This window comes from Crinia signifera, chromosome 2, assembly GCF_055691185.1.
Source record: "Crinia signifera chromosome 2, ASM5569118v1, whole genome shotgun sequence".
NCBI classification, from domain to species: Eukaryota; Metazoa; Chordata; class Amphibia; order Anura; family Myobatrachidae; genus Crinia; species Crinia signifera.
In genome coordinates, this window is record NC_139218.1 from 22,797,740 (window position 1) to 22,941,918 (window position 144,179).

Below are 144,179 nucleotides of genomic sequence, written 5' to 3' on the forward strand. Positions count from 1 at the left end.
AAAAGTATTAATATATCATATATATTCTTTCATCAGCTAGGTAGTAATTTGTGATACCATCAAAAGTACGCTGTGTACCCCAGGTGCGCCTCGCCCGGCGCGGACTTCTGGCACATTCCTGCCTGCCGGTCCTGGCCTTCTGGGAGGCGGTCTGTTGTGACATAATTATCACTGAACCATCTCTTCCCCCCAAGGACCCCAGATATTGTATGTTTGCTCTTGGCCTCGAGGAGTCCCACTCGCCCCCCATATACAAGTATGTTCTCTGCCTGACTGCCCTGGCGAAGGTCCTGATTGCAAGGAAATGGTTTGATGTCTCACACCCGAGTATATACAGCTGGAGATCCCTTGTTAATGAGGTCACGGACCACAAGAGATTCACCTACAGATCAAGGGGCTCACTATTCCCCTATATAGCTAAGTGGAGTAGATGGACCTCCTCTAGATTTGCCCTGTCTGTTGATCCCCAGCAGAATCTGTCTTCTACGCATTAATACCCACTATAAGCATTCTCATTGCTCACCTATCCTCTCCCCAGCATGGTCTAAACAGAACCACATCTTACTTCACCTACATGTTGGAAATAATAACCTGATAAGTGTGCAGTGCCCCTCTTTACATTGCATTTTATGGTAATTCTATTGCAATTCTTTCTTTTTCTTTTCTAGCTGTCTCTTTCAATTTCTCTTCCTTTGTTACTTGTTCGCTGGGTGGCGGGATAGTACTCTATGTTATGGGTACTGGGTTATGTTCATTGGGAAGAAAATTTAACACGTAACCGATCCATATGCATAAGAGTGGTAGAGATGGACAAGAACAAACTATAACATGGTTACCACTGAAAGGTTTACATTTGTTTATTGTCGACTGATAGATCTTATTGTTCCTTTTTTTTTTTTTTGCCCTGTTTCTTCACACTTGCTCAATACTCTATGTATGTCAAAAGTACAGATGTGCACTTTTCTCATTTCTGTCAATAAAAAATTACTCAATTTAAAAAAAAAAAAAGTACGCTGTGTACTCTGATATACCCACGCACTCCTACGGCATGGGTTATGTTCTCAGGGATCATTTCTTGGATGTTTTTTTTCATATGCATTTGTTTTATTATTTGTATTTGTTTTAATGTATAGAAAATTGTTTTATTAAAATGTATCAATAGAGACCAGAATTTTTGTTACATTATGGTTTAAATAAACTACACACTAAAGCAGGCATGTCCAAACTGCGGCCCTCCAGCTGTTGTGAAACTACACATCCCAGCATGCCTTGCCATAGCGTTAGCATTCCCTAATAGCAAAACTGTAGTTACACAACAGCTGGAGGGCCGCAGTTTGGACATGCCTGCTCTAAAGGATTACGTACAGCTTAATTTAATTTTGTGAGAGCAGGAGATTCTCCTATTGTTTTGTATTTCACTTTTTATAAAAATTTTATAAAACATTTGCATCGATAGATTTATTCATTATCCCAAGCGCAGTGACCAAAACCTTTTTTTTTTGTTGTGTTTTATCTCTCCTACTTTGAGGATTTTTGCCAAATCCTGTTGCTCACTTGCAGCGCGAAGTTTTGTTTATTGAATATTTAATTATAAACTTTATTGACAGTTCTTTGTATTATTATGTTGTTTAATAATTTTACTAAGCGCCAGGAGTGGTAGTGTTTAGGATATTTTACTCTCTGTTACTCTTTACTTAGGATATTTTACTCTCTTTCTCACCAGAATATCTGCTTGGGCTGTTCCTTCAAAAAGGCAAGTGTTGTTAGTTGTACATATGTCAACATTAGTCCTTGCTTCTTAATCCTGTGACAATAATTTTTTACCCTGTGCATTGAATCTATATAATCCACATTCTTCATTGCATTTAGATGTTATTTACAACATTCAAAATTGAGGCAACAGTCCCCCCTACTAATTTTTTTACCATCTATATTATTTTGCTATTTGAACATTACAATTATGAAATTGATTAGTCAGGAGTTCTGCAGCCTATATAAAACTGGACTCTGGCAGTGCCAAAAGAGCCCCATTTCCTGGAAAAAAAACACTGACTTCCTTAGGCGCCATGAAGATCTGAATATAAGCCTCTAGATGCAGAGGACGAGACTCCTGAGTTTGCTGATGTGATTACTGTATTGGACATTTGCTGAAATAATCAATAACCTTAGCTAAGTATATAATAAATTAATATTTTATATTTAAGTTATTTGAAAGTGCTTTCCTGGGAATCCACCTTTCCGGTTCTCCTTGAACTTAACCCACCGGAAACAACCAGTCTAATTGAAGATTCACAAATGGCTCTTACTGCAGATCTTGTCAGGTGATGTAGACAGTTTGAGGTTTGCTAAATATGATCACTGATTTAGATTCATGAACTGGCTGGAGACTCCACTGGTATTTGCAGTGTTGGCTCCTTGAGAACTTTGGTATCCCAATTGCAAAGTTCCATTCGGTAATGAACCGGTACCCGACGTTTATAATTTTTGTGCAAATTGGCCAATAAAACTGCATGCACTCAAATAAAGCTACGGAAATACAAATAAAGAATTTATTTTGTATAATTAACATTCATTATATCCCACATTTCGGAATACCCCACATTAATACTATGTAAACTTATATCCAATACTCAGGATATTTGCAGGTTTATTTAAAGATTTACAAGTTCTTGGTCTAAGGGTTCCCATTTCTACAAACCCTACAACCAGCAAGATAAAAAGACATGTCCCAGTTCTGAGATTACATTCATATTAAAATACATGTAAAGTCACATACACAAAGGAGAAAGAATAAACATAGCTTCACAGTCTGAAATCAGGAATCGGTAATGACATATCTTGGTAAAATAAAAGTGTTCTGTACAGTGACAAAGGGGGCACTAGGCCCATATTCCGTTACACCCTAGTCTGATACATCACCCTATATTTAATATCTCTATCCGCCGCAAAGTCCCAGGGATCAGGATTGAGGCGTACTAAGCAAGCAAGCAAAACGTAATAGAATTTAATCTCAGCTAATGGTCAGTATATGTGCACACGAATCGTTGCGTTTGGAATATCCTTCACTATTTCAATTCAATACTGATCGATAAATATATGTAATCCATGCAGGAGTCCTATTTCTAATTAATATATAAAAATTTTAAATGAACAACATCACGACCTTTGCAAATGTGATATCTGGGGATAACTATTTAATACTGCAAAAGAGCTGTATAGATTCTTTTAAGCATGAAATAATGGTATCCAATGGTAGGTCGACAAAATATGGTCAACATGGTCGACAAAATATGGTCAACATGGTCGACGTTAGCAAAAGGTCGACATGGTTATGGATGATTGGAGTTTTGGAGCATTTTTTTTATTTTTTGGGACTTTTTCATACAAGATCTCCACTTTGCAGCAAGTCTGTGGAATAGATCCTATTCTATAAAAGGCAATCTGCGCCTCGCTTGCTACTGCAGAACCGCAAATAGGATATAGCTGACAGGCCGTGATGGGACTTGTAGTTCTCCAGTTGTTAGGTGCCCAATTTCTGCTAGAACATTATCGATTTTTCTCTGCTACTGTGAAACCGCTGCGACCTGTGCAAAACCGTAGCGTATAAATACATCTATTCCTGCAACGGATTATTACTAGCAGCTAATTACTGTCTCCCCCAATCTCTTCTGTTAATAAATAAATATACATAAATCACTTTCATATATAGGTAAAACAAAATCAGGAATCTCTTTGGGTCCAATCTTGTATTTTTGTTGTGCCCCTTTCCGCCTGCATACCTGGAATGTCTCTTACTGCAATATTTATTTCCTTAGTGCATAGGGGTAGACAGGAGCAGGAGTCTCTTAGGCGCTAAAGAGAACGCGCCTTCTTCGTTCAGCCGGCAACTGCTGTGATTTCCTGCTGCCTGAATTTCCAAGCATCCTGCTAATCTCACCTTATTACAACATATATACAGTGGCCTCCATATACATTATTTGGTTGCTATGGGCTACAGATATATTGCATTACTTGTTTTCAAATGAATGTAATAATCTACTGGGATTTTTAGGATTTTAACAATTAAGCTGATCGTTCCAGAAGACACATTCACTTAAAAATGTATTCTAGTTACATACAGTATTTCCATATATCTAATATGGAAGTGTCAAGATCCTTTGTTGCTTTTGAAGAAGGCCTGCGGTTTATTTGCCTTGATGGTGTTCCGTACTCAGAACGTCATTCTGGGGTTAAATACCCAGGCTCTCCAAGAAGTCACATTCCACGTTCTCTTCAAGCTCCCTCAGAACTCTGGTAGTGTCTTCTACTGGGTATTCCACCGAGATGTCCGCACCGTGAGCGACGCCAGGCCCTCTTCCCTTTGCTTTAAACACAAAGCTGAGAGTCCTGAAAAACGGCATCAGTTGTGTGATCTTGGATATGGAACGGAGATTGAGGAGCGGGAATTCATTCCTCTTCAAACCACTGTCTTCCGTCACAATGTCCTGAAAAGAGAGTCGGTTACAAGTACAGTCCGTGGCACGGGTGCGGTCATACATTCTACTGCAACATGGACTTGCTCAGCATGATGCTATCCGCTTATAAGAAGGTAAATCCACCTCCAGATAACTGGTATATATTTTTTGTCCGCAGCTGCCATCCCTGCCTCTCCTGCTGCAAACAGCATATTGGCTTCTGAACCAGGTCACACCACATATTGGGGCATATACTGCACTTAACGCTAGTTAAATGGGGGATAATGTTTTTTTTTTAATGTATTTCCAGCACACCCGACGTGCGCTAGAAAAAGCGCTCCGATTAACGCTCGGTACGGCTGTACCCTTCAATCCCCCCAGCAATTAGCGCAGCAATGTATTAACAGCCTCCTAGATGTTAAGCTGCCCCGGTCGCTTTGCCATCCCATGGCTAGCGTCGGCCTATTCCCACTGCTGGGACAACGCTAGCCCTGCTGCTGGCTCTGGGCTGCCCATGAGATCTAGCGACAATGTCCTGTGAGCCTGCCGGGCAGGCAGAGACAGCGCGTCAGGCTGAAATGATGCGCGGTCTTTAGGTGGGGACATTGCCAGAGTGGGGAGTATGCACTCTCCCTCTTCGGCAGACAAGATGTCTCGGTAATGAGGCGAAGCAGGAAGTGATAAGCGCCGCTATAATACATCTGCCCCTATGTCCCCACCTGCTAAGTGTCCTTCGCTTCCACATTGGAGAAAGTTCTGGAGTTTGGGGAAGCAGCAGAAGAACCCAGCACGGTCACTAGAAGCCACAAGTGTGCCCATTAGTATATTCTAGTAGATCCCAGCAAGTATCTGCTACCATTAATGTACCAGGTAAGTAGATACTTACCCCAAACCTCAACTTCATGAGCTCCACAATGCGAACGACGTGAGGTTTACATTCTTGGTGATTTTCCACCACTTCTGCCGGGGCAACATAGGATTCGGTGTCCACTTCAGGAACAAATGCCCATCTGTACCTGTAATACAACCAGGACACAGCTTAACCTATATATAATATACAATTAGCTGCACACAGCTTTATAGCAAGATATAAGAGAAGCTCCATGGCTGTCGGACAAGACGGCTGTTGGTGTCACTACAATAGCGGCCTCATCACAATACGAGCATCGGGTACGGGGTGTGATGGGCACCAGAGGCTACAGCAATCTAATATACATACTCACATCTGAAACAGAGGCATCTTGTCTGGGGGGAAGGAAAGTGTTGTGTCCAGGAACTTGCATGCAGATAGATACAGGTCCAGGCAGCTCTGTGAGATGTCAGTATAGACAGGACCATTCCCTTCCGGCACTGCAGCCTTATGCTTGCTTGTTTTGCTGTTCCTGCAATAACAGAGATAATATGAAGTGCGGAACATGGTGATAATATGATGTGCGGAACGTGGTGATAATATGACGTGCGGAGGTCATAGGCTAGATTCCCACCATGGCCCTACTGTGCGGGGCTTGTATATTCCCCCTGTGCTTGCGTGGGTTTCCTCCAGGTACTCCGGTTTCCTCCCACAATAATAAATATACTGGTAGGTTAAATGGTTCCTAACAAAATGAACCCTAGAATGTCTTTGTGTGCCTGTACATGTGGTAGGGAATATAGATTGTAAGCTCCACTGGGGCAGGGACTGTGTTCATATATTCTCTGTAAAGCACTGCGGAATATGTGTGCGCTATATAAATAGGAATATGACATGCGGAACGGAATGTGAATAGAGCTGATAGGACATGCGGAACGGAAATAGAGCTGACAGGACATGCGGAATGTGAATAGAGCTGATAGGACATGGGGAACGTGATTAGAGCTGATAGGACATGGGGAACGTGAATAGAGCTGATAGGACATGGGGAACGTGAATAGAGCTGATAGGACATGCGGAACGTGAATAGAGCTGATAGGACATGGGGAACGTGAATAGAGCCGATAGGACATGGGGAACGTGAATAGAGCTGATAGGACATGGGGAACGTGAATAGAGCCGATAGGACATGGGGAACGTGAATAGAGCTGATAGGACATGGGGAACGTGATTAGAGCTGATAGGACATGCGGAACGTAAATAGAGCTGCATAGGACATGGGGAACGTGAACAGAGCTGACAGGACATGGGGAACGTGAATAGAGCTGACAGGACATGGGGAACGTGAATAGAGCTGATAGGACATGGGGAACGTGATTAGAGCTGATAGGACATGCGGAACGTGAATAGAGCTGATAGGACATGCGGAACGTAAACAGAGCTGATAGGACATGCGGAACGTAAATAGAGAAGATATGACATGCGGAACGTGACTAGAGCTGATAGGACATGCGGAACGTGAATAGAGCTGATAGGACATGCGGAAGTGACTAGAGCTGATAGGACATGCGGAACGTGAATAGAGCTGATAGGACATGCGGAACGTGAATAGAGCTGATAGGACATGCGGAACGTAAACAGAGCTGATAGGACATGCGGAACGTAAATAGAGAAGATATGACATGCGGAACGTGACTAGAGCTGATAGGACATGCGGAACGTGAATAGAGCTGATAGGACATGCGGAAGTGACTAGAGCTGATAGGACATGCGGAACGTGAATAGAGCTGATAGGACATGCGGAACGTGAATAGAGCTGATAGGACATGCGGAACGTAAACAGAGCTGATAGGACATGCGGAACGTAAATAGAGAAGATATGACATGCGGAACGTGACTAGAGCTGATAGGACATGGGGAACGTGACTAGAGCTGATAGGACATGAGGAACGTGAATAGAGCTGCATAGGACATGGGGAACGTGAATAGAGCTGATAGGACATGCGGAACGTGAATAGAGCTGATAGGATATGCGGAACGTGAATAGAGCTGATAGGACATGGGGAACGTGAATAGAGCTGATAGGACATGGGGAACGTGAATAGAGCGGATAGGACATGGGGAACGTGAATAGAGCTGATAGGACATGCGGAACGTGAATAGAGCTGATAGGACATGGGGAACGTGAATAGAGCTGATAGGACATGCGCTTGACAATTTGAAATAGGGACAAAACAATCTGTGGAGTTAGACAGTCAAAATGGTCCTTACAATCAATAGGATATAACATGTGGAATGTGAATAGAGCTGATACGATGGGCAAAATGTGATCAGATGTGTCATAGCACAGGGACAGTATATTTCTCACTCCAGGGGCCACTCCAGAATGCATTTCCCAGCGTCATTTACAAATAGACAGAGCAGATACAGTGTGGAACCCACAGCAGCCACAGATGGTAATTGCCATATGCATCCAACAGAACGGAGTAGTCAGCTCAAATCCCATTCATACAATTACATTAAATCTTACTTTGCTGTTGTCTCCTCTTCCATCAGGTCATCCTGAAGCTGAACAAATGCATGTATCTAGAAAGGAAACAAATGCTTAGGCATTCCATGTTCCAACCCCTGCAGACGTCACGTGATTGGCTGAGAACATCATTACTGGCCACACACGGCAGACAAAGCAGATTATGGTGACATTAAGGGACCGATGGTTGTGCCCATTGCAGTGCCTAGTTTATTTCTATTTGGATTATTTTCCCAAACCCACACACTGCTAGTCTATACTGCACGCCTTCCCGCTACCTCTATCATCCCTCATGCTCTCTGCAGTACCAATGTTTTTTATGAATGGACCTTGACTACATTTAGCATTTAAGGTGATGTTCCTCCTTAATTATGTCATTCATAGCCCATATTATGTTTGAATAACAACTGTTTGAACAGTTTATAGTTTTTGAATGAATATTTAGAAATGGGTGCAACAGAACTGAACATGCTACTTGAAATCAGGTGTTCCCGGTGGCCGACATATGTGGGTTCTCATTCTGAAAGAGAAAAGCCTGACATTATTACTGCAGATGTAAAACCTAGTGTTGCTGATGCAGTTGTGTAGTCGTTTGAAAACATGTGCCTAACCTCTAGGACGGAACCCCCAGATGACAATTGGGAATAATGTAATAGGTTCTGGAACCTACGTCATACAACTGCCAATTTATTTTAAGGGAAAACTAAAGTGCTTTAAATTTAGCAAAAGCATCTCTGACATCACATCGGTATCAACCAATCACAACCTAACTCCCATACCCTAATATGTGTGTTGGATTTGGCCAGGTCTGCAAAGCCCAAAAATAAAACAGACGGCAGGCAAAGAGGTAACAGACACACCTCCCTAGGCCGGTCCGGCATGTACGTTCCCTGTAATAGGTATAACTGAGAGTGAGGACAAGTTTTAGGTCCGTTCTCACCAGCTCTGTCACCATAATTGGCCATAATGAGGTAAGATGCTGTGGCGATATCCGCAGTAACAGGACACGGAAGAACAGGAACATTTGTGAGGCCATGATGGGTGTCTGTCCAACGCGGATGTTCTCCGTCAGGCGCTCTGCATGCAGAACACAACATAATGTTATACAATTACCACGGTTCTCGCATCTCATTACTATGTATCAATCAACTGATGAAAATGTTCGCAGGATTCCTTTGTTCTGGCCGGGTGGTACACATCTGACTTGAGCAAGGTGCACATTTGCGAATGCAAACCCATTTGCAAAACCCGGGAACATTGCAGAGTCTTTGCCATCTGTGCCAATGTAAGTAGGCCACTAATCTGCAACTAAGATGGCCTGGAAGTGGTCAGCGCTGATGTCAGAGGCGCAGGGTTTTTTCTGATACACCCAGAAAACAGCATGCATCCGCCCCCCAAAAGCCAGCTTCCTGTCAGTCAAACTACGGCCACATCGCGTTTATGATCCGTTTGCATTTTCAGTTGCTAATTTCTCTCATGCATGAGTAATGTGAACGATATGCACGCGCAATAGTTCGATAATCGCTCGATTAGCAAAATCTTTAACATTCCAGGCTGAATTAGGCCCATTAAGTGTCCAATATCGCATACGACCGAAGGATTTATTGTATGCGATTTCGGCCCTGTCCTGATGTTTTGTGGACTGCGCATGGTCTATTATGCGCGTATGCAGCTCCCCTCTTTGTGAATGGGAGGGCCGCTGCGACCCAGAACATGGCTGGCCTGAGTCTAGGCTGCGCAGTCAGGGATCGGTCGATCATGTGCGAGCGCTTTGCTATGGTAGCGATGTGCCTGCAAATTTGTGCGCACACATGACGGGATGGGACGCGACAATTGGTTTGGCCTTGCCCTGTACTGGGAGTCCCCTCCCCCTTCTGTAGACTACTGCTGGGGGTTGCAGTTTTAGGATATTTTGCAAACCAGGTCTGAATAACCCTGTGTATGAAAAATTAGATTTAGGAGCTGATTGATTTATTACATTGTCTCTATCCATTTTCTCTCCTAGGTTTAAGGGGCCTACACATTGGGAGATGTTGCTGAGCAATATACATCGTTCGGAATGCTCAGCAAGATCGCTCAGCAAGATCGCTCAGCACACAGCACTGCGCCAGAACTGTGCCAGCGATGTGTGCTGTGCGATCTGTCAAGGCCAGTGTTCTCCAGTGAGAATACTGGCCTGGACATCTGACTAGATTTATCAGGCATGCAAGATTTTAATCGGCAGGCGATAGCGACACGCGCCGACGCACATTGCTATGGCACCTACACATGGAGCGATGTAGGGTCATTTTAGAAGTGATCTAGTGTGATCGCTTAGAAAATGCCCTGAAATTGCCCCTTTCGCACCGAGACTCCCATGCAATAACTTTTTTGGGAAGTTTGAAGGTGCAACTAGAACATGCTGCAACAGTGGAGATGGAGGGGAAAGAAGACGACTTGAAAATCATTTGATACAAAAAATATCAGACTTCTTGGTTTGTCAGAAATGTGGAGGGTGGATCACACTAAGATTTCACTGAAGAATGATTTCCGCCAAGCTTGGGCTAGGATGGCTTGGTCCGCCTTATTGTTGTTAGGCTGGCCGATCGCTTTTCCGTGCCTGCCACCCCAATGCTCCGTGGCCCATCCCTTCGTGGCCATCTGTTTATGCCGTTACCCTCTATGGCCGACCAGCTTACACTGGGTGGGTCAGATCACAGGGGTGGGAAAGTACCTTGTATTAGGGGCAGGTACAAGTGGTACTGGTCCAGTTCTCCGCTGAACACGGCAAAGCCCTGACGTTTCAGCAACATGGCCTTCTGCTCGCTGCTGGGGTACAGCTTCAGGGAGCTGCTCGGCATGTCTGGAAGAAAAATAAGTGAGAGCAGAACTAGGGAGAGAACAGTTTTATGCATTGTGGAGGCACGGAACAAAATGGCGTTTAATACTCCTCGATAATTTTATATTTATATATACATATTTTACTATCCAGGAATGTGGAACTTTGTAAAGAAGTGCAAAATGACAGTGATTAATTACAACATTTCGGGGAGTTGGGGAACTGAAACTTCTTCTTCAGTGTGTGTGCATACTGTATATATACAGACATTGGAGTGGCTGGATAGGAGAGAGATACTGCTGTGAGAGGACAGACGAATTCTCCTCTCTACTCGTCATCCTACTTTTGCCCCATTTCAACATCGTGATTGAATTTTAAAAATTTTTTTAGTCGGTTCAAGAATTAAAGAAGAACCAGTCTTTTTTAAGTTAAAGCTTATTTCTACCGAGTCATTTTTTGTTATACCCCTGATGAAGTCATAATTGATGAAACGCGTTGGGTTATTGGAACGATGGAAAATATGACTACATACGAATAAAATTTTGCTGAAAACGTCTGTTGTTCATTTTAATAAATTGTATGAAATTACAAAAAAGTGTCTATTATACACCTGTCTTTTGGTGGTGGTGGTGACACAAACTAAGGCGCACTCTATATATTCGCTGTATCTGTTGTCCTTCTTCCCCCACTAACAGGGGGGACTTATAGAGGTGCGGCCTACTATCTCAGCGCAGTGAAAGGGTTACCCCCATTTTTTCTATATATATATATATATATATATATATATATACATACATACACAGTGCCGGTGCACCGGAGTGCCCCAGGCAGGGGTAAGGGGGGTGCCCCGCTCAATTGCTCACCGGCTCCCCCGCGGGGTTGCCCCGGCACTCATCTATGTTGCTCCACGTGGAGGGGGGAGGCAGTGCCGTGCGATGAGACGCTGGCCACCGTGACGCTCCCCAAGGGGGGTGGGCTTTCCGTGTGATGCGGCGCCGTTACGCTCCAGGGGTGTGTGGCTTGCCGGGTGATGCGGCGTGGGTCGCTGCAACACTCCCCGGGGGTGGGGGTGATGCAGCAGCCCCGAGTCGCTCTAGGGGGGGGGGGCAGCTCCAAACTGGCCTAGTGGTGGCACCGGCCCTGTATATATATATATATATATATATATATACACAGTATATGTATATATATATATATATATATATATATATAGTAACAGATCAGTATTCAGGAACCTTTCACTTGCTTAGAAGAATAATGTGTTCAGGTAAGACGAGTATGGTGCAGGATGTGTACTGGCTGCCATCTGCCATGTTTGTGGTTAGCTCCATTTCCTCTGGAATTTTTGCAATGGGTACCATGTTATTACACCCAACGTCAGTTCTATATATCTTAAACACAAGGCAGGATGTAATGAGGTGCGCGTCCAGGATGCCGGCTGAACGCGAAGGCTTTTGTAAAGGGGAAATCACATACAAGGCATGGTTTTGCTTTGTAAATGATTGCCCATTTAAAAAACAGAGACGTGCAGTCAGGGTGGCAGTGCCTCCCCTGTCATTAATTATTATTTTTCTTATATAGCGCACACATATTCTGCAGCGCTTTACAGAGTATTGTTGAAAACTCACATCAGTCCCTGCCCCAGTTGAGCTTACAATCTACCTACCACATGTATACACACACTAGTATATTTTTGAATACTAGTACTAGTATATTTTTGAATTGTGGGAGGAAACCGGAGTATCCGGAGGAAACACGCAAGTATGGGGAGAATATACAAACTCCACACAGTTAGTCCACGTGGGGATAGAACCCATGACCTCAGCGCTGTGAGGCAGTAATGCTAACCATTACACCATCCGTACTGCCCCTGATTAAAATAATACAAAGAAGATACTTATGACACATATTCTGTGTCATAAGTATCTTCTTTATATTAAACTAATCATTTTCATTGCTGCATAGAGTTTAAATTAAACTTCTGAGGCACCGAAAGCGGTGCCTCCAGCTGTCCATTACATAAAGCTAGAAGCAGGGGGCGGATACAAGCAGAGGGCTGCAATAGCGCATTAAGAAAACTATTGGAAGAGGCACTTTTACAAGTGCTTCAGTGACACTGACGCATCCTGACCCTCCCCACTAGGGCCTAACCCTAAACCCATGTACAATGCCGTCTAAACCTACCCCCTTTCCCCTCAGCCTGACTCATAACACCCCCCTCCCCCTCCTTAGCCTAACTGGGAAGTGGGTGAGGATGCTGTCATAATGGTACTGGGTGAGGAAGAATAAAGAAAACGAGGGTTTAGCAAGTGGCATCCCATTTGAGGCCTTTCCCCAATTTTCCAGGACCTCTCCCCCATTCCCCTGGCATTGTGCATTTAGTTCTGGATCCGGACTGATGGTGATGGCAGGTCTTCAGAGGTGGGATTTGCCTCACCGCACGTCTCTCCTAAAAAAAACCCTCCAAATACATTGTGCATACCACGCGTCCGCTGGACTTCCGACCCGCTATTTTGAGTTTGCAGGTAACTGCGTTTGACCATGGCTTTGGTGGTTCATTAAAAAAATAGACTGAACCTAAGAACACAGTCTTTACAAATAACATCCCTTATACACTATGTAAGTGGTATCCGGTCTTTATTCTCTGTTATAGAAACTGAGGGATTGCACCACTGCTTCACCCTTTCACTTGGTGTGACTGCAGCACAGCCTAGATCTTGTTAAGTTCCTGATCCAGCTCAGCAAGAGGATGGGGCTCCCGGATCCCATGACCACTTGGACATAGCACTCAGAGGTCCTCATTCAGAGATAGACATATGCATTGTGCCCTACGTAGATTCTCGATTATTAGGTGATACTTTTTGAAAAATCAGGGTTTATCCTGCAATATGTGAACTGTGAGATATAGCAGCAATTATAACCGTAAATTTGAATTGGCTTCACAAACCGAAATTCTAAATAAGGTATAGCTAATTATACCTTCTATGTGCAGTGATCTTGCTGATGTCCTTAGCAGCCCCACAAAACGCACCTCACACCACAGGCACTTAAAGAACACTGGTATAATGGGGTTGCAGGGAGGAGGAGGAGAACAAGGAGGAGGAGCTTAGGTTTAGTGCTACAGTTTAATCTTCAACTGCCAGCTCCTCCAGTCTACCTGCAATCCAAGGGTCCAGTGTTGCCAGGCTTTGATGCAAGCTTTAAACTTTAATTTAAATCCTTCTCATTATTTATGTGAGTGCTTTTAAAGATAGCCAGAAGTATACTTACTCATCAAATCCTTAAACATGGTCTTTTCATGGGTCAAAAGATGATCGATGATGGATTTCCAGCTAAACAGCAAGAACACAAGAATAGAATGTCCATTTTAATTCAAACACATATTTAATGAGGATAGAAGAACAATGTGCTGCATGAAAAGCAACCAGAGTTCAGCGCTCTGTTGTAGTCAGACCAGTTACAGCTCAAATCTGCTGTAGGCCAGAAAGTTGGGAACGCGGCTTTCGGACAACCAGCTTCAACACGTTATAAAACAATGTCGTTTCTACCATGTAGAAGTGAAAATGATAACAGGGTGAATGGTGAACTCAGAACCATGCGGGAAAATGTACTAAACGTTGGTTTATTTAAGCAGCCAATCAAAGGAGGCGGTGACCGGTGGTTCTAAAAAAAAAAGCAATAGGCATTAACGCTAGACAAGCCTGGTTTAGGACTAACTCATATTGCCGCTTTAAAAGGAATGGTCAAAGCCGCCGATGATCAACAGTCCTGCAAACCGCCTGTTACTCATTATACCCCATGGGTGCAAATCTGTTGTCTTCTTACTGAATGCAAGATGTGTCCATCTGGAAAAACCCTGGGTCCATGTACAAGTCCAGAACCTCCTTTTTCCAGGCTCGCTTGGTGTAGGCGTAGCCGCTGAGGCTGCTGAGGACCTGGGCCCCAGCACGGAAGCTGGGGGCATTGTATGCACTGCAAACAGAGAGAGATTATCATAGCAATATCATATCAGTACATGGGAGCAACAACTGATCCAGTATGTCACAAGCCTTGGAGACGCTACCCAAAGCAACCAATCCGCTTCTGTCGTTTATCTAGAACGTATTTTAAACCGTTAGAAGCTGTTTTGGGAACCTTCTATAAAATCTATTAATGATCTGATGAGACCCATAACCAATAAGAAACCTCTAATGACCCTACAGTAGAACAGCACAATAATTTGTCTTTAAAAATCATTTAGAGGTAAATTAATATCAAACTGAGTTGTATTCCATGATTAGGCGGCGCATATTTGTGTCACATGACCCATTTCTAAAACGATCGCCTCACACAGGCAGTTATGTGTAATCCCACCCCTTTTGCCACAGCCCCGCCCATTACTGTTGGTCATAAACTACCAGTGATCTTGCACAGTGCTGTAGGCAGCCATGATTATACACACACAATACTAAAGGTCTGACGCCCCTAGTAACTATAGATCCTGCCTTTGTTACCTGTGGTTTCGCAGATAAGGGAACACGTAGTAGAGGAGGCGAGATATTAGGGGAACCGCTTTCTCCTTCTCATCACTTCGGTAGACCATGTCCAGTAGAGTAGCCAGGACCTTCATGTAAGCAGAGGTGTGGGCCGTTTAAATCAGATCAGTAACAGTGGCGGGAGCCAAACTAAAAGTGCAGCCTATCAGATTACTGTGAGTCATCCGGGCAGGACCGGCATTAGGCACCTTGGGCCTGTGACTAGGGTCTGTCCCTGCAAGCAACACAAATCCATCTCATTTTTTTTAAGGTGCCCACACACGGTGCTATGCTCCCACGTCCATCATATCGCAAGGTACATAAAAGTATGTGCAGCACGTACTTTTTCGATCAGATTGCATCGCTTCTAGCTTATTGCATGCGTTTTGAACTAGATGCAATGCAATTTAGTCCACAACATATGGTGCGCATCGCACCGTGTATGGGCAGCCTTATCAGCATTACAATAGCTCAGCAAGACCAACCCCCAGGAAGGGGAAATAGAATGGATTTATGTTTAACTGAATAGGGATAAATTGTGTATAGAAGTTAAACTATATTTTGCGCTGCAACAAACAGGATGTGATCAACATCACAGCGGTCAGGATACTGGCGTTCAATATACAGTACTGCCGCGAGGTGCACATCTTGAACTCCCCCGGCAGCTCCCCGGGAGTCCTTTTACATGTGATAACTTATTGAATGTAAAAAATGGCACATCAAGCGCCAAGCCGGATGTGAGAACTCCCAGGGAGCTGCCGGGGAGGTTCATGGGAAATCAGTCAGACTTATACGTGCCACAAGTCGGACTAGTGTAGGGGCCTTATGAGAGGGTAAAGGAAACTAGAAAAGGACAAGGAAGTCTTTCCCGGGTTTCAAGATCATGTCCGTCCAGGCAGGGATCATTTTGGAGTTCCGCACCGTTAACACTACTGCGCACTCATGGCCTAATTCCCATATGGAAGTAAAACATTGGGACAGATTTATGAAGCCCTGATAAGTGATAAAGTGGCAAGTGATACTGCAGCAGGCAATCTGCTTCTGTCATTTTTCAAACCCAGCCTGTATCTTGACAGTTAGGAGCTGATTAGCTGCCCACTTTATCATTGCACCAGGTTTAATTCATCTGACCCCCTTTTGTCTGCAACAAACCATGTTGCAATATAAATAATATTTTTCTGTGCGGACGGGATGAAGTGTTGGGGGTCATTAACCACCCACAGGAGCGTGCATGCTCCACCCTCGCCTGGATGCCTACAGATGATGGTGAGGTCATTAGATAAAACATAATGTACACACTGGGTGACATTACGAACAATTTTGCTCTGAAGGACCAATATTACTGATATCGTTCATTTTATCGCCCAGTGTGTACAGGGGCGGGCTGGGCCGGGGGGCAGAGTGCCATATGCCCCCCGGGCCGCTTACCCACCCACTGGCTGCGGGCCGTGCTGCGGCTGGATCAGCTTCTCCAGCCCTCCTGCACTGGCCGCGGCTTACAGAACACGGCCGCGGCTACAGGAAAATGGCCGCCGGCCCCCTGCACTGAGGACATGTTCTCAGTGCAGGAGGCCGGCGGCCATTTTCCTGTAGCCGCGGCCGTGTTCTGGAAGCCGCGGCCAGCGCAGGAGGGCTGGAGAAGCTGATCCAGCCGCAGCACGGCCCGCAGCTAGCGAGTGGGTAAGCGCTCCCCCCCCCCCTCCCTCACCCCAGCATATGTGTTTCTGTCACTGTGGGGGGCATATCTGGCACTGTGTGGGGGCATATCTGGCACTGTGTGGGGGCATATCTGGCACTGTGTGGGGGCATATCTGGCACTGTGTGGGGGCATATCTGGCACTGTGTGGGGGCATATGTGTATCTGGCACTGTGGGGGGCATATCTGGCACTGTGGGGGCATATATGTATTTGGCACTGTGGGGGCATATGTGTATCTGGCACAGTGGGGCATATGTGTATTTGGCACTGTGGGGGCATATGTGTATCTGGCACTGTGGGGGCATATGTGTATTTGGTACTGTGGGGGCATATGTGTATTTGGCACTGTGGGGGCATATGTGTATCTGGCACTGTGGGGCATATGTGTATTTGGCACTGTGGGGGCATATCTGGCACTGTGGGGGCATATGTGTATCTGGCACTGTGGGGGCATATGTGTATCTGGCACTGTGGGGACATATGTGTATCTGGCACTGTGGGGGCATATGTGTCTGGCACTGTGGGGGCATATGTGTATTTGGCACTGTGGGGGCATATGTGTATTTGGCACTGTGGGGGCATATGAGTCTCTGGCACTGTGGGGGCATATGTGTCTCTGGCACTGTGGGGGCATATCTGGCACTGTGGGGGCATATGTGTCTTTGGCACTGTGGGGGAATATGTGTCTCTGGCACTGAGGGGGCATATGTGTCTCTGGCACTGTGGGGGCATATGTGTCTCTGGCACTGTGGGGGCATATGTGTCTTTGGCACTGTGGGGGAATATGTGTCTCTGGCACTGTGGGGGCATATGTGTCTCTGGCACTGTGGGGGCATATGTGTCTCTGGCACTCTGGGGGCATATCTGGCACTGTGGAGGAATATGCGTATTTGGCACTGTGGCAGAATATCTGGCACTGTGGCGGCATTTGTGTCTGGCACTGTGGGGGCATATGTGTATTTGGTACTGTGGCGGAATATCTTGCACTGTGGGGGCATATCTGGCACTGTGGACATCACATTGTGCGGTGTAATGGGCATCATGGTATGGGGCGTAATGGACATTACGGTGTGGGGAGCATTGGGTAATTGCCATCACAGTATGGGGTGTAATGGGCATCAAGGTGTGCAGCATAATGTGTAATTAGCATCACAGTGTGCGGTGTATTGAGTAATTAGCATCGCAGTGTTTGGGCGTAATGTGTAACTGGCATCATGGTGTTCAGCATAATGTGTAATTGGCATTACGGCATGTGGCTTTATGTGTAATGGGTATTACAAGGTTCGCTAAAATGTGCAATCTGCAGGTACACAATACAATCATGGTACAGGCAACGCCCCTTATGATAGGCCACGCCCCTAATTTTTCGGCGCGCCTACGGCGCGCAAAAGCATTCCTTCCGGCGGTGACTTGGCTGATTATGGGCCAGTGCTCTGGACTTGCCCCCTAGGCTAAAAGTTGCCAGCCAGCCCCTGAGTGTGTACGCACCTTAAGAGCACCGATTGGTTGGTTTCTTGTGTGGCAGGACAATTAACCATTAATGTCTAAAGAATGGTGGGAGCACAGACTTCAGAAGTCATTGCTGGAGGAGGCTATAAATAAACATGGGAGATGTAAATGTAATAGGGTGCGAGTTGTCCGGGAGTTGGGATGAGAATGTCCCCATTTTTAAATTACAGAGCAGAGCCAGGTTGGTTTTGCCGCTTTAAAAAAAACAAAAAAAACAGGCATTCAGAAGTTACGCATGTCCGTCAACTTGCACCCAGTTACATTTACACCCATGCAGTGACGTGCGGTGAGGTGAGAGACTGGTGAGGCTCTGTGGCCCCATTTTTGAAATGGGAACGAGTCCCGCCGCCAAAGCCCAATACAGCATCTCCAACGACAGTATCCCCACTACCGCCCCCTAATGCCCAATTGTGAGAGCTTTCATTCTATCCCCTAAGTATGTAAAATACAGTGTATATATTATATAGAAGCAGTGATGAAATGGACTGCTTCTATATATACACTGTATTTTGTATTCAGATGATGTGATAGACCAAAGTAAATGGGCCCCCTAATCTGTGAGAGATGGCTGCATTGAGGATTCAGGAAAATCTTTACAGATACTGCAGCTCCCTCTGGAACCCATTCCCTCTGCCCCAACACACAGCCCCAATAATCATTATATAGTATATGGCTGGACGATCCTAGAAATGAGCTGAGCAGAGGTTGTACAGATAAGGGAAAGGTTAGTGGCTGCCCTTTTCCTGTTTAGGGCACTGGATGCAGGGAGAAATAGGAGACAGACTGTGCTGCTTATCAGTCTGAGGTGGTGATAAGATCCAGGACACTAGGACAGGACAGGACACAAAACGGCACAGACTCGCACACCTGAAAAGCTTTTGCTTGCTGGAGGCTGGCTCATGGATTGAAGGGGGGAAAGCCAGTGAAGGGAGAGAGGATGAGCAGGCAGGGCAGAGTGGATCTTATTGGCTGGGACTTGGAATGCTCTCCTACCTCTGCACAAGTGCTGGTGCTGCTGCTGCTGGCTCACTCGTCTGTCTGACCCGGCCAGCAGGGACTTCACTGTTGTGGGAGGGATTGCTGCAGATTCCTGGACTCCAACTCCAGCGCACAGTGGCAGCAAATGGTTATGGACTGGAGCTGTATTATGGGAGGTGAACTCCTTAACCCGCCCCTGCCCGCAACCATGACAGCGGATATAGGCTGTCAGTGTGTGACAGCCTGATCCGCTGTCCTATCACATCTGTCACAGTGACAGGGGTGTGCCTTGTATATGGACCGAAGGCACGTCCCTGTCACTGATGCAGATGTCTAGGTGCCGCTTCCCCATTGTTTTTCAATGGGCTTTGCAGCCTCTTCTTCTGCCCGTGATTAGCCCCGCCCCCCGCTGCTGATAGTTAGCAATTGTCAGCCGGAGGCACAGCTCCTGCAGCCTCCCAGCCTCACAACAGTGTCCCACCTCATAATTTATATTATAAAAATACAAATAAGATATTTTTTACACTGTATATGTGTTAGAAATATCTTTGTAAATCAATTATGAAAGGTGATGCACTGCCTCCCCTGCCTGCACCCATGCCTGAAATCATAATTCACATTTGTATGTTCTCATGATGATGGGGGTGTGTGTGCGGGGGGGGGGGGGGGGGAAAAGAACAGCACTCACCTCTGCAAGCATTGACAGGGCGTGAACACTGTAGACAGACGGAGCGGAGGCAGACACCATGGACGACTGAGCAGCGACAATGTCCTCTGTAGAATAAAGTGTACGGCTGAACAACATCTCACAACACAGCTGCTATATATTTATTTTATTTATTTACAGTTTCTTATATAGCGCAGCAGATTCCGTTGCGCTTTACTATATATTGTACCTATGTTCCTGATTACTTATGGTCACCTGTCCCACTCCCTCTATTACACTCATTGTATTCTGCACATTTACTTATCTTTTAACTCATTATTATCAAAAATAAAAAAAAAAACAATTATCTTGTGGTTCATACTATGAATAGTAATGTAGGACCAACAGCTTCAACATGGAGTTAATCAGCAGGTGAAGGTGTGGTAAAATGCTAGGTTTTATTATTACCTGGCGTTCTAATTGTTTATTTTGATTTTTGTGTGTGGGTCAAATCGCACAAGACTGCAACATGTACAAATCTAGCAATGAGGTGAGGCCCCGCATTCAGATAATCCTGTTGGATATATTCCAAGAGTGCTACCGAGCCTGAAGCATGGCGAGCGCAGCGAGCCCCGCGAGGGGACGCGGAATACATGTAAAGTAATACACGTCCCCTCTCTGCGCTCGCCACACTATATAAAACAACTCCAAGCCAACGTGGATAGTGGGGGTATGAAAAGGTCGGAGGACGCGTACCACCTCCCCTCGCGGTCTCGCTGCGCTCACCACATTTCTGGTTGGCGTTGATAGTGGGGGTGGCGTGGGGGTGCATTTAACATTGTAAGCACCCATTAGGGTGCTTATACAATTAAAAATCGTATAGGGGGACCATTTAACATTGAAAAAACTCATTAGGATGTTTATACAATTTAAAATCGCATCGCATGCGGGTAAATGGCATACGATGCGATACAATGAATACAATGCCATACGACTGAATATCGTGGGCGCCGTGCTAGGAGACAAGTACCATAATTTGTCTTGGTGTGATGCACCATAAGAGAAGGGTAATTACAATTAAACGTAACTTTAGTATTTTAAAACTGCAAAATATATTAAAACACATATATAAGACAAAGTGAATTTTGTGCATGTTGTAACAGCACGTACGGCGTAACCATGTGTACCATAATATTCCCCTTATATGGTATTAATGTTCAGTGTATTTATTTGATACTGCCTGTATTTTGTGTTCTTATGGCTATGATGGTATGCTGCTTAATTCATAAGGAGAGATTATTTAGGTTCCCCTGCCATAATAACCTTCAATTTATCGCTCCTCAAATAGATCAGTAGAGTTTTCAGACCAGATAGCTTTTATGAAACAAAGTATTTATTTAGCCTAGTTGGTTTATCAGCCGAAGATTACAAGAAAACAGTGCCCCCCGGTGGTTATTATAATCGCATATTATGAGAAAAAGAAAAATAGGGGTTGTGTGGCTGGATGCACACCAATCGTTGAACTAATATTTAACTTTTATTAGTTTTCCCTTTTATTTTTCTTCTGTTTAATGGAACCAAGGGAGAAAAAGTGGTCATAAAGGTGAAATAAGAGGTTAAAATCACATACGAGTACAACATATAACATGAACTTAGTGCTCAGATATGAATAGAAAAGCGTAAATAGTGTTAAAAAGTAGAGCCTGTTTGTAGTCTTAATTTATTTCACATTGTATCAGAGGAGGATCATTGCTGGTATTATTGTTGAGATTTATTACTACATTGCAATTTATTTATCCATCTCCACCTATTTGGCATGCAGCCCAGATTAATCTCCCCGGGGGATGTGTTCTTGTTACAATTGTTTCTCTTCTTGAGTGATAGGAATGAAACAAAATTGTAGCAATATTTATCTGTTCATAATGAATATGTATACACAGACTTTTGTAACCCTATTAGGGTTAATATATGTTGTAGCCTAATTGTGGGCATACAGTATATTACGTTTTTTTTTTTTTAAATCAGCACTGGGTTGATCCCGGCAAGATGTGAGATAATGTTTTTATAGATCTCTTTTTTTGCCCTTTTTATTGGGTTAGTACTGTGGTTCCCAAACTGTGTGCTGAGGCACCCTGGGGTGCCTCAGAGCACTTACAGGCGTGCCCTGGGGTGGTGGTCCAGGACCAATTCATTTTATTTATGGTCAATGTAATAGGGAAAATCAGTGCTTGTGACTTCCAATCATACAATGGCCAGTATTCAATGCTCTTGATTCAACGCTTTTTTCGGTGAACTGGGCTGTTTTTTAGTGAAACAGTGAATTTTTTTCTCCGAAAATGATATTCGCTGTATCCAATGTTCACCAAAAGCGAACAGTGAATGCCGGCCAGTTCTCCGCTGCAATTCGCTGGTGTATTTTAATGGGGTTTTAACTCTAATTCGCCGAGAGTGTATTCAATGCTACTGTAGAATGGAGAATTGCTTTCCACGTGATTTTCACCGAGATTCACCGTTTTGCATTCAACATATTTTTTAGGTGAACTGGAATGTGTTCTTTTAAAATAAAGGTTTTCTTTTTTTTGTGTGTCAAAAAATCAGTTATTTAATTATTTGAAGGGTCTTGCTATTTGTTTTTTAAAACTTTTAGCACATAAATATATTTAAAAAAAATTTTTTTTACACAATGTCAGCGGAGGGGGGGGGGGGGGGGCGTAGACTGCGCTGGGTCCCGCTCATTACATATGCAGAGCAGCGCTCCCTGCACCTCCCTGTCTGCCCTGTCTCCTCGGAGCCGCAGCTTCTGCTGCCTGTCTCCCCACCAGCCCACTTCTCCCCCCTGCTGCTGTGTGCAGCATGTGGCGCAGGCAGGGAGGCTGCCATCTCTCTGCCTTCCTCCCATCTCTATGCGGCATTCACCTGGGGGGGGGGGGGGGGGAAGGGTACAAATTCACCTTCAGGGGCAGCGAGCCCCAGACTAGTTCAATATAGGGGGAGAGGGAGGGCTGGCGGCAGATATGGAGGACGGAGCATCACGGCGAGCGTACGGTGAATCCAAAACAGGATTCACTGCCATGTGCTCGCTGTGCAGTTGAATAACGGTCAATATGTGAACAAATCGAAGTGAATCCTGTCCCCCACAACATAACTGGACCGAAGCATCACATATAAACACAATTCATTTAATATATATTTTTCTCAATAAGAAACTTTTGGCCTAGGGGTGCCACAAAAAAAATTCTGATATTCCAGGTTGCCGTGATTCCCAAACATTTGGGACCCCTGGGTCAGTAAGTTTTATTGGTGCTGGGTTATTAATCTTAGCGGGATGGTATTGATACAATATCAGACAGTACTTGTGTACCTCTTATTTCTTCCCTTATTATAGAGTTAATGTTTATTATACTTTTTTTGTTATCACTTGTGGTATATATAAATAGGTACTATATATATATATATATATATATATATATATATATACATACAATATATCTATATATCTATATCTATATATATCTATATATATATATATATAGATATATATATCTATATATATATATATATATATATATATATATATATATATATATATATATATATATATATAGTAACATAAATAGATTGCACTGCTGTCACCTACTGTATATTGGTGGTATTATTCTGTCTTCATACTGTATATACAGACACAACCTAGTAATTACATAGACTGGTAGCTGTGTCAAGTTTCCAAAAGCAGCGTCTGCCTGGACCGGCAGTAAAGCTGTATTTAGTCTAAGAACACATCGCATTCATATCTACTTACTTACTGTATAACATTTTCTATATTTATGCTGGCATTTAAACAGGCACCTAACTGACCGACACGTGTTTCACCTAACAGGCTTTTTCAAGGCTATAAGGTTATTTTAATTGTCAGGAATCCTGCTAGAACAGTGGTTCTGAAACGCTGTCCCCAGGACCCCAATCAGACAATGTTTCCCAGGTCCCCCAGCAAGAGCACAGGTGTACTCATTATTCGCTGACACATTTTAAAAGATCCACAGGTGGAGCTAATTATTTCACTGGTGAAGGAGAGCAGGAAAACATGCAATGTTTGGGGTCCTGAGACTGTAGCACTAACACAATTCTCTGTCCTCTAGAAGCATAGAAGAGATCTTTCACTCTCTGTGCTGGCTGATGACACCATTGCACACAGTAAAGAGGTTCTGGGATCATCACGCAATACTGTCCTAAGGTGGCGCCGGGTGCCTCTACAACAATGCACCCTAAATTCTTGACATAGGAGCCTCTGGGGCAGTGATGGTGCAGACCTATGGAAGTGCAGGTCCGGCTACACAGCCCTAGTGTCTTTTTTTCCGAAGCACTTGGTTACGGCCTTCGTACTGTAGATCCTATATAATATCCGACTAGTAACACTTTATAGTCTAATTTTACGGAATAATCCGTTGTTTTACCATAAAGTTCTTCATCCGCATCCGTGTCATCCAGGGATACCTGCGGCTGGGCTTTAACCTCCAAATTCCTGCTCAGCCAGCTAGTCTGTTCCAAGGAGGACCCTGCCACATTCCCAACCGCCTCCAGGATCTTCTGGGTCACTTCCTGAAATTATCAGACCCAATATTATTGGTTATTATTGTAGGTCATGATCAATCCTATATCTGAAATTGCTTTAGACTGGCGTCAGTTACAGACAGGAAGACAACACTTATCTACCGCATACAGTAATCTGCAGTTCAGAAGTGCTTGCTATGCAACTGATCAGTGTATGTTGCTTATAGGAAACCTAGCAGATAAAACCATTCCCATTACACATCTTTATTTAACCAATGATATGAATTGTACATGTCCCATATGGAATCTCGTGGGATACTTTGGCGGAAATTTACTAAGATTGGAGTTCTATATCACATGGGATGTTGCTATGGGATGACTACTGTCAGGACACTGGTGCCAGAATCCCGACTATTAGAATTTACCATTTTATATGGGATCAATCTCTTGCAATTAGGGATGGCTATTGACCATTGATGGTTTATGGCCGATGTAGAATACTTTTGCCATCGATATGGGGGTATCAGATGGTTTCCCTCCATCGATGACAAAGCATAACAGAATTTTTGGTTATTTACCCCAAGGGGCCTGGACATGGAGCATAACTCCGGCCACCGAAACCCGTGAAGCCTTGTCCCTAGGTTCTGCTTGGCCCCTGGACCAATCGATTAAAGAAAATGGATGAACAACCATAGTTAAAACCATCGATGGTCATCCGCCCCATAGTATGGGCGATTACACTATCGCCATTGATGGCAATCATCGATTGCCATCCCTAGTTGCAATTAATAGACAGATACATTCTGATAAAAATCAATATTACACCTGTAGGTCCTTTTGGTCTTTCTTGTTCTCTAGGTTCGGAGTCCTGGTGACAAAGTCATTCAGGATGCTGATGAAAAACAAAACTTGTGTAAGTGAAAGGCATACCAATACTTACATCGCTTGCTCTATCATAAAGTCTATATAGGCTACAGCCGGAGAAATGTCTTCTAGACAAAGTGAAACAAATGCTGGAGATCTTCTCCATAGTAGAAGAAATACAAGAAACATTATTACTATCACCTTTAATTATATGTAGCCACAAGTCTCCTGCAGTGCCTTACTGCCAAATATACAGGACTTAGTACACGTGTGATCAAACTGGACAGCACTGAGAAAGTACACTGTACATATGTCCATAATTACAACTTGCAAGTTACAAGACAAAAGAAGAGTCCTACTCGCAAGAGCTTATATTATAGACAGGGACATGGGCAGGAACATAAAGGGAGAGAATAAAGAGATGAATTAAGGACATGTTTGAAGGTAGTAGTCTGGGTGAAAGTTGGACAGAGTATGAGGGCACCTAGGGTTGAGGAGGGACGGCAGTCATTAGCGGAGTGGAGTGGGCAGGGTGAAGGCTGTAATCTGGGTAACAGTGGGACAGAGTGTGTGAGGGCATCTAGAGATGAGGAGGGAGGGCAGTCATTAGCGGAGTGGAGTGGGCACGATGAAGGCTGTAGTCTGGGTAACAGTAGGACAGTGTGTGTGAGGGCATCTAGAGATGAGGAGGTCGGGCAGTCATTAGCGGAGCAGAGTGGGCATAATGAAGGCTGTAGTCTGGGTAACAGTAGGACAGTGTGTGTGAGGACATCTAGAGATGAGGAGGTCAGGCAGTCATTAGCGGAGCGGAGTGGGCATGATGAAGGTTGTAATCTGGGTAACAGTAGGACAGTGTGTGTGAGGACATCTAGAGATGAGAGATGAGGAGGTCGGGCAGTCATTAGCGGAGTGGAGTGGGCAGGGTGAAGGCTGTAGTCTGGGTAACAGTAGGACAGTGTTTGTGAGGACATCTAGAGATGAGGAGGTCGGGCAGTCATTAGCGGACAGAGTGGGCATGATGAAGGCTGTAGTCTAGGTAACAGTAGGACAGTGTGTGTGAGGACATCTAGAGATGAGGAGGTCGGGCAGTCATTAGCGGACAGAGTGGGCATGATGAAGGCTGTAGTCTGGGTAACAGTAGGACAGTGTGTGTGGGGGCATCTAGAGATGAGGAGGTCAGGCAGTCATTAGCGGAGCAGAGTAAGCAGGGTGAAGGCTGTAGTCTGGGTAACAGTAGGACAGTGTGTGTGAGGACATCTAGAGATGAGGAGGTCGGGCAGTCATTAGCGGAGCGGAGTAGGCAGGATGAAGGCTGTACTCTGGACCAGGCTTGCTGGAGGGGCTAAGTGGTGGCCGGGTCCACTGCTCTTCCCTAAAGTATATTTACCTATATCTGAGAGGCAGGTCCCTCCATTATGGCCGGCTCCAGCTTCTCAGTGACATCTTTAAGAAAATGGCGCCGCACATGGAAAGATTCTATGATGGTTCCAGAATCTTTGCTCTCTAGTGCAAGTGCCATCTTCCCAAATATCATTGAGAAGATGGCGCCAGCCGAAGAACGAGGAAGGTTAGATGCAGTGCTCCCTAGCGACTCCCCTACCACCTGGATCTAAATGGTGTCCCCATGTGGAGCGGGCATATCAAGCTCCCTGTTTTGGCCACACTCCCTCCGGCAGTACCTGGGCTTGTGGGCTCGCTGCGCTCGTTGTGGACACCCATAGAGGGAGAAATTGCCTGCTTTGCGGTGGTCAGGATTCCTGCGTCAGTATTTCGACTGCAGGGATTCCGACCGCCGGGATTTTGACTCCATCCGCCTGGGCCCAGTGATGCTCTCTACAGCCATGATCGCATAGAAATAACTGTTATTTGCTACCTATGCATTTACTGTGATGTAACAATGCAGCCCATTGTCCCTTTGGCTCTCATAAATCAGAAGATATTATACACACTCCTCAATTAAAATAACATTTCCATTCTACAGCTTTTAGGATCGTAGCGTGTAAGTCTGAATACAAACTGAGACTGGGAAACACAGAGAATACATTACTGTGTATGATAGGACTAAAGTAATATCAAAATCTGACTAAAACTAACAATTGCAGCTACCTTAACAGCAGGAAATATCCCGGCGGAGCCAGATTCAGCGCAATAGACTCTTTAAGCAGCGTCAGCAGCGACTGGAAGTTTTCCTGCATGTCAGCTGGAGACAGCCTGTAACGGGAATGAATTAGTAATGGGGACAAATAATAACAAATAATGAAAAATGAGAATCAAATAAGGTTTCTGGTTCTTAATCCGTACCCGGCAATAAATACCTCTGATCCATCCAGATCCCCCATCTGACAGTACAAGCATTAGCACCCTCGCAGGCACATTTGGGCCCTGAGATCTGTGCACATCCCTATAAGAACAGCTGCACTTATGCAAAAGTGAACTCACTTCTACATTTACTAATATCTTATGTACAAAGTAGAAGAAACCTGTTCTGGCGGAGCCATTTCAGCATCAGATCTCACTGTACAACTCATATCACCAGGGACACTATCAAGACTGGTATCAAACAAATAGAGGAGAGCGGAGAGTTGCTCTTGTAACGGGTTGAAGGTAAGGAGGTATGGTTTGGAGAGAAGGAGGTACAGGTTGGAGGGAGGAGGGCCAGGATGGGGGGAGGAGGGAAGGAGGTCTTGATTAGAGAGGGTTCTGGATGGGGGTAGGACTGATGGAGGTCCAGAATGGAGGGACGAGATAAGGAGGTCCAGGTTGGCGGGAAGGTGAACCGTGTTGGAGCGAAGGAGGCCTGGGTTGGGGGGAGGAGGGAAGGAGGTCCAGGACAGAGGGAGGGAGGTCCAGGATGGAGGGAGGAGGGAGGTCCAGAATGGAGGGAAGGTGGTCCTGGATGGAGGTAGGAAGGAAGAAGGTCCAGGATGGAGGGAGGAGGAAAGGAGGTCCAGGATGGAGGAAGGAGGTCCAGGATGGAGAAAGGAGGCCAGGGTTGAAGGCAAGGAGGTCCAGGATAGGGGTATGAGAGAAGGAGGTCCAGGATGGAGGGAGGAGGTCAGGGTTGGAGGCAAGGAAGTCCAGGATAGGGGTAGGAGGGAAGGAGGTTCGGGATGGAGGGAGTAGGGAAGGAGCTACAGGATGGAGGGAGAAGGGAAGGAGGACCAGGATGGAGTGAAGGAGGCAGGGGTTGGAGGAAAGGAGGTCCAGGATAGGGGTAAGAGGGAAGGCGGTTTGGGATGGAGGGAGTAGGGTAGGAGGAACAGGATGGAGGGAGTAGGGAAGAAGGTACAGGGTGGAGGGAGGAGGGAAGGAGGTCCATGATGGAATCATGAGGTCTGTGATGGAGGGAGATGGTATTAGGTCTAGGATGAAGAGATGAGGGAAGGGGGTCCGTGATGTGTATCTCTATATGTACCCGTTACATTTGAGTAACATTTTACTATTCCATGTGCTCCTTGGCGACCCCCTCAGTCACCCTGCCTATAATCCTGCCCTGTATGCGGGCATAGCCTTTTGTAGATTCATGGGTAGCCTGCTTTCATCACACACACACATATATATATATATATCTCTGGCTACAAACTCTGCCGTATGATGTGTTCAATACTAGAAATGTGTGACCGACTTTCACAGAAAAACCTCAGTATGCAATGAGAAAGTTCAGTATAATTTTCTGCATAAACAAAGCTACAGTAATCGGACATTAAATACTGTAGGTGGTGAGACACTGCGGTATTACCTTTGTATAAAGGCATAGCTAAACTGCAACATCGGAATGTCCACTAATGAGGATTTCTAGGGAAATAATAAAAAAACAAATGGATTTAGAGCACTAGGGTAAAACCACAATATAAATAAGAAGAGTTAATACTGATGACTCAATACCACGGATACCTCGTCTCCCTTTATCTGCGGCGGCTTCTTAACCACCTCCTTCACCAGCTGCAAAATAGAGTCTGTCTTCAGGGTCTTCAGAGCGCACACAAGGTCAACCAGTGTCATCTGGGATTCGCTGGGCACTGGCACAATCTGCAGGAGGTATCAGGGAAGGAACGAGGTTGGTCTTACAGTCATATCAGGACACAAAACAACCACTGAATCTGTGACCTTAACTATCATTAGGAATCAATCAGCATTCCCTATTCTATCCTTATTTATAGGACCCAACGCACGCTTCCCATACCATCCGCATTTATAGGACCAACGCACGCTTCCTATACTATCCTTATTTATAGGACCCAATGCACGCTTCCCATACTATCCTTATTTATAGGACCAATGCACGCTTCCCATACTATCCTTATTTATAGGACCAATGCACGCTTCTCATACTATCCTTATTTATAGGACCAATGCACGCTTCCCATACTATCCTTATTTATAGGACCAATGCACGCTTCCCATACTATCCTTATTTATAGGACCAATGCACGCTTCTCATACTATCCTTATTTATAGGACCAATGCACGCTTCCCATACTATCTGTATTTATAGGACCCAACGCACGCTTCCCATACTATCCTTATTTATAGGACCAATGCTCGCTTCCCATACTATCTGTATTTATAGGACCCAATGTACGCTTCCCATACTATCCTTATTTATAGGACCAATGCACGCTTCCCATACTATCCTTATTTATAGGACCCAATGCACGCTTCCCATACTATCCTTATTTATAGGACCAATGCACGCTTCCCATACTATCCATATTTATAGGACCAATGCACGCCTCCCATACTATCCTTATTTATAGGACCAATGCACGCTTCCCATACTATCTGTATTTATAGGACCAATGCACGCTTCCCATACTATCCTTATTTATAGGACCAATGCACGCTTCCCATACTATCTGTATTTATAGGACCAATGCACGCTTCCCATACTATCCTTATTTATAGGACCAATGCACGCTTCCCATACTATCCATATTTATAGGACCAATGCACGCTTCCCATACTATCCTTATTTATAGGACCAATGCACGCTTCCCATACTATCCTTATTTATAGGACCAATGCACGCTTCTCATACTATCCTTATTTATAGGACCAATGCACGCTTCCCATACTATCTGTATTTATAGGACCCAACGCACGCTTCCCATACTATCCTTATTTATAGGACCAATGCTCGCTTCCCATACTATCTGTATTTATAGGACCCAATGTACGCTTCCCATACTATCCTTATTTATAGGACCAATGCACGCTTCCCATACTATCCTTATTTATAGGACCCAATGCACGCTTCCCATACTATCCTTATTTATAGGACCAATGCACGCTTCCCATACTATCCATATTTATAGGACCAATGCACGCTTCCCATACTATCCTTATTTATAGGACCAATGCACGCTTCCCATACTATCCATATTTATAGGACCAATGCACGCTTCCCATACTATCCTTATTTATAGGGCCCAATGCTCGCTTCCCATACTATCCTTATATATAGGACCAATGCACGCTTCCCATAGTATCCTTATTTATAGGACCAATGCTCGCTTCCCATACTATCCTTATATATAGGACCAATGCACGCTTCCCATAGTATCCTTATTTATAGGACCAATGCTCGCTTCCCATACTATCCTTATATATAGGACCAATGCACGCTTCCCATAGTATCCTTATTTATAGGACCAATGCACGCTTCTCATACTATCTGTATTTATAGGACCAATGCACGCTTCTCATACTATCCTTATTTATAGGACCAATGCACGCTTCCCATAATATCCTTATTTATAGGACCAATGCACGCTTCCCATACTATCCATATTTATAGGACCAATGCACGCTTCCCATACTATCCTTATTTATAGGACCAATGCACGCTTCTCATACTATCCTTATTTATAGGACCAATGCTCGCTTCCCATAGTATCCTTATTTATAGGACCAATGCTCGCTTCCCATACTATCCTTATATATAGGACCAATGCACGCTTCCCATAGTATCCTTATTTATAGGACCAATGCACGCTTCTCATACTATCTGTATTTATAGGACCAATGCACGCTTCTCATACTATCCTTATTTATAGGACCAATGCACGCTTCCCATAATATCCTTATTTATAGGACCCAATGCACGCTTCCCATACTATCCTTATTTATAGGACCAATGCTCGCTTCCCATACTATCCTTACTTATAGGACCAATGCACGCTTCCCATACTATCCATATTTATAGGACCAATGCACGCTTCCCATACTATCCATATTTATAGGACTCAATGCACGCTTCCCGTACTATCCATATTTATAGGACCAATGCACGCTTCTCATACTATCTGTATTTATAGGACCAATGCTCGCTTCCCATACTATCCTTATTTATAGGACAAATGCACGCTTCCCATACTATCCTTATTTATAGGACCAATGCACGCTTACCATACTATCCTTATTTATAGGACCAATGCACGCTTCCCATACTATCCTTATTTATAGGACCAATGCACGCTTCACATACTATCCTTATATATAGGACCAATGCACGCTTCCCATACTATCCTTATTTATAGGACCAATGCACGCTTCCCGTACTATCCTTATATATAGGACCCAATGCACGCTTCCCATACTATCCTTATTTATAGGACCAATGCACGCTTCCCATACTATCCTTATATATAGGACCAATGCACGCTTCACATACTATCCTTATATATAGGACCAATGCACGCTTCCCATACTATCCTTATTTATAGGACCAATGCACGCTTCCCGTACTATCCTTATATATAGGACCAATGCACGCTTCCCATACTATCCTTATTTATAGGACCAATGCACGCTTCCCATACTATCCTTATTTATAGGACCCAATGCACGCTTCCCATACTATCTGTATTTATAGGACCAATGCACGCTTCCCATACTATCCTTATTTATAGGACCCAATGCACGCTTCCCATACTATCCTTATTTATAGGACCCAATGCACGCTTCCCATACTATCCTTATTTATAGGACCCAATGCACGCTTCCCATACTATCCTTATTTATAGGACACAATGCTCGCTTCCCATACTATCCTTATATATAGGACCAATGCACGCTTCCCATACTATCCTTATATATAGGACCAATGCTCGCTTCCCATACTATCCTTATTTATAGGACCAATGCACGCTTCCCATACTATCTGTATTTATAGGACCAATGCACGCTTCCCATACTATCCTTATTTATAGGACCAATGCACGCTTCCCGTACTATCCATATTTATAGGACCCAATGCACGCTTCCTATACTATCCTTATTTATAGGACCCAATGCACGCTTCCCGTACTATCCTTATTTATAGGACCAATGCACGCTTCCCATACTATCCATATTTATAGGACCAATGCACGCTTCCCATACTATCCTTATTTATAGGACCAATGCACGCTTCCCGTACTATCCATATTTATAGGACCCAATGCACGCTTCCTATACTATCCTTATTTATAGGACCCAATGCACGCTTCCCGTACTATCCTTATTTATAGGACCAATGCACGCTTCCCATACTATCCATATTTATAGGACCAATGCACGCTTCCCATACTATCCTTATTTATAGGACCCAATGCACGCTTCCCATACTATCCTTATTTATAGGACCAATGCACGCTTCCCATACTATCCATATTTATAGGACCCAATGCTCGCTTACCATACTATCCTTATTTATAGGACCCAATGCACGCTTCCCATACTATCCTTATTTATAGGACCCAATGCTCGCTTCCCATACTATCCTTATTTATAGGGCCCAATGCTCGCTTCCCATACTATCCTTATATATAGGACCAATGCACGCTTCCCATAGTATCCTTATTTATAGGACCAATGCTCGCTTCCCATACTATCCTTATATATAGGACCAATGCATGCTTCCCATAGTATCCTTATTTATAGGACCAATGCACGCTTCCCATACTATCCGTATTTATAGGACCCAATGCACGCTTCTCATACTATCTGTATTTATAGGACCAATGCACGCTTCCCATACTATCTGTATTTATAGGACCAATGCACGCTTCCCATACTATCCTTATTTATAGGACCAATGCACGCTTCCCATACTATCTGTATTTATAGGACCCAATGCACGCTTCCCATACTATCCTTATTTATAGGACCAATGCACGCTTCCCATACTATCTGTATTTGTAGGACCCAATGCACGCTTCCCATACTATCCTTATTTATAGGGCCAATGCTCGCTTCCCATACTATCCTTATTTATAGGACCAATGCACGCTTCCCATACTATCATTATTTATAGGACCAATGCACGCTTCCCATACTATCCTTATTTATAGGACCAATGCACGCTTCCTATACTATCCTTATTTATAGGACCAATGCACGCTTCCCATACTATCATTATTTATAGGACCAATGCACGCTTCCCATACTATCCTTATTTATAGGACCAATGCACGCTTCCTATACTATCCTTATTTATAGGACCAATGCACGCTTCCCATACTATCCTTATTTATAGGACCAATGCACGCTTCTCATACTATCCTTATTTATAGGACCAATGCACGCTTCCCATACTATCCGTATTTATAGAACCAATGCACGCTTCCCATACTATCATTATTTATAGGACCAATGCACGCTTCTCATACTATCCTTATTTATAGGACCAATGCACGCTTCCCATACTATCCTTATTTATAGGACCAATGCACGCTTCCTATACTATCCTTATTTATAGGACCAATGCACGCTTCCCATACTATCCTTATTTATAGGACCAATGCACGCTTCCCATACTATCCTTATTTATAGGAACCAATGCACGCTTCCCATACTATCCATATTTATAGGACCAATGCACGCTTCCCATACTATCCTTATTTATAGGACCAATGCACGCTTCCTATACTATCCTTATTTATAGGACCAATGCACGCTTCCTATACTATCCTTATTTATAGGACCAATGCTCGCTTCCCATACTATCCTTATTTATAGGACCAATGCACGCTTCCCATACTATCCTTATTTATAGGACCAATGCACGCTTCCCATACTATCCGTATTTATAGAACCAATGCACGCTTCCCATACTATCATTATTTATAGGACCAATGCTCGCTTCCCATACTATCCTTATTTATAGGACCAATGCTCGCTTCCCATACTATCCTTATTTATAGGACCAATGCACGCTTCCCGTACTATCCTTATTTATAGGACCAATGCACGCTTCCCATACTATCCGTATTTATAGAACCAATGCACGCTTCCCATACTATCATTATTTATAGGACCAATGCTCGCTTCCCATACTATCTGTATTTATAGAACCAATGCACGCTTCCCATACTATCATTATTTATAGGACCAATGCTCGCTTCCCATACTATCATTATTTATAGGACCAATGCTCGCTTCCCATACTATCCTTATTTATAGGACCAATGCTCGCTTCCCATACTATCCTTATTTATAGGACCAATGCACACTTCCCATAATATCCTTATTTATAGGACCAATGCACGCTTCCCGTACTATCCTTATTTATAGGACCAATGCACGCTTCCTATACTATCTGTATTTATAGGACCCAATGCTCGCTTCCCATACTATCCTTATTTATAGGACCAATGCACGCTTCCTATACTATCCTTATTTATAGGACCCAATGCTCGCTTCCCATACTATCCTTATATATAGGACCCAATGCACGCTTCCCATACTATCCTTATTTATAGGACCAATGCACGCTTCCCATACTATCCTTATTTATAGGACCAATGCACGCTTCCCATACTATCCATATTTATAGGACCAATGCACGCTTCCCGTACTATCCATATTTATATGACCCAATGCACGCTTCCCATACTATCCTTATTTATAGGACCAATGCACGCTTCCCATACTATCCTTATATATAGGACCCAATGCACGCTTCCCATACTATCCTTATTTATAGGACCAATGCACGCTTCCCATACTATCCATATTTATAGGACCAATGCACGCTTCCCATACTATCCTTATTTATAGGACCAATGCACGCTTCCCATACTATCCTTATATATAGGACCCAATGCACGCTTCCCATACTATCCTTATTTATAGGACCAATGCACGCTTCCCATACTTTCCTTATTTATAGGACCAACGCACGCTTCCCATACTATCCTTATTTATAGGACCAACGCACGCTTTCCATACTATCCTTATTTATAGGACCAATGCACGCTTCCCATACTCTATCCTTATTTATAGGACCCAATGCACGCTTACCATACTATCCTTATTTATAGGACCCAATGCACGCTTCCCATACTATCCTTATTTATAGGACCCAATGCACGCTTCCCATACTATCCTTATTTATAGGACCCAATGCACGCTTCCCATACTATCCTTATTTATAGGACCCAATGCACGCTTCCCATACTATCCTTATTTATAGGACCAATGCTCGCTTCCCATACTATCCTTATTTATAGGACCAATGCACGCTTCCCATACTATCCTTATTTATAGGACCAATGCACGCTTCCCATACTATCCTTATTTATAGGACCAATGCACGCTTCCCATACTATCCGTATTTATAGAACCAATGCACGCTTCCCATACTATCATTATTTATAGGACCAATGCACGCTTCCCATACTATCCTTATTTATAGGACCAATGCTCGCTTCCCATACTATCCTTATTTATAGGACCAATGCACGCTTCCCATACTATCCTTATTTATAGGACCAATGCACGCTTCCCATACTATCCGTATTTATAGAACCAATGCACGCTTCCCATACTATCATTATTTATAGGACCAATGCTCGCTTCCCATACTATCCTTATTTATAGGACCAATGCTCGCTTCCCATACTATCCTTATTTATAGGACCAATGCACACTTCCCATAATATCCTTATTTATAGGACCAATGCACGCTTCCCATACTATCCGTATTTATAGAACCAATGCACGCTTCCCATACTATCATTATTTATAGGACCAATGCTCGCTTCCCATACTATCCTTATTTATAGGACCAATGCTCGCTTCCCATACTATCCTTATTTATAGGACCAATGCACACTTCCCATAATATCCTTATTTATAGGACCAATGCACGCTTCCCATACTATCTGTATTTATAGGACCAATGCACGCTTCCCATACTATCCTTATTTATAGGACCAATGCACGCTTCCTATACTATCTGTATTTATAGGACCCAATGCTCGCTTCCCATACTATCCTTATTTATAGGACCAATGCACGCTTCCTATACTATCCTTATTTATAGGACCCAATGCTCGCTTCCCATACTATCCTTATATATAGGACCCAATGCACGCTTCCCATACTATCCTTTTTTATAGGACCAATGCACGCTTCCCATACTATCCTTATTTATAGGACCAATGCACGCTTCCCATACTATCCATATTTATAGGACCAATGCACGCTTCCCATACTATCCATATTTATAGGACCAATGCAAGCTTCCCGTACTATCCATATTTATATGACCCAATGCACGCTTCCCATACTATCCTTATTTATAGGACCAATGCACGCTTCCCATACTATCCTTATATATAGGACCCAATGCACGCTTCCCATACTATCCTTATTTATAGGACCAATGCACGCTTCCCATACTATCCTTATTTATAGGACCAACGCACGCTTCCCATACTATCCTTATTTATAGGACCAACGCACGCTTTCCATACTATCCTTATTTATAGGACCAATGCACGCTTACCATAATATCCTTATTTATAGGACCCAATGCACGCTTCCCATACTCTATCCTTATTTATAGGACCAATGCACGCTTACCATACTATCCTTATTTATAGGACCCAATGCACGCTTCCCATACTATCCTTATTTATAGGACCCAATGCACGCTTCCCATACTATCCATATTTATAGGACCCAATGCACGCTTCCCATACTATCCATATTTATAGGACCAATGCACGCTTCCCATACTATCCTTATTTATAGGACCAATGCACGCTTCCCATACTATCTGTATTTATAGGACCAATGCAAGCTTCCCATACTATCCTTATTTATAGGACCAATGCACGCTTCCCATACTATCCATATTTATAGGACCCAATGCACGCTTCCCATACTATCCTTATTTATAGGACCAATGCACGCTTCCCATACTATCCTTATTTATAGGACCAATGCACGCTTCCCATACTATCCTTATTTATAGGACCAATGCACGCTTCCCATACTATCCTTATTTATAGGACCAATGCACGCTTCCCATACTATCTGTATTTATAGGACCAATGCACGCTTCCCATACTATCCGTATTTATAGAACCAATGCACGCTTCCCATACTATCATTATTTATAGGACCCAATGCTCGCTTCCCATACTATCCTTATTTATAGGACCAATGCACGCTTCCCATACTATCCTTATTTATAGGACCAATGCTCGCTTCCCATAATATCCTTATTTATAGGACCCAATGCTCGCTTCCCATACTATCCTTATTTATAGGACCAATGCTCGCTTCCCATAATATCCTTATTTATAGGACCCAATGCTCGCTTCCCATACTATCATTATTTATAGGACCCAATGCTCGCTTCCCATACTATCCTTATTTATAGGACCAATGCACGCTTCCCATACTATCCATATTTATAGGACCCAATGCACGCTTCCCATAATATCCTTATTTATAGGATCCAATGCTCGCTTCCCATACTATCCTTATTTATAGGACGCAATGCACGCTTCCCATACTATCTGTATTTATAGGACCAATGCACGCTTCCCATACTATCCTTATTTATAGGACTCAATGCACGCTTCCCATACTATCCTTATTTATAGGATCCAATGCTCGCTTCCCATACTATCCATATTTATAGGACCAATGCTCGCTTCCCATACTATCCTTATTTATAGGACGCAATGCTCGCTTCCCATACTATCCTTATATATAGGACCAATGCACACTTTCCATAATATCCTTATATATAGAACCCAATGCACAAACTGGTTACTATTTCACCCTGCCTACCTTATTAGAAAAGGTCCAAATCTGAGATATATGCTTATTTGCCATCTAGTGGTCGTCCTAACCCTTTGCTTTTATTTATACATCATATTTTTATTAGTGTGTGTTAATATTGTGTAGAGACAGTATGTTTAGATTAAATTGTTATATTTAAGAAAACTGTTTCTAATATATTTTTGTTTCAGCCTGCGCTGGTACTGTATACATTCTTCTATCATAGTTTGGCCAGAATAAATAAATGGTAGGCTAGAATGAATACAACATTATGGAGACAAAGAACATTTACATTGCTCTTTATACACAGACACTTCAGTTGGTCAGTGAGGCCATCCCAAGCCAGGAACGAGGCTCCCTTATACGTATCATCGTACATACTGCTGCTCCTCACCTTAGCCTTACTCAGGGCCTTGTTGAACCTCTTCCTCTTCCAGACGGCAGCAACGGCTGCAATCAGCTGCACCCCCAGATGTACCGTAAGCGGGTTCAGGAATTCCAAGATCTTCTGCTTTAGTGTCTGTAAGGATAAAGTAGAACGAATGTGTTGGTTTCTAAAGCTCATAAACCGAAATATCGGCATGGCGCAGCCCTCATACGCACTATACTCTATGACTGACTTAAGTGGACTCCTCCCAGCCTTGTTGAACAACCGAGTATCTTCCTACACGCATAACGTTCACTATTTTCCATATCTCTATCATTTATTTATCTTATTTTTGCCAAATACCAGGGAGAGATGAAGACTAAACATTTTCATTCTAGTCCCCTGCTCTTCAGACCATAGGGGGTTTTCAATCCCCGCTGCTATTTCCGACGGGGGAAATAGCAGCGGGCGCCTATTCAATGCTGTCTTGTCCGACAGCAATAAAGAGGCAGATCGACAGAACGGGCCCGATCACGGCCGGATCTCGACAATACATGGCCGTTTATGTGGACACGCCCCCTTGATTCCCGCCTGTCAATTTGCAGCATCTCCTATGGACTCAGAGAAACGGATCAGTAAGTACCAAAATCCTGTTATCGCTTTCATCAATAGGGGGCGCTTGAGTCTATGAATACAATGGGGAAGTCCCAAAGTTTCCCATACGGACGGGAGTGTGCTTAAAATCCTGCAAGACTGCAAGGCCGAACAGAGTCAAAGGCCACAAACATGTCAAAACAATAAAACTTTATAGAAATGTGTCTTGCTGCCTAAGACGGGGTACAACATCACAGCATACTAGACACCCTACAGGTAGCCGGCCAAGAGAACCCACCAACGAGTTGACTGAGCCATCACCGAGGCCGGGACAGGCTGGGGATCTGCAATAAATGCCTGATGAGAAACTGAAATATATACGAACATCTAGCTTAAGTATATAGGTCATTATATTGCCCAGTGTGTAGGAACCTTTAAGCAAACTTTTGTACTCGTTAAACTAATGACAATATTATAATTGTCTTTGATGAGATGGTAGCCTGGAACAAAGTTGCAGTGCAGCTTATACAGAACTCAGGACAGGAAGGGATAGCTCCTCACCTTGGTGGTTTTGAAATAGACGGATGATGAGCCTTTTATCATCCCCAGGAGATCTGAGGGTCTCTTTTCTCTCTCCTGCTTGGTGATGACACTCCAGAGAAGAGACAGACTGTTCACGATGCGAGGAAGCTCTTCCAGGAGAGCGTTGCGAGCGTTCTTCAGATTGGCGGGATCGGATGTTGAAGACTGAACAAGAAATAGCACAAAATAAAAGGTACTTATGTAATATCTGGGCGCTCGATTTTTTCATCGCATCGCATGCAATATAGTGGCATACAATTCATGCGATGCGATTTTTCATTGTAAAGACCCGATTTTTAATTGTATAGTCACCCATGGGTGATTTCATACCCCCACCATCCAACTACGCATGGAGTTGATTTTATATAGTGTGGCGAGCGCAGCGAGCCACCGAGCCCGAAGCGTGGCGAGCGCAGCGTGCCCCGCTGCGCTCGCCACACTATATAAAATCAACTCCATGCGTAGTTGGATAGTGGGGGTATGAAATCACGCATGGGTGACTATACAATTAAAAATCGGGTCTTTACAATGAAAAATTGCATCGCATCGCATGCCTTAAGTAGTGGCATGCAATGAAAAAATCGGGCGCCCAGATAATACATAAGTACCCAAAATAAATAGGACGCCGTAGATAAGTGCAAGGAAGGTTACAGATGCCAGTCTAGAGGGGAAATGCCATTTCAATGTAAGGAAAGGGTGACACAGCTGTACAATCCCTCGCTCTCTGACTCCATTTAATGGACAGTGGGCCTGATTCACATGATGTCTGCTGCCGCTTTACGAGTGACAACGAAGGACCCAGAGTGAACACATGCAGGTCGGTGTCCCCTACATGAGCAATGTACTGAGCATCATTGCACTGCGTGATTTCACGATCAGGTGTATGGCCAGCTTTAGAACAATGTGCTAATGTTATAGTAAACAGCAAATTCCAACCCCTCAGTACTTAAGATGGGAGTTCTATTTCACATGGGATGTTGCTATAGGCAACCAATCAGAATACACTTCTTTTTTTTTTTTTTAGCACCTTCTAAGAAGATAATAGACAGTATCTGATTGGTTGCCTGTATCAACATCCCATTTGAAATAGAACTCCCATCTTAGTAAATTTCTCCCCGAGATTGCAAATATATGAGTTACTGGCCCAATCATCAACCCACTCAGTGCAAAGCAAGTGTGCCAAGCTGTTAGTCACACTTTGTCTACGGTCAGCACTTCAAAAGTTTAGTAAAGCAAATCTTATATTACAATAAAAACTCCAACATTTCTGGGCTGCTCAGAGCCCTGTCATCAGGGAATACAGAACAGTTATGCTTAAAGGTTTTGTATTCCCTGATGACAGGGCTCCCGGCAGCCCAGAAATGTTGGAGTTGTTATTGTTCTATAAGATTGCTTTACTAAATTACTAAAAGGAGATGGCCTGGAGCATTTATACAATTGCAGTAAAGATTCCCAGCTGGGTGCAATTTATTCTTAGTGCTGATCTATCCGGACTGTATATTTCCTGTGAAGATAATAATCCAAAAATACCTTCTTTGTTTGAGCCGCATGATCCAAAAGGCAAAAATGTCCAATAGTGGTGAGTCCCTCCAGCAGGGTGAGCGGGTAATCTGGGGAAATGTTCTCTCGTTTGCAAGTTGTACTGTTGGGTAAATTAGCAGTTTTCAGATACTGATGCTGATTTAAAAAAAAATAAAAAAACCCACACAGTTTAAACCACCCCTATCAGGTGTACCCTTAACTTTATCCTACTGAACCAAAACACATACACAAAGAAGGGTCCTTTTCACACTATGGGTTCTCTCGGTAAGTCGCAGGCAATAATCCTATCACTAGTACACCAAGGCCCTGATTCAGGTTAGCTCGTAAAGAGCTGAATTTAGCACGGGGACCGATGTTGCGGGTATACCACTCGTCGTGTTGATAGCACACATCGGTGCGGACAGGGGGGCGGAAGCATGGGGATGCCCAGCGTTTCCTGGGCTTCCCACAAAATTGGTGGCCGTCCCCATGTGTCACAGGACGTCAGCCGTCCACCCATTCTGCGTCCAGGTGCTCGTTAATAAGTCAGCCTAGACTGACTTTTATTTGCAAAAGGGTAGCATTAAATAATTTTCCCCCATATACTCGCATGAGAATGGATGTCTGAGCGTACAACGTTCATTGACATGCAAATGCACCTGTTCGCTCGGCGGAGGGTGCGCTCATTCACACGCCAGACAGGCGGTGTTTACCTGCTCTCTAAGAAGCAAATTTAAGCTGCTAAGCGAGCCAACGTGAATCACCTCCTATGAGAGGCTTATTGCCGATTCTGCCTTAAGTGCTACATTTTAAGAAAAATCCAGTATGCTAATCGCTGTCTTAGTAGTGCTGGGTATCTTGCACTGTGGGCCTAATTCATGTTTATACGCAATAGCCAATGGTCACGCAATGAAGCAATTATTGCCAGACTGCGCATGTGCTGCAGTTGCACTGCGAATGCACGAAGGTGCTGCCGCCATCCTGCTCGCAACGAAGACTTCATGGATAAGAGATTGACAGGAAGTGACCGTATGGAGAACAGGAAGTTTACAGGGGGTAGCGGCAAAAACGCAGGGGTGTCATGGCCATTTTTACAGAGTATATATGCTGTCAACTGTTAGTATAGGATGCCGATGTGTATGCAAGTGTGCACACCTTCACTTGCTAACATTAGCAGTTCCATAGAATGGAAAACCACAATTGCATTTATGTACAAACATAAATTCGGCCCTGCATAGCATCTATACGCCCAGGATATGAGGCCATATCTGTGCAAATACAATGTAATGAAGCATTACAATACTAGGGTTTGTGTTCAGTCATTACAAAATATATTTGGAAACATTTACAGTTCTTTCACTACCAATTAGGGCCAGATTCAATTCTTGCCCCTCCCTGTACGCTCCTGCCAGCGGTATTCAATTGATTCTGCCGACGGGCGCTCAAACATCATTTCAGCTCACAAACCCCCAGGGGTAGCGGGCTAAAAGTCGAATGCTTTTAGCAACATTCAACGCAGATTCGATCCCAATGTGCGTTCACGTTTAGTGTAAATCAAAAAGAAACAGTCTTGCCAGGCAAGACTATATAGTAGAAATCGAATTGAATGCCAGATCGAATCGAAATCCACATTTAACCATGTGTACGCACCTTTAAGGGGTGCATACACGCTTCGATTTTGACAGGCTTTCAATTCGATTATGCTTATAGAAACAAAATCGAAATCAAAAGATTTTTCAAATGCTTACAATCCGCATTCGATTCGATGCGCGCTCCCGATTTTCTATATCGAAAAGAAAAATAGACTGTCCAGGCAAGGAAATATAGAGTTCGATCCAGTAAATTGCCTTGAAAGCAAAAGTGCAGGTTGAATGTGACTCGAATGGAAAGCAAAGGCCAAATCGAAAGGGGGTGGAATTGGGGAAATCAAATGCAAATCGAAATCGAATCAAAACTAAATTGATGCGTGTACTAACACCTTTACTATTAGTATTTGTTTTAGATGTTTTTATTGTAGCAATACAGGTTGAGTATCCCATATCCAAAATGCTCAGGACCAGGAGAATTTTGGATAACGGATTATTCCGTATTTCGGAATATTTTAATATTTCAATGATGTATTTTGAAGTATCTTGCATTTATGCTGTATAAACACATCAAACACATGAAATGCACACAAATATATTTTATTTGTTTAAAAAACAAGGTTTCAAAACATGAAACTAAATTTGTGTACTATCTCAGATATTGAATTTGAATGCCAAGCAATCATTTTCTTGCACATATATAGTGCCAGTTACATATCATGTCCTCAGTAGTGCTGTTACAAATGTCCCTAGTGAGTTTTGGAATGTATGGTTTTCAGAATAATTCAGAGAACGGATATTCGGATACGGGATACTCAACCTGTACAAATATTTTTAAATATATGTAGGTTAATATTCATAATCCCATTGTACGGCGCTGCAGATCACCATAGAAAGAGTAATAATAATAATAATTACATACCTTATTTTTACAGATTCATTTTCATACTGCTTCACAAGTTCATCTAAGTTCTTGCAGATCTGCGCAACAAAGGGTGCTACAGTTAAACCCAAAGACCTGCCGAAATAAGGTAGAGAGGATGTAACCAGGGCAACCCAGGGAGGGTGCATTCCGTAGCCGTACTCCGGCCGCAGGGCCCTGACCACAGCAGAGACGAACAAACCCTGCGATGTTATTGCATGTGACTGCACATACTGCATGGCATTTATAGACTGTTGGAAGTTGACTCCCCGATGCCATTCCTTCGAGAGATCCACTGGAGAGTCCTGGTCTTCGTGCACCTGCCGCAGGTGATGTTCCAAAACAATCAAAATCTGCAGCAGCTTCAGGAGTTCAATCTGAAGGGGATGCTCGCTCCAAATCTGATCTTGGCCAAAATTAATGATGCTCTCTTCGAACAATCCTTCATCAGGCATGTCTTTGTTGCCACCGAGGGACACCTGTTCATACTTCTTCTGACTCGTGTACATAGAAGCGGACAGCGACAGCAGGACAAACTCTTGAACCTTGCATCTTTCCAGCAAGCTGTGTATAAAGTTGACGTTTTTGCCATCTGAGTTCTTGGCGGTGGCGGCCAGCTGAGACATTATCCTGATGAGGACCTCCACACTCTTCACTTGGACATCGCGGTTGCCGAGTACATCTTTGTAACTCACCTTCAGGTAGCAAGGGTAATACGAACGTAAAAAACTTAAGCACAGATAGGTCAAAAGTTCAATCAAGAGAGAATGAGGACACATTGATGGCGACTGTGTTTGAAGCTTCCCATAGAAGCTCTGACCGACAAGGGCTTCCTGGTGGCGTGCAAGAAGGTTGTATATTAGGTTGAGGTGTGCTGTGGAACTGGTGTCCATACTGGTGCTGGCAACCGCTTCAATAAACTCTTTAGGGTTGGTCTTCAGAACAGCTTCCAGTACTGAGAATGCATACAATACCCTCTTGGAGTCATAGGGCTGAAGGTACAGAAGAATGTGTTTGAACAGGGCCTCAATCATCTCCTCTTTCTCTTTTTGCTGCTTCAGAAGCTTGGTGCTTCGAATGGCCTGTAGCTCCAGATCGGCTTCATCGTCGCTGGATAGAGACTCTGAGGTCTGCGTAACATTAGACTCTGTACGTACCAAATTTAACAACACACTTGGCCTGGGCACATCTACACAGGACATGTTTGGCTGACAAGAAGGTTTGGAGGAGTCTTGCCCATCAATGTTATCACTGTTAGTCCAGTGTTGATCATTACTTGATTCCAAGGAACTGGGGTTGAATGAAGACGTGTTCTCACTGGCACTTTGGCCAATGCTGGTGTCCGCAGACTCTGTGTGTTCACTGTCCTCCTGGTCGCTGTCCCTATCAAACGATGGCTCAGAGTTATCTGAAGCATGATGGTTGGTCAACTCATTTTTCATCTTCTCAGGGTCTTTCTCCACTTCAGCCCAGATGGCCTCTCGGTCAACGGTGTTAAATGGTTGGTGGTTGTCCTCGGAATTACTCTCAGGAAGCTCGTTACTTCCTACTGTGTCTTTTATTGAAGATCTTGTCCTCCTGCACCAGTAGCTGATTTCCTCTATACATACAAAATAAAAAGATAGGAGCATTCAGTACATAGATCTGAGGAAACACAGCAATGTTCCTCACACCTTACTCCCTGCTCGACAAATGAAAATTGTTTTCATTTGTTTTCCTCTTCTACGAAAGAACCCAAGTGGCTATGTGGTCACTCATAGTTATTCCCATTCTGATTGGTTATCAGAGATTGGCACCTCCCCTGGTTCAGATCAAATCAGAGAGGCCCCATTTATCCTATTAGTGTACCCACAAATGCCAATGGATGCCTACCCGAACAGAAGAGGACCAATCGTTAGGACTCTGTAATAAATGGACAAACGAGTGGTATGGTAGAGTGTCATTTTAATAAAGGTGTTTTCTAATTCACTGTCTGTGCTCTGTCTTTGTGTTAATATTTCCTTTACAGGTGCAAGTGGGCTCTGTCTTTGTGGACTTGTTGGCACTTGTGGTACTCCAAGTGCCAGAATGCCCTGTCGGACCTTTCAATTGGATATGACTGGGCTTTCTGGGACCTGTAGTGCAAAGGACAATAATAATATTGCAACTAACATTTTATTAACCCCATATGCACTGGGATAATTGTGGGGTTAATTAATGGTTAATAGTAGAATTAACCGTTTGAATGCCAGCATTGCTGTGAGAGGGATGTGCCTGGCTTATTTTTTTTGCACAATATTTAACTAATCTTCAATTAATTGACTTGAGATAATTTACTGGCAATAACTAAAGTGAGTCATATTCCTGACTACGGCCACGGCAGATTTAGTGGATATATTGCACAGCTCTCACAGCATCATTGGCACTCAAACTGTTAACCATAACTAATTGAAGGAGCTCACACTTTTTTGGGGAGAGCAACTAGTGAAATGATTGGACTACTCTCTCCTCTCTTGTAATGCCCTGTACACGGATCATTAGGTCACCATTGTGGTCGACAAGCATTAGGTCGACATGCATTTAGGTCAACATGAGTTATGGTCGACATGACTTTAGGTCGACAGGGTCATTAGGTCAACATGGGTAAAGTCAACAGGGTCATTAGGTCGACTTGGGTAAGTTGGACATTGGAAAAGTCGACTGGAATGTCAACACAGTCAACATAAACACAACACTACCGCCTGTCGGCACATTTTGGCTAAAAAACTAACATGACCCTGTAAGACCATGGGTCCTCAAACTGCGGCCCTCCAGATGTTGTGAAACTACAAATCCCAGCATGCCTTGCCACAGTTTTAACACTCCCTTATAGCAAAACTGTGGCAAGGCATGATGGTATTTGTAGTTTCACAACATCTGGAGGGCCGCAGTTTGAGGACCCATGCTGTAGACCTTAGCCATGTCGACCTAACCCATGTTGACCTAAATGCATGTCAACCTGCATGCAAAATCTGCATCTATATATACACATATAAAAGGCTAACTAATCCTCACCTCAATGAGGTGAAGTACCGCCAGTGACCACCAGAGGCCACTCAATGGACTAAATTACTCCTTTGTGTACTAAAAGAAGGCATAACAGAAAGTGAAAGCAATTTTTGCAGGGACACTGATCGGTTTCAAACTTGCTGGCTATGGCGAGAGGGAGCTGTGGAAGACAGAGTTTGGAGGTAGGAGCAGATAGGAACAGGGGGTGGAATGGAGAGTTTGTGGGCTAAAAACTGTCACAGCTCAAAGTGAAAAGTACACTGCAAAAGCCGTCATTTTGTCAAGCATTAAACTAGTCGAAAATAACACACTAAGGGGGTAAATTTACAAAAGCTTCTAAAAATCAAAAGGGGTGATGTTGCCAATAGCAACCAATCCGATTCTGTCTATTATTCCCCTATTGCATCCTTGAAAATGATAGACACAATATGATTGGTTGCTACGGGCAACAAGCCTTAATAATTGCCTACCGCAGAACTGTAATACTGCGACTGATGAGACTGTGTTGTACCTGAGGAATTCTTCTGTTTGATGCAATGAATCGATGTCCTCTGAGTCTTTGGATGGAGCAGGAGCAACAGCACAGGTTCCAGGATCCGGGCAACGTCATTCAGTGAGAGCGCACGCACCAGCCAGCCCTGAGCGGCCGCACCGATAGCCCCATCTGTGCAGTTCAGGCTGTCCAGGACCACAAATAGGGACCTGCACACAGGGACAGGTTAGTATATACCTTCAGCAAATATACGTCCAATGGCTACAGAGACATTTCCAAAATAATGATGCTTTTAAAACACATAAGGCAATATTCAATTGATACCGGATCCATTTTGCCGGAATCAATCCGGCATCCATTATTCAATTCATCGGCCAAATCCGGATGTTGGATTTTGGCGATGATTGACACTCACCCAGCCAGCGCTCGGACCGGGTGAGCGCGGCAGCAGGAGACGGCGAGAACCGGAGAGGGAGCCTGGATGGATCCGGGTGAGCTGCTCTCACCCGGCTCAGTGGCGGGTATGTACGGGAGGGTGCATGCGGCGGCGTGAGGGTGCGGCGGACAGGAGGACGGCGCTGTGTAAGCTGCTGCTGCTCACCTGGCGCCGTCCTCCCTGCCTCAATCCAGCATGTTGTTATGCTGGATTGAAAATGACGGAAACATAGCAGTTTTGGCTGTGTTTCCGTCAAAAGCAGGTGAATTAGCGGCTCTTCCGTCAATCCACCTGCTTTTCGACATGCCGAAAAAAAAGCTAAGATTGAAAACTGCCGTCTTTTTGGCAAGACGGCAGTTTTGACACTGATTGAATATACCGCATATATTGTTAAATAAAGTTAGATAAGAGGGGGTCTAATGCTGGGTACACACCAGGACGACTAGGGCACGATTCTGTCAATTTAGATCCAATTCCGACCGGTTGTATGCAGATTGTATGTACTATCGTGTGTTTTTGACATTTATTTGATCCGATTCCGATCAAATGCGCGTTCACGCCGCTCGTTTGGTCGCATCTTTGGTCCTACGTGCTGCAGGTAGGATCTGTCAATCCCAGGCCGACCGACCGTCAATCGTATGCAGATCGTGAGTGTTTTTTGCCGCCTCCGTCGTCCGTCCGTCGGTGCGTCCGTCGTTTGATCCAGCCTATTTGAGTGGCATTTCCTAAACACTCCCCCGGCGCCATGTTTTTCCACATAGCAAACAGCGCTGGCGCAGCAGTTGGACTCTCCTTCTTGTCTCATCTCCCAGAACAACAACCTGGTATGTTTGCACTCCCAATGCTCTTCTATGCATGCCCACTGTTGCCACCAATGTATATAGTGTGTATAAAGCACTGGTTTGGCAACCGTGCACCCGACCATGTCACTGTTTTTTTTGGGTGGGCCCCATGTCTGTGTGTATACATATAACCAATGTCCACCATTGCAGTATTCCAAGCACTCCTCTCTGCTAGGCCCCATTCACCTGTGTGTGTGTGTTTGTGTATATATAGATATATATACATAAACCATTGTCCACCATTGCAGTATTCCAAGCACTCCTCTCTGCTAGGCCCCATTCACCTGTGTGTGTGTGTTTGTGTATATATAGATATATATACATAAACCATTGTCCACCATTGCAGTATTCCAAGCACTCCTCTCTGCTAGGCCCCATTCACCTGTGTGTGTGTGTTTGTGTATATATAGATATATATACATAAACCATTGTCCACCATTGCAGTATTCCAAGCACTCCTCTCTGCTAGGCCCCATTCACCTGTGTGTGTGTGTTTGTGTATATATAGATATATATACATAAACCATTGTCCACCATTGCAGTATTCCAAGCACTCCTCTCTGCTAGGCCCCATTCACCTGTGTGTGTGAATAGCAATCTGCACAATAAAATGTATAGTGGTTTTCATAAAAGTTTATTAACATTTTAAATACTTAAAACATAAGAACTAGGTAAACTGGTAACTATAACTATAAAAATTTAAATATGAAACAAAACATGGGTATAACTATAACAACTAAAATGGTTTTATCTTTTTACAGTCCCAATGTCCAACGCAAAGGAACAAGAGTTTTTGGAAGGGTTTATTGAAAAATATCGTACACACGAATGCCTGTGGAGAACCAAATCCAAGGAGTATTCAAACAAAATGAAAAGAAACCAAGCCTTGGAGGAGTTGGCACGCTACAGTCTTCCATTTCACCCAGAGGCCAATGTTGAATGGGTGAGGAAACGCATCCAGAATATGCGCACGGTGTTCTTAAAGGAACACAAGAAGATGGAGGCTGCAAAGAAGTCTGGTGCTGGAGTCGACGAGATGTATCAAACATCGCTCTGGTACTATGACCGGTTGACATTCACCCTCAGCCAGGAGTCGATGAGGACAGGAGTAGTCCTTATGGTCGAACAGGAAAACCAAGAAGTCGCGGCGCAGGAGGAGGAGGAGAATTCGCAGTCTGCATCGGTGAGTCTATTTTTTTGGCTATCTAATTGATTCCTCCTGCCAATCCACAGCGCCCTCCCCATTAAAGTAGGCCATGTACTCTTCCCTCACCTGTTTGGCTCGTGCACTCCCTGTGTAGCGTTGTGTTGGGGTTTGCAAGGAGGATATCTGCACTACCTCCTCTGGCAGTTCTTGGTCTTCTTGGAGTGCTGTGCCTGTAGCCCTTTGCTGTGTGGCTTTTCTGCGGAGCAAATTGTGCAGGACACAGCACGCCGTGACAACCCAGTCAATTTTGTCCACCCTCAGGTTAATGGCAGTGTGAAAAATGCGAAACCGGCTTGCCAGGATGCCAAAAGCATTTTCCACAACACGCCGTGCCCTGGATAGCCTGTAGTTAAAGATCCTTTTGTCATGGTTCAGGCCCCTTTGCGCATATGGCTTCATGACATGCTCGTGCAGGCCAAAAGCCTCGTCAGCCACAAAAACAAAGTTAAGCCCCTGTTTAGTTTCCTGGACAGACGGCAAGTGAAGGGTGTTCGCTATGAGCCTTTCGTAGAACTTTGTGTCCTTGAAAGTGCCACCATCCGATGCACGGCCATTCCTTCCTACATCCAGGAAGATAAACTCATAGTTGGCATTCACCACAGCCATTAGTACAATGCTAAAATAGCCCTTGTAATTAAAATAGTAGGAACCACTATTGATAGGCTGGGCTATGCGGACATGTTTGCCATCAATGGCTCCACCGCAATTTGGGAAGTTCCATCGCTGTTCAAACTCCTCTGCGATGACTTTCCATTCATTCACGCTGGTAGGGAACTGAAATTAGAAGTAAATAGAATTGATTAGTAAACATGTTCAATTTTTTTACAGCTTGGTGACTACCCACCTGCAACCCCAGACCTATCTGTCCTATCTGATAATGCATGCACATCTAACGAAGTTCCTACTCCGGCACGCACTCCGCCACCCACCCTGGAACCCACTCCACCACTCCCCCGTGCCAAAAAAATGCGTGGCAAAGGAAAAAAAGGAGAAGCAGCGGCACATGAAGAATTTATGATGCGGGCACATCAAGTCCTGCAAAGAAACCCGGACAAACATGACAACTACTTCACTTATGTGGCAGAGTGTGTTCGCAACATGGCTCCTGACCAGCAACTTACTTTTGAAAAGTTATGCATGGAGTTGGTGTATAATGGCAGTTTAGGGTATCTCAACAGTGGCACTAAAATAGTTGGCATTGGTAGTGCACCAGACACACCACTGTCATTAGAATCACCAGTGCCTACTCCGCCTGCCACCGTAGCAGGCCAGTCGAGCACAATTCCAACACATACCCAGTCAACACCTACACAGCCTTCTCAACCCCCCCAGTACCGTCAATTCTACAGTTCTTTACTGATAGAAGATCCAGAGTGTCCTGTTTTTGAGGATCTGTCTTAAAAAATAGGCTACTTTATCATTTACCATCGACATGGTCTCAGCTGCAGGTATGTGATGGCCACTGCTCACATGGCGTATGGCGCACATCAATGGGGCCGGGACCATTGCATCTGCGCCATGCGCCATGTGGGCCGCAGCCTTTACATATCTGCAGCAGACATCCTCTGCCACACAAGGGCCACAGTGTGTATTTTTGTTTATTTATATGCTGCTACCTGTACCTGCATTACCAGAGGGAGAACAGGATTCTCCTCAATCTGGATAGCAAACTCCATTTATTGCCCTTTTTTCTTTGCCAATAGTATGGGGTACTGTGCGGCAGACATGGTCTCGGCTGCAGGTATGTGATGGCCACTGCTCACATGGCGTATGGCGCACATCAATGGGGCGGGGGCCATTGCATCTGCGCCATGCGCCATGTGGGCCGCAGCCTTTACATATCTGCAGCAGACATCCTCTGCCGCACAGTACCTTATCCCTACTGTTGTAAGGGCATGTTCCAGAAGTTACCAGAGTGTCTTTTGTCTTGGTTTTCTACATATATGCTGCTACCTGTACCTGCATTACCAGAGGGAGAACAGGATTCTCCTCAATCTGGATAGCAAACTCCATTTATTGCCCTTTTTTCTTTGCCAATAGTATGGGGTACTGTGCCGAAGACATGGTCTCAGCTGCAGGTATGTGATGGCCACTGCTCACATGGTGTATGGCGCACATCAATGGGGCGGGGGCCATTGCATCTGCGCCATGCGCCATGTGGGCCGCAGCCTTTACATATCTGCAGCAGACATCCTCTGCCACACAGTACCTTATCCCTACTGTTGTAAGTGCCTGTTCCAGAAGTTACCAGAGTGTGTTTTTTGTTTTTTTATATGCTGCTACCTGTACCTGCATTACCAGAGGGAGAACAGGATTCTCCTCAATCTGGATAGCAAACTCCATTTATTGCCCTTTTGTCTTTACCAATAGTATGGGGTACTGTGCGGCAGACATGGTCTCAGCTGCAGGTATGTGATGGCCACTGCTCACATGGCGTATGGCGCACATCAATGTGGCCGGGACCATTGCATCTGCGCCATGCGCCATGTGGGCCGCAGCCTTTACTTATCTGCGGCAGACATCCTCTGCCACACAGTAGCCCGTACTTATTGGGAAAGTTTAAACTGGGTCATACATACTTAAATCTTTATATATAGTGTGTGTTTTTGTACAATATCTTTTATATATGGTATTATAATATATTTTTGTTGACACAATCTATTTACTATTTTACATGTTTTAACCATGAAAGGCCTAAAAAACCTGTTTCTGTCCTAGGCCTAAATTATAAATAAAAATATTTTGTTTGCACAATAAAGTGTACAGTGTATATTTCATCCTTACCTTGCAATACTGGTACTGCAGCACCTTCACAATGGCTTTGCAGGTCTCCGGGATGATGAGGCCCAAAGCTTGCGGGGAGATGAGGGATCCAAACTTTAGGTCAGCAAGAGACCGTCCTGTCGCCAGAAACCTCAGGGTGACCACCAGCCGTTCCTCAGCAGGGATAGCCATGCGATACTTGGTATCCTGCTTCTCGATGTGGGGAGTCACCAGACGCAGCAATTCCTGGAATGTGGCATCATCCATCCTCAAGAAGTTACGGAAATCGTCTGGGTTATTCTCCCTGATGTCCCTGAGCAGTGGCATGTGCGAACGAGTCTGACGCTGAAGTAGCCACTGCTTTGTCCAGCATGATCTTTCTCTCCTGCGCTGGGCTCTCTGACGCCTGAGCTTCAAAACTGCATAATAGAGCAGGTACTGTTGCTGGTGACTACCCATCACTGCATTCTCCATAGTGCAGGGTTAAAAGACACTTTGTAATGGCAGGCAAAACAAAGTAATGTGTAAATAGCTATGTCCAGCGTTCAGCAGGTATAAACCAAGCCTCACTAGTAACAAAGCAGAAATACACTGGTTTAAAATGGCTGCTGCTATTCCTATCCCCCTCTGCTAGTCCTCCCCCTCTGCTAGTCCAGCCCCTTCATTCAAATTTCAAAGGCCCATCTGACGACGGTCGCATGTGTTCTTGCAAAAAAAACAAAAACCAGCGATCCGACCGTCTTAACGACCATCGCGGGCGCATCGGGATCGGATCTAGATCGTTCCGCAAAAAAACACAATTTTTGCTAATCGTTTGCTGGGGACTGCCTGGGAGCTCCCGGGAAGTCCAAGGGAAATCGTTCCATGGTCGTCTATCGGTCGTGAACGACGGTGGTCGTCCTGGTGTGTACCCCACATTAGAGTAAGCAGAACTTCACCTATCGAAGGATCGGTTATGGGATGTGACGCGGCTGCCTTGTATCTCTCTCGTCAGATGCCAAATCACCGAGAAGCGGAACAGAGCCTCCAGCCTTATCACCTGCAAGACCAGAGAAAAATAACACAGCGCTGTGACCTGATGGCCTCATTGGTCACATGGTTATGGTGTAGCAGACTGACGCTGCCAACATCGATCATGTTATGGTCCACCACCCTTAGTCAAACCGGTCCAGTTAGACGCCTAAACATAGTCAAACTCATCTAGATTGACAGTTACGGAAGTTAGACCCCAGATGGTCACACGGTCGACTTGAGTTTTTCAGGTCTTTTGGTGCTGAATGTCACGGGGGTCCCCTTGCACACTGTATATATGCACAGTGTCCCCTTGCCTGGCTCGCTGCACTCGGCACAATATTATAATATTGTATAGTATAGTATGAACCAAGTCGACCTGTGACATTCGGCACCAAAAACACGTGAAAAACTCATGTAAACCATGTGACCGTCTCTAACGCTGGTGTCTAACTTCCGTTACTGTCGATCTAGAGCAGGGCTGGGCAACACCGGCCCTCCAGATGTTGATGAACTACACATTCCAGGATGCCTTGCATCAGTTTCAGCATGGCCACATAGAAAAACTAATGCAAAGCATCCTGGGATGTGTAGTTCATTAACATCTGGAGGGCCGGTGTTGCCCAGCCCTTATCTAGAGTATATTTAGGCGTCTAACTAAACGGGTTTGACTAAGCGTGGTTGATCTAGCCCAGTGATGGTGAACCTTGACGCTCCAGCTGTTGTTGAACTACACATCCCAGCATGCCCGGCATCAGTTTTAGCATGGCCAAATAGTAAAACTGTAGCCCACATGTAGTCCAACCGCTGTAACAATGAATAAATATGCGGCATTATATTCTGTATGTGAACTATGCAAATACTCATATGCTAGATGGGAGCGGCACAATCCACCAGCTACTGTATTCATATTCTCAGTACTGTCACAGTGACAGATGCTTTACAGGCAGACATACGTCTTACGTTCTCACTGTGAAATAATCAGGACCACAAGGCAATATTTGGCTGGTCACTCAGATTAATCTACAGTGTGTAAGCGGCACCAGGAGCCGACTATGGTGCACAAGCCAGTCAGACCGGCTCCCTTCATCAGGAGCGCTGAGCAACAATCATCAGACCAGACGAGCCGATTTTGTGCAGTCTTGCATGTAAAAAAACTGTAATGGTCTTTTAGGGATTGTATCATTCTTATAATGGGTGCAAAAAAAAACTGTATGGTTCCCCTGTTCTGCCCGGCCTGCACCCAGCTTACTTTATCGTTGTCCAGCAGAGTCTGGCAGATGATCTCCTCGCAGATATTGGCAGAGGGAGCCAGGCAGTGCAGTCTGTAGAAGAGTTCCACGCAGGTGATATGGTGTTCTCTGGTCTCCATGTTCAGCTGGTTCCACAGCGCATGAGCCACTCTCTGCCAGGAGAGAAGTGTAATACGTCACCAACACCGCAAAGCAGATGCCTGCCATAAATAAATATATAGATGTCCCCACAAGACTGTTACGTTATAGTATCTGGGGCAATTAGTGTTATTACTTTACGCTCACAACCCTGCGGCAGGAAATAAGAGGAGTACATGTTTGTTATTCCAAGTCAATGTTGATTGTAGACACGGAGCGGCACATTAATGTTTGCCATCACAGGGGATTGATGAGAACAGACAGGATGAGTAATTGTCTGTACGTTCTGAGGAACATTGCATTGGAGATGAGCGTACGGCTGCTTCTTGCGTGTATTCTGACTGGCCATGCTCCGGATGTCAGCGTGCTTAACCAAACACACTGCTTCACCCCTTAAAACCTGGGATCTCACGTAGGCAGAGTAGCGAGAGCGCGTCGCGGAAACTGAGCAGAGTTGTGCGTAACAGTAAATATACCAGCTTTCCGACATAGTGGGGGTGATACCTGATGGGTGCCGGATGGGGTCCCGACAGTCATTTACCCGACCTCGGGATCCCGACAGTCAAAACCCAGACACATGGGGGGCCCGACGGCCACCCGCTATTCTCCCTCGTGGGGGTCCACGAGCCCCATAGAGGGAGAATAGAATAGGTGGCGAGTGTAGCGAGCCCGCAAGGGACTTTGTTGCGCTCACCATGCTGTCTGGGTCCGGCCAGTCGGGATCCCGACGTCGGGATAATGACTGTCGGAACCCTATACCACACCCATACCTGATAGCTCAGGTCCGAATTCCCTTCCCTGGTCGATGGTGTGGGTTTGCTCATGCGCGAACATGTGCAAACCCCCGGGAGCAAATGCCTTTGGTGAGTTTCACACTTGCCGGGGCATTTGCAACAGGATAACAGAAAGGGGGCATGCCTGGGGCGGACGCCGGGGACAATCTAGCGTTTTATGGGTGTGCCCACAAAAACAGTGGGCAAGCCCATGATAACGCTGGGCCTGCCCATGCATCCTCGGGGCAGGCGGCTGACGTCACATGAGCCCGTCAGCCATGCAGGATGGACACCTACGTGTAGGAGGATACATCTGGGCTATTTCACACGCTCTGGCACCTGCCGGGCGGCTAAACCCCGCACGGCCAAAAGCCGTACCGCACACCGTAGTTAATAATGGACACAATTGTCATGGCCCAGCCGCCCGGTTGCAGCCGGATCCCACCACTGGAAAGGACGGCTGCCAGGCTGAGGCCATCCCCACCATTCTAAACTCCTGAGTGCGGCACGGCATCTTGGCCATGCAGGGGTTTCGCTGCCCGGCAGGAGCCGGAACGTGTGAAACAGCCCTAACAGTGTGCACCTGTATTATGGGGATGTGCTCAAACTAATAGCAACCAGAATCCCAACCGTCAGAAGACCAACAGCCGGATCCTGGCGGTCAGAATCCTGATGGATCCTGTAGGTAAGTACTGGGGCTGGGGCTAAACACTAGGGGAGGATTAGGCTCCAGGAGTGGGGGAGGTTTTGGGTTAGGTGTGGGAGTTTAGGGTGAGGTCTGCAGAAGGGGTTGGTTAGAGTTAGGATTAGGGGTAGGGTGAAATACTTACCAGGCATTCAGCAGGATTCTGCGGCAGATATTCTTTCGTGATTTTGGATCCAACCCGTATTATGTATGTCTCATGGTTGTTGCTTCATTTGTAGTGTTCATTCTAGCACCCGTTATCTTTGAAAACCCATGCAGTTCCTCTTCCCTGCCTGGGGTGTCACTGTCTGCTGTAGTGCTTCTAGCACTGTGTGGTCTGTATATCAGCACTGATATGCCAACCAGACCTGTGCTAGAAACACCACAGCAAACAGCGACACCCCAGGCAGGGAAGAGGAACTGCAAGGGTTTTCAAAGATAGCGGGTGCTAGAATGAACACTAATTTGCATCGATTTTCTATATGTTTAAAGCAGACTCCACCACAACATTCCATTCCATGTTTTAAGGATATGCATGCTGAAGCACAGGTGACTTCAGTCAATTCTGTTTAACCGCCTGGACTCACGCATGGATATCCAGAAAACATGAGCTGTAACGGCAGAGTTCAGGAAACTCTGGTTTAGAGTATTAAGGTACAAGTGCTAGTTACTCTTTAAATATCTGGAAAGTTTTTAACTGTCTTGTTAGTCAACAGATAATCAGGCTCCAATGCTAGAGACATACCAGGTAGAAATCCGTCTTCTCTGCGATGATTCGGAGAACTCCCGGCAACACAGGCGGGACGGTGACCATCTGCAGCTTCGTGAAGACTGCGCTGTACCCGGACATCTTAGAGCGTTTCATCCGGTCTTCCATTACCAGAGACAGGGACTGCGAATGATTGATGACTTCCAAAAGGGTGGAGATGGCCATGTTCTGGATGTAGCAATCCTTCACACAGCAGCAAATGGTCATCAGGGACTTGAACCATAGAGGAAAGCTGGCATCACTGGACCCTGATACAGATCAGAGACAGAGTTACTGGATTCAAGGCTGAGAAAGTCTGATATCGTAGCACATGCAGGAGCTCTGTATTATATATTAAACCAATGAGCCCCTTTAACTGGCTGATTTATGTTCCCTGAATAGGCGCTCCCTGAATAAGTGCGGACAACTAGTTTCACCTGCGTTAGGCTTCTTCTGGATCGCGTATCCTCAAGAAGCCTTACGCAGGCAGAACTAGTCAATCCCATCACACCTCCAACACTTATTCAGGGAACATAAATCAGCCAGTTAAAGGGGCTGTGGAGAAACTATTTATTTGGATATGGACTGTCACAGACCGATCTAATCTGTTGACAACTTATACACAGTATATGACATGGCTGCATTATATATATATATATATATATATATATATATATATATATATATATATATATATTCTTTATCAATTTTTAAAATTGTATATTTATTTATTATTTCTTTATTGTTCATCTTTATTTTGATTATTTGGTTTATGTATGTATGTATGTATGTATGTATGTATGTGTAACCCTTGAATGTGTATTAGGGACAATTACCCGGTATGTCAATTTGTTGTAACGTTGGACATAATTTTAATTTTTATGCTGCAAAAAGTTTTTATGTTTGGACTGAGACAATACATCTGGTCAAATAAACACTAATCAATTTTACTATAGTATACAGTCTGATTTTACATTAGGGGAGGATACACGCAGATTTATTTGCTTTATTGTCTCTATTTTGTGCTATATTCTGGGTATTTGTACTGTACCCTATTAACTCAGCAGCAATCAATTCCCCTGAAGTATTTAAGCGCTACCTCACTTGTTTACACTTGTGGGGTATGATTATCAAACCTTGAAGAGATATAAAGTAAAGATATATAAATAACTTACCAATTGTCTCCTAACTGCCATGTTACAGGCTGTGTTTGAAACATGACAATTAAGATCTGATTGGTTGGTACTATATCACTCTCAAAGGTATTTGGTGACAGGCAGCCAGTGAGAGCGGTGAGTGGGGGAGGAGCCTCTTTCCAGCTCTCACTGTATAACTGTGCTACAGACATATTAGCTGGCTTTTGACACTCTCATTAATGGTGAATTGATAACACATGTTTTTGGAATAACCTCTTACCAGGCACTTGGAATAACGTGGAATGTAAATGTTCAGTCTCTTCTTCTGACAGGTAAACAGGGAAGGTGGCACAATCCAGTAGCAAGTGACAGGCAGCAGCGAAAGCCTCTCGGCAGTCTTCAGACATCTCCCCCATGTTCTGGATACAGCGGTCAATGTCCCACTCTTCATCTGAGCCTTTGTTTGCTTTCTTGGTGGTTGTGCGGGATGGAGAATAGTCCACCTTATTGATTTTCTGTTTTAAAGTTGGCGACCTCGGGGTGAAGAAGTCCGTCAGCATCTGCTTGAACTGGGGCACGGTGATCTGTTTTGGTTCCCAAGCACCCTTCTTCTTTATAGGCACAGTCACCGCGTTCGTGTCGGAACTGACCCCACTGTTCTGCGTCTGTAGATGTATCCCAAACAGATGTCTGCTGGCAAACTTGGCCACCAGTTCCTGTATGCAGAGCAGTGTCCTCTGTACGCTGCCCCCCTTCTTCCAGACATCACCCTTATCAGGGCATACTCTGGGCATTCGCAAATATCCAGACAGCTCCGGGGAGGATGCGCTCAGGCCGATTCCACTATCTGCTGATTTCAACGGAGGAAAAACAGGTTCTTCCCCAACATCTGTCTCCGATTCATTGTCTGGTTTAATTTTCTGTGATTCCTTCGATGGACTCTGCAATGACCATAGTAAACACTGCATAGGTAATCTTATATCATCATATTGCTATGTGATATCACTTGGTCTATCTCTGACCCCTCCCACTAATGTCAGTGATGTCACTTCCAGAGCGACTCAGTTATTCATTTCTGGTATTTCCTATACCTACTGCTCACACGTCCTCAAAAGGGGGGGGTTGATATTTGCTGACAGATACAAATTTACTGCCGATATGATTGTCCGTAAAATGTACACAATGCTTTAGAACTCTGCAGTTCCTTATTAGCTTGTTGTGTTACATGCAGTAAAATAGTGTATGCTGCCTCTATGAAATAATTCAGTGGTTCTCAAACTTGGTCCTCAGGACCGCACACAGTTCACATTTTCCAGGTCACGTGACAAGTGAACTCATTACTGGCTGACACATTTTAAAAGAGCCACAGGGGGGAGATGATTATTTCACTTGATTCGGTGAGGAGATCTGCAAAACATGCACTGTGTTGGGTCCCAAGGACAGACTAAAATAGCCACAGATAGAAAATCTAATCCCAAAAACTTCTACAGTTATATAAACGAGATACGGTTAAGGAAGGAAAATGCTGGCCCACTAAAAATTAAGCAGGGTACCCTGGTAATAGGAGGAAAAAGAGGAAACGGAATTATTCAATTAATTTTTTGCTACGGTATTTAGAAGGGAAGAATCTTCAGAAGATCTCCCACAGATTAAATGCTTAGCTCTTGATTGCTCCCTATCTGCATGTTTGAGTGAGGAAATAGTCAAAAATAGATTACGGAACCGAAATAGTAACAAATCTCCTGGCCCGGACCAAATTCACCCTAGGATACTAAAAGAATTGAGTTCGGTCATAGCACTACCATTATATCTGATATTCGAGGAATCAAACACAGGGACGTTACCAAGGGACTGGCGCATAGCTAACGTAGTACCAATATGGAAGGTAGCAAAACTAACCCTGAAATTTATAGGCCGGTCAGCATTACATCCATTGTGGGGAAAATATTAGAAGGAATAATAAGAGATGGTATCCAAAATTTCTGGACTTAGGGAAATCTGTTGATGTAATACTGCTTGATTTCGCTGCTTTTGACACAGTGTCTCATAAAAGGTTATTAATGAAACTAGGAAATTTAGGGTTAGGAGATAAAATGTGTAATTGGATTAAAAACTGGTTGCACTATCGGGGACAGAGAGTGGTGGTAAATGGCATACATTCCAGCTGGGGTAAGGTCCAAAGTGGAGTCCCACAAGGTTGAATAGTGGGACCCACCTTGTTTAATATATTAATTCATGATTTACGATGTGACATTGTGAGTAAAATTGATTAAGGAAATTAACTCAGGAGAGGAGGTGGATACACTAGAATGTGAATTAATTAGAAAGGTGGTAACAAAAATGAACAAGCTACTTATAGGCTAAATGGAGTTATAGGGAATTCTGCTGTAGGGAAGGACTTGGAGATCATCATAGATGGAAAACTGGGTAACAGTGCACACTGCTCAAGTGCAGAAGCAAAAGCAAACCGGACACTGGCATGCATTAAAAGGGGAATGGATTCAAGGAATGCCAATGTGATAGTGGCATTGGTGAGACCACACTTGGAATACTGTGTTCAGTTCTAGGCACCACACCTTAAAAAGCCTATAAATGAATTGGAACAGGTACAGAGAAGGGCGACTAAGCTAGTAAAAGGTCTCGAATCACTAGAATGCAAATATAGGTTAACCAGCCTGAAAATGTTTCCACTGGAGAAATGGAGGTTGAGAGGTGATATGATTAGTATGTTCAAATACAGGACTGGGAATCATATGGAACTGGGAGATGATTTGTTCACTAATAGGACACGTGGGCATGTACTGAGGCTCGAGGAAAATAAATTCCGTACTGAATTAAGAAGAGGATTCTTCATCATTAGAGCAGTAACATTCTGGAACTTATTGCCGGTTTGGGTGGTTACAGCAACTACTGTTACTGAATTTAAATCCAACTGGATACATTTTTGGCCACTAAGGGAATCCTATAGATATGACTTACTCAAGTCAGTAGTTACAAGTCAGATAGGTGGAACTCGATGGACTAACGTTTTTTTTCAACCTTAATTACTATGTTACTATGACTCCGAGAACCTGTGAAAAAGCTTAATCGAAAGTATTCAGCTTCATGTCTAAAGGTTTACAACTTATAACTGCAAGGCCCAGATTACATGATCAGACATAAGAGAGGTAAAACACACTGTCACAGCTCAGTAAAAACAGAACTAGTGAGAAAACAGTATTTAATGAACGGGAAAGTCTCTCTCCTACAGCTGCTACTCAATAGTGACACAGTGCAGGCGCAGAGTAGCTGCATGCAAGAACAGACACCATGCAATCGGTAACATACAGCGTCTGGGCTCAGGGACTCCATATCCAGGTACGCTGGCGGCATTTGCACTTTGCTCAGCACTTTGAAGCAAGTCTTCAGTGCCTGGGTCAGCTCCGGCAGGCTAAGCGTGTCCATGTTCTCAGCCGTGGACTGTGCCATGTAACTCAGCATCTGGGGCAGGTACTGAGTCTGCACTTCAGAGTACAGTTCCTGGGATAGGAGAGATAGTAATAAGGACACTGATCATTAATCCGTCGCTGTTACACTTCTCTATCACTACTAAAGGCCCCATATATTAGGCCGACAAGTCGGACAGAATTCTCCTGTGAGCCGCCCGGCAGCTCCCCGAGAGGCTCACATACAATTTGGCACTTGATGGGCCATTTTTTACATGTGATAAATCGCCTATATAATGGGGAGCTGCAGCGGGCAGTGAGGAGAAGGGTAGCGGGCGGGCGGTCATCAACATCATCTGCGGGACGCCGGGGCGTGCAGCGAGTACTTTCACTAGCGGGCGGCGAGTAATGACCGGGCTGGGGGGTGAACGCAGATATCATCAGCGGGACGGGCATTCGATTTTTAAAACAGCTCTCAGCCAATCAGAGAACAGTCAGTCATTTGACAGGTTATTTTAAAAATCGAATGCCCACCACTGCACTGCCCGTCCCACTGATGATATCTAAGTTCACCGCCCGGCCAGGTCAGGATTCGCTACCCGCTGCACGCCCCGGTGTCCTGCAGATGATGATGACCACCCGCCCGTCCCACTGCTCCCCCCCTGGTCAGGCATATATGCAGGGACCTCCCTGATGTGGTCCGATGCGGGCGGCACCGCGCATCGGATCAGATGTCACACACCTGCAATTTTGGGCCGATTTCACCCGGTTATTGGCCCAAAGTGCCGAAATCGGATGAAATCGGCCCAAAATCGCATAGTGTATGGGGGCCTTAACAGTAATCACGTAGGACAGTGGTTCCCAACCCTGGTCCTCGAGTACCCCCAACAGTGCACGTTTTCCAGTTCACCCGGCAGGTGCACTCATTATTCAGACACATTTTAAAAGATCCACATGTGGAGCTAATTATTTCACCTGTGTTTCTGTGTGGAGACCTGGAAAACGTGCACTGTTGGGGGTACTTGAGGACCAGGGTTGGGAACCACTGACGTAGGAGGACATATGATAGAAGAGGTAGGAATACGGTTCCTTAATCTGACAATAGTATTATTACATCTGTGATTTCATCATTTTAGAACCCACATTCTCCCATCTGTATGAAACAAAACCTATTGTAAAGAGGCAGAGAGTGATGGAGACGGCGGCGGTGGGAGGAGTTACCTGCAACAAATGCTGGAAACGTCTTATCTGGCGCCTGTCTTAGTAACTACCAATACCGGTGCTGCACACAGGCTGTATAACAGACACGCTAAGGGCTGCGGTGTAGGGTCAGTAGGTTGACACTATTAAAATGCATTGGGTTGACCACTGAATGTCGACAGGGCTTAGGTCGACACACAAAAAAGGTCGACATGGCTAAGGTCGACAGGGTCAAAAGGTGTACATGAGTTTATCTTTTTGTTTTTTTTTGGGAGCCGACATGTGTCGGCAGGCGGTATTTCATGCCCTACCATCCACTAGGTCGTGGTGGGAGAATAGAATAGTGTGGCGAGCGTAACGAGGCACCGTGCCCGAAGCATGACAATCACAGGGAGCCAGGCGAGGGGCTGCGGTGCACCAATACGGTGTCCATGTCGACATTTCGGGACAAATAAAAATATATGTAAAACCAATGTCAACCTTTTGACTGTCGAACTTCCCATTGCCGACCTAATGCTTGTGTTGACATTTTGACCCTGTCCACCTTAGCCATGTCTACCTACGCCCTGTAGACCTTCTGTGGTCGACCCAATGCATGTCGACTCAACGACCCATACCCAAGGCTGACCCCGAATACTTTCTGTATGACTGTTATTTCGGTTTCAGTTTCTGTTATACAAATAATTTAAGATTTTTAAACAATAAAGAAGTTCGATTAACATATAACAATACAGGAACACCCGTCACTGGTTTACACATGTACATTATGTCCAGGTTCCAACACAGTAGTGAGTGCGCAGAGGTGAAAGACTCCTCTTACTGATACCCCTTTCACACTGCACTTTTAAAACGGTATATTGCCGTTTTTTTCCCATTTTAAAACGTTTAAGGCTGCAATGTGAAAGTGTCAGAGTTGATTTACCAGTTAAAGTTAACCGATATTTCAACACGGTTAAAAAGCAGAGTCCTACACGTCTTAAAGCCGTTTTTTTGGCAGTTTGAACAGCTCTATTTCAATGGCTTGAAACGTGTCCCTTGGGGGTTAAACGGGTTGAATGTTTGAATGGTATTAAATGATTTTTAAAACGGTTTTCACCTGCAATGTGAAAGGTCTCAAGGCTCTGTCCCGTTTTAAAGTCCCATTTAAGAATACCGTGTCATTACCCATTTCTGCAATGTGAAAGCAGTATTAGATGAAGAGTGACTCTCCATTTGTAGGAATTCTATAAATATACACAAGTGTGAACCTGCGGACTGCAGTGCATGAGATGACTTGGTGGCATGCAAGTTTATACCCATACAGATGCGAGTCACCAAATCTCGACCATATTACGCCCAGGGCCGGTGCTAGGCACCGGAGCGCCCCAGGCAGGGAGGGGGGTGGGCGCCCCGGTGCTCAAACACTTACCCGCTCCAGGGGGGCCACGCTGCCTGGTCCAGCGATGCGGTGCATGGCGCTGTTACCTTCGCGGAGGCATGCTGTGCGCCGCCGCGACTCTCCCCAGGGAGGGGAGAGGAGGGGTCCAGTGCTGTGACGTTCTGGGGGGGGGGTCTTGCCGTGCGATGCGGCGCTGCCTGCCGCAACTCTGCCCAGGGACGGGAGGAGAGGGGGGGTGTCCGGCGGCGCTGTGACTTTCCAGGGGGGAGCTTGGCGGGTGATGCGGCGTGGACAAGCTCCAAACTGCCGCCCTCCAGCGGCCGGCGCCCTAGGCAAATGCCTAAGGCTACCTAGTGGTGGCGCCGGCCCTGATTACGCCGAACCCATGGGGCCGACATGAACATGGCCAACAGAGTCAAAAGATCAATAGCGTAGTTAGGGCAATATACAGTATAAAAGGTTGACAGGGTATTGTTACTATTCCCAATAGTAGTCCACATGGATGGTAGAGTATAAAATAGATTTAAAAAAAAAGGGTTAATCAAATCTCATTATTGCATATTGTGGTAAAGTGCAAGCAAATGACTTCTTAGGAGGAGATGACTCAAACATAGGTTGAGAAGTTTCCCAAAGTAACCAATCAGCTTCTCACTAATTTCTACTACGGAATGCATGAATGGAGCAGAATGAGGTGTTGTGAGGTCATTACCAGAGGGATGACATCCAGCAGGAAGACCAGCAGAGTGCAGATCTCAGACACCGAGGGGGCTCTGCCTATGTACTTGTCCTCACAAGAATCCGCATCTTGCCTGTGAAAGGAGAAAAATGGCACAATGTCATTTTAAAATGGGTAATTACAACATACTATAACAAAAACCCAGGTGCATGCTGGTAATGACTCATTAACGAGGCGAAGCAGAAAGGGACATGGACAAGATGTGATAACATTTACATGGGGGAGAAGCGGTATGAGTGCACCCCGGCTCCTTCTTACATGGGGGAGAAGCGGTATGAGTGCACCCCGGCTCCTTCTTACATGGGGGAGAAGCGGTATGAGTGCATCCCGGCTCCTTCTTACATGGGGGAGAAGCGGTATGAGTGCACCCCGGCTCCTCCTTACATGGGGGAGAAGCGGTATGAGTGCACCCCGGCTCCTTCTTACATAGGGGAGAAGCGGTATGAGTGCACCCCGGCTCCTCCTTACATGGGGGAGAAGCGGTATGAGTGCACCCCGGCTCCTTCTTACATAGGGGAGAAGCGGTATGAGTGCACCCCGGCTCCTTCTTACATGGGGGAGAAGCGGTATGAGTGCACCCCGGCTCCTTCTTACATGGGGGAGAAGCGGTATGAGTGCACCCCGGCTCCTTCTTACATAGGGGAGAAGCGGTATGAGTGCACCCCGGCTCCTTCTTACATGGGGGAGAAGCGGTATGAGTGCACCCCGGCTCCTTCTTACATGGGGGAGAAGCGGTATGAGTGCACCCCGGCTCCTTCTTACATGGGGGAGAAGCGGTATGAGTGCACCCCGGCTCCTTCTTACATGGGGGAGAAGCGGTATGAGTGCACCCCGGCTCCTCCTTACATAGGGGAGAAGCGGTATGAGTGCACCCCGGCTCCTTCTTACATGGGGGAGAAGCGGTATGAGTGCACCCCGGCTCCTCCTTACATGGGGGAGAAGCGGTATGAGTGCACCCCGGCTCCTTCTTACATGGGGGAGAAGCGGTATGAGTGCATCCCCCTTCTCCCCCATAATGCCACTGGGACAGATGTACTAAGCCTTGGAGAGTGATCAACTGGAGAGGGATAAAGTACCAGCCAATCCGCTCCTAACTGCCATGCTACAGGCTGTGTTTGAAAAATGACAGAAGCAGATTGGCTGGTATTTTGAGCCTGATTCAGCAAGGCTCGCTAAGCAGCGGTCGTTCGCTGCTTAGCGAGCCTTGAACGCCGCCAGCCCCACCCCCGTCGAATCATTTCCATGCGAGGGGATGTACTTGAACACGAAGGGGAGAGAAATCATTGAAAAGTCGCTGACCATGAAATGATTTCTTGCCCGCCAAAAAGGGGCGGGAGCTGAAGTCATGTGATGTCAGTTGTCGGAATCGCCACACCAACTTTCCCAGAGGAACGGCCAGTGTTATCATGGGTGTCCAGCCTCGTATATGCCCTCATCCCCCCTCCGGTTTTTGCCCTCATCCACCCTCATGTTTCTGCCCTCGTCCGCCCTCACCGCAGTGAACGTCCTGGTGAGTGTGTAACTCCTGAAGCTGTTCGGTGGCGGGATTTGCACATGCGCAGAAATGAGCATGCGTAAACCCCAACCATCGGGCTGGGTCCAAATTCGGATCGCTACAAGCGATCCTGAATCGGCCCCTTTATCTCTCTCTGAGGATTAGTACATCCAGCCCTCAAAGAGGAGAAAGCTTTAGATAATTTCACTGTAATCCTGGATTATCCTCCTTGCGCCTTGCTATCTCCAGAGAAGGATCTACGTATGCAGGACAAGACGCCTCTGTGTCACCGAGAGATACAAGCTACAGTGTTCCAGCATAAGCCTGTTCCTGACCCGCACTGCATGCTGGGACTGATGGGGGAGTAACAGGCTGCCTACCTCTGCAATAGGGGGACCTGTGATATCCAGGCTGTGAGAGCTGAGAGCATATGAGATGTATTTTCCCCACAGACTACAAACCTGAAGCTGTTCTCGAAGCACAGAGTCATGTAGTCCCACAGGAAGTCCGAGCTCAGCGACGTGATCAGCAGGTTGGCCGTCTTCACGATCTCAGAGGCATTTTTGTTTTCTTTAATTGCACTGAAAAACAGGATATAAGGTGCCGGCAGTGAGGTCACAGGACACAGGATTCTGTGGCTGGTGATAAGGGCAGGAGAGGACGATGAAGGGTTGCGCTGCCATAGAGGAGATCCTGGGTGGTGTGGATCTCTGCGCACAGACACAATGGAGATTCTTTGCTTACAGCTCATGTACTAAGCTATGTGTGTTTGCGTATCTCCGATCTGATACGAGTTGTACAGTAATCTTTTTTGGGATGGTAAAAATGTGATCATATAGAACTGCCCTGACTTGCAGGAGTGGTGCGGGTGTTTATCTAACATGATATATGTGTGCGCAGGGAAGCACATTGACGACGGGTGTTTTACATCTAGCAAGATTTCACTTGCAGACCCAGGTGTCCTGGTATTAGCCCTATAGATTCTGCAAGAGGTAATAAATCAGTCTTCTGAGGTTGTACTCCCAGGGGTGTCATAAGATATTTGTAGGCCCCATAGCAAAACTTTGTAAGGGCCCCTGTATACCAACCATGGCGATAAATATATACGTATATAAGCCATGTAATTTGCCCAGGGAAAATGGGCCCCATTCGGTTCTGGGCCCCATATCAGCTGCACCCCCTGCATCTATGGTAGCTACACCCCTGTATATAACACATGTAACTGTGACAGGGAAGGTGGCCCCTCTCAGCTCTGGGCCCCATAGCAGCTGCACTCCCTGCACCTATGGTAGCTACACCCTGTATATAACACATGTAACTGTGACAGGGAAGATGGCCTCTCTCAGCTCTGGGCCCCATAGCAGCTGCACTCCCTGCACCTATGGTAGCTACACCCTGTATATAACACATGTAACTGTGACAGGGAAGTTGGCCTCTCTCAGCTCTGGGCCCCATAGCAGCTGCACTCCCTGCATCTATGGTAGCTACACCCTGTATATAACACATATAACTGTGACAGGGAAGGTGGCCCCTCTCAGCTCTGGGCCCCATAGCAGCTGCACCCCCTGCACCTATGGTAGCTACACTCCTGTATATAACACATGTAACTGTGACAGGGAAGGTGGCCCCTCTCAGCACTGGGCCCCATAGCAGCTGTTCCCCCTGCATCTATGGTAGCTACACCCTGTATATAACACATGTAACTGTGACAGGGAAGGTGGCCCCTCTCAGCTCTGGGCCCCATAGCAGCAACACTTCCTGCACCTATGGTAGCTACACCCCTGTATATAACACATGTAACTGTGACAGTGGCCCCCCTCAGCTCTGGGCCCCATAGCAGCAACACTTCCTGCACCTATGGTAGCTACACCCTGTATATAACACATGTAACTGTGACAGGGAAGGTGGCCCCTCTCAGCTATGGGCCCCATAGCAGCTGTTCCCCCTGCATCTATGGTAGCTACACCCTGTATATAACACATATAACTGTGACAGGGAAGGTGGCCTCTCTCAGCTCTGGGCCCCATAGCAGCAACACTTCCTGCACCTATGGTAGCTACACCCCTGTATATAACACATGTAACTGTGACAGTGGCCCCCCTCAGCTCTGGGCCCCATAGCAGCAACACTTCCTGCACCTATGGTAGCTACACCCTGTATATAACACATGTAACTGTGACAGGGAAGGTGGCCCCTCTCAGCTATGGGCCCCATAGCAGCTGCACTCCCTGCACCTATAGTAGCTACACCCCTGTATATAACGCATGTAACTGTGACAGGAAAGGTGGCCCCTCTCAGCTCTGGGCCCCATAGCAGCAACACTTCCTGCACCTATGGTAGCTACACCCCTGTATATAACACATGTAACTGTGACAGGGAAGGTGGCCCCTCTCAGCTCTGGGCCCCATAGCAGCTGCACTCCCTGCACCTCTGGTAGTTACACCTCTGTATATAACACATGTAACTGTGACAGGGAAGGTGGCCCCCCTCAGCTCTAGGCCCCATAGCAGCTGCACTCCCTGCACCTATGGTAGTTACACCCCTGTATATAACACATGTAACTGTGACAGGGAAGGTGGCCCCTCCCAGCTCTAGGCCCCATAGCAGCTGCACTACCTGCACCTATGGTAGTTACACCCCTGTATATAACACATGTAACTGTGACAGGGAAGGTGGCCCCTCTCAGCTCTGGGCCCCATAGCAGCAACACTTCCTGCACCTATGGTAGCTACACCCCTATATAAAATACATGTAACTGTGACAGGGAAGGTGGCCCCTCTCAGCTCTGGGCCCCATAGAAGCTGCACTCCCTGCACCTATAGTATAACACATGTAACTGTGACAGGGAAGGTGGCCCCTCTCAGCTCTGGGCCCCATAGCAGCTGCACTCCCTGCACCTATGGTAGCTACACCCCTGTATATAACACATGTAACTGTGACAGGGAAGGTGGCCCCTCTCAGCTCTAGGCCCCATATCAGCTGCACCCCCTGCACCTATGGTAACTACACCCCTGTATATAACACATGTAACTGTGACAGGGAAGGTGGCCCCTCTCAGCTCTGGGCCCCATAGCAGCTGCACTCCCTGCACCTATGGTAGCTACACCCCTGTATATAACACATTTAACTGTGACAGGGAAGGTGAACCCTCTCAGCTCTGGGCCCCATAGCAGCTGCACCCCCTGCACCTATGGTAGTTACACCCCTGTATATAACACATATAACTGTGACAGGGAAGGTGGCCCCTCTCAGCTCTGGGCCCCATAGCAGCTGCACCCCCTGCACCTATGGTAGTTACACCCCTGTATATAACACATACTAGGTGATTCATCGCGCCCTACGGGCGCTCTTCACACCGTCGTAAGGGGCTGCGCCCCCTTAATTTGTGAACGTTTGTATATGAGAAATATGGTTAGAATTGTATGAAAGATGCCCTGTATTGCAACTTAGGTGTCCGCGAATCGCGGGAGGGGGGGTCGCGGAGGGTGCCGTGAATTGCAGGAGGGGGGGTCGCGGGGGGTGCCGCGAATTGCAGGAGGGGGGGTTGTGGGGGGGTGGATGCTGCGAATCGCGGGAGGGGAGGGATTGCAGAGAATCGCGGGAGGTGGGGTCGCGGGAGGGGGGTTACGGGGGCGGGGGTTGCGGCGAATCATGGTAAGGGGGGTCGCGGGGGGTGTGCCGTGAATCACGGGAGGGGGGGTCACGGGGTGGGGTGCCGAGAATCGCGGGGGGGTGTGTGTGTGCCGTGAATCGCGGGAGTGTGGGTTCCGGGGGGGGGTGTGACGCGAATCGCCACAAGAAAAAATCAACACAGAAAGGTCAACACATGTAAATGTTGACATAAGTGTGGCACTTTATTGGTGTCCATGTCGACACATAAGAATGAATATGAAAACATTCAAAAAATGAAAAAAAAAACTTCAAAAACTCATGTCAACCTTTTTCATTGTCGACCATAGCCATGTCAGTGTTTTCCATGTGCAATTTAATTCTGGAGCTGCCGCGAATCGCACGGGGGGGGATGCCGCGAATTGCGGGAGGGGGGGTCGCGGGGGTGGGTGCCGCGAATCGCGGGAGGGGGGGTTACGGGGCGGGGGTTGTGGCGAATCATGGGAGGGGGGGTCGCGGGGGTGTGCCGTGAATCACGGGAGGGGGGGTCACGGGGTGCGGTGCCGAGAATCGCGGGGGAGGTGTGTGTGTGTGTGTGCCGTGAATCGCGGGAGTGGGGGTTGTGGGGGGGGTGGGGTGGGGGGGGTGTGACGCAAATCGCCACAAGAAAAAATCAACACAGAAAGGTCAACACATGTAAATGTTGACATAAGTGTGGCACTTCATTGGTGTCCATGTCGACACATGAGAATGAATATGAAAATATTCAAAAAATAAAAAAAAAAAAAACTTCAAAAACTCATGTCAACCTTTTTCATTGTCGACCATAGCCATGTCAGTGTTTTCCATGTGCAATTTAATTCTGGAGCTGCCGCGAATCACGGGGGGGTGCCGCGAATTGCGGGAGGGGGGGTCGCGGGGGTGGGTGCCGCGAATCGCGGGAGGGCGGGGTTCACAGGGGTTCCGGTGGGGGGTTGCCGCGAATTGCGGGAGGTGGGGGGTCACGGGGGGTGCCACGAATCGCGGGAGGGGGGGTTGCGGGGGGGTGTGACGCGAATCGCCACAAGAAAAAATCAACACAGAAAGGTCAACACATGTAAATGTTGACATAAGTGTGCCACTTCATTGGTGTCCATGTCGACACATGACAATGAATATAAAAAAAAAAAAAAAAAAAAAAAAATCTTCAAAAACTCATGTCAACCTTTTTCATTGTCGACCATAGCCATGTCAGTGTTTTCCATGTGCAATTTAATTCTGGAGCTGCCGCGAATCACGGGGGGGGGTGCCGCGAATTGCGGGAGGGGGGGTCGCGGGGGTGGGTGCCGCGAATCGCGGGAGGGCGGGGTTCACAGGGGTTCCGGTGGGGGGTTGCCGCGAATTGCGGGAGGTGGGGGGTCACGGGGGGTGCCACGAATCGCGGGAGGGGGGGTTGCGGGGGGGGGGGGGTGTGACGCGAATCGCCACAAGAAAAAATCAACACAGAAAGGTCAACACATGTAAATGTTGACATAAGTGTGCCACTTCATTGGTGTCCATGTCGACACATGACAATGAAAAAAAAAATAAATTAAAAATAAATCTTCAAAAACTCATGTCAACCTTTTTCATTGTCGACCATAGCCATGTCAGTGTTTTGCATGTGCCATTTAATCCTGGGGCTGCTGCGAATTGCGGGGGGGGGTGCCGTGAATCGCGGGAGGGGGGTGGCAGGGGGGGTGCCGCCAATCGTGCAAGGGGGGGTCGCGGGGGGGTTCTTTTTGCAGCGAATCGCGGGAGGGGGGGTCGCGGGGGGGTGTTTTTGCTGCAAATCGCGGTAGGGGGGAGTCACGGGGGAGCGGGTGTTTTTGCCGCGAATCGCGGGAGGGGGGGGGGGGGGGGCGCGGGGGGGGGAGGTTTTGCCGGAAATCGCGGGAGGGGGGCGCTCACCTGGTGGCTGTGGAGTAGCAGTGCTGGGAAACATGGGAAGGCAGTGGGTGTCTGGCACTGTCTGTGGGCTCACTGGGCTGGTTCTCTGTCACATACCTCCCAACATGACCCTCTCCAGGAGGGACACAATGCTCTGTTTCTAGACTTCCCCTTAATGTATGATTGCCATCACCTGTTTTAAACAGGTTAATTTCTCAGAAAGGTGTTCAGCACAGATGAAGGCAATCACACATTAAGAGGAAAGTCCAGGAACAGTGCGTTATAGACACAGACACCCACTTTGAGTGACAGATGTAGCCAAATATATAGGAGATAACTGTGACAGGGAAGGTGGCCCCTCTCAGCTCTGGGCCCCATAGCAGCTGCACTCCCTGCACCTATGGTAGCTACACCTCTGTATATAACACATGTAACTGTGACAGGGAAGGTGCCCCCTCTCAGCTCTGGGCCCCATAGCATCTGTACCCCCTGCACCTATGGTAGCTACGTCCTGTATATAACACATGTAACTGTGACAGGGAAGGTGGCCCCTCTCAGCTCTGGGCCCCATAGCAGCTGCACTCCCTGCACCTATGGTAGCTACACCCTGTATATAACACATGTAACTGTGACAGGGAAGGTGGCCCCTCTCAGCTCCGGGCCCCATAGCAGCTGCACTCCCTGCACCTATGGTAGCTACACCCTGTATATAACACATGTAACTGTGACAGGGAAGGTGGCCCCTCTCAGCTCTGGGCCCCATAGCAGCAGCACCCCCTGCACCTATGGTAGCTACACCCCTGTATATAACACATGTAACTGTGACAGGGAAGGTGGCCCCTCTCAGCTCTGGGCCCCATAGCAGCTGCACTCCCTGCACCTATGGTAGCTACACCCTGTATATAACACATGTAACTGTGACAGGGAAGGTGGCCCCTCTCAGCTCTGGGCCCCATAGCAGCTGCTCTCCCTGCACCTATGGTAGTTACACCCCTGTATATAACACATGTAACTGTGACAGGGAAGGTGGCCCCTCTCAGCTCTGGGCCCCATAGCAGCAACACTTCCTGCACCTATGGCAGCTGCACCCCTGTATATAACACATGTAACTGTGACAGGGAAGGTGGCCCCTCTCAGCTCTGGGCCCCATAGCAGCTGCACTCCCTGCACCTATGGTAGCTACACCCTGTATATAACACATGTAACTGTGGCAGGGAAGGTGGCCCTCTCAGCTCTGGGCCCCATAGCAGCTGCACTCCCTGCACCTATGGTAGCTACACCCCTGTATATAACACATGTAACTGTGACAGGGAAGGTGGCCCCTCTCAGCTCTGCGCCCCATAGCAGCTGTTCCCCCTGCATCTATGATAGCTACACCCCTGTATATAACACATGTAACTGTGACAGGGAAGGTGGCCCCTCTCAGCTCTGGGCACCATAGCAGCTGCACCCCCTGCACCTATGGCAGCTACACCCCTGTATATAACACATGTAACTGTGACAGGAAGGTGGCTCATCTCAGCTCTGGGCACCATAGCAGCTGCATTCCCTGCACCTATGGCAGCTACACCCTGTATATAACACATGTAACTGTGACAGGGAAGGTGGCTCATCTCAGCTCTGGGCCCCATAGCAGCTACATCCCCTGCACCTATGGCAGCTACACCCCTGTATATAACACATGTAACTGTGACAGGGAAGGTGGCCTCTCTTAGCTCTGGGCCTGAAAGCAGCTGCACTCCCTGCACCTATGGTAGATACACCCCTGTATATAACACATGTAACTGTGACAGTGAAGGTGGCCCCTCTCAGCTCTGGGCCCCATAGCAGCAACACTTCCTGCACCTATGCTAGGCACACCCTGGACAACTCCCCCTGCAGTTAGCCAGAGCTACAGCTTTATTAAATGTCTGGCAGCACCATTAATACCACTAGGCCAAATTCCACACTACATATAAGTGGAACTGGTCTACCCAAGTTGAAGACAAAATCAGCCAGTGTACTCCTAGTAATGTAGCCCCACCTAGGGGAAGTATAGGGAGCTGCAGTGGTGACCGTGGTATTCCACAACGTATTACAATGTACAGATCTGATAGCCACTAATACCTTATCAGCTGGCTGCCCGTCTGAGTGTAGCTCAGCTTTATATCCGTCCCTAGAGCATCCTTGCAGTATGCATAAAAGGCTCGGATCACTTCCAAGAACAAATCTCCCACCACCGGCGGACCTGATAACAGGAAACGGAACATAATCGTTATTATAGATACATAGAAGTCGTCCTTGATGTTCTCAAGTTCAGTCTCAATATCCTGTGAGATCTTTGCCCTACACACTCAGAACGCAGCTAAATATAAGTCACTCTCATACCTTTCATCTGTCCTTCTGATTTCTTGATCTTGCTATGTTTAAGTACCTCCGCTTACTTTTCTATGTCCTATATTGTATGCCCCTCCTTCCTATATTCTCGTATATGGCATCCTTCTACCTAAGGTCCGTCCCCTCACCCACCTATCACCACTTACATGCTGCTATAAGACTGACCTTCTAGTCAGCGGCTGCGAAGGCCGGTGCCGGACACTAGCGCCTGCGAAGGCCGGTGCCGGACACCAGCGGCTGCGAAGGCCGGTGCCGGACACCAGTGGCTGCGAAGGCCGGTGCCGGACACCAGTGGCTGCGAAGGCCGGTGCCGGACACCAGTGGCTGCGAAGGCCAGTGCCGGACACCAGCGTGCCTCTGAATTATTACATTAGGTGACAGGCTACTATATAGATGATATTCCCTAATCACAGAGCACAACGTAACTGCCATGAACACATTTGAATGATAAATGAAGTTGGTATCAATAGGCCACGTTACTTAGTGGCCACTCACATTACCTATCTCCGGCTTGTCTAAAAGAATGACGAGGATCCGGAAGGGCTTCAGATAAACCTGCAGGCCTTGCTCAGAGTCCGAGTATAGGATATTCTGGTGTAAAATCCTCATTAGAGCCTGGAGACCAGGAAAAACCAAAGACTTAAGTGTTATTACTGCTAACGACCATATACAACGGGCATTATCCAACCATCCTGTCAGTCCTGCGCTTTACAATAGGAGACAGTGATACAACAAACTGGGTATTTACAGACAGTCAAAGGTATGAGGGCCCTGCTCGCAAGCTTACAATCTATAGGGAAATGTAGTCAAAGCATTCAAATGAAATCCAGGGCCCACCTGCGCATTTGTGCCATGCTCCCTGTTGTAGTGCCCGAACATTTCAGTGCTTGGTTAATTCATTCATTTAATTTGTATTCCTGTAATAATGGAAGTAGGCTACAATATTATCACTATGGCACTGACCCCCCGGGAATGCTCTGCCATCTACCTCCAGCAGGGGGAGCGTTGAGTATCTGTTATAAATGTTTCCTGTATATATTTGCAAAATGGTAATTCCAGATGACTTATTAAAACTAGATAAACAGATACAATTGCTTTAGGGAAACAACACTTGCTGCGTGTGACTTGGAATTCAGGAAACAATGTACGTTATACTTACTTGAATCAATAAATCTTTGGAGTATTTTGCAAAAAAACAATTGCAGTAATCTTCTTCCCCCACAGACCCTTTCAGCTCCGGGGCCACAACTCTCCCTTTGATATCGGATCCTGGAGGGGAAAGATGCTTCAAATGACATACAGTATATTATCACCGCAAATAGGGCTGTAACTGGGGATATCTGAGCAATGACTGTATATGTGCTCTGGAGTCCCCACTACATCTACTCTGTTGTCACAGAGCTTATACATAGCACAGTATAGGACAGTACAAGGTATAACGCAGGCCTGGTTGTGAAACTACAAGTCCCAGCATGTTCAAGGCATGCTGGGATGTGTAGTTTTACAACAGCTGGAGAGCCACACAACATTTTTAAAATACCAGAAATTCTGAAAGACACCATACAAGTAACGTTTCAAAACAGCTTAGAGGTTTCCTTACATTTTGAACACTAGGTGGCAGTTTAACATTATTTAAATTGAGGGCTCTTAAAGTAGACAGGTTTTCATTCTGACCCATATTAAAATGAAGGGTGGAAAACGTACAGTAGGTACAGTAACTATGCAGTCCTATACAGAACACAGGAACACTATGTCAGGGTGTGTGCCGGACGACTGCCCGACAGTCGGGATTCCGGCCGTCAGTACTCCGACATCGGAATCCCGACTGTTTAAATCTTTGGGTCGAGCTTTCAGCGCTGTGGAACTCACTTCCCCGCTCAGTTCCAGAAGCTTCCACTCTGGAAACATGCAAATATAGACTCAAGACTTTCCTGTTCACCCAAGCATTTCACTAATGTACCTTGTTAAGTTTGTTTTGTATTTTGTGCTGTAAAAGGCTAATGCAAGCACTAGGCGTCCTATTGGGAGAAAAAGTGCTATATAAATAACATTATTATTATTATTAAATGCCCGACAGTCAGGATCCCGACTGACAGGGGCTTTTCTCCCTTGTGGGGGTTCACGACCCCCATAGAGGGAGAATAGAACCCGTGGCGAGTGAAGCGAGCCACCGAGCCCGCAGCGTGGCGAGCGGGATACCTAGGTCGGGATACTGACCGTCGGTATACCAATTGTCCGACCACCATACCACACCCATCAGGGCTGGCCAAACCAGTCCTAGACATCTACCAATATGTCATGTTTTCCAGAACACCAGTCATTAGTAACTGTCACACTTTCAAACACTGCTGCATTCATTCCCAACTGACAGTCTACAGATCCACAGGTGGCCTGGAAAACTGTTGGTAGATCTTGAGGACCTAGTTCTATGTAATATTGCACACTACGCAGGTAGATAATGACTTACTGACTCCATCATTACCTACCTAGTAACCAGGCGAATAGCCTCCTGTTCAGCGACATGTCCCGTCTTAGAACCGTCTGGATGGCAGCAGACAGTATGTGGGTAAAATCCTTCCGGGCGAGAGACACAGGACAATCACTGGGTTCCTACACAGAGAACCTCAAGTTCTGTATTACAACAGGACAATAGGTGGCAGCTATAAATGCAGATTATGGTATGACAGACATGACCCGTACAATCGAGCTTGCCCAAGTTGTGACTTCATCAGCCAGTTTGGGACATGACAATAATTTGGTCTGGTCACAATAGGCTAGCATAGGCAGAGAGGCTGAGTCCATTTGGTTTCCGCTTTTTCCCTGTTTTTCCGGAGAACGCACTTCCTTATTGAATTGGAAGTTTTGTGGCATTAATATCCCATGAATAGAAGTGTGGTAACAATGGTTATTCTGCTGTGTAAGGTGATTGGGGCAGGACTGTCATATCATGGCAGAATCTGCAATGGGGAAATTTTTCAAAGGGGCTGATCCACATTCATTCGTTTTTTTTCCGTATTCAGCCCCGTTACGATGTTTTGGGGACTGCGCAAATGCGTTTATGCACATGTGCAGTCCCCCTTTGCGAACACCTTTGGCAACTTTCAGTCGCCGAGGCCTTTGCAGACATCAGCATGGGGACGCTCGGCATTTCCTGGGCGCGCCCATAAAAATGATGGACGTCCCCATGTGAACGCAGGTGCGGCGAAGCCTGCGCGTGGCAGGCGACTTACTTCACATGACATCAGAGCCCGCCCCATTCTCTGACATTTCCGATCTAAATAAAAAAGTCACTATAAACTGACTTTTATTTGCCAACGGGGGAAAAATCATTCAATGGTCACCGGACGTCAAATTACTCTCCCCCCCCCCCCCACGTACGCTTGCGTGCGTATGGATGTGTGAGCGTAAACACCCATTCGCATGGCATGCACCCGAGGGGATTCGCAGGGCGGCTGGGTGCGAACGTTCGTTTGCCGGGCATTTGTCCATTTGCTAAGCAGCGAACGACTGCTGCTTAGCGAGCGGACCTGAATCAGTCCCAAACGTGGCACGTGGCGATGGTCTCAGGAACACTTGCATGGTGACTGGAAGAGACTACACAAAAACTTCCTGAAGTTTGTAAAGAGACTCCTGGAAAAGACAATGTGCTTGTGGGATTGGTATGGAATCCCGACCGCCGAAATCCCGTCAAGGGGGGGGGGGACGTGGATCGCCCCCCTTTGTCCCTCTATGGACACCCACAGAGGGACAAAGTGCCGGGATTTCGTCAGTCGGGATTCCGGCATCGGGAAAGCGACTGCATCCCTTGCTTGTAGCACATTAGTGGCAGCAATGTACATTTTTGGTTTTCCGCAAAAGCGCTCATTGCTGTTCAGCACAACTCTTTCCACTAGGGTCAATGGAGGACCATCAGTGGGAGCGTGCATCTTCAGCTAAATAGTGGGCACACACTAGACGATGTGCCCGATATGATGGCCCAATCAACCATATTGCTTGCTGCTTATGTTTAGTAAACTGAAATAAGGGGCGTGCCAAGAACATGAGCTATTTGTTGGTCAAAGGAAACCAGAACAGGACAAGGGGATTTGTGGACAGTCCAGTGGATAGAGCTGTCTAGGGTGACAGTACAGAGCTGGCGATGCAGCTGGAACGGCACCGGGGGAGGAACTTCCACACTGCTTCTTATTACACCAGTATGTTTGATAGACACTTTCTCTCTGTCCACAACAGAAGAGAGCTTCCAGTGTACGATGCACATATCCAGCACAGTGCCAGCTGCCTGATGCAGCCAGATCATCTACACATGGTCCTGATTCAGGTTGGCTCACTAAGCAGCGAACATTCACTGCTTAATGAGCTGGACAATGCCACCCACCGGGCGAGTGTACGCTCACCCCCGCATTCATTCACATGCAGGCGAAAAATCATTCGATGGTCACTGACCATCGAATGGTTTATTGCCCGTTCGCAAATAGAAGTCAATGTGGACTGACTTATTTGCCTCGGAATTGGCGGGCCGCACCTGCATTCGCATGGGGAGCACCACTGTTTTTGTGGGCACGCCCAGGAAATGTTGAGCATCTCCATGCCACAGCCTCCTGCCTGCCCACTACTTGCCCCGCTGTGCGTGAACGCCCTGGGCGACTGTGATAGTATATACTTATATATTCCCCGATATGCATGCGCAGACATGAAACATTGGTCCCCGCAGCGAAGTCGTAGGGGACAGACTCAACTTGAATCAGGCCCTGTACGCGCTGGTTTTTAGCTGTCACAGGCCCGCTAGCTCCTACACACAGGCGTGGGGGGTCCTAGGGTGCACACTGGTAATGAGAGGAACACTACCTCCTGTATGGTTACATGGAATAAGCTGGTGCCTGGCAGGTAACGCCATCTGTCCTATACTGTCCCACTTACCAGGCATGTGTGGAACGGGAAGAAGAAGAGCAGAATTTCCAGCGTGTTCCTCTGGACAAGAACGTTTGAGTCCATTACAGAAACGCAGAGAGATTTTATCTGCAGGGAACACAGAACATGTAAGTCAGTGTCAGGGGATTAATGGTGGCATCATCCTAAAATCGATATAGCATGCAAACACGTGTACAAAGGGCAACATGCTATGGAACGATACACGTGGTCTATGTGCCGATTCCAGGCATCGTTATTACATATGGCTTCTGCAAAAGGCTTTGAAGTGGAAGTAAAGTACATATTATTGGCCTGGCAAGGTGATGCAGGTGGCCAGCAGGGGGCGGTAGCACTGACCACACATAGGATGCGCCACAATGAGTCCCCTCTCCTGGGCTATAGGATTGGGGGAAATTACATTTTGTTTTGCACAATGTATAAATATTACGCTTTTGTAATCTACAGTAGATGTAAAGTGGCCTCGCATGATGGCGTTTCTACATGGAAAAATCATGCAACACAGGTGCTTATGGGTAATTTAGTCATTGTTGGACTGGATGGGGCGATGGCCTCCATGACGTCTCTGATAGTAGGGAATATGGTGCTGCATATTCCGATTACCACTATTTTACTTTTAAAATACATGATGCTGAAACAAGTAAAGATGTAACCGGTTGTTATTGGAGAGGGAATGGGTCATTGGGTCGACGGGGCTTAAGTCAACACTTAGAATAGGTCAACATGTTATCACATGACCCGGCATACTCACGGCCAGCTGCTGGTCATTTCCCAGCATGTAGCTTTGTGCTTTAGCGTCCAGGTCTCTATTGATGTGACTGACCACAAACAGGGAAGCCGGGAGCCGGATGGAGCTGCTGACCAGGACGCTGCCCCACAAAGAGCTGTAGAAGACTTCTTGCCCAACTACCATGGAGAGCTTCTGTACTAATACATCAGTCCTAGGTAACGGGAATAGTACAGGACATACATCAATAATATTACTGTATGACAGACGCTGACACAACAGGGCAGCAGCATTGTAGTAAGGAGAGACAGACACTGACAGCACAGAGCAGCAGTGTAGTATTGAGACACAGACACCACAGTGCAGCAGCAGTGTAGTGTGGACAGACAGACGCTGACACAACAGGGCAGCAGCAGTGTAGTAAGGAGACGTAGACACTGACACCACAGAGCAGCAGTGTAGTATTGAGGCAGACACAACAGTGCAGCAGCAGTGTAGTATGGATAGACAGACACTGAGACCACAGTGCAGCAGCAGTGTAGTATGGACAGACAGACGCTGACACAACAGGGCAGCAGCAGTGTAGTAAGGAGACGTAGACACTGACACCACAGAGCAGCAGTGTAGTATTGAGGCAGACACAACAGTGCAGCAGCAGTGTAGTATGGATAGACAGACACTGAGACCACAGTGCAGCAGCAGTGTAGTATGGACAGACAGACGCTGACACAACAGGGCAGCAGCAGTGTAGTAAGGAGACACAGACACTGACACCACAGTGCTGCAGCAGTGTAGTAAGGAGACACAGACGCAGACACAGGGCAGGATGTAATAGCATCCGAGCTCAGCGACTGTGCAGGATGCCGGCCGAATGCTGACATTTTTTTACAGGAGCAATCATCTACAGGGCATGGTTTTGCCTTGTAAATGATTGCCTATTTAAAAAATCATCTGCGTTCGGCCGGCATCCTGCGCAGCCACTGAACTCGGACACTATAACATCCAGGCCAGACAGTGACTGTAGAGCAGCTCCGATAATCTCACTCCCTAACTGGAGACAGGGAAGTGCATTCATATTCCTACCTGTCATAAATCTCTGACCCTTCCTCCAGGCCTGGGAGCAACCCAGTGATGAATGCTTGGAGACTGGGCAGCAGCGACCTCTGAAGAGGTAGGAAGTGAGTCTCGTACAGACCAAGTAGTATGGGCTTCACCGACATGGCCGCATGTGATAACAGGGGAAACAGGCCCGAGCTTCAGAGACACAAAACATGGCAGGTTATTAAGTTTCAATGCAAAAGTGTCATTCATGCAATACATACATAGTGAACGACTAGGTCTATGGCCTGATTCAGAGAAGCAAGCAATGTCAGTGATGGATGCAGGTGTTCTGGGACTGAGCCTTCCATAGTTGGCCAAGTTGTTCTCAGCTGGTGAGCAGCTCAGTCTGAAATAGAACAGGATGCCCAGAGATCCGATGGTGTGAACAATGCGCATTCCATATTTCAACGTAGGAGTCAAAAATATGGATCCACCAAATGCTACCAGGTGAAATCATCTGTTGAGACTCTAACACTAAGGGTCACGTCCAGGGCAAGGGACCCCCCCAGGCCAGCTCAAGCCAACCGCACCAAAGCCACCGAAATAGGGGTGTTGTTTGCAGAGTGTCTCCTATCATTGCTTAATATATTTATATTTAATTCCGTAAAGCTGAGAAGTTTCTGTTCACACTTAACTGGAAGTGAATCGTTTTGCACCGACTCCAAAAAATTAACCGATGGGTTAATTTTTTTGTCAGGCGTCAATTAACAGTACCAGTCTCTTTTCGGAGTGTGAGAAGAAACCGAAGTACCCAGAGGAAACCCACACAGGCATGATTAGAATATACAAACTGCACAGTTAGGGCCATGGTGGGAATGGAACCCATGACCTCAGTGCTGTGAGGTGGCAATGCTAACCATTACACCAGCCCTACTGCTCCCTATTATCGCACAATTTTCATACACACACTGGACTTAAAATAACAAGATACCAATAAACCATCAAAAGAAATCATTCATTGAATAAATAAATAAATAAATGACGTAAGATGGCAAGCTTGACATTAGCATGTTAATAATAATAATAATAATAATACTTTCCTGCATCTTACCTGTACAGGAAAAGGTCCCTGGACAGCCATTTTGTTCCTATTATTTTGAATATAATTTCATAGGTCTCCAGAGCTTTCAGGTGCACCCCACTGGGTAGCGCTGGGTGAAGGCACTGCGCCAACCTCTTGCTGATGATCAGACGTCTCGGTAGTAGGCAGTACTTCCAGTTACTCTGCAGAGCCTGTAAACACATATACAGAGCCAACATTACAGCAGCACTGCTTCTATACACATTTCTACATTTTCAAAGTAGCATCATTTATCTATGTACTAAATCATTTGCTAATATTTAAAAACCGCCCCACGGTACAAATCGGACCTGTGCAACACTGCGTGTTGGGATTGGGAGCAGATTGCATGTGCTTTTAAGCACATACAATCTGTCTTTAGATGGCTCATACAACCAGAGTCATGTGACACTCCCTCCCTGACTAGCAGAGAAGAGAGGTGAAGCTTCCGGGGCGGCCTGTAGCAGTGAAGATGCCAGGAGCCGCAGAGGTTTCCAAGCGGCAGATGAAGAGAGCGGTGGACGTCCTTTTGCACAATTCTGTCACTACTCTGAAAACAGTTTTCAGAGGATCGCTGCATTTGGCTATGTAATAATGGCATAACACAGCAGATGTGAGCAGATAGGTAATTGCTGGCAACCTGTAAATTAAAAAAAATCAATAAAAAACAGGATTTTTGGTACTCCTATCCTTTTGATCCAATTCTCCTGCGTGCCGCCCGGCAGCTCCCTGGGGCGGGCGGTGAGGATCATCTGTGTGCAGCGGCAGCTATCAGAATTTTAAAATAAAATGTGTCAAATGACTCTCCAGCTTTTGATTGGCTGAGATAGAGCACTCTCAGCCAATCAGCGGCCTCCCTCCCAGTGGCCGCTGATTGGCTGAGAGTGCTCTCTCTCAGCCAATCAGAAGCCAGACAGTCATTTGACACATTATTTTAAAATTCTAATAGCCGCTGCTGCCTGCCCGCTGTACACAGCACACTGATGATCACCATCGCCCGCCCCACTGTTCTGATCACTGCCGTGGCCGCACTTCTTCCTCGCCGCCCCCACCCCCCCCCCCCCTACTGCGCCCGCCAGCCTCTCATTTAAGAGTGGCAGCTGCCGGCATGCTGCAGGAGGTCGGGCGTCATTGTGCATGCTGCACGTCCGACCTCCTGATCCAGTCTGATGCGCACGGGACCACGCGATTTGGGGCTGATTTCACACGATTTATCGGCCCAAGTGCCGAAATCGCGTGGAATCGGCCCCAAATCGCATAGTGTATGGGGGCCTTTTGACCGGTCTTTCTGATGTATGGCCACCTTAAGCCTGTAACTACACAGTTAGGAGCTGATTGGTCGGTGAAAAAAACCAGACACTTTATCACGTCACCGAGCTTAATAAATCTAACCCCCCCCCCAGTGGAATTTCAGCCCACTTGGGGGTATATGGAATTTGAAAGGAGTCTAGGGGTGGGCTTATTCCTGGAAAGTCTGTCTGCTGTCAAAAATGCCACCATAAATACTAAATAAATAAAAATACATTTGCCTGTACTGTAGTGAGGAATGTCACAGTTACGTCCTGATTAAAACAGCCGGGTTCCGACCAGCCTTAGCAGACAACTGCAATAAAGCCTTTGTTTCAGTCATATAAACTCCGTCTCCGGGCACATGACCTGCACGCCAGCGTGACACTGCCATGTAAACATGCATCCCGCACATTTCTGTCACAATGCAGCTTTTCCTATGAGGTCATTTATTGAATCTCATGACCACACCCACAAAACCGGTCTCGGAAATGAAAGCTGCAATGGTTTTACCCAACATCTCACTGAGACAATATTGACACAGTCTGAGGTGTTTACGGAGGACTGTGCTCACGGCAGCCATTTTGTTAGGTGAGCCAATACTTAGCTCCCTAGGAATATTGCTGATGCGTGAGACTCCAAGTGTTTATTTGCATGTAACAGGACTGAAATACTGTAGGCGGTAGTCTCGAATAAGTAAATATGAAATGATATATAAATCACTCGCACATGGAAAACTAGCAAATCTCCCATTGTTCCTGGCTGGGTCAAGTTTACTGACTGCAGTGTCTACACGAAAGAACACTCACATTGGACGCTGGAAATGTTTTACCCAGCAAAACAGAAAAATCAATTGGGGAGTTCCTGAATGCCTCATACTGTCTCCAAATGGCACAGAGGTGCGATTAAGCAATCCGTATACAAAGTTGAAGCTGCAATCAGATGCAACATCGCTTTCTTCCTCTTTTTTAATAGAATGTTGTAACAGTTTTTTTCTGTTACCACACATGGTGCCCAGGGAAGTGTCACAGAAAAGGAGACCGTCCCAAAAAACTGTATATAACGGAAGAGTGAGGTGAGGGTTAAGAATCCCATACAAAGGAACAGACTCTTCTTAAAACAGCCATAACCTGTATGATAGAGCTGCTGACCACCCAACAATTAAGGGCAGGGGGGGAGGGGGTCATGGAGGGGGCTTATCAGAGCACCAGGTGTCATTGATCCCAGTGATGCCCTTGGATTCAGGTACATTCATCTTCCCAGGATTGCTTTATAGCAGAGGTTTACCCATCATTAGTAAGCAGTGGTCTGTTAATACCCGCCAACTGTCCTGCACTTCAGGGACTGTTTCGCTGTCACGTCTGTGGGCTGCGGTGTCCCACAGGAGGAAAAGTTGGGGGCGTGCACTCGAACTGGGGGTGAATAGATGCTTCCGGAGTGTCGGAATGGTGAACCCACAAATGTTGGGAGGTGTGGCCTGTTTAGTGTTAATCTCCATAGCTAAACAGAACAATGCCATTAGTGTTATCAAGACTTCTCCTTGTAGGGTGTGGACCTCAGAGACCATCCGGAGGCCACCTAAACCTGGCCATACACTTATACGGGCCCTTTTCACCCGATTTCAACGGTTCGGACTGAGAAATCCCATGGGACTGAAGGCTCTGATAAGTCACATAAGTGTATGGGGAGGGGGGGGCTGTATATTTTAGATTTCTATTGTTTATTTTGATACTAGCAGCAGGGTGCTGGTGAATGACCGGTATCCAAGCCCATGTTTGGGTTATGGAATGCATACTAGCTTTTATGGAATGCATTTGTGCTGCTGGTAGTATTTACTACACATTGAATTTTCTCATAACATCACCAGTATATTGTTTTGATAATCTAATTGGTAAGGACACCTACAGGTTTGTTATCTGGGGCCCTTAATCAGATGCTGGACGGTTCTGGGCACACCCCCTCTCTTCACAGCTGACAGAAGCATCAGAAGATGGGCAGCTCTGGGCACACCCCCTTTCTTCACAGCGGACAGAAGCATCAGATGATGGACAGCTCAGGATACGCCCTCATAGCTCTGGACACGCCCCTTATTCACAGCTGACAGAAGCGTCAGACACACCCCTTTCTCACAGCTGACAGAAGCATCAGACACACCCCTTTCTCACAGCTGACAGAAGCATCAGAAGATGGGCAGCTCTGGGCACACCCCCTTTCTTCACAGCGGACAGAAGCATCAGATGATGGACGGCTCAGGATACGCCCTCTCTCATAGCTCTGGACACGCCCCTTTCTCACAGCTGACAGAAGCGTCAGACACACCCCTTTCCCACAGATGACAGAAGCATCAGACACACCCCTTTCTCACAGCTGACAGAAGCGTCAGATGATGGACAGCTCAGGAAACCATAGCATAAGCAGGCAAGGGCACGTCCAGCCGTCCGCTCGCTACAGGTTTTGTGCATATGTCATGTGTGTTTTTACGATCAGGCTTAATTTAGGTTTTTCGGACATGTTAAAATGTAGCAAATGCATGCAACTGGAACAAGCGGCTGTCCGATAAGCACTGTAACGCCACTAGGGGCCAGATGTACTAAGCTTGAAAATGATAAAGCGCAGCGTGATAAACCACCCGCCAATCAGCTCCCACCTGTCATTCTTCAAATACAGACTGTAGCATGACATGTAGGAGCTGATTGGCTGGTGGTTTATCACTCTTCATTTTATCACTTTTCAAGCTTAGTGCATCTGGCCCTTAAAGACCACAAATGGGCATGGACCAGTGCTGGATTAATATGCTTGTGAAAATGTCAGGGTCAGACTGACCTTGTATGGGGATCCCCTGTGTGTTAGGTGCCTTGAGGAGCGAGTTTGACAACCATTGCATTAAACCAGAACACTACAACCAATCATAACTAAGATTTCATTTCTCCAATACAAGTTTGATAATGACAGCAAAGGTCTGACTGGTTACTATGGCTTAGTTGAAGCTTTGTACCTAAAGGTGCCCATACACTAGGACGATTCACGTGCAATTTTTTTCATGCAATTGCGGCGATCAATCGAATGAGAAGAGCCCAAAACGCATGTGATTGACAGCAGGTCCGATGCTATCTTGTGCCCATTGCATCGGATCCTGGGAGTCGCAACGGCTGCAGAAGCTGTCTACATGGAATGCGGAAGGACTGGGGGCTTTTTTGCATAAGATATATCTCATGCGATTGATCAAGCCAATATATAGATGCATGAGAGATCTCTTGTACTATAAGATATTTCTAATGGGCTGGATTAGGGGGCTAGAGGGACTGGAGACGTCAGTCAACCTTACTGCAATAAATCATATGCGATATATCACATGTGCAAACAACACTCCATTTACCATCTAATTACGATCAATTAATAGTGCGGTTCGAGTAATCTAGGGGGTCCTAAAGGACACTGACGGGACTGGGGATCGGATCGGATGGGAAACACATACAATTTGCCACTTTACAAATGATATATCGTCCCGAAACATCGTAATCCAATGAAATCGTGCAAAACCGTTGGGGGGCCTTAAGTCTGTGTGTAGCTAATGGGCTCACTGTTACTAAGCCATTACGATGTACTGTATGTGTATAAAAGATAAATACACAGAGCCCAGGGTGCTGGGTGCTGCGACAGCTGCTGCCCTGCATTACATCACAACAATCTCCCACATCCTGTTTCAGGCCGTACTCTGAGGCACACCCTGACAGCACAAGCCTGTTATGTGCCGGGAGAGCTGCGCCAGCTTCATATCGGAAGACAAACAATTAGCAAAATACGCTCCAGACCAGCAGAAAATCCAAGTGGTGATAAACACAGAAGGGAATGTGTGGCCAGAGGCGGCAAACCAGGACCGCGTGCAAGAGACAGATCACTTTACAGGATGGCAAATATCCGCATTCATGTCCACACCGCAGTGTTATTATTATGGCAGTATTTGTAAAATGTTTTCATGCAACGTGTCGACCTTAAAGTTAGGCTGCGGGGTTGGGATCATTTGGTCAACCACAGGAAGGTTGATATTCATTAGGTCGACAGGCCTTATGTCGACACCCTCAAAAGGTGGACATGGCTTTAGGTCAACAGGGTCATTAGGTCGACACAGGGAAGGGCAAAAGGTCGACATGGAAACAGTATCGGTGCACTGCTGCGCGCTCACGGTACCTCGCTACGCTCCGCACACTATTCTCGCTCCGCGCTCTAGTGGATGGTAGAGCATGAAATACCGCCTGTCAGCTCAAAAAAAAAACCGCGTGAAAATCCATGTCGACCTTCCCCATGTGGATCTAATGCTTGTGTCGACTTAATCACCCTGTCGACCTTTAAAGAGGGTGTTAACGTAAGGCCTGTCGACCCGCAGTGGTCGAACTAGTGACTGCATACCAGGCTGTGGAGGGAGGGGAACTAAGGGGGGGTTAGGCTGCAGGTGGGGGGTCCCCTCAGACCTGCTGGCCCTCCGACCACCCAACCTTGGACCTCCCTTCTGGTGGCTGGTGCGAGCGGGGAGCAGGGTCGTATGCGATACATCACAGCAAATTGTGATGGATCGCATGCATCCCTGCTGCCCGGGAAAGTCCCAGGCGGCTTGGGGTATATCGGGTGGTTGTACACTGCTGTGAGACGTAGCAGCATTCTATGGCCACCTTTAGGGTTAGTCTGCGGGCAGGAGGATTAGGGTTAAGCTGCGGGCAGGAGGGTTAGGGTTAAGCTGCGGGCAGGAGGGTTAGGGTTAAGCTGCGGGCAGGAGGGTTAGGCTGCGGGCAGGAGGGTTAGGGTTAGGCTGCGGGCAGGAGGGTTAGGGTTAAGCTGCAGGCAGGAGGGTTAGGGTTAAGCTGCGGGCAGGAGGGTTAGGGTTAAGCTGCGGGCAGGAGGGTTAGGGTTAAGCTGCGGGCAGGAGGGTTAGGGTTAAGCTGCGGGCAGGAGGGTTAGGGTTAAGCTGCAGGCAGGAGGGTTAGGGTTAAGCTGCGGGCAGGAGGGTTAGGGTTAAGCTGCGGGCAGGAGGGTTAGGGTTAAGCTGCGGGCAGGAGGGTTAGGCTGCGGGCAGGAGGGTTAGGGTTAAGCTGCGGGCAGGAGGGTTAGGCTGCGGGCAGGAGGGTTAGGGTTAGGCTGCGGGCAGGAGGGTTAGGGTTAAGCTGCGGGCAGGAGGGTTAAGCTGCGGGCAGGAGGGTTAGGGTTAAGCTGTGGGCAGGAGGGTTAGGGTTAAGCTGCGGGCAGGAGGGTTAGGGTTAAGCTGCGGGCAGGAGGGTTAGGGTTAAGCTGCGGGCAGGAGGGTTAGGGTTAAGCTGCGGGCAGGAGGGTTAGGGTTAAGCTGCGGGCAGGAGGGTTAGGGTTAAGCTGCGGGCAGGAGGGTTAGGGTTAAGCTGCGGGCAGGAGGGTTAGGGTTAAGCTGCGGGCAGGAGTGTTAGGGTTAAGCTGCGGACAGGAGGGTAAGGCTGTGGGCAGGAGGGTTAGGGTAGGCTGCGGACAGGAGGGTTAGAATTAAGCTGCGGGGGAGGTTAGGGTTACATTGTGAGGAGTAAGGTTAGGGTTAGACACTAGTAGGAAGGGTTAGGGATTGAGCAGAAATATCCAAATCCCAGAGAACATGAAGTCTGACCCAGAAGTCAAAGTCACATGACCACAGGGACCCGGAAGATCCAGCAGCAGTCAACGGGAGCAGATAGATAGAATAGATAGAATTCCTTTATTCGTCTCACAATGGAGAAATGTCAGTGTTACAGCAAGGTTCAAGTACAGATAAGAGTAGCAGCATAATAATAAGAACACACATAATCCAAACAATATAACTCAAGAATCTGGGAACATGCAGGTCTTCTTCAGACCATGACAGTTGTACATTCTAATTGCAGCCGGAAGGAACGATCTGCGATATCTCTCCGTTGAGCATCGAGGGTGAAGCAACCTATTACTGAAAGTGCTACACAGATCTGTCAAAACGTTTTTGAGAGGGTGTGAAGCATTATCCAATAATGATGTCATCTTGCTGATCATTCTCCTCTTACCCACAGTCTCTACCGAATCCAAAGGCATTCCTAGGACAGAACTGGCCTTCCTTACCAGTCTGTTTAGTCTCTTACTGTCGGCTGTTGAAACACTGCTGCCTCAGCAGACCACTCCGTAGAATATGGCCGATGCCACTACACAGTTGAAAAAGTTCTTCAGGAGCGCGCTCCTTGCACTCCAAAGGATCTCAGTCTCAGATAAGTCACCGCTAGGCCTTCAGCAACATTATGGCATGTTGGCATCGCCTCACTGTTTACATCATGAATGTTGACCTGATCATTGTATGACCGTGTTGTACAGAGCATTGGATGCATATCCAGCTGCTTTCCTAGCTGTCCACTGTTGTCTGCAGCCATCAGCATTAGTACTGACCTCCCAGCAGGGAGACTGGGATCTGTGCACACTACAAACAAGTCTGCTTATACTCGTGTGGGCAAACCGGTGCATCAGAAAGAGACCCAGACAAGAGTGACATCTATTGGTGGTTACCGTGGAGACCACAGATCTATGAAGCCAGTACTCTCACAAAAGCATTCTCCATTGTCGACAGGGTCTAAAGGTCGATATAAGCTTTAGGATGACCATGGGAAGTTTGAGAGTCAAAAGGTTGACACAAGTTTTTCCCCTTTTTTTTGCCGACAGTTGGTATTTTATGCCCTACCATCCACTAGGGAGTGGTGGGAGTGTGCAGAGCGTAGCGAGGCACCGTGCCCGAATCACGGCAAACGCAGCAAGCCACACGAGGGGACGCCATGCACTTTTTTAGTGCCCATGTCGTCTGTGTCAACATCCAGGACAAAAAAGTGGAAAACTCCTGTCAATCTTCCAATGGTCGACCTAAAGCGTGTCAACCTTTAGACCCAGTTGACCATGGGTACGTCGACCATTCATAGGTGTCGACCTACTCACTGTTGACCATTGGGTGTCAACCTAGTGAATGTCGACCTAGCATACCATAACCGCTAGGAAGCAGGATGAGGTTCTGGCGGGCAGACAAGTAAAACGACCCGGCTGGGCCAGACTGCCAAACTTTATTAACAAACCTGGCTGAACGAACTACAAAACAAAACAATGAAAGCCATAGCGAGCCATAATAGCCATCTGTGAGGTCACCTGAGGTTTGTGCGCACCATTATCTGCCGCCGTCAGCAGGGAACAGATGTAGGACAATGTTATGGCAATGGTTCTATGCTGAGCAGTGATAAGGGAACACTGGTCTATTGTTACAGAACACGGAAAGGTTGGGGTAACAACAGAGGTTTCACTGTTGTTTCATCCTGCCCGAAACAAGCGAGTGTGGACAAAATGTAACACGTCGCACAAGGACTTCTGATGCCAACACACTGATCTGATCACAAAGAACCAACCGGTGTGGCACTGACTGCAGTATAATGAGGCGCGTTGTCGTCTTCTCATGTCGTTCACAGTATAAATATGATCAGGTGTACTGCACCAATTTTATTTTCATTATGGGAGAGATGTATCAAAGTTTGGAGAGGCACGTAACTGTGCAACGTGAAGAACCAGAAGGACACAGTCCCGTCTGCTCACAGCAGCTCAGACTAGATCCACCACCAGCTCAACTATTATTCTTTGGTCTCTTGTTGTCATGCGAGGGCCTATGTATTTTTTTTTTTTTCCCCCTGTGGGGACCAGTGTGGTTTTTTTTTTTTTTTTTTATATGGGAATCAATTTTACATTGATAAAACATTGCTGGTGGGCTGTCAATAATAAAATATGTGGGGTACTTGTTTCCTAGCACGGCCACAATCTTATGGATCGTGTACCTTTAAGTTAAGGTACACGATCCACACGATGGACCCGATTTCCTTTGAAATCAGGTCCATTTTGCCGGCTAAAGCACAATATCGGGGGCATCGCGTCGGTCGGGACCATTAACATTGGTCCCGACGCAATGCCCCCGATTTCCCCATAGGCTTCAATGTTAAAATATTTTTTAACATTGAAATAGTGAGGATCGCGTCGGTCTTGTGCCATTATAATGGCACAAGATGAGATGGACTTGATTAAGTCCATCTCACCTTTAAAAAAATGTGAAAAATGTGAAATGGGCCAATATGACCCATTTCACATTATAGATGTCCCCGTCGTCACCCCACGATAGACGCCAACCCGAAGCGTGGCGAGCGCAGCGAGCCCGCGAGGGGCGGCGGTGCGCGTCCTCCGACCTTTTCATTCCCCTACTATCCACTAGGGCGTGGAGTGAGAATAGAATAGTGTGGCGAGCGCAGCCAGCCACCGAGCCCGAAGCGTGGCGAGCGCAGCGAGCCCCGCGAGGGGACGCGGATACCTTCACAGGTAAACGCGTCCCTTTGCGGGCTTCACAGGTATCCGCGTGCGCTCGCCATGCTTCGGGCTCGGTGGCTCGCTGCGCTCGCCACACTATTCTATTCTCACTCCACGCCCTAGTGGGGGATGCGGTCATTCGTCAGACTGCATTTAGGTCTACAGTCATTAGGTCGACCCCACTAGGTCGACTGGCAGGAAGGTCGACCTGACTTAAGTTCGACATGGGCCAAGGTCGACATGACTTAAGGTCGAATTTGCATAAAGGTCGACATGAGGAAGGTCGACTGGTCATAAGGTCGACATGGGTTTTTCACTGTTTTTTTAGCCGACATGTGCCGACAGGCGGTATTTCATGCCCTACCATCCACTAGGGCGTGGTGGGAGAATAAAATAGTGTGCCGAGCGTGCCCGAAGCATTGCGAGCGAAGCGAGCGTTGCGAGGGTCCGATTTTCATTGCCAACTGTGTCCATGTCGACTGTGTCGACATTCGGATCAAAAAACAGTGAAAAACCCATGTCGACCTTATGACCAGTCGACCTTCCTCATGTCGACCTTTATGCAAATTCGACCTTAAGTCATGTCGACCTTGGCCCATGTCTACCTTAAGTCAGGTCGACCTTCCTGCCAGTCGACCTAGTGGGGTCGACCTAATGACTGTAGACCTAAATGCAGTCTGACGAATGATCCCATTCCCCTAGTGGATAGTAGGGGAATGAAAAGGTCGGAGGACGCGCACCGCCGCCCCTCGCGGGCTCGCTGCGCTCGCCACGCTTCGGGTTGGCGTCTATCGTGGGGTGGGGTTTACGTCGCTAAATTTGGGGGTGTAGGGAATATTTTACATTGAATCCAATGTAAAATCGGGTCCCAGGGACCCGATTTACATTTCATTCAATCAAAAAATCGGGTCCAAAATCGGGTCGGTCGCGTCGATCGCATCGCATGCGACCAAATCGCATGCGATGCGATCGACCCGATTTTTCCGACACGACCACCCCGATGTAAATCGGTGTGGCCGTGCTAGGAAACAAGTACCATATGTGGACAAAAAGAAGCTAATCCTGTCCTTCATCCATAATTAAGCCTTTGTATGACATATAAAACAATTTACTTAATTTTTTTTTAAATGTCTGAATAAGAAACTTTTGGCCTGGGGGGGGGGGGGTCGTGTAAGAAATTCTGATGCTCTAGGGTGCCGTGATTTGAAAAAGTTTAAGAACCACTGCTCTAATGCTCTAATGGACAAAATCATGCTGCACTGCAGGTGGGGCAGATGTAACAAGTGCAGAGAGAATCAGATTTGGGTGGGGTTTGCACTTCAAACTGATATCTATATTGCAGTGTAAAAATAAAGCAGCCAGTATTTACCCTGCACAGAAACAAAATAACCCACCCAAAACTAACTCTCTCTGCACATGTTACATCTGCCCCACCTGCATTGCACATGGTTTTGTCCATTAGAGAGAGAATTTGCTTTTGCGAGTGAACCAGAATCAGGCCCATAATGTGCAATGTCCAAGGGCCACATGGGCCTGGGCTGAAAAGGTTTTACGGGCCAACACTGAGAAGGGGAGGAGCTGTAACCAGTGCTGTGTGGGCGTGGTCATGATTCACAGAGGATTGCGGAAAGCTACATTTTTCTCAAAGGTGGTGCACTGCAGGTGGGATATTGCTATGACAGTTTGCAACGTCCGTCGCGGTGTCGGGATCATGGCTACTCTCTTATTGGCCTTCCTGGAGATTGGATGGAACTACAACGCAGTTTGCATGCTGCATTGCGTTTTTGTCCACCTCTTAATCAGGACCCCGGAATATAAAATAGAATACCTGCTCTATGACTGTAAATATCCGTGTCGGAGCCAGAAATTTTAATGATTACATTTAATATGTGACTATTGTCGTCTAATAACACTTAAACATTTAGGTCCTTCAAAATGCATCCCCTAAATCCTGCCGGGACGGCTCCCTGACATCAGATGTAACGGAGATGTAGTAACGTCTTGTTCCTGACCCGGCATGTGCCCCAGGGTGCTTCCTGCTGTGCTGTTATATTTGTTAGTTAGAACCTGTTATGTTAGTTTACAAATGCTTGCGGATATGTTATTACAGGTAAAGGTCTCCGTTACTGATTGCATGTATTCATTGAACTTACTTCTGAGAGTAATGCTGGATATACACTACATGATGTGTGCACCCAGAGGCATTGTGGGGGGGGAGCCGGCAAATGGCAAGTGCATACATTCTTGGTGATGCGGACAGCAACAGAGTGGGGACACAGACCCATGCTCATCTTGCATGTACAGATAATAGAGGATGACGCGGACAATGCCTGGAAGCAAGAATCGTCAGTGACATACTGTAGCGCATTACTCACTAGACTATATGAAGAAAATCCGCAAAATCATTGATATCATCTATTGTGTACCCAACGTAAGAGTAATGCGTGCCCCCTTTGAATATTAGAGGGTCCAACCAGCATGTCACCACTGCTCTACATAGCGGTGCGGTTGAAGGGACACCCCCATGTATTTCCTGTGACGTCACTGTGTGTCATGTATTTCCTGTGACGTCACTGTGTGTCATGTATTTCCTGTGACGTCACTGTGCGTCCTGTATTTCCTGTGACTGTGCGTCATGTATTTCCTGTGATGTCACTGTCTGTCCTGTATTTCCTGTGATGTCACTGTGTGTCATGTATTTCCTGTGACGTCACTGTGTGTCATGTATTTCCTGTGACGTCACTGTGTGTCATGTATTTCCTGTGACGTCACTGTGTGTCATGTATTTCCTGTGACGTCACTGTGTGTCATGTATTTCCTGTGACGTCACTGTGTGTCATGTATTTCCTGTGACTGTGCGTCCTGTATTTCCTGTGACGTCACTGTGTGTCCTGTATTTCCTGTGACGTCACTGTGCGTCCTGTATTTCCTGTGACGTCACTGTGCGTCCTGTATTTCCTGTGACGTCACTGTGCGTCCTGTATTTCCTGTGACGTCACTGTGCGTCCTGTATTTCCTGTGACGTCACTGTGCGTCCTGTATTTCCTGTGACGTCACTGTGCGTCCTGTATTTCCTGTGACGTCACTGTGCGTCCTGTATTTCCTGTGACGTCACTGTGCGTCCTGTATTTCCTGTGACGTCACTGTGTGTCATGTGTTTCCTGTGACGTCACTGTGTGTCCTGTATTTCGTGTGACATCACTGTGTGTCATGTATTTCCTGTGACGTCACTGTGTGTCATGTATTTCCTGTGACGTCACTGTGTGTCATGTATTTCCTGTGACGTCACTGTGCGTCATGTATTTCCTGTGACTGTGCGTCATGTATTTCCTGTGACTGTGCGTCATGTATTTCCTGTGATGTCACTGTCTGTCCTGTATTTCCTGTGATGTCACTGTGTGTCATGTATTTCCTGTGACGTCACTGTGTGTCATGTATTTCCTGTGACGTCACTGTGTGTCATGTATTTCCTGTGACGTCACTGTGTCTCCTGTATTTCCTGTGACGTCACTGTGTGTCCTGTATTTCCTGTGACGTCACTGTGTGTCCTGTATTTCCTGTGACGTCACTGTGTTTCATGTATTTCCTGTGACGTCACTGTGTGTCATGTATTTCCTGTGGCGTCAGTCTGTCTTATGTACTTCCTGTACCATTTTGTTTGTAGGAACAGCTATTTTATTTAAACAAACGTGTCCCGCCCTCCTGTCCGATGGGAGTGATCCATAACCTACCTAAATGACTCCTAGCAAATGATCACACTTACGTGAGGTGCACTATACGGTCTGTGCATCATCCAGTTCATACAGTGTAACAGAATCCGCTGGCTCTGACCTATTCGCACATCCCGAATCTACACTGTATCAGTGGGAATTGGCAGGCGTAGCACAAGCCTCGCCCGGCCCTGCCAGTGATGCATTCATCCAAAACTTGCAGCATCAATCTCTTTCTAGAAAGGATAATGTGCAGCGGCCAAATGAGCAATGAATCACTGTGTGAGAACGTCCTTCGGGCCATGTCTAGTTATTCCTGTGACTGGTCTCCTGTGTGATGAATATCGGAGCGGATCTACTGTATGCTGGTATCACATGTGGGCCTAGTTTCACTACAAAGGTCTGGTATCACTCAGACATAGCGCCTCCAGCCTTTCTCTGGAGTTATCAGCAACCTCTAGGAAGGGGAGGTGGCATGATATAATCTGTTATACATACAGTGACCTCTGTACAAAGCCTATGGGAGAGAGAGAAATAATGTGTTTGTGTAATCTCACCCATCTAGCAATGCTAATCAGCCCAGATAATGTGCTAAACAGGACGGCCAACATGCTAATCATGGCAACTTCATCCCTCTGCCAGTCAAAAGCATCTAATGCCCTGTACACACTATACTATACACTGCAATGCCAATATCGGTAACAAAGTCGGCGTTGTTGCAAAATGAACGATCTGCGCGTTAAATGCAAAACGATATTGTTAACTCCATCATTCAGTGACGTTACCGAGAAAATGCCGTCTGAATGTTCAGACGATCGGGGGTTATTGTTAATGATCCGCGTGAGTGCGCATCGTAACAATATAGGGGGTACATATTGAGTTCTATGCACACCGATAGTGTCATCGTACATATTGCTGATGCAAATTGTATAGTGCAAACTCCCCACCCCTGTGCTCCTACCCCAAATCTCTGTCTTCACAGCTCCCTCTCTCCATATTCAGCAAGATTGGAACAGATCAGTGTCCCTGCAAAAATGGCTTTCACTTTCTGTTATGACATCTCTTAGCATACAAAGGAGTACTTTGGCCTCTAGTGGTCACTGGCGGTACTTTACCTTATAGGGGTGAGGAATAGCTAGCGATATATTACATGATATAGATAGATAGATAGATAGATAGATAGATAGATAGATAGATAGATAGATACTATGGGGTGTATTCAATGCTTTCTGTAAGCTGTCACAGTGAGCAGTGCTGGCTGCTCGCTACCACAGCTCGCAGGGTCAGTATTGAACTGACCCCCCTGCCCCTGCTGTTTCCCCCTCGCTAGGTTTTTGGAGCGAGGGGGAAACGGCGTACGCGGCCGCTAAAACGGCGAAGCTTGAGGCTAAATGCAGAAGGCTCCCTGCATTACCCACGAGCCTCGCTATTTGAGGGATTCCGCGCTGTCCTCTGACACAGAGGATTTCCCCGGCGCGTTGATAGGGTGAGCGAGGATCGCTTGTTTTCAGCAATCCCTGACGTTTAACCTCCCCGCTGGGCGCATTGAATACACCCCTATGTATCATAACAAGTAGAGGAGGTGAGAACTGAAACACTGAGGTCTTCATAATGCTTTCAAGAGACCCCAAACGCATAATCATAGGCACAGGTAGATGCCTCTCAGGCAATTAGGGGGGAGGGGGTGGAGGCTGGACTGCACACCCTATTTTTAAACATGATAAGAGGTGCTTCTATGCTGAGACTTGTAGTACCGAAAACGCAGATGCACAGTATAAGTACTAACTGCGCTCTTACTCACAGTTATAATAAACGCTGCAATTTAATATGGAGTGGAATGTATTATTATCGTTTATTTATACCATGGGTCCTCAAACTGCGGCCCTCCAGATGTGGTGAAACTACAATTCCCAGCATGCCTTGCCACAGTTTTAACACTCCCTTATAGGAAAACCGTGGCAAGGTATGCTGGGTTTTGTAGTTTCACCACATCTGGAGGGCCGCAGTTTGAGGACCCATGATTTATACGGTGCCACAAGGGTTCCGCAGCGCCTGACAATATACAGATGAGCAAAAAACAGGAAAATAATGAATTACAGTACAAGGCAGACTAGGACAAGTACATGGCAAATAAAGAGAGTTCCATCAGAGGTCAGGACACTTGATGCAATGTGGTAGAGATATATTTTAAGAAAGGCACATGAGGAGAGAGGGCCCTGCTCGTGAGAGCTTACATTCTAAAGGAAAGGGGCAGACAGACAGTGACACAGAAGGGATAGAAGTGAGCATAAACAGAAGGTTAGGATGAGAGATAGCTGGGTATAATGAGGAAGTAGGTCTTGGGAGACCGCTTAAAGTTTTGTAAGGTGCTGGAGAGACAGGGTGAGAATTCCAGCGATACGGAGGAAATGTAAGTTTTAGCCATAAATTTGGCCACAATTATGATAAAAAAAAACTCAATTAGGATTGTAGCATTTCTTATAATTGTTCTCACTAGCCCTGCTATTAGTAATTAATAGTGTGTGCCTGCATTTTCTCTTTATTTTCTGGGTTTCACTACAAGTCTCAGCATGTCAGCAGCTTTTAATATGTTTAGAAATCGGGTGTGCAATACGGACTCTCCCCCCATTCCTGTAGACAGTGTTACCTGTGCCTATGATGAGAATACTATAATATAGCAGCCCTGCATTAGTATATTATTATATATCAGTATATACAGGTACAATATTCCATTCTTCTACATCAGACCCATCTCAGGCCCGAACACACGATTTTGACGGGTAGTGCGATGCATTGTGTGCTTTTTAGTGAACATCGCAAGGGGTTTATGGGTACTTGTTTCCTAGCAGGGCGCCCAATAAGCATATGTACGGTAGCATAGTGAAATCGCATTGCATCAGCCTTTTTTTGTGGCGTGCGATGCGATGTGTGAGGCGATCTCAGTAGTTAATATGGTAAAACACCCCTATCCACGTCACCCCGAAGAGTGGCAAGCGTAGTGAGCTCCGCGAGGGTGCGTCTTACGCGTCCTCCCGACCTTTTGATACCCCCACTATCCACGTCGGCGTGGAGTTGATTTTATATAGTGTGGCGTGCGCAGCGCGCCACGCGAGGGGACGCGGAATACATGTAAAGTAATCCACATCCCCTCGCGGGGCTCGCCACTAATGTCCCCTCTAATTTTACGAAGGCTGTGTGCGGCTAAAGATTTTGGCTGTGCAACTTTGGAAGGAAATTTTAATTTTTGTGCGTCACTTATATATAACTGGAAAATGACGTTCAGCATTTGTGTTAACTTTACTTCAAAATTATATTAAACATTCAAAACACAGCAAACAATGTAGTTAATGGGTGAAACACACATTAACTGAGTCCGCAACTGCAAAAAAAGGGACCACTGCTGCTTTGTGCGCTCTGTTGTAATGTCTGTGCGCACGCTCGTCGAGGTGTGTGCGCGCATGCGCGCACGCGCGCACAGCTTAGAGGGAACACTGCTCACCACGCTTCGGGCTCGGTGGCGCGCTGTGCTCGCCACACTATATAAAATCAACTCCACGCCGACGTATATAGTGGGGGTATCAAAAAGGTCAGAGGACGCGTTCCGCTGCCGCTTGCCACGCTTCGGGGTGGCGTGGATAGTGCTGCTGTTTTAGGAACAGATTCACACCTGCAAATTCATACAGCTGACACAGTAATGACGACATGTGTTAACTAATAACTAATTGACAGGGGGTGGGAATGACAGGGAGCGGGAACGGGAAAATGGCATCGCACGCATGGCACAAAAAGCAATGCGATGCGATTTCAGTACACAGAATAGCCCACTAAGCAAATAACTTAGTGGGCGCTCTGCTAGGAAACAAGTACTGGTTTATGTACGATACGCATTCCCCGGGTCGATCCTCAGATCATACGTGCTGCACATGTGATCAGTCGTGATTGGATGGAAAACTTAAGTGGGTTTTTGCACATGCGATCGGTCGTTCGACAAACTTAAATGCAGCTGCAATCTCTAAGACGATTGTTAGGTTTTTGCAATGGAGACGATCGATCGTATGCGGCAGTTGTATCATACGATGCATCGTTGGCACATCATGTGCCCAAAAACGCACCAAGTCATGAGTCCAGGACTGCCGGGGAGTTCTAGGGAAATTGTAACATGATTAGGATGGCAAGCTGGTCGTTCTGCTGTATGTCCAGTTTACGTACGACAATGTGAACTACAGGTACTCGCAGAAGTGGGATTACTTGCTTTTTAATGTTTGATCATTCCCTCTAAAATGATTGGTACAATGGAGGGAACTAGCCAATCAGCATCAATAATTCCCTGCAATGATTGAAGAGCTACTGACTGGTACATTTACTAAAGCTTTAAAAAAAAATGAAAATAAAATTCTGTGTATCATGTTCTAGGATGCAATAGAGAAATAACAGACATAATCTGATTGTTGCTATGGGCAACATCACTTGTTTTCATTTTTAGAAGCTTTAGTAAATTTACCCTCTGAGTTTCTGGAGGTTCCTGTGATGTCAGAAAGGACAGAGCAGCAATACAAGGTGTGAGAGAGAGGGGGACACGTATCAGTGAGGATCTCACAGGTGGAAAACACAAAGCAGACATAAGCAGGAAGTCACAGAGGGCGAACAGGACACAGCTGCAGCGTGTAACACTGCCAACACCGCACCGCACAAGTGCAATCAGGGGAGCGGCAGCGGCAACACAGGGATTATTTATTTTTAGCTTGCACTCGAGTGGTGACTATTTTTGCAGTCTGTGCTCACAATCACTTACATTAGAAAGTTCAGGTAACTTCTTTTATTGTTAAAGCAACCAATCAGAATCTAATGATTTATTTAGCATCTTCTAGAAGACAATAGATAGTATCTGATTGGTTGCCTATAGCAACATCCCATGTGAATCAGAAGTTCCATCTTAGTCAATTTTCCCCTAAAAGGGCGTCCACATGTTCAGGTGTCAGCATTGACACCAAAATCATGAAAACCTTATGTTAACCTTTTTGTGTGTCGACATTAACCATGTCAACATTTCTCCCTGTGTCGAGTTTTTCCAGTGTCGACCAGACATTGTTGACCTAGTATGCCACACCCTTGCATCACCATGGAGAAAAAAAAATGATGAGGCTTCTCAGGGCATTAAATTACAGCTCAAGTACTCAATCATGCAGATCTAGTGAATTCCTACTAACGAGCAAATGTGGGAAAATAACTTTGTATGGTTTAGATGATAATTAGTTATATGTACCTCCAAAAAGCCTAAGAAATGTACGCAGAAGTTAGTCACTGAATGCTACCATATTTGTAATAATCATTCCTCCATTCCTAGTTACCAGGATGATCGATACATACTGTAATCCACTGTTAAGGGGTGTACACACGGTGCGATTGCCTTGCTCGGGATTGACTCATACGGCAAGCAAAACTCATTAGATTTACACTATACTGTATAGTCTTGCCGGCACAGTCTATTTTTATGTGCGATTTCCATTAAACGGGAGCGCGCTTCGGGATCGAAGTGGGATTGAATGTGTCTGGAAGCTTTGACTTTTATTAGATTTTAACTATATAGTCAAAATGGAATAGAAAGTCAGTAAGAATCGCACCGTGTGTTTCGGGCATTAGGTTGAAGATGACATTTAGGGGTAGATTTATGAAGTTGTGGGATTTGTGAGCGACTGTTTACCAGTGGATTGATCTTCTAAGTGTAAAGCAGCTGATATTAAGTGCAAAACATGTCTGGCTTTGTATTTAACCATAACGATGCTTTCAATGTTACTATCAATCCATATAAAAGCCACAACCTAGTAAAGAGATCACTGTGGGTGAATTCAACTGCAAGCAAAACGGTTATTATTATGATCACCAAACAATTGCGCTAATGAAATAAGGGGTGCATGAATGGCGGGTCATTATACACCTGTAACTCCCCCCTGCATGTCTAAAAACACCCTTCCCATTCATACAGCACCCCGATATACCTGTCCTATATCATTAAACCCATGTTCCTACCCACGCAGTTTTTTATCCCAAAAATGATAATATTATGGTCAAAATTAAAATAATGAAAATGTTTTAAGTTCCTTAGTAGTCATTAAGGAAGGGGGGGGGGGGGGGTCTATGGGCTTCTGTACCAACCCCAATATACCAACACATTGATCTTAACTAAAAAAGCCCGCACGAAGCAAAAGCTTCGAAAACTAGTCTGCTTCCTTCTGTGTTTGTGCATGTGTGAGAAAGGGATGTAGTTTCACTCTCCGCCAGCAGATGGCAGTGTTCCGGAGACTCACGGACACTAGCGATATATATATATATGATAAGTCTTCTCCCTTATTTTACACCTGCTCAGGAAGCGGTGAAAAAAATTAGCCCATACTAATCCGGATATGGGTCATACAGTCGACACTAATAAGGTCGACGGTCAATAGTTCAACCACCATTAGTCAACTTGGCATACAGATGGAGCCGGGCTCCCTCTTGCTGGCGAATCGCCAGACTGTCACCGCTGGTGATCCGCCAGCAGCCCGGCGCTCCATCTGACTGAGACACGCGTGCGTCGCACGCGCGTCTGTCTCTGTGCGGCAGGGAGACGGACAGGGTTAGGGGGGGGGTGCGGGGAGGTGGTGGAGACCCCGGGTGACCGCCAACAAGCCGGCGGGGACCCGGGGGAACTGTGCGAAAGGGGACGCACACGCATCTCGTGCGCGCGCGTCCCGTTTCGCAGATACAGATGGCGGGGGATGGTGGCTGACGTCGCTATCGCTATCCCCTGCAAAGACAAGCCTGGCTCCATCTGTAGGTCAATACGTGAAAAAGGCTGACTTACCTTAGGTCAACTTGGTCAAAAGGTCGACACAAATAATAGGTCACTGTTTGAAGGGAAAAGGGGAAGGGGGATGGCGACCGGTACACAGGTAGGTATTACAGAAAATGATGACCTATGATAATATAAATGTTCCACAATAACTGCTGTACATCATGAGGAATATCCTCTGTTTATTTAGGAGTGTGGAGGTGCACCCTAGAGAGTGGCTATAGTTGCAAAGAGAAAGAAGGAAAGACTCTCTGTTTTTTGGGGCACTCTTTTACTTCAGATTACGCAAGGTAATCTCTACAAATAAAAGGGTCGACATGAGTTTTTTGGTGTCTAGATCGACGTAGGTCAACATGGACAGGTGCTTTGCTCGCCATGCTTCGGGTACGGTCCTTGCTCCGCTCAGCACACTATTATAATGTAACTCCATGGGGGAAGGGGGGTATTCAATGCTGGACGCTATTTCCGACAGGGGAAATAGCAGCCCCCGCCTATTCAATGCTGCCGTTTCCGACAGGGGAAATAGCAGCCCCCGCCTATTCAAGACTGCCGTTTCCAACGGGAAATAGCAGCCCCCGCCTATTCAAGACTGCCGTTTCCGACAGCATTGAAGGCAGATTCCCACAAAACAGATCCGACGCTTAAAACAAGTCAGATCTGTTTTGTCAGAAACGGCCGAAGATTGACAAATTCACGGCCCTTTCTGGACAATGTGCGGCGTTTTAGCAGACGCGCCAACTTTCTTTCCGACACTCGGAACATCCAATTTCGGCTTCTGAGATTCAGTCGAGCTGGGTGAAGATGGCCCGGGATTCCAACTGTCCGAATCCCAGATTGAATATCACCCTACGTCCACTTGCATGTCAACCTTTTTCATGTTGACCTAAGGTATGTCGACCTTTTTTTCTGATGGCCTGTCGACCTGCCGACTTCATCCCCACTAATTTGAGATATTGCATGCATCCTCGGATAATGTAACTGAATTCCCCTCTTAATCTTTTATACACAACACGACCAGAAATCACATCGAAAAAATATAAGATCGGGATATTTTAATATTTCCGACTTATATGAACAGAATGGAATTTTAAAAGTTCCGTAGGATTTAGAATTCTGTTTAACTCTAACCCCATCACCAGGATAGATATGAGGTATTTGCTCAGTGGTCGCAGGGCTACAACAAATAACATGAACCCAGTTCCCTTAATTCCCTGAGCCGTGAGTTCCACGTACCTTATTGAGCTTCCCTAGCGATGAGATCAGATCGGCCCATTCTGTGGATGACTCAAAGTTCCTCAGCGCCTTCTCAATGACAGAGGAGTAGTTCCTGTATCTGTAATCTCCCAGCAGTTCCAGCTCCTCTGGGTCCATCTTTCATCCTTGCTTGTGGACACGCTGCAAATATAAGAGATGATGGATGAGGTTTCAGTAGCACGGATATAGAAGCAAACTGTGATCCAGTAACACGGTAGCAAAAAGCGGACTAGGTCTGCTGTGGATTACTATTTGGTCACAATGTGAACTTTCCTTTTCGCAATATTTTGTGCTATACTTCTCTTTCTTACAGACAAAAAGAAGTGAAATACTTAGAAATTAGAGCTGGTGCTTTAAGTACTCAAAATGAACGCACTCAAAGCTTTCACACAGTCAGCCTGCCCACTTAGCAACCTGCTGGGGCCCAATCACACAGTCAGCCTTCCCACTTAGCAACCTGCTGGGGCCCAATCACACAGTCAGCCTGCCCTCTTATCAACCTGCTGGGGCCCAATCACACAGTCAGCCTGCCCACTTAGCAACCTGCTGGGGCCCAATCACACAGTCAGCCTGCCCACTTATCAACCTGCTGAGGCCCAATCACACAGTCAGCCTGCCCACTTAACACACTGATCAGGTCCAATCACACAGTCAGCCTGCCCACTTATCAACCTGCTGAGGCCCAATCACACAGTCAGCCTGCCCACTTAACACACTGATCAGGTCCAATCACACAGTCAGCCTGCCCACTTATCAACCTGCTGAGGCCCAATCACACAGTCAGCCTGCCCACTTAGCAACCTGCTCAGGCCCAATCACACAGTCAGCCTGCCCTCTTAGCAACCTGCTGAGGCCCAATCACTCAGCCTGCCCTCTTAGCAACCTGCTGAGGCCCAATCACACAGTCAGCCAGCCCACTTAGTAACCTGCTGAGGCCCAATCACACAGTCAGCCTGCCCACTTAGCAACCTGCTGAGGCCCAATCACACAGTCAGCCTGCCCAATTAACACACTGATCAGGTCCAATCACACAGTCAGCCTGCCCACTTAGCACACTGCTCAGGCCCAATCACACAGTCAGCCAGCCCACTTAGTAACCTGCTGAGGTCCAATCACACAGTCAGCCTGCCCAATTAACACACTGATCAGGTCCAATCACACAGTCAGCCAGCCCACTTAGTAACCTGCTGAGGTCCAATCACACAGTCAGCCTGCCCAATTAACACACTGATCAGGTCCAATCACACAGTCAGCCTGCCCACTTAGCAACCTGCTCAAGCCCAATCACACAGTCAGCCAGCTCACTTAGTAACCTGCTGAGGCCCAATCACACAGTCAGCCTGCCCAATTAACACACTGATCAGGTCCAAGCACACAGTCAGCCTGCCCACTTATCACACTGCTGAGGCCCAATCACAGTCAGCCTGCCCACTTAGCAAACTGCTGTGTAGGTGTCTGAAGCGGGTTCTGTGGGGAAACATTTTCTCACATTAGATTTCGATTACTACCGAGATAAACATCGTATCCAGTAGTGACAGTTCTGTTTCTGAATAAAATAATTACCTTGAGGAGAATTTACTTCACAGAGGGGTGTGGTATATTATCCCGACTGGTCGGACCCAGACTGCATGGTGAGCGCAACAAAGCCCCTTGCGGGAACGGTGGTTTGCTACACTCGCCGCCTATTCTATTCTCCCTCTATGGGGGTCGTGGACCCCCACGAGGGAGAATAACCGGTGGCCGTTGGGCACCTGCGTGTCGGGGTTTTGACTGTCTGGATCCCGACGTCAGGTAAATGACTGTCGGGACCCCGTCCGGCGCACTCACAGAGATGGGGACCCATTTATCATCGAGTGACAGCACTTGCTGTTATTAATAAAACTTGTTGCGTATGACAAATGGTGCTCCAGCCAATCAGCTCGCAACTGTCAAGTGTTTGAAAAATGATTGATGCGAGCTGATTAGCTGGCGCACTCTGTATCACTTGCAATGAGTTTCATTACTGGCTGATAAATAGGCCCCTTGGTATACTGACCCTACTTTCAGATATACACTGAATACCAAGACAGTTCTCTTTATCCGAGACACATTATAACCAAAACAGTGTCTCTTTTGTGGAACTGAATGCAATAATGTTATTAGATGTGAAGGGCTGCATTAATATACTAACCTCACCCACTCTTGACTTTAATGAACCATTTAAAGTCTATCAATATGAAAAGCAGGTGGTTGCATTTAGCGGCACATTAAAGGGAGGGGGGGGTGGAGGCACTGCGAGATTACAGCCCTCTCACGCCAGTGCAGCAGGACACAGGGCTAAAGACCTCAGCCAGCCTCTCGGAGCTCCCTTGGGGTTTTAATAGATCGGCACATGATAAATGTCGACATGAGTTTTTTCACTGTGCTTTCTGTCAACGACCTGAGCATGGGGACCCTCAATTAATGTACAATTATTTTTTTTTTTTTAAACTCATGTCGACCAATTGTTTGTGCTGACCTTTTGCCAATCTCAACTGTTTGGTGTCAGCATATTGACTGTCGATCATCCAGACACCCCAGATAACATTGGCCCTTATTCTGGTTGGTGCGGTAATATCCGCGTGCGTTCGTGCCGCTGATGTTTTGTGTCTGCGCATGTGCAGAGGCGTATCTGCGCATGTGCGAGCGGGGCGTACGGCCAAATCCCGCATGAAATGTGAACACTCCGAACAGGGGGTGGAGAGGGGCGTGAAGGGCTATTTGGGCTCATTACCATATGCATACGCCCCGCGTTTCATGGGCGTTCCCATGCAAACGCTGGGCGTACGTATGGTAATGCGGCGGTGACGCACGTGTAGGGGGCGGACATATGACATCGCCGGATGTCAGCTGCCCGCCCAGATCCCTGCTTTTGCACGGAAACATGTCCGTGTGGTCTGAGGTTGCGGGAGCTGGTGGAGCACTCGGTCCTGCATTCGATGGTCTGCGACCATCGAATGATGGGGGAGGTTCCCTAAGATGGAGGAGGCGTATTCCGTGAAAAATACACGTGCGGTCCGTTCGGCCACCTTCTTACCGCGTACGGACGGAGTTGGCGATCCGTATGGAAGGCGGGGTTTCGCACGCACGGTCCTGGCCGCATATTCGGATCCGGCTGCACCGATCAGAATAAGGCCCATAGTGGAGAGATCCGCAGGTACCTTGGCTGTACAGGTAATCCCAGGTCACTAGATAAAGGACATTGCGTCTTATTAGGACGGTTGTGGTATAGCGGGTCAACGATGGCCGCCGATGCTTTTTACACATCCAACTCAGCCAGGTCAACTAAGGGTGGTCCAACATAACATGGTTGATCTAAACAGCGTCGACCCGACGTCCGGATACCATTGGACACTGCAGTTGGTCCTTCTAAACATGTACAGGTGACAATAACGGTGTCCTAACTATTCGCTAATTACCAGTATACAAGGTAGGTAGAGCGGTGAGACTTACTGACACTGTCCATTACAGAGGGTTTATATTGGGCTTGGTGGGTTAGAATTACGTTGCCAGGTATCATAACAAATACTCAACATAGTCCGATTTATTTCTTCTTGGTAATAGTCTACCCTTAAAAAGGCAATGGGATCATTCGTCAGACTGCATTTAGGTCTACAAGCATTAGGTCGACTTGCATTTAGGTCGACCTGACTGAAGGTCGACATGGGTTAGGTCGACAGGGTCATTAGGTCGACGGGTATAAGGTCAACAGTGAGACAGTCGACATGGGTTTTTTATTTCAAAATTTTTACTTTCTTAAATTTTTTCAAGCGTCGACACAGTCAACATAGCACCGCGTCCCCTCGCATGGCTCGCTGCACTAAGCACACTATTTTATTCTCCCACCACGCCCTAGTGGATGGTAGGGCATGAAATACCACCTGTCGGCACATGTCGACTCATAAAACAGTCAAATGACCCCATGTTGACCTTTTGCCTGTCGCCCTTCCCCATGTCAACCTTATAAAAGTCAACCTAATGACCCTGTCGACCTAAGTCATGTCAACCTTCAGTCATGTTGACCTAAATGCATGTCGACCTAAATGCATGTCGACCTAGTGGTGTAGACCTAATGCTTGTAGACCTAAATGCTGTGTAGACAATATGACCGTATCCAAAAGACTGGTCAGGCCTGGCTCTAATCCAGTCACCGTTATAAAGGTGTACAGTGGCCGTCACCAGCTGCTACTTGTTCACAATCTTAAGATGACTGAGTCACTTAGCGCAAGTCTAATGTATTTTCTTTTATATGCTCATAAACAACTTTCATCCCTGTTGTCCAGCTTGTCTGGGGGATCCCCTTCCTCTGCTCGGCGGACTGCACAGATATAATTACATCACCAACTAGTCCACAGCCCACCTACTGTAGCCCAAAAATACGTTACATTTATGACAGATTTGCTTCCAACCCATGGTGACATTTCTACATAACATTACTGCTGCGGAGAGCACGGCATGTCACAAGGTCTGCATCCAGAACATGGTCATGGAGGGTGAGAAGACTCGCGAGGAATGAATCCCGTTTCCTAGCTAGCCTGTAAAGGGGAAGGCTACTGGTAGGTTTATTATTGTGTGCATAAATGTGACATGTCCCTGGAACTTTATAAACTATGTATCACACTGTCCAGCCGGGTGCTGTAATGCGATATTTGACCATCACTGGGAAACCCCAGCTATTGAAAAAGTGAGGAGACGCATTTCCCTGGGTAAGCCAAGCTGGGCGCATCTGCTCTGAACCTGTGGCGCATTCTGCTTTCTGAGTGCATCCTAGGCTTGTGACTAGATGCACCTCACCATCACCTCTGCATCGCCCCTAATGGCTCCCTCTCAGAGAGAGAGCACCATAACACTATGGTATAGGAAGAAATAGGGTTTATACGCTGGTGATCTGCATACAGAAGGCTGTTCTCCTGCACAGAGCGGGTAATTCACCATAGGAAACTAATACAGATTCAGCTGCAGGACATTCCGACCACATAAAAGGGAAAGAGACAGCGATCCCCTGACCGGGATATATTCACCGTGAACAGTCTTAAAATATTTACACAGAACAAGTTTCCTATTCTTCTGCAGCAATGCAGACCCTGGGCGTTCCCTGCACAGAACTTCTATGTTCTCTATGGGCCTGACGCACTGACGCAGCAGCGACCTTGGGAACAGTGGAAGGATGTTTGTCTAAGTCGCACCGAACATGCGTCACCATTTTGTACATGCTCGGCCTCTGTAAAGGTTTCGGTGCATGGTAGCTCAAATGCATTGGAAATGTATATGAGTAATTTGCAGCAGGGCCCTCTCTCCTCATCTGCTTTTCTTAAGGCCCCCATAGATGTATGTGACTTCTCGGAGGGAGGAGTAGAATAAGAATTCCCTTGAGCCCCCACGGGAATCGCATGCAGTCCTTTTGCATGCAATCCCATTCCTCGCTGCTGGGAGGCTGCCTGTGTTTAAGGCCTGATCTCTGTGTCTGATCTGATACACGCGTGACTGTGCATTGGACCGGATGTCAAATTCGGCCACTCTTTTACCCAATTTCCCTGCCTTATCTGTCAGAATTGGGTGAAAAGTGGCCCTATCAAACAAGTGTATGGTCAGCTTTAATATTTATTAACAATTACTTCAGTGTGCGGTCCCTGATGGAACTGTGTTTATTTACCAAGTACAGATGGAGCCGCTGCTGTCTAGCGGGGGTCTGGCGGTTAGATCGCCAACTGCCAGCCGCTGGAAGGGGACACGCGCACACAAGGCGCTCACACATCCACTTCCTACAGAGCGCACCATCGGTCCCGCCACTGTCCACCGGTCCCCACCCGTCTCCCTGAAAGGTTCCCGTCCCCTGCTGAGCATCCCAGTCAATCACCAGCGGGGGCATTCTGGCGAGCCTGAGAGGCGCTCCACCTGTACTTGTCCTAAATTGTCGTGTACTGTAATTCGATATTTTTCTTGTTTTTTTGCTCAGCTATATATTGTTAGGCGCTGTGGAACCCTTGTGGCGCCTTACAAATAAACAATAATAATAATACTACTACAGCTGTTTGGCCAAGATCAAGGGCTAGACGGAAGGGTTTCGTTCCTCTGGCCAGAAAGAGGGTTCCAATGTATAGGTCAACATTGCCAAGGTCGAAAGTTTACAGCCCCCATATAGTCTACATGAACTAGACGGACAGGTACGACAATTTTGACATAGTCAAAAGGTTGACAGGCAAAAGGAAGACTGTGTTTAAGGTCAACAGGAACAAAAACATGGTCATGGACAGAAGATGCACATGTGGTTGACACAAGTTTTGGGGTTTTTATTCATGTTTTTTCAACATTGTTTGCTGTACTATCCACATGGACTACGGGAATAGTAACGTGTGCCCAGCACAGCAGAGTGAGGCACGGTGCCATAAACGCAGGGGGCAATTCGAGCCCGCAAGAGGTGCATGATCCCACTGATTGTGCTTATATATGGTTACACATACAACACAAAATGAAAAAATGTGTGTCTACTTTTTTTTTGTGTCAACCATTGTCATATGGACCCTTTAACCCTGTCAATCATATGGGGTCAACCTACTGACTCTGGCAGAGGTGACACCAGGGACTTCCCCAGAACTTGGTACAGAGCTGCAGCACTTCCATGCTGGTTACTTCCCCACGCAGAGCAGCACTGCTAGCTAGCAGGCAGAGCACTGGAACAGGACGCTGAGCTCAGTGCAGGATAACATGGATTAGGGCGATAAACTGGCCATACATCACAACGATTTAGACCAGGCATGTCCAACCTGCGGCCCTCCAGATGTGCTAAAACTACACATCCCAGCATGCATTGCCATCATTCTAGCATTCCCTAATAGCCAAATTGTGGCAAGGCATGCTGGGATGTGTCGTTTTAGCACATCTGGAGGGCCGCAGGTTGGACAAGCCTGATTTAGACGGCCGTACTATGCATTGTGGGGTTTTCTTTGTAAATTGAGGTGTGTTTCGGTATGATGTGTCGTCCCGCGAGTCACGAGGTTGATTCTCAGATCTTATGTGCTGCAGGTCGACAGGGCTTAGAACACCTGAAAAAGGTCAACGTGGATTTAGGTCCAAAGGATAAGGTCAACACAAGCATTAGGTCGACAGTCAAAAGTTCAACATGGCTTTTTCGCATTATTTTTTGTCCTGCATGTTGACACAGTCGACATGGACACTGAAAACGTGCACTGCATCTCCATGCTACGCTTGGCACGCTATTATATTCTCCCTCCACAGTATCTTATGTGAAATTACACACACACACACACACACACACACACACACACACACAAGATCTATCGTGTGTCGAGGAAGCTGGCGGAGAAATCGTGAGATGACTCAGATCTGTCCCCATGTATGGCCAGTCTGAATGGTCTGAAGTCCTTCCTCGAAGTCGGCACTTGATGTGCCATTTTTTACATGCAATGTTTTTCTATGCTGACAGTGAACAAGGACCTCGAGCTTGTGTCACCTGTTTCTCAGAGGCAATCAGCGGCCGCCCGGTCTTTTGAATAGGATGGTTTCTATTCTCCCGCCGCTCTGCGGTCCCCACGGCGAGTGGGAGAATAGAAACCATCCTATTCAAAAGACCGGGCGGACGCTGATTGGCTGAGTTCCCAGCCAATCAGCGGCCGCTCAGTCTTTTGAATAGGATTTCCTTCTATTCTCCCGCCGCGCCCCGGTCTCAGCATCTGCGCCACGGTCCCCGCTCCCTGCCTGCCGCTACACCTTGTGCCGCTCCCCGGACCAGTCCCTGCTCCTGCCGCTCCCCGGTCAGATACCCACTCTGGGAGACAGGTACCCACAACCATCCGCTGCCTGCCGCTACACCTTGTGCCGCTCCCCGGACCAGTCCCTGCTCCTGCCGCTCCCCGGACAGGTACCCACTGCCAGCCTGCTCCTGATGCCTCCCCTCCAGATCGCATCCGATTTATCACATGTAAAAAATGGCACATCAAGTGTATGGGGGCCTTTAGACTTTGTGAGTCACAGGACTATCATCATAAATGGAATAATCAGTACTACAGGGAGGATCGTTTTGTCAAATAATCATTCTGTTGAAAAGAGGCGCTGAAGATATCTAGGTGCCCATACACTTGTCTTGGATCCGGCCGAGAAATCGGCCCAAATCGGATGTGTTTAACACCTCATCCATCCCTAAGCTCATCGGTTTGGAGCCTACAAATTAAACCTGCTGCAGGTCAATCTGTCGGATCGAACCCATCAGCAGCACATCGCGGGTCCGTAGGTGTGTGACAGCAGTGAAGCACCGCTGTCACACACCTATGTGCAGCAGTGGGGTCCCTGCGGTGCTGGACAGTCAGTCAGCAGGGTCCGTGCGGCGGCTGGAAACTAAGTAGCGTTATTTGCCAGGCGGCGGCGTGGGAAGCGCTGCTGCATTTGAAAACAATGGCCGGAAATATAGAGCCAATCAGCGTCCTGACAGTCTTCTCAAAATGTTTTAAAATTCAGCAGTGCTTCCCGCGCCGCCGTCCGGCAAATATCGCTATTTAGTTCCCAGCTGCTGCACGGACCCCGCTTACTGACTGCCCAGCGCCGCAGGGACCCCACTGTCTGCCCTGCACCACAGGGACCCTGCTGACCGCCCCGCACGGACTCCCTTGCCCGCCCCTGCCAGCTCCCCAAGGATATATATGCAATAAATCGCATGCAGTTTATTGCATGTATAATTTGGCACATCAACTGCCAAATCGTAAGCAACCTCCTGGGGAGCTGTTGGGAAGCTCTCAAGGGCAAACTGGTCTGACTTGTTAGGACAAGTCTGACTAGTGTATGGGGGCCTTCAGTATGGGCATAGGGAAACAAAAGCTGCCATGATACCAAAAGGTAAGACAGAATACCAGTCTCCAGTATTGCACAGAGTGACCCAAGGATTATAATAGATGGCCCGTAGATATGAAACAAATCCAGAACAGAGTTTTATAAAGGGTAAAACATAATGATAACCCGAACACATGGGAAAAAGCATATAGAAAAAGAGAATCTTATCTCACCGATTGGAGCGGCTACGGTGGGTGTGCGGTAACAATGGAAAGTTCTGGTCTGAACAGCTCTGAACCACCGCAACATACGCTGCGTTAAACTGTGGTTAAAGTCCATTTTGTCCGCTCAACGCGTTTCGCAGATACTCTTCCATCATGTATGGATACTACGGACAAAAAGAGGGGTGTGGTATAGGGCTTTGACAGTGGGGATCCCGACTGCCAGTGCTCCGACAGGGTGGTGAGAGCAAAGAACCCAAAGAACAAAGGCCTGGTGGCTCATCTGCACTTGCCACAGGTTATATTCTCCCTTTGTGGGGGTCGTGGACCCCCACAAGGGAGAATAGCCCCTGTGTGTCGGGATCCTCCCTGTCGGTGCATCGGCAGTCGAGATCCCCACTGTCGGACCGTCATCCAGCACCCCGAAAAGAGCCGGGGTTCTTATACCGATAAACTGGAAGTGAAGCTGAGGCATCTCCGCTTTTCCTTCCACCTTATTTTTGTGGCGTGTGAAATAGTGGCCATATTGAGTCCCACCGGCGGTCGTACTTTCCAAATCATTATCATGCGTTCCACCTACAGTCATGCGTTCCGAAGCACAGCCATTTTGCGTTTCACTTGTCGGCTCTTCTGAAAACGCTGGTTTATTGATCCTAGCTGCAGCTATTTGGTTCCATATTAGATGCACACTATAATCAAAATTGATATATTGGAAAGTTCTTTCAAGAAGATTTACAAAGATGGAAATAAAACGAAACAAAGAATGATCCGGATGGTTCCATACTAGCATTTTCTAAGATTCTTTCTGGCAGATTGATTCTAGGGGTTAATAATCCACATGCGACCCAAATTATAGCGCAGCACTGCCAAATAGGTGAAATTAGGTTAAAAAAAAAAAATTTACAAAAGCATGAATAATAATGATGGTATTTATCAAGGAGGCCGGTGGTTAGCAAGGGCCCGTACCTGGTAAATATTAGCAGTGCGCTTCCTGCTAGCGGGCTGTGTTTACCATCACACACAAGCGGCAGGAGGTAGTTATGTTTTAACTCTTGGTACTCTTTACCTAGAAGGGCGCCCGCGATTGAAATCGCGGGCGTCGGGGGTAAAAATCGCGGTCATCGCGGGCATCGTGGGTAAATCGCGGTTACATAAAAATCTGCTACCCGCGATGACCGCGATTTTCCCATAGGGAACAATGTTAAAAAGGCTGATTGAGCGCGATTTTGATGTAAAATGCCTCAATGCCCGCGATTTGGCCATAGGAATCAATGTTAAATGGGCCACAGAGCCCAAATAGCCACAATTAACCCTTAAATGTTCCCCCAAATTTTTAACGCCACCCCACGATCCACGGCAACCCGAAGCGTGGCGAGCGCAGCGAGCCCGCGAGGGGCGGCGGTACGCGTCCTCCGACCTTTTCATGCCCTACTATCCACTAGGGCGTGGAGTGAGAATAGAATAGTGTGGCGAGTGCAGCGAGCCACCGAGCCCGAAGCGTGGCGAGCCCCGCGAGGGGACGCGGATACCTTCACAGGTAGACGCGTCCCCTCGCGGGCTTCACAGGTCTCCGCGTCGCCACGGACACCTGTGAAGCCCGCGAGGGGACGCGTATAACTGTGAAGGTATCCGCGTCCGCTCGCCACGCTTCGGGCTCGGTGGCTCGCTGCGCTCGCCACACTATTCTATTCTCACTCCACGCCCTAGTGGATAGTAGGGCATGAAAAGGTCGGAGGACGCGTACCGCCGCCGCTCGCCACGCTTCGGGTTGGCGTGGATCGTGGGGTGGCGTTAAAAATTTGGGGGGACATTTAAGGGTTAATTGTGCTTATTTGGGCTCTGTGGCCCATTTAACATTGATTCCTATGGCCAAATCGGGTCCATTGAGGCATTTAACAGTAAAATCGTGTCCATCGGGCCTTTTAACATTGATTCCTATGGCAAATCGGGAGCATCGCGTCGCGGGCATCGCGGGTACATTTATGGCCGGCCGACACGATTTCCATGTTTAACATGGGTTTCAATGGGAAATCGCGGGCATCGCGTCGGTCGCGTCGCGGCCAGACATAAATGTACCCGCGATGCCCGCGACGGGCGCCCAACTAAGTAAAGAGTACCTAACTCTTTCTACCATGATCACTTCCAGTCAGACCCGGAACCCCGCAAATTGAGGCGAGGGTTATTTTTTTTACAGCCGTTTCCAAATCTGAATTTTTGGGCCTTTACAGGAACAAACGTACACATAGAGTAAAAGGGGTTTTGAGGCCCCGTTATTAGTATGTACAGAAGACGCCAATATCGCGCTCTTCGTTTTGCAGCGGGAAAAAAAAAGTAATGTAAAAACGGTACTTGTGTAGTTTCACGGCGCCACCGCGTGCACAGTCTGTGTCTGAAACTTGGCAGCCTGCCAGACGCTGCTCTGTGTTTACTGTGCGCGTGCCGCTCTAGCTGTTCTCAGCGCAGCGCGTGGCTGCTTTCCTTATGTAAGCTACGTTATCAGCATAGCGCTGGGCAGCAGCAGCGCACGCTGCCCAGCGCTGACAGGTCACTGTGGTAGTTGTAGTTCCACAGTGAAATAGGCAATCCTGCGCACGCGTCCTACAACCTTTTCATACCCCCACTATCCACGTCGGCGTGGAGTTGATCTTATAAAGTGTGGCGAGCGCAGCGAGGCGAGCCCCGCGAGGGGACGCGGATACCGTCACAGGTATCCGCGTCCCCTCGCGGGCTTCACAGGTATCCGCGCCACACTTTATAAAATCAACTCCACGCCGACGTGGATAGTGGGGGTATGAAAAGGTCGTAGGACGCGTACCGCAGCCCCTTGCGGACTCGCTGCGCTCGCCACGTTGGCGTGGATAGCGGAATTAACAAGGTTGACAGCTGTTACGTGGACTAGTGTCATTGTGAACAGGTTTAATAGTGTACCCCTAGACCCTACTAAATTCAGACGCTTTAGCGTCTAAATTTAGATGCCCCCATCTTAGTGGTTTGCAGGGAGTCTGGATTTAGACGCTTTAGCGTCTACATCGCCGGGGTGTACAGTTCAGGGAGTCTGGATTTAGACGATTTAGCGTCTAAATTGCCGGGGTGTCCAGTTTACGTGCCCCCGTTGTCAGCGGTGCGCAGGACTGCCTATTTCACTGTGGAACTACAAGTACCACAGTGACCTGTCAGCGCTGGGCAGCGCTGATAACGTAGCTTACATAAGGAAAGCAGCCACGCGTTGCGTTGAGAACAGCTAGAGCGGCGCGCGCACAGTTAAACACCAGACACAGACTGTGCGCGCGGTGGCGCCGTGAAACTACACAAGTACCGTAAAAACTTCTAATGTTTTCCAGCCTGACCTTCACAGACCAGTAATCAAGGTCTATAATCACAACGAGAAACGTTTTGCCCATCTCCAGCAGTGAGACAATAAATGCCACAACCAAAGTAAACTTCATAAAGATACAAATTATCAGCAAACACAGCAGGGATCTAACAAACCTTCCCCCTGTGGCAGAACCGGCATGTATTACAGATACCACCTGGGACGCACAAACACATGGACTGCTTTGTGGATGGGATACGGTCATTCAGTTGACATGCATAGGGTCGACAACTGAAGGTTGACATGGTTGGACGCTCGACACAACCAATAGGGCGACAACGGGAAGGTCAACAGTCAAAAGGACAACATGTGTTTTTCACGGTTTATTTTGAGCCGACAGGCGATATTTTATACCCTACCATCCACTACGGTGTTGTGGGAGAATAAAATAGTGTGCCGAGCGCAGCGAGACACGGGAGGGGACGCAGTACACTTTCATAGTGTCCATGTCGACATTCAGGACAAAAACGTGAAAAACTCATGTCAGCATTTTGACTGTCGACCTTAACCTTCAGTGGTCGATTTATTATGGATCGACCCAATGACCCATACCCTAGTGGGTACAGCGGCTATGTCAGTCTCTACTACATATATAGCGTTTCCGGTCGACGGATCTACGGCATCTAGAACGACAATCACGTGGTCGTCCACTCTTGGTCGTAGTTGCCTTAAGATTGTCAACAGCGTCCAGATCGTCAGTAACGAAAAATAGACGCAAGTGTTAGGTCGATAGAAACGTGATGAGTTTTTCATGTTTTTTTGCTTTAGACCAACTTGGTTCATACTTGACCATCAGTGGGCATAGATTATAATAGTGTGCCGAGATGAGCGAGGCACCGTGCCCGAATCATGCGAGTGCGGCAAGCCATGAGGGGGGACACTGTACACTTATACGGTGTTCATGTTGACATAAACACCGAAAAACGTTAAAAAACTTGTATTGACCTATTAACTGTTGATCGCATCCCCGTCGACCTAACGATTGCATCTATCTTTCGATCTCATTGTCTCTAGACAATGGAGACTATCTTTAGGCGTGTAACTAGACGCGTTTGACCAAGAGTGGTCGCCAACGTGACTGCCGATCTAGATGCCATGGATCCGCTACACCAGAACCATATTCTAGAATGTACTTGATCAATTCTAGCTAGAAGCTAATAATTATGGCCCACTATGTCACTCTGTACAATCCCACCAATGAGCGGGGGGTACGTTACCAGTATGCATGCCCACTAACCACTGGGCAAACATCTTACACATGAAAAAGATCACTAGCATTCGTTACGTGCCAGGGAACATTGTAAGGACATGGGGAAACTGGATCCCAGCAAACTGATCACTACAGAATGGTCCGATGTGGGACAAGTGCAAGATCAATAAGAAAACATTAGGCACAATTACCACTAGTGGGTGAGTGAGTGGGTGGATGAGTGCCTCAGTGGCAGTGGTTAGGAGTGATATTCCACCACTGGTGATAATCTGTGGTGAATGGTGCTATTCCCGCAGTGGCAGTGGGATAGATCAGTGGTGATGGGGGATGGGGGATATGGGGTGGTACCCAGTGAAAGGAGGTATATAACCAGTGGGATAGATCAGAGGTGAGGGGGGATATGGGGTGGTCACCAGTGAGAGGAGGTATACAACCAGTGGGACAGGTAAGGGAGGATATGGGGTGGTCACCAGCGAGACAGGTGAGGGAGGATATGGGGTAGTCACCAGTGAGAGGAGGTATATAACCAGTGGGACAGGTGAGGGGGGATATGGGGTGGTCACCAGTGAGAGGAGGTATATAACCAGTGGGACAGGTGAGGGAGGATATGGGGTGGTCACCAGTGAGAGGTGGTATATAACCAGTGGGACAGGAGAGGGAGGATATGGGGTGGTCACCAGTGAGAGGAGGTATATAACCAGTGGGACATGAGAGGGGGGATATGGGGTGGTCACCAGTGAGAGGTGGTATATAACCAGTGGGACAGGTGAGGGGGATATGGGGTGGTCACCAGTGAGAAGTATTATATAACCAGTGGGACATGAGAGGGGGGATATGGGGTGGTCACCAGTGAGAGGTGGTATATAACCAGTGGGACAGGAGAGGGAGGATATGGGGTGGTCACCAGTGAGAGGAGGTATATAACCAGTGGGACATGAGAGGGAGGATATGGGGTAGTCACCAGTGAGAGGTGGTATATAACCAGTGGGACAGGTGAGGGGGGATATGGGGTGGTCACCAGTGAGAGGAGGTATATAACCAGTGGGACATGAGAGGGGGGATATGGGGTGGTCACCAGTGAGAGGAGGTATACAACCAGTGGGGCAGGTAAGGGAGGATATGGGGTGGTCACCAGTGAGACAGGTGAGGGAGGATATGGGGTGGTCACCAGTGAGAGGAGGTATATAACCAGTGGGACAGGTGAGGGGGGATATGGGGTGGTCACCAGTGAGAGGAGGTATATAACCAGTGGGACAGGTGAGGGAGGATATGGGGTGGTCACCAGTGAGAGGAGGTATATAACCAGTGGGACAGGTGAGGGGGGATATGGGGTGGTCACCAGAGAGGGGAGGTATATAACCAGTGGGACATAAGAGGGGGGATATGGGGTGGTCACCAGTGAGAGGAGGTATATAACCAGTGGGACAGGAGAGGGGGGATATGGGGTGGTCACCAGTGAGACAGGTGAGGGAGGATATGGGGTGGTCACCAGTGAGAGGTGGTATATAACCAGTGGGACAGGTGAGGGGGGATATGGGGTGGTCACCAGTGAGAGGTGGTATATAACCAGTGGGACAGGTGAGGGGGATATGGGGTGGTCACCAGTGAGAGGTGGTATATAACCAGTGGGACAGGTCAGTGCTGATGGGGGATATGGGGTGGTCACCAGTGAGAGGAGGTATATAACCAGTGGGACAGGTGAGGGGGATATAGGGTGGTCACCAGTGAGAGGAGGTATATAACCAGTGGGACAGGTGAGGGGGGATATGGGGTGGTCACCAGTGAGAGGAGGTATATAACCAGTGGGACAGGTGAGGGGGATATGGGGTGGTCACCAGTGAGAGGAGGTATATAACCAGTGGGACAGGTGAGGGGGATATGGAGTGGTCACCAGTGAGAGGTGGTATATAACCAGTAGGACAGGTCAGTGGTGATGGGGTATATGGGGTGGTCACCAGTGAGAGGTGGTATATAACCAGTGGGACAGGTGAGGGAGGATATGGGGTGGTCACCAGTGAGAGGAGGTATATAACCAGTGGAACAGGTCAGTGCTGATGGGGGATATGGGGTGGTCACCAGTGAGAGGTGGTATATAACCAGTGGGACAGGTCAGTGGTGATGGGGGATATGGGATGGTCACCAGTGAGAGGTGGTATATAACCAGTGGGACAGGAGAGGGAGGATATGGGGTGGTCACCAGTGAGAGGTGGTATATAACCAGTGGGACAGGGGAGGGAGGATATGGGGTGGTCACCAGTGAGAGGTGGTATATAACCAGTGGGACAGGTGAGGGGGATATGGGGTGGTCACCAGTGAGAGGTGGTATATAACCAGTGGGACAGGTCAGTGCTGATGGGGGATATGGGGTGGTCACCAGTGAGAGGAGGTATATAACCAGTAGGACAGGTCAGTGGTGATGGGGTATATGGGGTGGTCACCAGTGAGAGGTGGTATATAACCAGTGGGACAGGAGAGGGAGGATATGGGGTGGTCACCAGTGAGAGGAGGTATATAACCAGTGGGACAGTAGAGGGGGGATATGGGGTGGTCACCAGTGAGAGGAGGTATATAACCAGTGGGACAGTAGAGGGGGGATATGGGGTGGTCACCAGTGAGAGGAGGTATATAACCAGTGGGACAGGTGAGTGGGATATGGGGTGGTCACCAGTGAGAGGTGGTATATAACCAGTGGGACAGGTCAGTGGTGATGGGGTATATGGGGTGGTCACCAGTGAGAGGTGGTATATAACCAGTGGGACAGGTGAGGGGGATATGGGGTGGTCACCAGTGAGAGGTGGTATATAACCAGTGGGACATGAGAGGGGAGATATGGGTTGGTCACCAGTGAGAGGTGGTATATAACCAGTGGGACAGGTGAGGGGGGATATGGGGTGGTCACCAGTGAGAGGTGGTATATAACCAGTGGGACAGGCGAGGGGGGATATGAGGTGGTCACCAGTGAGAGGTGGTATATAACCAGTGGAACAGGTGAGGGGGGATATGGGGTGGTCACCAGTGAGAGGTGGTATATAACCAGTGGGACAGGCGAGGGGGGATATGAGGTGGTCACCAGTGAGAGGTGGTATATAACCAGTGGAACAGGTGAGGGGGGATATGAGGTGGTCACCAGTGAGAGGTGGTATATAACCAGTGGGACAGGTGAGGGGGGATATGGGGTGGTCACCAGTGAGAGGTGGTATATAACCAGTGGGACAGGTGAGGGGGGATATGGGGTGGTCACCAGTGAGAGGTGGTATATAACCAGTGGGACAGGTCAGTGGTGATGGGGGATATGGGGTGGTCACCAGTGAGAGGTGGTATATAACCAGTGGGACAGGTCAGTGGTGATGGGGGATATGGGGTGGTCACCAGTGAGAGGTGGTATATAACCAGTGGGACAGGAGAGGGGGGATATGAGGTGGTCACCAGTGAGAGGTGGTATATAACCAGTGGGACAGATGAGTGGTGATGGGGGATATGAGGTGGTCACCAGCGAGAGGTGGTATATAACCAGTGGGACAGGTGAGTGGTGAGGGGGGATATGGGGTGGTATAACCCGTGGGACTGGTGGCATATATGCAGATGGGGGGCTACCTATAGTTACTCCCCTCTTTCCCCACCTGACCTCTCGGCACCCACCTTCTCCTCCGTCTCCTCCCCGCTGTGGGCAACAGCCGCCTGTCTCCCCCTGTACAGTGTACACGGCGCTGCTGGGGATGTGGACACTGCCGGCCTGACTGACAGAGCAGCCAGCCAGGGGAGCATACCACTATGAGGAGGGGGGGAGCTGTGATACAGATCACATCCCGGTATTGTGTCTCATTACCTGACACCGGGTACAATATCACACTGAGGCGTCATCCTGCAATACGGATAGGGGCCGGCCATGTGTTCCTGAGAGCGACTGTTCCCGCGTCTCCCCCCTGCAGCACATGGTACAGTCCGCCCGGCTGGGCTGTTGGTCAGGTTCTGTTGCTGGTGACGTCACTCGGTGATCTCCTCTGGCTGCTGCTACTGCTGTAGCTTCGCTGGTGGCAGAGGCTGGGCGGGGTATCAGGAGATGATAATTGCACCTATAAGATAGGATTGCTGATTTCGTGGACTGATAATTGCACCTTTAAGGGGGTATCAGGGGCTGATAATTGCAAATATAAGGGGATTTATTATAGGCTGATAATTGCACCTATCAGGGGCAACCTATAAGGGTGTATCAGGGGCTAATAATTGCACCTATAAGGGGATATCAGAAGCTGATAATTGCACCTCTAAGGGGGTATCAGGGGCATATAATTGCACCTATAAGGGGGCAGCTGGGGCTGATAATGGTATTTATAAGGGTGATTTTAGGGGCTGATAATTGCACCAATAAGGGGCTATTCTCCATGTGAGGGCATACGACCCCCCATAGAGAGATAATAGAACCTGTGGTGAGCGAAGCGAGCCACCTAGCCCTCAAGGGGCTTTTTTGTGCTCCCCCTTGTCGGGAATATCGGTGGATTTCAGATGTCGGTATACTGACCATCGGGTTCTGTATTAGCTGTTGCCTGCGGTTTTCTCTCTGCATATGGTCCCTGTCACGGTGCGGCTCAAGTGACCCATATGGCGGTACAGACTAGTGGCATCAGCGCCTTCACCCACCTCTCACACGCAGGGATGGTCATCATTGCCATCGATGGCAATAGTGCAACTGGCCATTGATGGTGTTAAAATATGCAAAGGATGACCATTGATATTTTTACCTATTGATGGTCATCCATTTTGGTTGACTGATTGGCCTATGGGGCAGGGCTTTGCGGGTGCTGGGGGCGGAGCTATGCTCCGTGTCCCAGCACTTTCAGAAAAAACCCCAGCAAAACATTGGGCTTGCTGTGCCATCAATGGCAAAAGTATTCAACATTGGCCATAAACCATCGATGATTTAAAATCATCGATGGTCGATGGCCATCCCTACTCACACGGTCACCAATGTCACTGTGGGCCATAGTTACTAAGGGCCGCATTTATCAAGCAATATTTGCGGTTAAATCCCTGAAAACATCCGTTTTCGGGGGTTCACCGCAAATATTTAGTATCCCCCAAATGTATTAAAGGGGGACCTCCGATCCCTGCTGCGATCCTCCCTGCAGCGCCGCCGACCGCATCCCCCATAGGTTTCTATGGGGGATGCGAAGCTGCCCGATGTATCAACATCGGGCAGCCCGGCATCGCACCCCTGGGCTATCGCCATTGTAATGTGGCGATAGCCCATTGTAGCCTATGGCTACACTTCGCACTGCCCTGCTCGGGCAGTGCGGTAAGAGGGGTCGGCGGAGGTCAGCGCATAACCGCGCATGCGCTGACCTCCCGGCTTCCGGGTTAGGGCTTCGCAGGGGCGTGCTCCTATCGTAGCCCTGCCCCTGCGCCCTGAATTTGATACATTGCCCCGATATGATTGCATTTTGCAATGCGATCCTGGGCGGTAATATTCCGCCCAGATCGCATTGTAAATGCGATCATGTTAAATGGGTCCTTAGCCTGGTGAAGTGATAGCGCAGCAGCCAATCAGCTCCATTTTTCAAACCGAGTCTGTGACTTGGCAGTAAGCTGATTGGCTGGTGATAAAATCCCAGCTACTTTATTACTTTACCAGGGTTAATAAATCTGCCCCTTTGTGCCTTACAGTATGCACAGAATGCGATGCCGCCTATCCTATTCACATGTGCCCACCCCTGACCGGGCGCACACATGGCGCAAATTATAGCTAAGCGACCTGTAGCTCTGCAGTTTATTGTGGAACTACAAGTCCCAGCCTTGTCTGCAGCTCCTGCGGCTCCTCAGCTGTAGTTGAGATGTTGTAATAAGCACACAAGCTTCCGTGTGAGGTCACATTGCGCACCGGTCTGTCCCACCTGATCTTATCAGTCCTGCTTTGCTCTTTGGACTTTTTAAACCGATAACTTGCACCAGGCCATTAGAGGGGAATTGTCAGTTATTTTTACGCCATAGCTATTATTTATATCCATGTGAATTTATTAAATTATCCACTGGACTATACTGAGTTATACCTGTTGGAACGCATAGATGGTAAAACTATATCGAGGGAGTTTAAACCTAACATACTACATGTTTTTTGTATGCTTTATGCTGGTTTACATTTGGAGACCAGGATTCTGCTACAGGACCAGGGACCTTATACTGGCGCATGCGCTTCCCTGCGAGTTCACATGAAAACGCTGGCCATTCTGATGCTAATGTCTCAATGACGCGGGCCAGATGTCAGCGGCCCGCCCTGTCCTCGCACAGTTTGCATGTGCGCTGCACATCTTTCGAATTATGTACTGTATGTGTCGCCCAATAGGCTGCGAATCAATGTTTATGCAAAACATCCATTCACAGTGCTGCGTGTCAACCAGAATCACCAGGATTCTGCTATTGTAACTATAAATGCTAAATGCAATGCTGCCACCTAGTGTACAATAATGAGAATACAGTATGAGTCATTTATCCAAATTTGCGGATCATTTGGACGGCCGTCATTAAATTGACAGTAAATCGGTCGACACCATATGGCTGACATGAAACAAGTCGACACGTAAAAGATAGACACCTGAAAAGTTGGATGGTAAAGTATGAAAAAAATGACAAAAAAGAGGAGCTTGATGTCATCAAAGATCCGCCCCCAGTACAGTAAATGCTGTGATGGGATACGGTCATTAGGTCTACAGTAACTAGGTCGACAGTGGAAAAACTGTCGACCTTTTGACTGTCAACCTAGCCCATGTCGACCTAACGCTAGTGTCTACCTAATGTCATGTCGACCTAGACCCATGTCGACCTTGACCCATGTCGACCTTAAACCATGTCGACCTTGCTGCATGTCGACCTAGTGATGTCGACCCAATGCTTGTCGACCTAAACGATCCCAACCCTGTGATTCGTGGCTCTTCGGGAAGGGGAAGGGCCTTTTGAAGGGATGTGTGTAGAGTTTTGGAATACACCAGGGGGTTAATGTTGCTATGGGCAACCAATGAGATTATACCTATTATATTCTAGGAGGTGCTGAATGCATAAGAAATAGGTTCTGATTGGTTGCTATGGGCAACATCCCATCTTCAATAGAATTCCCATCTTCCTTAAATTAACCCCCGAGAGTATGATGTTGGGTTCTGAGTGGAGTTAGCTGAGTCTTCATTTTAGCTCTCCTTTATTTAGTACATTCTATTAATTGACCCCAACAGCCTGGGATAACACCCTGAATTGTCCTCTTTAAGAGGCTGCAACGTCTTTCCAGTGGCGTAACTATAGGGCCGCAGCCCCCGCGGTGGGGAGGAGCCGGGAGTCTGCGGGCGCTATTGTTTCTCCCCCAGCTCCCCCCTCCTTTTGGGTGCAGCGGGGAGCTGGCAGGGGGGTCTGTGCAGCGCGGGGTACCACTACCTGCGGTCAGGAAAAGGCTGGACTCTGGAGGTCCCTGCTGCGCTGAGTATGACGATGCCCGGGTCCCTGCAGTGAAGTGGAAATGACGCGCTATCTCCGCCGCCCGGCGGCACGGGTAGCGCTTCTGACTTTGAAAACACTGGGCGCATGCAGTGTGCGGCCAGTGTTTTCAAAGTTAGAAGCTCTCCCCGTGCCGCCGGGCGGCGGAGATAGCGCGTCATTTCCACTTCACTGCAGGGACCCGGGCATCGTCATACTCAGCGCCGCAGGGAACTCCAGGCTCTCCCTGACCGCAGGTACCACCGTGCCAAATGGACCCCCCTGCCAGGTCCCCGGGGGGTTCTTGTCTTTTAACTGGGGGGCGGTGAAATTGTCCCGGCGGGGGGGGGGGGAGGTTTTTGTTACGCCACTGGTCTCCCCCTAAAGGATCATATTGATTGGACACTAACCAGGTTAGGCCACCTACTGTACTTCAAATTGGGGGGGGGGCGCGAAACATGCCCTTGCTCCGGGCGCCGTGGCACCTAGCTACACCACTGCATTGAGTTTGAAAAAACTCAGGAGCCCGAGGTGTGCTCCCCACCACCAGTGCTGTGCCTAAACACGTGCAAAGGAGGCCGTGCGATCGAATGGGTCCGTCTCCGAAGAGACAGGGCCCCGTTTTTCCCCTAACCCCTCTTAGCCATAAGGCCGAAGAGGGGAAAATAGGGAACGGTGGGTCCTCTTCGCCGAAGCTCAGAGAGACCCTCATTCCTCAACCCCCGAAAGGGTTAGGACGGTGGGTCCTCCGCACCCCGTGGTTTGGAGGAACCCGCAGTGGACTTCCCTCCGCCTTGCGGCTCGGGGTCGTCCTCGGGGGGACCGAAGCTCTCCCCAAAAGGCGAGAGCTTCGGCACATTGGGGAAATGGAAGGCCCAGAAGGGTCGACCACACTACCCAAAAAAACGTGACAAACTACAAAAAAATACAAGGAACGTGAAAAGTGACAAACGTGAGAGGGGGAAGAGAAATAAATAATAAAGGACCCCAGCCAGAAGGCCAGGGTGGGGGTGTGAAAAATTGTCCTACCCCATCCAAAAGGACGAGGTAAGGACGTGAAGCGCATACCTAGAGGGAAAGTGCGCAGTGCTAGTGCCATACTAGTGCATGGTGATTTTGGGATCACCCGTGCATGTTCGGCACCCCCGAGTTTCCCCGGGGGCACAGTGCAGCCTCGGACTCCAAGCAGCCAGCCAGTCAGCGTCCGACCAAGTGTTTCTCCGCTCAGCCAGTAGGCCCTTTCCGACCCCCGGCATGGGAATGGATACTCCACCGGGCTTTTTCGGTGAGTCTCCCCCGCAGAGGCCCAAATGGACCACCTGAGGAAGAAGAAACCACCTACTCAGTCCCGACGTTTCACCTCTCCCAGGGATTGAGTACTGGGCTGGGCTTTTCGCTGTCTCCCTGGCCGGGGGCGACATGTTACCCCCGGACCAGAGAGCAATCTACTCGGTCCCAGCTTTTCCCTTCTTCCTGGGAGTGGATACTAGACCGGGCTTTTCGAGTGACTCTCCCACAGAGGCAAAGACCCCTGAACAAGAGCCCCATCTCAAAGCACCGATGCTTCTCCCCTCCCTACCAGTGGAGAGAATGGTATTCCCTCCCTGGCAGGGCATCGATACTCAGCTTCCCTAGCCCTTGCCCAGAACATGAGGTGGACTAATCACCTCATGCCCAGTAGCCGGATACTACGGTACAGCTTTTCTCTATTCTCTGCCAGGGGGCGTTCCAGACCCAACTGATAAGAACAGATACTACACTTGATCTTAGCCAAAAGGCCGAGAAGCCGAGAAGGGGGGGGGGAGGTTTTTGTTACGCCACTGGTCTCCCCCTAAAGGATCATATTGATTGGACACTAACCAGGTTAGGCCACCTACTGTACTTCAAATTGGGGGGGGGGGGCGCGAAACATGCCCTTGCTCCGGGCGCCGTGGCACCTAGCTACACCACTGCATTCTTCCATCTGCAGCCGTGGCTAAATGCACAGCGCAGGCGGTGTCTAGTGACAATATTCTTGCCTGCACCGTGTACACCGCTGTGTACACATGGGGCGATTCTGCCTAACCTTTCAGGAGATTGTGATGTTGTAGTAAAAATCGCCTGGAAGAATCGCCCTGTGTGTACACGGATTAAGGTATTATTTATTTACATAGTCTATCTGATTTATAGTAAGCCTGTGACACTTATTCCAGCATTGCATTGTGGTATTGCGGTATGTTTTTATTGTTCGAGCTAATCACTCATTTACTCACCATGTTTGTTCTGCCATTGTACTGTGTGTTAGGGTATAAGGATTGCCTGCAGTCAGGCTTCTGGCTGCGGGTGCCAGGTTTGGTAATCTGGCCCTAATACCCATTATGCTCTATGGTCTGTGGACAAATGTCAGATATTGGCCCTTATTCAGATCTGATCGCAGTACAAATTTGTTTGGAAAATGGGCAAAACCATGTGCACTGCAGGTGGGGCAGATGTAACATGTGCAGAGAGAGCGTTAGATTTGTGTGAGTTGTTTTGTTTCTGTGCAGGGTAAATACTGGCTGCATTTTTTTTACACTGCAATTTAGATTTCAGTTTCAACACACCCCACCCAAATCTAACTCTTTCTGCACATGTTACATCTGCCCCACCTGCAGTGCACATGGTTTTGCCCATTTTCCAAACAAATCTGTACTGCGATCAGATCCGAATAAGGGTCCCTGTCCAGAGTGGAATAATCAGGAGGATGCCACATCTCCCACTGGCTGTTGCTTATTGGAAATTATGGGGTAGATGTATGAAGCAGTGATAAGGGAGGATAAGTGATACAGGGCCTTATTCTGATCGGTGCGGCCGGATCCGAATATGCGGCCAGGACTGTGTGTCCGAAACCCCGCCTTCCATACGGATCGCCAACTCCGTTCGTACGCGGTAAGAAGCTGTCCGCACGGACCGCACGTGTATTTCTCATGTATACACCTCCTCCATCTCAGGGAACCTCCCCCATCATTCGATGGTCGCAGACCATCGAATGCAGGACCGAGTGGCCAGGCAGCTCCCGCAACCTCAGACCACACGGGCATTTCTCCGTGCAAAAGCAGGGATCTGGGCGGGCAGCTGACATCCGGCAATGTCATATGTCCGCCCCCTACACGTGCGTCACGGCCGCATTACCATACGTACGCCCAGCGTTTTCATGGGAACGCCCATGAAACACGGGGTGTAAACATATGGTAATGAGCCCAAATAGCCCTTCACGCCCCTCACCACCCCCTGTTCGTAGTGTACACATTTCATGCGGAATTTGGACGTGCGTTCCGTTCACACATGCGCAGACACAAAACATCGGCGGACCGACCGCACGCGGACATTACCGCACCAACCAGAATAATGGCCAAAGTGCCTGGTACTTTATAACCCAGCCTGTAAATTAACCGTCAGGACAGAGCTGATTGGCCGGTGATAAAGTACTAGGCACGTTATCACTTCTCCTCCCTTATCACTGCTTCATACATCTTTAAGGCAAGTGCCTTAAATTATGACAATATCACTGGTATATAATATGATCAGTAGTGCTGCCACCACATCATGCAGTGTAAGGGACAGAGCAGAGCTGCTACACATGCCTAGTGTACCAGCTTCTTCTACCACATTTACTGTATGTGTGGATCTGAGCCCTCAAACATTGCAATGGACCAGAGAGCAGCTACCAGGAGGAAGAGACAGGAGCCTTACCATGAAGTGGGAGATTGTGAGCTTAGAAAGTGCAGTACTGGTTATATTATGTTTGTGTATTTATTATGATATGTGACTTTCAACATTTCCTTACAATTTTATCTTATTTAAAACCTATACTATAGACCAGGGGTGTCAAACACAAGGCCCGCGGGCCAAATCCGGCCCGCCAGACCTCTTCATGTGGCCCGCGCAGCCGCCGCCAGCCTTCACCTTTTATTCTCGATTTATTTTTTTTAAACAAGCAAGCCGCCTCTTCAGCGCATGCGCGGCAGCCTACAAGCCAGAGAACGTCTGCCCTCTAGCGCAGAGCCGCCGGTCGTCAACCCCTCCTCCGCTCCCACCTGCTGTATAGGAGCCAGAGAGAGGAAAGAGCAGGTCCGTCGTGGTGAATGGTGCTGCTGCTGCTGCTGTGCGCTCCAGGTCACTTACTGCTGAGTGTGCACTGTGCCCGAAGCGTGGCGAGCGTAGCGAGCCCGCGAAGGGTGGCGGTACACGTCCTCCGACCTTTTCATACCCCCACTATCCACGTCGGCGTGGGGCTGATTTTATATAGTGTGGCGAGCGCGCAGCGAGCCACCGAGCCCGAAGCGTGGCGAGTGGGCGCGGATTACTTTACATGTATTCCCCCTCCCCTCGCGGGGCTCACTGCGCTCGCCATGCTTCAGGATCGTTTGACGCGTCCGCTCGCCATGCTTCGGGCTCGGTGGCTCGCTGCACTCGCCACGCTTTATATAATCAACTCCACGCTGACGTGGATAGTGGGGGTATAAACCGGTCGGGAGGACACGTACCGCGTCCGCTCGCCACGCATCGGGCTGACTTGGATAGTGGGGGTGTGCAATGATGGAATAGCATGAAAATCGGCTGGAAAACGCGAAAAATCGGCCGAAAATCGGCCGCTAAATCGCATCCTATTTTTGCCTGCGATTTGCGGCCAATTTCGCGGGCGCCCAGATAATACACAAGTACCGTTTAATCAGAATCCCTCAGATACTAACTAAGTCACCTGTGCTCAACAGTGGTGTAGCTAGATGCCACGGCGCCCGGAGCAAGGGCATGTTTCGCGCCCCCCCCCCCCAATTTGTAGTAGGTGAGGCTCCTGCTCTGTGAAGAGTGGGCACGGCCCAACATTATACCACACGCCGTAATGCCCATTGCACATTTTAGCAAACTTTGTAATACCAATTACACATAAAGCCACAGCCATAACGCCAATTACACATAAGGCCACACATGATGCCCATTACATACTATAGAACACACCGTAATGCCCGTCGCATACTAACACACCGCAATGCCCATCGCATACTAACACACCGTAATGCCCATCGCATACTAACACACCGCAACGCCCATCGCACACTATTTAACAAACCGTAATGCCCATTACACATTTAACACATAAGTGCCACTTACCTACATGCTCAATGCCAGGGGCTTCATGCTCAATGCCAGGGGCTTCATGCTCAATGCCAAGGGGGACTGAAATTGCTCGTTGCCAAGGGGGACTGAAATTTGCTCACAGGGAGGGAAGGTGTGAGGATAGTGCACAGTTGAGGATAGTGCACAACAGGGTGGGTGTGTGGTGGGATGAGGATAGTGCACAACAGGGTGGGTGTGTGGTGGGATGAGGATAGTGCACAGCAGGGTGGGTGGGTGGGCTGAGGATAGTGCACAGCAGGGTGGGTGGGTGGGCTGAGGATAGTGCACAGCAGGGTGGGTGGGTGGGCTGAGGATAGTGCACAGCAGGGTGGGTGGGCTGAGGATAGTGCACAGCAGGGTGGGTGGGTGGGCTGAGGATAGTGCACAGCAGGGTGGGTGGGTGGGTGGGCTGAGGATAGTGCACAGCAGGGTGGGTGGGCTGAGGATAGTGCACAGCAGAGTGGGTGGGTGGGCTGAGGATAGTGCACAGCAGGGTGGGTGGGCTGAGGATAGTGCACAGCAGGGTGGGTGGGCTGAGGATAGTGCACAGCAGGGTGGGTGGGTGGGTGGGCTGAGGATAGTGCACAGCAGGGTGGGTGGGTGGGCTGAGGATAGTGCACAGCAGGGTGGGTGGGTGGGCTGAGGATAGTGCACAGCAGGGTGGGTGGGTGGGCTGAGGATAGTGCACAGGTGGGTGGGTGGGCTGAGGATAGTGCAGAGATTAGTGCACCCCACCCACAGCCGGCAAAGCAGCAGCAGCAGCGGTGCTTTCCGCGCACCCCCTTCCCCCTGTCGCCGGACTTGCCCGCTCCCGGCTCCCCGCTGTGCAGTGCACGGTGCTGCTATTTAAAAGTCACTCACATCTCCCGCTGGACCGCGCTAGCCAATAGGCGCTCGCGGTCCAGCAGCCAATCAACTGGTGGCTGCTGGACCGCGAGCGCCTATTGGCTAGTGCGGTCCAGCGGGAGATGTGAGTGACTTTTAAATATACCACGTCACCTGGACGCAGCGGGCAGCGGGGAGTCGGCGTGGGAGCCGCACTAAGTTGGGCACCTGAGCGGGCGTGATGGCGGTGCCGGCATGGCTCCGGCGCCATGATAGTTTCCTGCGCCTGGAGCTGGTGCTCCACCGGCACCGCCCTCGCTACGCCTCTGGTGCTCAAGCCTGGATATCTACAAAACCTGCACTGTTGGTGTGCCTTGAGGACCGTGGTTGGGAATGCCTGCTATAGACCATCTGTACTGTAAAATATTAATACTGTATTCCATATAGTATCCAGTGTATAAAAGACCGCTCCCCCAGACTCCCGTACTTACTCCAATGCGCTGCAGAGCGGGAGATTTTGGATTGCATTTGGTAACTCCCCTCTAAAAATCCTGCGTTTGCCACTGAGCCGATAACAAGGCAAATGAACTTGGCGCCCAGCGGCAGTACAGACTGCGCGCTGCCGAGATGGTGCAGCAACTAATCGACTTTCCTGAAGAAGTGGGCAGACTTGGAGGCAGGGCCCGGGACATCATGCAGGGAAGCGTGTTATACACAATGGCCTGATGCACTGCACTGTGTCAGGTCCTTGTACACTACAGTACTGTAACACACACAGCCGGGCATGCATATAGATCTATATATAGATTATATATGCAATGAAATGAAATTCCTGGAGATAATGGATGGTCGCGCTGCCGAGACACAGCCGGGCATGCATATAGATTCACATGTATGTCCGCCTATGTCTCAGCGGGTTGGGATCATTTGGTCTATTGCATTATGGTAGAAAGTCATTAGGTCGAAGCCATTAGGTCGACATGCTAAAAGGTCGACATGATTCTAGGTCGACATGGGAAAAGGTCGACATGATTCTAGGTCGAAAGGTCATTAGTTCGACAGGTCATTAGTTCGACAAGGTCATTAGTTCGACATTGTCTATGTCGACATTCACAAGGTCGACATGGGGTTTTTCACTGTTTTTTTACCTGAATGTCAACACAGTCGACATGGACACAGTTTAAAGTGCACTGCATCCCCTCGCATCGCTCGCTGCGCTCGCTATGCGTCGGGCACACTATTTTATTCTCCCACCACGCCCTAGTGGATGGTAGGGCATGAAATACCGCCTGTCGGCACATGTTGGCTCAAAAAACAGTGAAAAACTCCATGTCGACCTTGTGAATTTTGACATAGACAATGTCGAACTAATGACCTTGTCGAACTAATGACCTGTCGAACTAATGACCTTTCGAACTAGAATCATGTCGACCTTTTCCCATGTCGACCTAGAGTCATGTCGACCTTTTAGCATGTCGACCTAATGGATTCGACCTAATGACTTTCTACCATAATGCAGTAGACCAAATGACCGCATCCCGTCTCAGCGACACAACCATCCATTACTCCCAGGAATTACATTTCTACCCCATTTGGAGTAATTTACCCCTGTTCTCTGACTACTGCTATAGTATTATCACTGGTGTGCCGCTCTGGGCTTTCTAGCTTATGCTGTTTTTTTGGGGTGCCACACCTTGCACCTAGATATAGCGCTAGGGACCCCCAATATACAGAAAAGCCTTGACAACGGCTTGGGGGCTTACACATAAGTTTGTGCAAATATATGTAACCAATATCTTTGAATTCTATGATCATGTAATACCATTCACTTAGCTGGGGAAACCTCTCTGAACATTGTCCCGTCATACAATGGGACTGGCAGCGAAACCTGGCAATACGACTCTTCAATTTAAATATGGTTCACAGCCTCCCGATATTACTCCATAGTAAACCAAAGCTACAGTAAAGTAAATCTCAAAATGTTGTTATATATGCATTTGGATCTTTCATAAATGTAATCTCTAAATAATCTGAAAATGGAAATGTCCTTCACAAAAATATAATTAAACTACAGTACCACTTTTGAACACCAGGTGGCAGTGCTCACCCATTCATAAACCATATACTTTTGCTTTAATGTTTTGACTATTAAAAATTGTTATACATCATGCTGATAAAGTTACTGTGCCTAGGTCGACACTAAAAGGTGGACATTGACAAAAGGTTGACGTGCATTAGGTCCACATTGACAAAATGTCGACAAACACATAAGGTTTACATGAAAATGTCGACATGAGTTTTTTTACACTTTTTTACTTATTTTTTATATATTTATAGATTTTTTTTTTTACCCTTCTCATGCTTTACGATCCATTACAGTAAATACTGCGATTTGCTTTTCTTTGGGGAGGCTTATTTGAACCATTTTAGCCCTATCCCCTCCTCAAAGAGCTGCAAATGCTGGTATTTGACTGGCAGAGGAGATGCTGCCATGCTGAGACTTCTAGTACCGCACAGAAGAAAAATGTATGTGCACACTATGAATACTGATACATGTGTTCACATGGAATGTCAGGGACCCGTCTGATGAAGGTCACCTGGATGCGGTGGATGGACCCACATTTATGCTAAGAACTTCACTTATACTGTACTTTAATTATAAGATTGAATGTATTTCAGATGTGGGCACCATCCTACCCGTGGAACCACTAGGGGGGTGCAGCCCGCACCCGGGTGTCACCCTTCAGTAGAGTGACATCAAACAAAGCTGCACTCACACCCGCTCCCCTGTATGCACCGCCGTCTGCACATACAGTATCCACTGGCATATAGCAGCATAAGAGAAGGATTAGCACTGGTGTAATCAACTTTGTTATATATTAACATATAGAACAGGTTTTCCTTTATTTCTCATTGATTTCAAAGGGACACAGCAGCCATTCTTGTGGCTTTTTTGTCTCCAGTTCTGAAGGAAGCCATTATTTCATATACAGATTAATATATAGCTAAAATACAAAAATGGCCAAATCTCTGCCCCATATGAATACTATAAAGGAATGTATAGGGGTGATCATGGTGTGCCCAGGAACACTCTAATGTCTGATTTGGCACCACCGTTACCAGGGCTGGCATTCTCCCTGCTGCTGTCCTGTCGCTCCCGGTGCTGAGTCTGTCACAGTGTCTGGCAGGCAGCAGTTCAGGCAACTAGAAACTCCTCGCACACCCCTGTGACAGACGATGCTGAAAAGGGGGCGGAGCTACCTGCAGCAGAGAGAGTGGAGATACCAGCAGGAGAAGGGGCGGAGCTACCCTCACAGAAGGAGATTCGCAGAAGCAGAGGTGGTGAGTTTTACCTAGGGCATTATATATAAGGCACTACAGGGAGCAGTACATATATGGCACTACAGGGGTCATTACATATATGGCACTACAGGGAGCAGTACATATATGTACTATGGGGAAAAAATTCCTAAATGGCACTACAGGGGCAGTACATAAATGGCACTACAGGGGGGTAGTATATATATGACACTACAGAAGCAGTATGTAATTGGCAGGGGCGGATTGGGAATTAAAAGCAGCCCGGGAAATATGTTGAAGCGACCTTAGGGGGGGGCGACCTGTTGCGTGCCGAAGGCGCGCCTGGGTTTTTGGGGGCGTGGCCTATTTCAATGAGGCCATGCCCCATTTTCGCAGCTATGGGGGGCATGGCTAGTGGCTCTCTGAACTGCTGGCTATGTCCGCAGCCCCTCAGGCTGCAGAATAGGTGCATGGGAGGGGGAAGTAAAAAATGTACAATCACATAAAAAAACCTTACTAGGGTATTACAAGTATACAGATTCTGATAGATCACAAATGCATGTACAACTCTGGTGGGTTGATCAGTTTGGTCAGTAGAGAAGGCCCAGTGCGTTTCGTCATGTTAATGACTTCATCAGGGGCAATAAAGTACCGATACAACTATGTGTGTCCAAACAAAGGGAATCCAGAGTAGTATTCTCAAAGTAATTCGGTAAAACCCAAAAACATGCAACAGCTCAGATTTTCTTCAAATAGGATTAGCAGAATGGAACTCACAAATATAGAGTGTTCAGGGTAATAGGTGCATACAGCTTGAATCCACCACAGATTCACTCCACATTGGCGTGGAGTTGATTTTATATAGTGTGGCGAGCGCAGCGGATTACTTTACATGGATTCCGCTCGCCGCGCTTCAGGCTCGGTGGCTCGCTGCGCTCGCCACACTATATGAAATCAACACCACGCTGACGTGGATAGTGGGGTAATGAAAAAGTCGGAAGACGCATTCCACCGCCGCTCGCCACGCTTCGGATTAGCGTGGATAGTGGGGGGGGGGGGTGCGTTAAACCTAATTGCATGCAGCTATTAAAAAGATAGTATGCGATAAAAAATCGCATCTGATCGCATCGCATGCCATTTGGGTGAGGTATTTTGTTTCTGTGCAGGGAAAAGGCGGACTGCTTTATTTGTACACTGCAATATAGATCTCACTTTGAAGTAAAACCCCACCCAAATCTAATTCTCTCTGCACAAGTAACATCTGCCCCACCTGCAGTGCACATGGTTTTGTCCATTTGAGAAGGAATTTGCCTTTGCGAGTGAACCAGAATAAGGGCCCAGGTGACAACATCCCTAGTGACGTCTCGGCATCCTACTGCTATAAGCATGACTTGCAACAATTCAGTTCTAGCATTTGCCATGAGTTTAACCTCTGCTACCTGTGCTGTAGTCAGGTTATTCGTGTTCCCCTTGTTTGACAATAGATGAAGGGACCTCGTCACCTTGGAGCCTGTCAGCTGAATGTATTCCTTCAGTTATGCAGCCCACACACGCATCGATTTTAGAATGCGTTTTGTACTTTTAAAGTACAAAACGCATCGTGCGTACAATTATCGGGGTGTATTAGTGCGGCGTGTGCGACGCGATGCTGTGCTATGCGCGTTCCCGGGGGCCGATTTTAGATGTCCAAAAAAGTATGTGCAGCAGGTACTTTTTTGGACATTATCGCATAGCATCGGGCTCAGCATTATACAGGCATACGAGCCGATGCTATACGACGGGTTTTTTTTTTGGGGGGGAAATAATTACATACAAATTGTTATCAACAACTTTATTGCAGGTTTAAAACATGTGAACTCGAACAAAATAAAGGTCAGAAAAAGCCACTGAAAAAATGTGCTTAAATCGCACAGCATCGCATCGCAGACAGCAATATAACCATCACATCGGGTCATGCTTAATTCTGGCAGTAAAATTGTAAAGAACCATTGTACAGCCAAAAACGCATAGCACTGAAATCGGTGCGTGTGTGGGCACCATCAGTCTTATTTTATCATCTTATGTCATTCTGACACCTACAGTGCTAAGGGATTACTCAGTAAGGATCTCAAAGTTAAATCTTTCTCTATCGGGCAAAACCATGTGCACTGCAGGGGGGGGGGGGGGGGGCAAATGTAATGTATATGTTGGGTGAGTTATTTTGTTTCTGTGCAGGGTAAATACTGTACTGGCTGTTTTATTATCCTGGTGTGTACACACTGGGGTGATCTGGCAAATCGAGATCGGTGGCTGTCGGGTCCTGGCGGGTTGCCGGCATCTGCTGGCAGGCAGGGAGGGAGGGAAGTACGGCGCCGGTGGGGGGTGGGGGAGGCCCTCATTCAGAGATAGTAGAAATAAACTGCTGCCCATTAGAAAAAGATTTCCCTTTTGAGATTGAACGCACTCCCTCGCTCCATTAGACTCTCCCCGACCTTACAAAGCTTCAAACGGGCACTGAAAACTCACCTATTCATCAAAGCGTACCCTTCCACTGCATAAACCAGCTGGTTCTCCGACCCCTTGCCTGTTTACATCCTGCTATCTAACCACCACCCACTCGCTTGCACCTCTTGTAATCTGTCTGTCTCCCCTTCCTACTAGATTGTAAACTCCTCTGAGCAGGGCCCTCTTCCCTCCTGTTGTCAAAGCCCACTTCTCTTCACAATTCACTCACAGCTCTCCTGTACTCCAACACTCAGTGACCGGATCCGATATGATATCCCGGCGGTCGGGATCCCGGCGGTCGGAATCCCGACACTGGAATCCCGACCGCCGAAATCCCGACAAGGGGGGGACATGGATCGCCCCCCCTTGCGGGCCCGGTGCCTCGCTACGCTCGGCACGCTATTATATTCTCCCTCTATGGGTGTCGTGGACACCCACGGAGGGAGAAAGTTTCGGGATTTCGGCGGTCGGGATTCCAGTGTCGGGATTCCGACCGCCGGGATCCCGACCGCCGGGAAATTAACCGCATCCCTCAGTGACCATCTTCGTCTGCATACTCATCTCCATCATTGGCCTCAAGCCTCTAGTTGTATGTTGATTGGGTCCTCACTACTTACATTTAAGCTGTAATGTGTATTTATCTGTGGCGCTCTTTATTTGTACTGTATTTTTGTTATTTATTCAATGTTATGCCAAGCTTTGTCTCCCTGTATTGTTCCTTTGTACGGCGCTGCGAAACACTTGTGGCGCCTTATAAATAAAATTATAATAATAATAACAATAATTGTATAGCACCATGTCCAGTGGCGTAACAATACTGTAGCTGCGGAAGCTATTTCTGCTCTGCTAATGGGGCTTCCGCCGCCAAATCTGCTGCTGCAGGCCCATTGGGATCAGCAGAGCTTCCTGTCTGCAGTGCTGGTACTTCTCATTTCCATTATAAATACCCAGGACTTAAAGTAGTCATGCAGAGGTGGGGGAACTCATTTCTCTATGCCACCTAATTACCCCCCTTACCCTATTCCATTAGGCAGAGACAGAACCAGTGGTAGGGTATTTGGCATCCCCCTGCAAACTAGAATGCTTTTCTGTGAGAATTGCTAAGCAGGGACAATGTTGAGGTTAAAATGTTCCACCTCACAATTAGAGGTGGTGGAACTCAGTTCCACCCCGTTCCCCCTCTCTTAGTTTAACCCCAAAATACCGCTGACAAAATGGCCGCCTCCTCACAGCAGACGTTTAAGGAGGATACTAGAGGAGTCGATGACCTCCTCTTGCATCCTAAATAACGGTCTGCTGTGTAAGGCGGCGGCCATTTTGCAAGTGACATTTAAATTGTAACAGGAGGATCTGCTGGTCCTGGTGGGCGGTAGATGCATCAGTGATGGGGGGGAGGGCGCACATTTTAGAGTGTGTGTGTGGGGGGGAATCCTTGAGTTCCTAGTCTGCAGTTCCACAGCCTAATGGTGCCCATACACGGTGCGATGCGCACTGTGCATTTTAAACTAGATCTCATTGCATCATGTTCAAACTGCATGCGATGGGCTAAAGCACCGTGCATTTTGAACTAGATGCGATGGAATCTAGTACAATAAGTACAAACAGCGCATACTTGTGTTGTGCGATGAGATGTGCATCTCATTGCACCCAATAATTGCACTGTGTATGGGCATCATAAAGCTGGGATAACACTATGAAATTTGGCTAAACGATATGCACGATAATGATCCCACCAGGCAGGGTGGGGCTATAGCCACGCCCCCGTGAAGAAAAATAAACTAGAGGGAGAGGCTGCTGCTCACCTCTCTCCCCAGCTCAGCATATGGCGCTGAGCAGCGCATTCTGAGCTGGGGAGAGAGGCTGTGCTGCTGCTGCGGCGGCCTGTCCTCGCTACCTGCAGAGGGGGGATTGGGACCTTGAGCCCCTCCAGCAGACCCAGGCCCGGGAGACAAAAGTACCCGCTCCACCCCCTTCTCGACGCCACTGATTAAAAGTACCCGCTCCTCCCCCCTCTCGACGCCACTGGTTGTTTCTGCAGTAAATTCTGGGTTTCTATTTCTAGTTAAAATAATCCGTGTTTGTTCCAATGGTCTACTGCTGTCTAAAATCATGTTTTTTTCCGATGTTACCATCGGATTTTCCATTAGTATCGCTCCGATTTATCGTTGCTAAATATATTTGATGGTACTGTAACAATCTGTCTTTTCAAACGTCAGAAGGAATTTCCAGATACGTATAAAAACTCTGCCCATGGGGGTTATTCAGACCTGATTACTGGAGCGATAATCGAATTACTGCACATGTGTGCGGCTCACAGCATACATTGGATCGACCACTGAAGGTGGACATGTCTTAGGTCGACACCTGAAATAGGTCAACATGCTTAAGGATGACATGATTGGAAGGTCGACACAATCATTATGTCGACAGTCAAAAGGTCGACATGGGACGTTTAGTCTTTTATTTTGGCCCGGTTTGTCGACATGGTCGCCGTATCGGTGCGGCGCGTCCCCTCGCACGGCGCATTGCTTCAGGCACAAGATTATATTCTCCCTTCACGCCCTAGTGCAGGGATGGGGAACCTTCGGCCCGCCAGCTGTTGTGGAACTACACATCCCAGCATGCCCTGCAACAGTTGTAGTACGGCCACATAGCAAAACTGTAACAAGGCATGCTGGGATGTGTAGTTCCACAACAGCTTGAAGGCCGAAGGTTCCCTATCCCTGCCCTAGTGGATAGTAGGTCATATGAAATACCACCTGTCGGCACGTCAGCTAAAAAAAATGTGAAAGACCTATGTCGACTTTTTGACTGTCGACCTAGACAAAGTCGATCTAATGTTTGTGTCAACATTCCAACCATGTCGACATTAAGCATGTTGACTTATTTCAGGTGTCAACATTCACCCATGTCGACCTTCAGTGGTCAACCCAATGTATGTTGCCTTCAATATGTCTACCTAACGACGGACCGTATACCCCTCTCGTTATACTGTACAGTGATTGCTGGACGCCGTCTCTCCTCAGCCTTTGTTATGTAACAGATGCAGCATTGCACAGTCACCATGACTAAGCGGTTTGTTTTTTCATTCATAACCATGATAAGCCAGAATGTGAGACCGAGGGCACAGTTTATATCACAGAGGTTTTGTTTTATTGTCACTGGCACGGGTACCTTTTATTTTCTTCTAGTAAAGGTGATTATTGTATAATTAAAAAAATAAACAAATGAGTGACTTATAAAATATCAGTGTAGAACTGTCTAGCACTACGGCCCAGATATCCAGAAATGTTTTACTTCATACTTTGTTTTATTACATCGCCTGCCAATGTCATATTGAGGGCTGCTCAGCCCCAGAAACAGATATGAAACAAAGAAAAATACATATAAGAGTTAAATGTTAATTGTTAGCATAAATGCATAAATATCTGCCAGTACATAAACTGTATATATATGTTACACTCAACAATAATAAAATAATACAGTAACCTAAAAATAAAAAATAAATTGTGCCATAAAGCCATTTAACGCCGCCCGCCGGGCGAGCAAATGCCCACCCCCGCCACCGTCCGAATATCCACGCTGCATTGCGAACGGTTGTTTTGCAGTGACCTATATTTGTGGCATCTTAGAAAGGGGCAGCCTGAATTCGCATGGGGATGCCCAGCATTTTCCTGTTTTCATGGGAATGACCAGGAAACTTTGGGTGTGCCCATGGGGACAGTGGCGTAACTATAGTGGGTGCAGGGAGTGCACTCGCTATGGGGCCCGGCGGCTGGGGGGCCCGCGGGCCCAGCAAGTTACCCCCTGCACCATTGTGATGTTTATTAGAGGATTATCTCATGGAGTGGGCATCCGTGTGACCGCTGAAGCAGACAGCGCCATGCGGGGTCTGTGTCATTGCTGATGCCGGGAAGCGGCCGGAGGGGGAGTCCCGGCTGACCACGGCGCGTATGTCAAGCACGGGAAGGCAGGGAGGTTCTGGGTGACTGCGGCGCTGATGCAGGGAATCTGCCGTGGGAGAGGTATTCAGGTGAGCGTGGCACTGATGCTGGGTAGCGGCTGGTGGGAGGTTCTTGGTGACCGCGTAGTTGCTGACAGGCAGCGGCTGCTGGAGGGTGTCTGGGGGTGACCACAGCGCTGATACCGGGTAGCGGCCGCTTGGATGTGTCCAGATGACCGTGGCACTGGTGTCCGGAATTGGATGGCGGGGGATCCTTATGACCACTGACTGATGCTGGGTAGCGGGGAGGGGGGGGGGAGGGTGCCAGTTCTACTTAAGCGGCACCTACGTAGGGGAGATGACCATGGCCCAGCAGCAGGATGAGGTGGTAGCTCCCTCCCAGTCTGCCAGCACGAACAGAGAGAGCCTGACATTTCAGAGGAGCAGCTGCAGGCAGTAATTAGGAGGTGAGGAAGTGTTTGTGTGTTTATGGCAATGTAGTTACCCCACTTGTAGTGTATGTATAATTTCAAATAATTTATCATATGTAAATATGCAATTGGTCATTATTAGCATTGGTTACTAGAGCGAAACTGACGCCGCACCACCAAGCATCTCTATACCCTCCCCACCGCCAAGCGTCTCTCTATCCCCTCCCCACCGCCAAGCGTCTCTCTATACCCTCCCCACCGCCAAGCGTCTCTCTATCCCCTCCCCACCGCCAAGCGTCTCTCTATCCCCTCCCCACCGCCAAGCGTCTCTCTATCCCCTCCCCACCACCAAGCGTCTCTCTATCCCCTCCCCACCGCCAAGCATCTCTGTCCCCTCCCCACCGCCAAGCATCTCTGTACCCTTCCCACCGCTAAGCATCTCTCCCTACTTCCCTGCGTCTATCTATCCCCTCCTCACCACCTTTCTTCTATCTATCTCCTCCCGATTGTTCTGCATCTCTCTGTCCCTTCCAGCAGATGCACCACAGTGTGGTGGTAAAGGGGTGAGCCTTCAGTGCGGAGTATGTGGAGGCCAATGTGTTTTTTCATTTGGTGGTGGTGTGGGGGGGCCCTTTCAAGATTTTGCTATGGGGCCCACAAAGCTCTAGTTACACCTCTGCATGGGGATACCCCTTTCCTGCCTCGATTCCCCCCCCCCCTCTGCGAACACCTTGGCGACTGTGCAAGTCACCGGAGTCATCCGCACAGCAGCCCTGCACATGTGCAAATACAAATATACGCATGTGCAGAGTCCCAGGTGCGAATAAGCCGGAGACTGATCAGATCAGAATTAAGCCCTTAGGTCAATTATATTTTCTTCCAATAGTAAGTAAAGCATGCAGTAAATGTATAGTATTCTGTCGGAAGTTAGTAAAGCATGTAGTAACGGTATAGTACTCTGCCGGTAGTTAGTAAAGCATGCAGTAAAGGTATAGTATTCTGTTGGAAGTTTTTAAATCATGTGGTAAAGGTATAGTATTCAGCCAGTAGTTAGTAAAGCATGCAGTAAAGGTATAGTATTCTGCCGGTAGTTAGTAAAGCATGAGGTAAAGGTAAAGTATTCTGCCGGTAGTTAGTAAAGCATGCAGTAAAGGTATAGTACTCTGCCGGTAGTTAGTAAAGCATGTAGTAAAGGTATAGTTTTCTGTCGGAAGTTAGTAAAGCATGCAGTAAAGGTATAGTATTCTGTCGGAAGCTAATAAAGCATGCAGTAAAGGTAAAGTATTCTGTCGGAAGTTAGTAAAGCATGCAGTAACGGTATAGTGCTCTGCCGGTAGTTAGTAATGCATGCAGTAACGGTATAGTACTCTGCCGGTAGTTAGTAAAGCATGCAGTAAAGGTATAGTATTCTGCCGGTAGTTAGTAAAGCATGCAGTAAAGGTATAGTATTCTGTCGGAAGTTAGTAAAGCATGCAGTAACGGTATAGTATTCTGTCGGAAGTTAGTAAAGCATGCAGTAAAGGTATAGTATTCTGTCGGAAGTTAGTAAAGCATGCAGTAAAGGTATAGTATTCTGCCGGTAGTTAGTAAAGCATACAGTAAAGGTATAGTATTCTGCCGGTAGTTAGTAAAGCATGCAGTAAAGGTATAGTATTCTGTCGGAAGCTAATAAAGCATGCAGTAAAGGTATAGTGCTCTGCCGGTAGTTAGTAATGCATGCAGTCGGAATGTCGGAACTTAGTAAAGCATGCAGTAATGATATAGTGCTCTGCCGGTAGTTAGTAATGCATGCAGTAACGGTATAGTACTCTGCCGGTAGTTAGTAAAGCATGCAGTAAAGGTATAGTACTCTGCCGATAGTTAGTAAAGCATGCAGTAATGGTATAGTATTCTGCCTGTAGTTAGTAAAGCATGAGGTAAAGGTATAGTATTCTGCCGGTAGTTAGTAAAGCATGCAGTAAAGGTATAGTATTCTGCCGGTAGTTAGTAAAGCATGCAGCAAAGTACTCTGCCGGTAGTTAGTAAAGCATGCAGTAAAGGTATAGTCTTCTGCCGGTAGTTAGTAAAGCATGCAGTAAAGGTATAGTATTCTGCCGGTAGTTAGTAAAGCATGCAGTAAAGTTATAGTATTCTGCCGGTAGTTAGTAAAGCATGCAGCAAAGTACTCTGCCGGTAGTTAGTAAAGCATGCAGTAAAGGTATAGTCTTCTGCCGGTAGTTAGTAAAGCATGCAGTAAAGGTATAGTCTTCTGCCGGTAGTTAGTAAAGCATGCGGTAAAGGTATAGTATTCTGCCGGTAGTTAGTAAAGCATGAGGTAAAGGTAAAGTATTCTGCCGGTAGTTAGTAAAGCATGCAGTAAAGGTATAGTATTCTGTCGGTAGTTAGTAAAGCATGCAGTAACGGTATAGTATTCTGACGATAGTTAGTAAAGCATGCAGTAAAGGTATAGTATTCTGCCGGTAGTAAGTAAAGCATGCAGTAAAGGTATAGTATTCTGCCGGTAGTTAGTAAAGCATGCAGCAAAGTACTCTGCCGGTAGTTAGTAAAGCATGCAGTAAAGGTATAGTCTTCTGCCAGTAGTTAGTAAAGCATGCAGTAAAGGTATAGTATTCTGCCGGTAGTTAGTAAAGCATGCAGTAAAGTTATAGTATTCTGCCGGTAGTTAGTAAAGCATGCAGCAAAGTACTCTGCCGGTAGTTAGTAAAGCATGCAGTAAAGGTATAGTCTTCTGCCGGTAGTTAGTAAAGCATGCGGTAAAGGTATAGTATTCTGCCGGTAGTTAGTAAAGCATGAGGTAAAGGTAAAGTATTCTGCCGGTAGTTAGTAAAGCATGCAGTAAAGGTATAGTATTCTGCCGGTAGTTAATAAAGCATGCCGTAAAGGTATAGTTTTCTGCCGGTAGTTAGTAAAGCATGCAGTAACTGTATAGTATTCTGCCGGTAGTTAGTAAAGCATGCAGTAACGGTATAGTACTCTGCCGGTAGTTAGTAAAGCATGCAGTAACGGTATAGTACTCTGCCGGTAGTTAGTAAAGCATGCAGTAAAGGTATAGAACTCTGCCGGTAGTTTGTAAAGCATGCAGTAACGGTATAGTA

General features: G+C 47.2%; 2 protein-coding genes and 1 pseudogene across 4 annotated transcripts; 1 reads left to right on the plus strand and 2 right to left on the minus strand.

Annotated features, from left to right (window-relative positions):
- Positions 1-2,535: 2,535 nt before the first annotated feature.
- Positions 2,536-121,488, minus strand: DOP1B (DOP1 leucine zipper like protein B). 3 transcript variants are annotated; one of them, XM_083171740.1, is made up of 37 exons: positions 121,340-121,488; positions 103,890-104,051; positions 82,488-82,669; positions 81,419-81,589; positions 80,360-80,549; positions 79,600-79,698; positions 77,169-77,292; positions 75,842-75,951; positions 75,183-75,297; positions 74,413-74,533; positions 67,251-67,370; positions 65,268-65,367; positions 61,883-62,074; positions 58,836-59,496; positions 57,417-57,688; positions 55,075-55,227; positions 53,750-53,850; positions 47,582-47,772; positions 44,044-45,643; positions 41,545-41,656; positions 39,994-40,179; positions 38,866-38,991; positions 29,304-29,438; positions 29,149-29,204; positions 27,516-27,620; positions 25,371-25,437; positions 24,449-24,593; positions 20,040-20,125; positions 15,146-15,255; positions 14,478-14,624; positions 13,923-13,984; positions 10,548-10,676; positions 8,775-8,911; positions 7,835-7,890; positions 5,678-5,836; positions 5,341-5,470; positions 2,536-4,484 (listed from the first exon to the last, which is right to left on the minus strand). In XM_083171740.1, exons 2-37 carry the CDS (start codon positions 104,025-104,027, stop codon positions 4,230-4,232), a joined length of 6,843 nt encoding a protein of 2,280 aa, XP_083027866.1. In that variant the 5' UTR covers positions 104,028-104,051; positions 121,340-121,488; the 3' UTR covers positions 2,536-4,229. The 3 variants fall into 3 exon arrangements, with proteins under 3 accessions (XP_083027866.1, XP_083027865.1, XP_083027867.1); XM_083171739.1 differs by lacking the exon at positions 121,340-121,488 and adding an exon at positions 121,153-121,306; XM_083171741.1 differs by lacking the exons at positions 2,536-4,484; positions 5,341-5,470; positions 5,678-5,836; positions 7,835-7,890; positions 121,340-121,488 and adding exons at positions 7,909-8,354; positions 121,153-121,306.
- Positions 49,608-53,737, plus strand: LOC146059281 (uncharacterized). Its single transcript, XM_083171390.1, has 3 exons — positions 49,608-50,024; positions 50,877-51,003; positions 53,733-53,737. Exons 1-3 carry the CDS (start codon positions 49,608-49,610, stop codon positions 53,735-53,737), a joined length of 549 nt encoding a protein of 182 aa, XP_083027516.1.
- A 5,126-nt stretch (positions 121,489-126,614) lies between the features above and the next one.
- Positions 126,615-126,755, minus strand: LOC146060895 (U2 spliceosomal RNA; annotated as a pseudogene).
- Between the last annotated feature and the right edge of the window lie 17,424 nt (positions 126,756-144,179).

Bases quoted from the DNA above. Each gene is read 5' to 3' on its own strand.
- LOC146059281 (XM_083171390.1), top strand. From the start codon at position 49,608: ATGTCCAACGCAAAGGAACAAGAGTTTTTGGAAGGGTTTATTGAAAAA. The intron at 50,025-50,876 runs GTGAGTCTATTT...ATTTTTTTACAG, and splicing joins AGAATTCGCAGTCTGCATCG to CTTGGTGACTACCCACCTGC.
- DOP1B (XM_083171740.1), bottom strand. From the start codon at position 104,027: ATGGACCCAGAGGAGCTGGAACTGCTGGGAGATTACAGATACAGGAAC. The intron at 82,670-103,889 runs GTACGTGGAACT...ATGTGTTTACAG, and splicing joins CGCTAGGGAAGCTCAATAAG to GCTCTGCAGAGTAACTGGAA. The intron at 10,677-13,922 runs GTAAGTATACTT...TTTTTCTTCCAG, and splicing joins CATGTTTAAGGATTTGATGA to ACATGCCGAGCAGCTCCCTG.